The sequence below is a fragment of the Oncorhynchus gorbuscha genome, unplaced genomic scaffold (genome assembly GCF_021184085.1).
Source record: "Oncorhynchus gorbuscha isolate QuinsamMale2020 ecotype Even-year unplaced genomic scaffold, OgorEven_v1.0 Un_scaffold_1694, whole genome shotgun sequence".
Taxonomy (NCBI): domain Eukaryota; kingdom Metazoa; phylum Chordata; class Actinopteri; order Salmoniformes; family Salmonidae; genus Oncorhynchus; species Oncorhynchus gorbuscha.
The window spans coordinates 1-118801 of record NW_025746397.1 but is presented as its reverse complement, the minus strand read 5'-3'; the positions used below and the strand labels follow the sequence as shown (position 1 = coordinate 118801).

The window sequence follows — 118801 nt, the reverse complement described above, 5'->3', positions numbered from 1 at the left end:
ATAGACTGTCACTGTTCACTCTGCTACCCTCTATATCAGCCACCCAGGCCATAGACTGTCACTGTTCACTCTACTACCCTCTACATCAGCCACCCAGGCCATAGACTAGTCACTTGACAAACGGTACCCGGAACATCCTCCTGCAACAGGCTCTCATCCCCAAGTAAGACTGCTATATCTACATATATTCATGTACAAATAAATACCTTATTATTATCTATCCTGATGAAATACCTTAGTCTAGTCTTTATCCTGCCTTCATGTAGATATCTACCTCAAATACCTCATTATTATCTATCCTGATGACTAGTCACTTTACCCTGCCTTCATGTAGATATCTACCTCAAATACCTCATTATTATCTATCCTGATGCCTAGTCACTTTACCCTGCCTTCATGTACATATCTACCTCAAATACCTTATTATTATCTATAATAATAATAATAATAATAATATGCCATTTAGCAGACGCTTTTATCCAAAGCGACTTACAGTCATGTGTGCATACATTCTACATATGGGTGGTCCCGGGATCGAACCCACTGATGCCTAGTCACTTTACCCTGCCTTCATGTACATATCTACCTCAACATTGATACAGTGCTTGGTCTCTGAACACACTGTATTGATACGGTGCTGGTTATTCTCTGGTCTCTGACACACTGTGATACGGTGCTGGTTATTCTCTGGTCTCTGAACACACTGTATTGATATGGTGCTGGTTATTCTCTGGTCTCTGAACACACTGTATTGATACGGTGCTGGTTATTCTCTGGTCTCTGAACACACTGTATTGATATGGTGCTGGTTATTCTCTGGTGAACACACTGTATTGTTATTCTCTGGTCTCTGAACACACTGTATTGATATGGTGCTGGTTATTCTCTGGTCTCTGAACACACTGTATTGATACGGTGCTGGTTATTCTCTGGTCTCTGAACACACTGTATCTCGAGATGTGTTTCCCAGTACTGTGTCCATGTAGCCCACCTGCCAGGGCCTTGATGATGTCATCCCTCTTGTTGTGGGAACTGTTCCGGGCCTTGAAGGCGATCTGGTAGCTGCCCTGGTTGGGGGCTTTAAACCACGGCTCTAAGAACACACTCAGGTACTTATCCATGTCTTCCTGGAACGCCTTGCACGTTCCACTCACCTAGAACACACAGAGAAGCATCAGAACCACAAGGAACCCCCCCCACCACCACCACCACCACCAAAAAACCCCACACATTCCCAAAAAGAGACATTCTTCCAGCCAGTCTTTCCCTCTCTCTTCTGGTTGGACGGTCAGGAAACCTCCATGCCATCTGATACTCAGCCCCATGACATTACTTGTGCTCACCGGCAGCATTCTGAGGATGACTCGTGACTTGTTCTTTTTGGTGATGTGGAGGTCTGACAGGATGTGATGCACCAGCTTCTCAGGGTCTGGAGAGAGAGAGAGGGAGAGAGAGAGAGAGAGATAGAGGGGGGAGAGAGAGAGAGAGAAAGAGAGGGAGAGAGAGAAGAGAGAGACAGAGAGGAGAGAGAGACAGAGAGGGGAGAGAGACAGAGAGGGAGAGAGACAGAGAGGGAGAGAGACAGAGAGGGAGAGAGAGAGAGAGAGGGGAGAGAGACAGAGAGGGGAGAGAGAGAGGGGAGAGAGAGAGAGAGGGGAGAGAGACAGAGACGGGAAAGAGAGAGAGACAGAAAGAGAGACGGGAGAGAGACGGAGCGAGAGAGAGAAAGACAGAGACATGGAGAGAGAGAGGAGAATAAAAATACTAGTTAGTTATAAACAATACAGACTATTTTGAGAACTTCTGAATAGGTGTAACTGTCAATGTAGGCAGTTCTTTATTGAACTAAGGATAAAACCTAGCCTGGTCCCAGATCTGTTTCTGCTATCATGTCAGCTCCTTGTCATGCCAAGTAGTGGCATGACGGCACGAAACAGACTGGTACCCAGGCTAGGATAAAACTAAGGATTATTGAAATGAGCTAAAGAACTATGATAAAAGTGTCTGCTATAAATGAGTCGTCTCACTCTCCACTCAGGGCCCTGGTCCAGGGTAGTGGGCTCCCGAGTGACACAGCGGTCTAAGGCACAGCATCTCAGTGCTAGAGGGGTCACTACAGACACCCTGGTTCGAATCCAGGCTGTATCACAACCGGCCACGATTGGCCCAGTATCGTCCTGGTTTGGCCGGTTGTAGGCCGTCATTGTAAATAAGAATTTGTTCTTAACTGACTTGCCATGTTAAATAAAGGTTCAATTAAAAAAATATATATACTGGGAGTCTTTTGACATGCTTCATCTCTGTGTAAGGAGCTGGGATGCTGTCTGTCAAACTCTTCCTCACCGAGGTTCTTGGTCTTGATGAAGATGACATTGTTGGCCCCGCTGTCCATGGCCTGGAAGCGCCGCTGCAGTTTCCCGACGACGCTTGAGCTGCTTCACCTCCTTCTTCAGAGCCGCCTCCACATCTTCATCCTCCTCTTCCTCACTAGTGCTCTCCTCTGGTTCCTTAAACTGGGTTTAGAGAAGTTAGTTTAAACAACAAAAAAAAGACTTAAGATTTATAACTATTAACAAAGATTACTAACCAATAAAATATGTACAGTACAAAAAATAACTAATAACAATTCACACTGAAAGTTGGCTTGGCTCAGTTACTTTAGAAATGACTCCTATTTACGTTCAGTTGATGCCTGATTTGAATGACATGATTGGACAGTTATCCGTTCCACCAGTGACGAGTTCAAGGAAGGAATTAAGGGAAACACCTCGTCACGTGGCCTCGCTAAATGTACTGCTTACATTCTCAGGTCCATAGAGTTGGTCGGCGTATTCGTTCAGCAGGTTGAAAGCTTCCGCGGTGCATTTCCTCTCGTTCATATTGCAGGTGATGAGGACACCTTGCATGCCCACCTCGAGCTCCCGGGAACCCTTGTACTTCTTACTCCGGTGTCCGCCGCCATAGCGTTTCTTACTGCGCTTTCTCAAGTCTTGTGCTTCGGACATATTTGATCATATACAGGACTCCTGGATAATAGTTTGTTAACTGTTAGAAAAAAAACACATTTACCTGGATAACATTAACTATCTGGTTTATTGTTTGGCACTAGCAAGTATAGCAGAATTTGCTAGCTAGCTAACATGCAAGCACAACAAACGACACGAGCCGGGATTGCTTACGTTAGCTACTGTACTAAATCTCAATCCTTGATCCTACACGTTGGATTAAATGCTAACAATGTATCGTTTAATTTGCTAAATTACAGAGCTACAAGTCAACGTTTATAGTACTCTTCTCGAGTTAAGCCTGAAGGTACTCGTGGGCTCCTTTCTTCATTCAAACACGCGAGTGTTGTGAGCAGCAAAAGGGGAATCGGCGTATCGCCTTCAAAATAAAAGTCCCCATTGAAACATGCAAACTAATAAAACTATTAGAAATCATGACACATTTGGACTATAAATGTTTAAAAACGTTTTAAATGTTGTTAGAAAAATTCAACATTAGACTATTTGACAACAAAATGGTTAAATCCGTTGATCGCACTGTGGATGTATAAACTGTGGATGTATAAACTTAGGGATGATGGTCCAAGCGCACCATTTACATTTAAGTCATTTAGCAGACGCTCTTAAGACCAAGACAGTCGTGGAGAGGGCACGACACAACCTATTCCGCCTGGGGAGACTGAAAAGATTTGGCACGGGTCCTCAGATCCTCAAAAGGTTTTACAGCTGCACCACCGAGAGCATCCTGACTGGCTGCATCACTGCATGGTATGGCTCCGACCTCCCAAAAGGCACTTACAGAGGGTAGTCCATACAGCCCAGGACGTCAACGGGACCACGATTCCTGCCATGCAGGACCTCTATACCAGGCGGTGTCAGTGTTTCAGAGGCGGTATAAGAGGAAGGCCCTAAAAACTGTTAAAGACTGCTAAGTCTAGGTCCAAGAGGCTTCTAAACAGCTTCTACCCCCAAGACACAACACTCCTGAACATCTAATCACATGGATATTTGCATTGCCCCCCACCCCTTATTACACCCCTGCTACTCTCTGTTGTTATCATCTAGTAGTCACTTTAATAATTCTTATTTTTATTGGTACATGTACATATTACCTCGACAAACCACTGTGCCCCCCTGTTGGTTGGCACATTGACTCTGTAGGGATCGGTACCCCACTGTATATAATCTTGCTATTGTTATTTTACTGCTGCTCTTTAATTACTTGTAACTTTTATTTCACTCTTTTTTTATTGGTACTGCATTGTTGGTTAGGGGCTCGTTAGTAAGCATTTCACTGTAAGGTCTACTACACCTGTTGGTTAGGGATCGTTAGTAAGCATTTCACTGTAAGGTCTACTACACCTGTTGGTTAGGGGCTCGTTAGTAAGCATTTCACTGTAAGGTCTACTACACCTGTTGGTTAGGGGCTCGTTAGTAAGCATTTCACTGTAAGGTCTACTACACCTGTTGGTTAGGGGCTCGTTAGTAAGCATTTCACTGTAAGGTCTACTACACCTGTTGGTTAGGGGCTCGTTAGTAAGCATTTCACTGTAAGGTCTGCTACACCTGTTGGTTAGGGGCTCGTTAGTAAGCATTTCACTGTAAGGTCTACTACACCTGTTGGTTAGGGGCTCGTTAGTAAGCATTTCACTGTAAGGTCTACTACACCTGTTGGTTAGGGGCTCGTTAGTAAGCATTTCACTGTCAGGTCTACTACACCTGTTGGTTAGGGGCTCGTTTCAGTCAGGTCTAGCATTTCACTGTAAGGTCTACTACACCTGTTGGTTAGGGGCTCGTTAGTAAGCATTTCACTGTCAGGTCTACTACACCTGTTGGTTAGGGGCTCGTTAGTAAGCATTTCACTGTAAGGTCTACTACACCTGTTGGTTAGGGGCTCGTTAGTAAGCATTTCACTGTAAGGTCTACTACACCTGTTGGTTAGGGGCTCGTTAGTAAGCATTTCACTGTATTTCACTGTAAGGTCTACTACACCTGTTGGTTAGGGGCTCGTTAGTAGTAAGGTCTACTTTCACTGTAAGGTCTACTAAACCTGTTGGTTAGGGGCTCGTTAGTAAGCATTTCACTGTAAGGTCTACTACACCTGTTGGTTAGGGCTCGTTAGTAAGCATTTCACTGTAAGGTCTACTACACCTGTTGGTTAGGGGCTCGTTAGTAAGCATTTCACTGTAAGGTCTACTACACCTGTTGGTTAGGGCTCGTTAGTAAGCATTTCACTGTAAGGTCTACTACACCTGTTGGTTAGGTTTAGTAAGGGCTCGTTGGTTAGGGCCTCGTTAGTAAGCATTTCACTGTAGGTCTACTACACCTGTTGGTTAGGGGCTCGTTAGTAAGCATTTCACTGTAAGGTCTACTACACCTGTTGGTTAGGGGCTCGTTAGTAAGCATTTCACTGTAAGGTCTACTACACCTGTTGGTTAGGGGCTCGTTAGTAAGCATTTCACTGTAAGGTCTACTACACCTGTTGGTTAGGGCTCACTGTTCTACTACACCTGTTGGTTAAGCATTTCACTGTCAGGTGGAATGTATCTACGTTGGTTAAGGCGCATGTGACTGATACATTTTGATTTGAACTTCAGAATTGCAAATCAAATCAAATTGTATTGGTCACATACACACGGTTAGCAGATATTAATGCAAGTATAGCGAAATGCTTGTTCTTCTAGTTCTGACAGTGCAGTAATATCTTAACAAGTAATCTAACAATTCCCCAACAACTGCCTAATACACACAAATCAAAAAGGGTGAATAAGAATATGTACATGTAAGTGTAACAGTATAACTTTAGTCCGTCCCCTCGCTCCGAACCCGGGGCGTGAACCAGGGACCTTCTGCACACATCAACATCTGACACCCACGGAGCATCGTTACCCATCACGCCACAAAAGCCGTGGCCCTTGCAGAGCAACGGGAACCACTACTTCAAGGTCTCAGAGCAAGTGACGTCACCGATTGAAACGCTATTAGCGCGACCACCGCTAACGAGCTAGCCATTTCACATCGGTTAAATAAGTATATGGATGAGCGATGGCCGAGCTGCGTAGGCAAGGTGCAGTAGATGGTATAAAATACAGTACACGTGATGTGAGTACATTTACATTTAAGTCATTTAGCACAGACGCTCTTATCCAGAGCGACTTACAAATTGGTGCATTCACCTTATGACATCCAGTGGAACAGCCACTTTACAATAGTGCATCTAAATCTTTTAAGGGGGGGGGGTGGGAAAGATTACTTTATCCTATCCTAGGTATTCCTTAAAGAGGTGGGGTTTCAGGTGTCTGTGTAATGTGAGATACGTAAACATTATTAAAGTGCCATTATTTATAGTGGCATTGTATAAAGTGACTCGTGATCCATTTATTAAAGTGGCCAGTGATTGGGTTTCAAAGTAGGCAGCAGCCTCTCTGAGTTAGTGATGGCTGTTTTGCAGTCTGATGGCCTTGAGATAGAAGCTGTTTTTCAGTCTCTCGGGCCCCAGCTTTGATGCAGCTGTACTGACCCTGCCTTCTGGATGATAGCGGGGTGAACAGGCAGTGGCTCGGGTGTTTGATGTCCTTGATGATCTTTTTGGCCTTCCTACATACAGTATTTACACATGTTATGGTCTGGTGAAGGCTGGCTGAATTCTGGAAAAGAGGATGTTCTTTTCCTGTTATCTCAGCATGCCCTACAGAGGATCCCTTCTTCCTGTTATTATATCTCAGCATGCCCTACAGAAGATCCCGTCTTCCTGTTCTTTTATCTCAGCATGCCCTACAGAGTATCCCAACTTCCTGTTATTTTATCTCAGCATGCCCTACAGAGTATCCCAACTTCCTGTTATTTTATCTCAGCATGCCCTACAGAGGATCCCGTCTTCCTGTTATTTTATCTCAGCACGCCCTACAGAGGATCCCGTCTTCCTGTTATTTTATCTCAGCATGCCCTACAGAGGATCCCATCTGCCTGTTATTTTATCTCAGCATGCCCTACAGAGGATCCCTTCTTCCTGTTCTTTTATCTCAGCATGCCCTACAGAGGATCCCGTCTTCCTTATTTTATCTCCCTGTTTTTGTTTGCTCGGGAAATGTTGATACTGGAGACTGTTATCAGAAGAAACTGTGTAACCAGGCATTTTTATAGCGACTAAGAAAATGCATTGTCATTGATGGGAAGGTTGGTTATCCTCCGACAATGTCACAATGGATGGCAGGAATGTCAAGTTATGTACCACTAGATTTGATTTATTACAAACTTAAGGGTGTTCTGGGCAACTTTTAGAAGGTCTGGATGCATTATATGGAATACAGTATGACGAAAGGAGTATGTGTTGAAAACATGCCCAGGTCAGGGGAGATACCTAGTCTATTTAGGCAATCCCTAGCTACTGGTCTGCTCAGTCCTGGTTCTGGGGGTCTGTGTGTTGTCACTCTGGCCTTGGCTTAACACACCCGAAACCAATAATGAATGTTTCATTAAGATCCTTAAGCTCAGCGGGGTGTGTAGGTTGGTGCGCTGCAGGGTGGTGGACTCCTAGGGGCAGGGTGGTAAACCCCTAGGGGCAGGGTGGTGGACTCCTGGGGGCAGGGTGATGGACCCCTAGGGGCAGGGTGATGGACCCCTATGGGCAGGGGTGGTAAACCCCTAGGGGCAGGGTGGTGGACCCTAGGGGCAGGGTGGTGGACTCCTAGGGGCAGGGTGGACTGGGGCAGGGTGGTGGACCTAGGGGCAGGGTGGTAAACCCCTAGGGGCAGGGTGGTGGACTCCTGGGGGCAGGGTGATGGACCCCTAGGGGCAGGGTGATGGACTCCTAGGGGCAGGGTGGTGGACCCCTATGGGCAGGGTGGTAAACCCCTAGGGGCAGGGTGGTGGACTCCTAGGGGCAGGGTGGTGGACTCCGAGGGGCAGGGTGGTGCACTCCTAGGGGGCAGGGTGGTGGACTCTAAGGGCAGGGTGGTGGACTCCTAGGGGCAGGGTGGTGGACCCCTAGGGGCAGGGTGATGGACTCCTAGGGGCAGGGTGGTGGACCCCTATGGGCAGGGTGGTAAACCCTTAGGGGCAGGGTGGTAAACCCCTAGGGGCAGGGTGGTGGACTCCTAGGGGCAGCGTGGTGGACTCCTAGGGGCAGGGTGGTGGACTCCTATGGGCAGGGTGGTAGGGGCAACCCCTATGGGGGCAGGGTGGTGGACCCCTATGGGCAGGGTGGTGGACTCCTAGGGGCAGGGTGGTGGACTCCTAGGGGCAGGGTGGTGGACTCCTATGGGCAGGGTGGTGGAAACCCCTGGGGCAGGGTGGTGGTGGACCCCTATGGGCAGGGTGGTGGACTCCGAGGGGCAGGGTGGTGCACTCCTAGGGGCAGGGTGGTGGACTCCTAGGGGCAGGGTGGTGGACTCCGAGGGGCAGGGTGGTGGACCCCTAGGGGCAGGGTGGTGCACTCCTAAGGGCAGGGTGGTGGACTCCTATGGGCAGGGTGGTAAACCCCTAGGGGCAGGGTGGTGGACTCCTAAGGGCAGGGTGGTGGACTCCTAGGGGCAGGGTGGTGGACCCCTAGGGGCAGGGTGGGGTGACCCTGCTATCTTGTGTGCAAGTAAAAAGAGCTCTACAGTACCATTAGGCCTATGGGATTAATTATATGGAGGATGTGCTGCTCCCGAGTGGCGCAGAGGTCTAAGGCACTGTAACACAATATAGATTTTTGAATGGCATTTTTGCTTCCTGTTTGTTGTTCTAAATAGAGACGACTATAAAGGCCATGGGTCATATTGGATTGTGTAGAAAGGCAGGAAATGAGCTTTAGATTCCCCCCCAAAAATCTGGAGCAGGAACCCCAGAACCCCCCGCCAGGTTATGCCCCCCCTCCCCTTCTAAAACTAAAGTTGCACCCCTGTATTAATTGTTACCCAGAAATGATTTGATATTGAGATGCATTGGACCTTTAAACAAAACCTCTTTCTCTGAGAAATTGTATTGGTATAAAATAATTGAATTTTCAATACCCTTTATCAATGGTGCCAATAATTATGGATGTGACTGTAAATGAATCGTTTGACACTTTTCTACTATTGCATGGGGGGGACTTTTATTTTGAAATTCCCCCAAATTCCGTGACCCGGATTTGACCTGTTCGTGCTACTGGCAGGAACACGTAGCTAGCTAACAAAGCTTGAAATGCAACATCTCAAGGAAAAAGGTAACTAGTAGCTAGACAGTAGTTAGCTATCGTTGCAGTGTGGTAACATCTGCAGAGAAATGTTCCTAAAATTGTTCTCTCTTTGGCCTCTGTCTCAAAGCTAACTAACTAGCTAGCTAGCTAAAGTGATTTATTTAAGTTGCGATCAAGTGATAGCTAGGCTAGCGAGCCTTATGACGAATTCGGCCGGAAATTTTTTATCTTGTAATTTTCCGTGGAAGCTTCACGTTATGTCAAGAGCAGCTTTTGTATTTATTAGGGATCCCCATTAGTTCCTGCCAAGGCAGCAGCTCCTCTTCTTGGGGTCCAGACACACCAAAGCACCCAGATTACATATAAATCAGTGAACTATATTTGTGCTGAATGAACTAAAGATAAAACAGTACGTCATTTAACATCCCGACATCACAACATATCCACAACACAACATGTAAAATACCCCCATACAATTTTGAACATTTTATTTAACTAGGCAAGTCGGTACCAGAACAAATTCTTATTTACAATGACAGCCTAACCCGGAAGAAGCTGGGCCAATAGTGCGCCACCCTATGGAACTCCCCCAATTACGTCTGGTTGTGATACAGCCTGGAATCGAACCAGGGTCTGTAAGTGACACCTCAAGTTCTGAGATGCAGTGCCTTAGACAGCTGCACCACTCGGGAGCCATCTCCAGATCCTTCTCTTAATTGCCTATAACCACAAAAAATAATAATAGCCTATAATCGTGGGTCAATCTAGTTGAGAGCGTCCGTTTCTATGGCGATTTAAAGGTGAAGTCTCAGAAATACGCAATGGAAACAGGAACAGATTGTCTTTGAGGAGGGTGGATATTGAAATTCAGGCAGGTTACCTTAGCTTTTTGGGGGGGCACAAGGACTATGGTGGTCTGCTTGAAACATGTAGGTATTACAGACTCGGTCAGGGAGAGGTTGAAAATGTCAATTAAGACACTTGCCAGTTGGTCCGCGCATGCTCTGAGTAAACGTCCTGGTAATGTCTGGCCCTGCGTCCTCGTGAATGTTGACCTGTTTAAAGGTCTTACACACAGTCGTCCGGAACAGCTGGTGCTCTCATGCATGCTTCAGTGTTGCTTGCCTCGAAGCGAACGTAAAAGGCATTTTGCCCGTCTGGTAGGCACTGGGCAGCTCACGTCTGGGTTTCCATTTGTCGTCCGTAATAGTTTGCCGCCACATCCGATGAGCGCCAGAGCCCGTGTCGGCTTCATAACAAACACTTGTGAGGCAGAGAAACAACAAGGTCTGTGAGCCCTTTCCAAAGGCCATGCAATATGATTGACTGAAATGCATCATTTGAGACTTGCCAACATTCATGCAGACTCCTACATAAGTCTGCACTCCAACATATAGACCTCAGGGATAATTAGCAACATGGTATCATTTGGAAATGCCTAACTTTATTTCTGTAAGCTCAGGTTGACTTCCCCAGGGATTGGCCCACAAACAAATGTCTCCTTTTCTGAATCTGTGCCCGTAGGTCCATTTCTTCCCCCAGCGTCTCTGCGTCTTTTGGTTCCTCCGCTGCGGCTGGTGTCTGCAGCTCTATGGCAGGTTGTTCAGCGGAGAGACGTCATGGACTACGGCTTGGTGGAGGAGTTTGTCGTCACTGTGTTGGACGTAGTCCCAGATCTGATGAGTTACAGAGAGAAAGTCCAACTCATCATGGGTCTGAGAGCACAGGTGAGAGATGGAGCTGATGGGTGGAGAGGGTGAAGGAGAGATGGGGCTGATGGGTGGAGGAGAGATGGGGCTGATGGGTGAAGGAGAGATGGGGCTGATGGGTGGAGAGGATGAAGGAGAGATGGGGCTGATGGGTGAAGGAGAGATGGGGCTGATGGGTGGAGAGGGTGAAGGAGAGATGGAGCTGATGGGTGGAGAGGGTGAAGGAGAGATGGGGCTGATGGGTGGAGAGGGTGAAGGAGAGATGGGGCTGATGGGTGGAGAGGGTGGAGGAGAGATGGGGCTGATGGGTGGAGAGGGTGAAGGAGAGACAAGACTCAGGAGAACCCCTTGTTTCAACACCGGGGGGGTGAGGTCACTTCATTAGATGCATGTAGTTGTTTGGTTATAATCAAGGGGTTCTCCTGAGTCTCATCTCCCCTTCACCCTATGAAGTAATTAGCTTGAGAACTAGGCTATACCACATTGCATTGCTATAGAAATGGATATAGTCCCGTGAAAAAGTATTCTCCCAACGTCTCCATTTCCATAGACACGCTACCTATAACACCGTCTCCGTTTCCATAGACACGCTGCCTACAACACCGTCTCCGTTTCCATAGACACGCTGCCTACAACACCGTCTCCGTTTCCATAGACATGCTGCCTACAACAGCGTCTCCGTTTCCATAGACACGCTGCCTACAACACCGTCTCCGTTTCCATAGACACGCTGCCTACAACACCGTCTCCGTTTCCATAGACACGCTGCCTACAACACCGTCTCCGTTTCCATAGACACGCTGCCTACAACACCTTCTCTGTTTCCATAGACACGCTGCCTACAACACCGTCTCCGTTTCCATAGACACGCTGCCTACAACACCGTCTCCGTTTCCATAGACACGCTGCCTACAACACCGTCTCCGTTTCCATAGACACGCTGCCTACAACACCGTCTCCGTTTCCATAGACACGCTGCCTACAACACCGTCTCCGTTTCCATAGACACGTTGCCTACAACACCGTCTCCGTTTCCATAGACACGCTGCCTACAACACCGTCTCCGTTTCCATAGACACGCTGCCTACAACACGTCTCCGTTTCCATAGACACGCTGCCTACAACATGTCTCCGTTTCCATAGACACGCTGCCTACAACACCGTCTCCGTTTCCATAGACACGCTGCCTACAACACCGTCTCCGTTTCCATAGACACGCTGCCTACAACAGCGTGCTAAAACGTCTCCGTGGGAAAAAGGCTCATCTCAGCTGCAGTCAATACACTGGTTTTGTTTGCTGGAATTCTTTAAAAAAATGTTATCTGAACTTTTATTCCCATCAGCTGGTTCTGAAGTTGTTGTTCTCAGAACACCTCGACTCTGACACCATCCAGTCACACCTGAATCGGATGAAAAGCTGTAGCATCACTCATAGGGACAACCAGGTGAGTGTCACTCAGAACACCTCGACTCTGACACCATCCAGTCACACCTGAATAGGATGAAAACCTGTAGCATCACTCATAGGGACAACCAGGTGAGTGTCACTCAATGACATTGTAACTCTGCTGGTATTACTTGTAGTGGTTGATACCAAACCATAGCGACAGAAACACGGCTCACCTTTGTATCGGTGTCATAATGGCTTCTGGGACAGCATGGCCAGCGCCATTGAGGGATGTCTCCATTTTAAATAAGTCCATTTTCTTCTTAGTGTAAACCTAATATTGGTGATGTACCGCCCCCTGTAGTGCTGGGGTCTTGAACTGAATCTAGTGTGTCATTCATTTAGTTTGGCCACTAGATGGCGGTCCTATAACAAAGCCATTTAAAAACAATAGCACTCTTTATGAAAAAGAAGACATTCGCTCTGATCATTGGCTGATCGCTCCCAACCCATAGGAGTCCCCACCCAGTTGACTACTTTAAAATGGTGGAAGCCTTCAATGTCATTATCCATGCTAAGATGGGTTATATCCATCCAGAGAGGGACGTCAACGGCATTCACCTAGCCAGGCAAGGTGTTCTAGATGCTGGCTCTTTTGATTTATTCACTCTGCTATCCATACTTCCTGTTTGTCACTGTGCTATCCATACTTCCTGTTAGTCACTGTGGTATCCATACTTCCTGTTAGTCACTGTGCTATCCATACTTCCCGTTAGTCACTGTGCTATCCATACTTCCTGTTATTCACTGTGCTATCCATAATTCCTGTTATTCACTCTGCTATCCATACTTCCTGTTAGTCACTGTGCTATCCATACTTCCTGTTAGTCACTGTACTATCCATACTTCCTGTTAGTCACTGTGCTATCCATACTTCCTGTTATTTACTCTGCTATCCATACTTCCTGTTATTCACTCTGCTATCCATACTTCCTGTTAGTCACTGTGCTATCCATACTTCCTGTTAGTCACTGTGCTATCCATACTTCCTGTTAGTCACTGTGCTATCCATACTTCCTGTTAGTCAATGTGCTATCCATACTTCCTGTTATTCACTCTGCTATCCATACTTCCTGTTAGTCACTGTGCTATCCATACTTCCTGTTAGTCACTGTGCTATCCATACTTCCTGTTATTCACTGTGCTATCCATACTTCCTGTTATTCACTGTGCTATCCATACTTCCTGTTATTCACTGTGCTATCCATACTTCCTGTTATTCACTGTGCTGTCCATACTTCCTGTTAGTCACTGTGCTATCCATACTTCCTGTTATTCACTGTGCTATCCATACTTCCTGTTATTCAATGTGCTATCCATACTTCCTGTTATTCACTGTGCTGTCCATACTTCCTTTTAGTCACTGTGCTATTCATACTTCCTGTTATTCACTGTGCTGTCCATACTTCCTGTTATTCACTGTGCTATCCATACTTCCTGTTATTCACTGTGCTATCCATACTTCCTGTTATTCACTGTGCTGTCCATACTTCCTGTTAGTCACTGTGCTATCCATACTTCCTGTTAGTCACTGTGCTCTCCATACTTCCTGTTAGTCACTGTGCTGTCCATACTTCCTGTTATTCACTGTGCTGTCCATACTTCCTGTAGATTTGTGATCCTGAGGTGGAGGCATCAGAATCCAACTTCCTGAAGCTGATTAAAACGCTGCTGGAAGACCCAGTTGAGAGGGAACGCTTCTTTCAGGTCAGTGACTAAGTAGCTGATTCTGTTGATGATGATGATGGTGGTGATGATGATGGTGGTGAGGAGGATAATAACTCCAAGGTGTTGAATGCTTTGTCAAGGTAATGTTAAATGCTTAGATTTTTTTTTAAAAGCACTGTCCTATTCTCTACTTCTTTGGTTGTTTCTCAGAACGTTTTTCCAGAGGAATTTGGCTCAAAGTATCACTCTGCACTGCAGACTCTGGTGTGGGAGTTCCTCTCCAGACTGGAGAAGCTGCTTCCAATACCGACCCTTCAACAGGTACCACTATCTTCATCAGCGCCCGACTGAGGCTTCATCAGGGTGATACCAAACATTTACACAAATGCAAAAATATCCATTCATTGGATGAATAAAAGGTTTTTTATTTTACCTTTATTTAACCAGGCAAGTCAGTTAATAACAAATTCTTATTTTCAATGTTTTGGGTTAACTGCCTGTTCAGGGGCAGAACGACAGATTTTGTACCTTGTCACCTCGGGGTTTGAACATGCAACCTTCCGGTTACTAACCAACGCTCAACCACTAGGCTTAACTCTAACCACTAGGCTACCCTGCCGCCCCTAACTCTAACCACTTGCTTAACCACTTTTCAACCACTAGGCTACCCTGGCCTAGGCTACCCTGCCGCCCCTACAGTAGGCGTTAACCACTAGGCTACCCTGCCGCCCATTCTAACCACTAGGCTACCTGCCGCCCCAAAACTCTAACCACTAGGCTATGTGCCCCTACCAACCACTGTGCCGCCCTACACTCTAACCACTAGGCGACCCTGCCGCCCCTTCTAACCACTAGGCTACCCTGCAACACTCTAACCACTAGGCTACCTCCGGCCCTACACTCTAACCACTAGGCTACCTGCCGCCCATACACTCTCACCACTAGGCTACCTGCCTCCCCTACACTCTCACCACTAGGCTACCTGCCACCCCTCCACTCTAACCACTAGGCTACCTGCCGCCCCTACACTCTAACCACTAGGCTACCTGCCACCCCTACACTCTAACCACTAGGCTACCCTGCCGCCCCTACACTCTCACCACTAGGCTACCCTGCCGCCCCGGTGTAAGGTATATTTTATACCATTGTGCGTTTTAATACCATTCATGCATATTGTCAGCGTCCTGGAAAAACACTGTTTCTTTTCAGATGTATTAATGTGGTGTACTTCAGCAGCCACACTTTAAATATTGTACAGCTTCATTTTGCCTTGTAGTTATTCTTTGGAACGCTACTCGCCTAACACCGTTGAAGCCATTCAAAACTTTAAAACGTGCAGACTGGTCTGGAATAGTATGCTTAAATACACCTTTTTGAAACCATTTATACTTTAAAAACTATTCAATGTTTTTTTCCTTCTAAAAAAAAAAAAACTTAATCCACTTTAATGGAATTTCTTCCAACATTCTAACGCTTCTATTGTTGAATAGTGACTTTCTGTTCACTGTAAACATTGTCCAAACCACTTTCCCAACAACTTAGACGAAAACTTAAGAGCATACAACATCGTAAGGCTGTTTTATACTTGGCCTAACGACGTGTTTGTAGACTCGACATTTCATTTTATACTCCGGTGGATTTGACTGTCTGTCGACCGTAGCTGCGACTGTCGGTTTCCATGTTCATGTTGCAGACGTAAAAACTGAACTTTGACCCCCCCGTTTTCAGAGTCCGTTGTCATGGTTACCGGAAACGAGAGAGGGAGGGCACGCGCTTCTAAAAGATCTTTAAATAGAATGCCCGGCTTTTATTTCGTCACATTATTTAGATCTTGTTGTAATTTATCTTCCTGTAATGATGGATACAAATGAGCTGAAGTGAAGACGTTGTCAGCTATATGCTCTGGTCATTATTTTAACTGGCTAGGCAGCTAGCTAACAAGCTAGAAACAAACCAAACATTGTTTAGGAAGTTGAGGTTATGATATTATAGAACTGGATCTAGAAGTTGAGGTTATGATATTATAGAACTGGATCTAGAAGTTGAGGTTATGATATTATAGAACTGGATCTAGAAGTTGAGGTTATGATATTATAGAACTGGATCTAGAAGTTGAGGTTATGATATTATAGAACTGGATCTAGAAGTTGAGGTTATGATATTATAGAACTGGATCTAGAAGTTGAGGTTATGATATTATAGAACTGGATCTAGAAGTTGAGGTTATGATATTATAGAACTGGATCTAGAAGTTGAGGTTATGATATTATAGAACTGGATCTAGAAGTTGAGGTTATGATATTATAGAACTGGATCTAGAAGTTGAGGTTATGATATTATAGAACTGGATCTAGAAGTTGAGGTTATGATATTATAGAACTGGATCTAGAAGTTGAGGTTATGATATTATAGAACTGGATCTAGAAGTTGAGGTTATGATATTATAGAACTGGATCTAGAAGTTGAGGTTATGATATTATAGAACTGGATCTAGAAGTTGAGGTTATGATATTATAGAACTGGATCTAGAAGTTGAGGTTATGATATTATAGAACTGGATCTAGAAGTTGAGGTTATGATATTATAGAACTGGATCTAGAAGTTGAGGTTATGATATTATAGAACTGGATCTAGAAGTTGAGGTTATGATATTATAGAACTGGATCTGTTGTCATTGTCAAGCCCTTCTCTTTCCCTCAGACTGCATCTTGGTTTCTACAACAAGTTAGACAAAAACGTAGTGTATGAAATCCTCGTCTACTCTGCTTTTCAAATCCAAAATCACAACACTTCTTCCACTACCACGAAAATACATTCAAATAGCTCAAGCAAGTCACACAATGTTTCTTTATGGACAATTACAATCTAGTTGCTTGTATTAAAAGTTCACAAGGTAATTCGAATTCCTTTTATTAATTATACTACAGTCAGTAAACTTTTACAGGACGTGGATGGCAATAACAGCTTTTTTATGTAAAAAAGACAAATAATAGTAAAAAAATGAACATTTTCTAGGGCAACGAGGTTATGATATTATAGAACTGGATCTGTTGCCATTCTCTTTCCCTCAGATTGCATCTTGGTTTCTACCTGACCCCTCTGTTCTGGAGGAGTGTGGGCAGTCTGTGCATCACCCTCAACCTTTGAGGACCCTTCTCCAGTACCACACCAACCTTTCTCCAATCCCACATGTTGAGGCCAATGGTAGGAGAAGAAGACTTTTTGAAAAATGAGGGAATGATATTTTTATGTTCTTTATGTTTTTTTGACATTCGTGTTTTGATATTCCCTTCTCTTCTTCTCTTGTCCTCGGCTCTGTCATCTGGAGAGGACCACATCCTGTCTCCATCTCCCCGAGAGTCATCCACTGACCAAGCTGACCCAGAGATCCAATCAGAAGCCATACAGACATGTATGACCATTCAAAGCCCTGCATCATGTTGCTGTGAGTCAGAAATGACACCTTCGCTGGATTACAGGGAGAGTCAACGAGGGATGAATTTAGACCCCACTGCAAATGGCGACATTTTCCCCTCGAATGAAGAGGTGGACAAGGAAACTCTTGACGAAGAGAGTGAAATGGATCAGGTTTTTATTCTCCTTCGTGCTGACAGTGGGCCGAAAATCCAACCGGGAGCTCACCGCTTCGAAAAGGAAGCGCGGGACGTTTCTGATTGGTCTACGTCCTGTCGGCTCCGTCAGCCCACGGTGCTGCTGCACAGACTTGACATTACTGATACGCTGTCACCTGTGTCTGAGGTCTTTCCAACACCGAGCAGAGAGAGGCTTCAGATTGACAATGTGGAAACCCAAGGACGGAGAGGAGAACGGGTGGTATCACAGAGGAATGTCGAAGTCGAGCCCTCAGATAGCCGACCTCAGTATTCTCTGGTCCCTGGCCCATGCCGTACTAAGGGGCAGCCTAAAAGAAGCAAGCGTGTCAAAAAATGCTCCTTGTGTGGGAAAACTTTCAGGGAAGCAAAGGATTTGACAGCACACATAACATCTCACACTGAGCAGAGGCCTTACCAGTGTAGTAGACAAGACGTTGAACACCGTGACGACATGCAGAAGCATCGTCAGAATGTGTGTGAGGCGGCAGCTCAACCAGAAGAGGACAACACGTCTGATCAACCAGAAGAGGACAACACGTCTGATCAACCAGAAGAGGACAACACGTCTGATCAACCAGAAGAGGACAACACGTCTGATCAACCAGAAGAGGACAACACGTCTGATCAACCAAAAGAGGACAACACGTCTGATCAACCAGAAGAGGACAACACGTCTGATCAACCAGAAGAGGACAACACGTCTGCGACATCAACGGAGGATTGCACAGAGATATCTCAGCCCCAACCAGGAGCTCACCACCTCGAAAAGGAAGTGCGGGACGTTTCTAATTTGTGCAGGACATCGACATCGCCGGAGGATTGCACAGAGATATCTCAGAGCCGCGACACTTTACCCCAGAGAAGGCACATGACAATCCAACACGGTAAACCAAGACAGTCTTCCAAAGTCACCAAACGCTCCGTGTGCGACGAGACCTTCAGTAAGGCATCGCACGTGGGAAAGCACGTGAGATACACACATGGGAAGCTCCTGTGCCTCAACTGCGGGGATGTTTTTGAGAACTCCACTTTGAAGAAACACAAAAAAGTGTGTTTGAAGACGAAGAAACGTCTCTCTTGCTCTCTGTGCGGAGACACCTTTGCTCTCTCTGAGCCAAACGAGCGTGAGGACGTGAACCCACAGCAACTTCCGAGGGAGGCTCTTCCAGAGGCCGGCGCTGTTTTGGCAGCAGTAGAAAATGCGACAGAGATGCCTCAGCCCTCAAACACAACACCCCAAAACCCAACCACCTCCAATGCTCTGCCCTTTCAGCTAGCTAATCATTACACAAAATGCCTTTTATGTAAAGAAGCTTTTGATAACGGAGAAGACCTGAGAAGACATCTGAGATTTCAACATGGTGTACTTCCTTACCTGTGCTTTAAATGTGGGGAGAGTTTCCAAAGCACCTCTGATCAGAAGAAACACTCGGACCAGTGTTCCGGGCAAAACATTCCAGAGTCCAGGAAGTGTCCCGGTTGCAGGACGAGGACATCTCAATATAGACAACAGCAGCAGGAAATGACAAGTCAGGAAGGGAACCTTCAAAGACACCAGACAGCCTGGCCACTACATACAGGGGAAAACGAGATGGAGACCCCACAGTCCAGCAGCACAGACGTCGGCTTCTCAAATGAGTCTCGGCAACACCGGCTAAACCAATCCGTCGATCCGTCAAACTTATTTGTAAGGTGCTTTTTCGATCAGCGAACTGCTCTTACAGTAAGCAGGTCTATACACCCCGAAGAGAAAACCACTGTGATGAGATGGACTTTCAGACACAGCAAGACTTTAATGAAGTCAATCCAAGCCAACCTCTAAGGGAGGTTGACCCAGCAGGTGGAGGCACATCTCTGCCTTCAAGGAGGAACGGGATAGAGACTCCCCAGACCCACAGTACTGAATCCCAGAACCCAACAAGCTGCGCCGCTTCCCCCACTCTGCCCCCTGGTGTGAATTTAGATTCTAGAACATGTCACGTGTGTTCCAAGAGTTTTCGTAGGAAACAATCCCTGATTTTGCATCTGAGACGTCACGGCGAGGGAGCCATTAAGTGTCCCATATGTTCAAGGTGCTTTGGTCGCAACAGGGATTTAAAGTTTCACCTGGCCAACAAATCAGGTTGTGGGCCAACGCGGCGTAATCTTACCACCGTAATCGTTCCCACAAAAGACACGCCGGTCTTCACCTGCCCTGAATGTCTGCAACAGTTCACAAGTGAAAAGAAACTGAAATCACACATGGTATGTCACACAGGAGATGGGTTCTCCTGTAGCTTTTGTGGCAAGATGTTTGCTGGACACAACCAATTGAAGTTTCATATTCGTTGTCATAGTTACAGGCCTTATCTATGTGATACGTGTGGCAAGGACTTCCCATCTCAGAGTGCGTTGGAATCACACGAGCGTGTGCACACAGACGAGCGGGCATACTCTTGCACAGACTGTGGGAAAACCTTTAAGCGGAAGGGTACGCTGACACAACATCGACTGATTCATACGGGGGAGCGGCCATTCGCGTGTGCTCTCTGTCGAGTACGCTTTACCACCAATAAGCATCTGAAACTGCACATGATGTGTCACACGGGGGAGAGGCCTTTTAAATGTCCGGTTTGCGGGAGGGGCTTTAGACAGAAAGGCGATTTGAGACAACATCAAGCTTTGTGTTCCTAGTTGCCTTTGGGGCTCAAGAGGTTAAGATAAAATAGTTCTTATGTTCTTATTGTGTCTGTCAGTATTCCGACGTTCTAATTCCGTCTCAGAATGTTCATAACATCTTGTAAATTTGTGAATTCCAGCAATCCGACTGTGTGAAGAATCCACTTGAACGCCTCTCCAACTGGGAACTACTTGTGAAGGAAACGTATCTGTCATCTCTGAGCTTCCGGCTTCTGCCACATGCGGAACTCTGACGTCACAAAGGAAATCACCTTTGATAACAGCATTTTTTTTGGCAGTTAAATGCAACAACAAAACATTATTTATGAAACCATTTAAACAAAAAAAATCTATTAATATGTTTTTTTTGAAAATAAGTTAGTGAGCAGGTTGCTGTACATTCAGTTTGTGGTTGACACAGCTTTGCCATCCAGCCAATCGGCGTTTTCTAAATTGGTTTAAAGCATGTGAATGTACTCAACTCGTTGCGCCCAGTTTCCCATTTGTCATGAAGGCAGCATAAAGCACGTCCATAGGAAGTGGCGCAGGTGCATGCCATTACGGTTTGGAATGGAGACATCAACTTACGATTTTAACGAGGTTATCAATTAGTCTATTAGACCAATGTCAATGGGGATGTTACCAAATGCAATAGACCTTATACCACCCGTCGCATAAATAAGGTCAATTAAGTACGACATGAATGGTTTAAAAAAAATTGTCTTGCACAATTGTCCATGGCTGTCTAATTGCAACGATCCAGAACTTTCTGAGAGTTGATTAAATATTGTCGGGTTCTCTGATTGGAGGAATCACTGAAGACTGAAACGCCTATAAAATGCTGTTTTAACAGATCTCTCAGTGGGCAGATGTTCCATTGGGTACGTTGTTGGGGAGGGATGATGCACTGTCCAGTTTCAAGCACACGTGTAGAAGTCTGAATACTGCGGCTCGTGCCAGTAAACTCGTAATTCAGCCAACTCTGAAAAGAGCACTAGTCATTTTGATTTGTGATATACACTAATCAGATGTATTTTGTCGGGTAAATTAGATTCCTGTTGGGTGGTTCTTATCAACAGACTAAAACCTTTCTACATTTTCCACAACAAAAAACTGCTTCTTTGAGTTAATTTTGAATTAAGTTAATTTTGAATTCTCCATATTGAATGAGTTCATTTTGAATTTTATTGAATTCTCCCCTATTGAATGAAGAAGAGTTCATTTTGAATTCTCCATATTGAAGGAGGTCATTTTGAATTCTCCCTATTGAAGGAGTTCATTTTGAATTCTCCCTATTGAAGGAGTTCATTTTGAATTCTCCCTATTGAATGAGGTCATTTTGAATTCTCCCTATTGAAGGAGTTCATTTTGAATTCTCCCTATTGAATGAGGTCATTTTGAATTCTCCCTATTGAAGGAGTTCATTTTGAATTCTCCTATTGAAGGAGGTCATTTTGAATTCTCCCTTTTTGAATGAAATAATCTGTTGAAAAAGTTTTTTACATTTTTAATTACAAACTTCTTAGCTTTGTAAAACAGCCAATTGTATATGTCCTTTACAAAACTGCAACTATATGTCTACAAGAATTGTAATAAACATAACAGCAACCCAACATGCATTATCCTCAATTTTGTCATCCTTCCATTTTGTACGTTACAATTTGTTCTACGATGTAATGAACAGTTAGAAACAAGTCAAAATGAATCATTTTGGCCCCTCCTCTGTCTTAGTGAAAAGTTAAAGACAACAGGTTCTGAATTTACATCCATTGTACAGAAATTATTATTCTGTGGAAATAATTCTTAAAGGTTTTGGTTGTTACAGGTAACTGCCAAAATAATGGAAAACAAAGCAGGTGAATCTACACAGGTGTGGTTCCTGAGTTAATTAAGCAATTAACATCCCATCATGCTTAGGGTCATGTACTGGTATAAAAATGCTGGTCAGGCAATTTTTTTGGCTACCATGGCTATGCTCTCATAGGATGATAATGCCCCTCATCCACAGGGCATGAGTGGTCACAGAATGTTTTTAATTTTATTTATTTACCTTTATTTAACTAGGCAAGTCAGTTAAGAACAATTTCTTATTTTCAATTACAGCCTAGGAACAGTGGGTTCAGGGGCAGAACGACAGATTTGTACCTTGTCAGCTCTGGGATTTGAACTTGCAACCTTCCGGTTACTAGTCCAACGCTCTAACCACTAGGCTACCCTGCCGCCCCACAGCATAGTTTGATGAGCATGAAAACGATGTAAACCACATGCCATGGCCGTCTCAGTCACCAGATCTCAACCCAGGGAGATTCTGGAGCAGGGCCGGAGCCAGCGTTTTCCCACCACCATCAACAAAATAACGAATTATTGAATTTCTCATGGAATAAGGGTGTCACATCCCTCCAATAGAGTTCCAGACTCTTGTATAATCTATGCCAAGGTGCATTGAAGTTGTTCTGGCTCGTGGTGACCCAACACCCCAATAAGACACTTATGTTGGTGTTTCCTTTATTTTGGCAGTTACGTATGTCAGTCGTGAGACACGGGCTGAATTAACACGATAAAGCCAACATGATTGAAAGCCACAATCATTTCTATCTTAATAATCCAATCATTTTCTGGGTAACAAATAAGTACCTTACTGTGATTGTTTTCAATTCAAATTGTCAAAAAATAAACAAAAATTGTTTCTCAGCGAAGAGAGAGTCTGGGAGTGGCCTCAGTGGGGAGGTGAAAACAGAAAACCAGCTGTTATTGGCAGAGAAGTTTGGAACTGTCTTATTGGTCCATTAACTAATTTACCTTCCGGTGATGTCACCAGGCAGGGTATTTTGTATTTTATTAGGATCCCTATGAAACATGACATAATACAGAACATTAATAGACAAGAACAACTCTTCGGGTCCTGGACCCCTCTGGTCGGATCGTCCATTATTTTATTAGTTGAATCCACCAGTATTTGGACAAAACACTTGAAGCTATTTTGTTGTTGTCACAACCGCTTGTAGATCTATTTTTGTTAATGTAAAAGATCTTTCACGTGCGATAGAGAGACTCCACTGTCCTCAACGGTACTCTCACCGGCTTTGTTCTCTGTCATGGTAGCTAGGGAAAAACTCCATCCCACCAAAACAGAGATTTCAGGCGGTCTTTTCAAACAGCTCTTACACTAAAAGGGCATTATCATCATTTTCACAATATTATTCCAACCTCATATTGTGGAAATATATATAAAACACAGGAAAATCATGTTTTTGAACGCACTGGGCCTTTAACTAATGTGACCATTAAACTGCATTTACTATATTGCAGATTGCACCTTTAATAAGATACTTTGGTGAAGATAGAGAGGACTGGGTAGAAGCTCTCAAAACAATGTTCTGTTTCACTGTCCTCTTGGATAGAGAGGACTGAGTAGAAGCTCTCAAAACAACGTTCTGTTTCGCTGTCCTCTTGGATAGAGATGACTGAGGAGAAGCTCTCAAAACAATGTTCTGTTTCGCTGTTCTCTTGTTTAGTTCCAGAACCATCTTTTAATCCAGTTCTTTATTGTTCCTCCTATTCGTTTGTTTTCTGGTCACATGGTTCTCTTCTTCTCTGCCGTCATTGGGTTCATCAACAGTAGCTTGGTTCCTAGTTCTGCTTTAACTACAAGAGGATTTTTAAAAAACTGAAAAGACTTACGTTAGCCTTGGACGTGGTGCGGCCAAAGCCACATTCATTCTTCGTGAGTATGGCTAACTGTTACTATCTAAAACCAAAAGAAGGCACTCTATTCAAACTATACGGGAGCTTCTCAACTATTCCATATTGTACACTAGTAATGCAAAGACTGACCAATGTGCAAGACATTTGAAAACAGTTTAATTTTCAATTTGGCTAACACAACAATAATGGTGTCTACTGGTTGTTCTTGTGTGGGGTATGTCTTGTTTTGCACGCTTTGTACAAAATAATAAAATGCAGTACTACAGGATATGTCTTAATGTAGCTCTTTATTAGCTAGCTATAACTGGTATCACGTATCTCCAACCAGGATCAACTAACCATGACATAACCATCCGGGTGGTCTTAACCAATCATAGCACAGTATGATACGGCGGTAAAATGCATCCAATTACAATTCAGTATGTTTACACATGAATATTACATCTCCCTTCTTTTAAAACAAATAACATATTACTGACGACCTCAGGTTGCAGCTGCTGGTTGGTGCTGGGAAGGACTGAACGAAGTCCGTGTCTCATCAAAACAACGGTATTCAAGGAGACTGATGTAGGAGTCTCTCGTCTGCTTTTGCTTTGTCCATGAGAGATTTAGCAATCTGCACAGATTTGTCAGCAAGGCCATTACTTTGAGGGTAATGTGGGTTTGTGGTGACGTGTGTGAACTCCCGTGCTTTTGTGAAGGATTCAAACTCATTGGATTTGTAACAGGGCCCATTGTCAGATATTAACATCTCTACAATGCCATGCCTGGCAAAGGCTGCTTTCAGCTTGTGTATCACAGCTGCAGATGTGGTGCTGTGAAGCTTGTAGAGTTCGAGTATCTGCTGTAAGGGCCTGTAGATTACTGTATAGGGTCTATATATATTACTGTATAGGGTCTATATAGATTACTGTATAGGGTCTATATATATTACTGTATAGGGCCTGTAGAATCTGTATATGGTGTTATTTCTTGTGGGACTGTGGTCTCAATACCCAGCAGCACTTTCTACCCCACCCACTTGGTACCAATGCAATACACTGTAGGCATGTATCATTTACATAATAGTCATTTAGCAGACACTGTCATCCAGAGAGACTTGGGGTAGTGAGTCATTTAGGAGAGACTTGGGGTAGTGAGTCATTTAGGAGAGACTTGGGGTAGTGAGTCATTTAGGAGAGACTTGGGGTAGTGAGTCATTTAGGAGAGACTTGGGGTAGTGAGTCATTTAGGAGAGACTTGGGGTAGTGAGTCATTTAGGAGAGACTTGGGGTAGTGAGTCATTTAGGAGAGACTTGGGGTAGTGAGTCATTTAGGAGAGACTTGGGGTAGTGAGTCATTTAGGAGAGACTTGGGGTAGTGAGTCATTTAGGAGAGACTTGGGGTAGTGAGTCATTTAGGAGAGACTTGGGGTAGTGAGTCATTTAGGAGAGACTTGGGGTAGTGAGTCATTTAGGAGAGACTTGGGGTAGTGAGTCATTTAGGAGAGACTTGGGGTAGTGAGTCATTTAGGAGAGACTTGGGGTAGTGAGTCATTCAGCAGACGCTCTTATCCAGAGAGACTTGGGGTAGTGAGTCATTCAGCAGATGCTCTTATCCAGAGAGACTTAGGGTAGTGAGTCATTTTTTCTCTCTAAGCCAATTATTTCATTGGGACCAATGGAGTGGGTGGAGTAGAAAGTGTTTCTGGGCCTATAGACCTCAGGCCACCATGACATAACACCATATATATAGATTCTACTGGGCCTATAGACCTCAGGCCACCATATATATAGATTCTACTGGGCTTATAGACCTCAGGCCACCATGACATAACACCATATATATAGATTCTACTGGGGCTATAGACCTCAGTCCACCATGACATAACACCATATATATAGATTCTACTGGGCCTATAGACCTCAGGCCACCATATATATAGATTCTACTGGGGCTATAGACCTCAGTCCACCATATATATAGATTCTACTGGGGCTATAGACCTCAGGCCACCATATATATAGATTCTACTGGGCCTATAGACCTCAGGCCACCATATATATAGATTCTACTGGGGCTATAGACCTCAGTCCACCATGACATAACACCATATATATAGATTCTACTGGGCCTATAGACCTCAGGCCACCATGACATAACACCATATATATAGATTCTACTGGGGCTATAGACCTCAGTCCACCATATATATAGATTCTACTGGGGCTATAGACCTCAGGCCACCATATATATAGATTCTACTGGGCCTATAGACCTCAGGCCACCATGACATAACACCATATATATATATATAGATTCTACTGGGCCTATAGACCTCAGTCCACCATGACATAACACCATATATATAGATTCTACTGGGCCTATAGACCTCAGTCCACCATGACATAACACCATATATATAGATTCTACTGGGGCTATAGACCTCAGTCCACCATATATATAGATTCTACTGGGGCTATAGACCTCAGGCCACCATGACATAACACCATATATATAGATTCTACTGGGCCTATAGACCTCAGTCCACCATGACATAACACCATATATATAGATTCTACTGGGCCTATAGACCTCAGTCCACCATGACATAACACCATATATATAGATTCTACTGGGGCTATAGACCTCAGTCCACCATATATATAGATTCTACTGGGCCTATAGACCTCAGGCCACCATATATATAGATTCTACTGGGCCTATAGACCTCAGTCCACCATGACATAACACCATATATATAGATTCTACTGGGCCTATAGACCTCAGTCCACCATGACATAACACCATATATATAGATTCTACTGGGCCTATAGACCTCAGGCCACCATATATATAGATTCTACTGGGGCTATAGACCTCAGTCCACCATATATATAGATTCTACTGGGCCTATAGACCTCAGGCCACCATGACATAACACCATATATATAGATTCTACTGGGCCTATAGACCTCAGGCCACCATGACATAACACCATATATATAGATTCTACTGGGGCTATAGACCTCAGTCCACCATATATATATAGATTCTACTGGGCCTATAGACCTCAGGCCACCATGACATAACACCATATATATAGATTCTACTGGGGCTATAGACCTCAGGCCACCATATATATAGATTCTACTGGGCCTATAGACCTCAGTCCACCATGACATAACACCATATATATAGATTCTACTGGGGCTATAGACCTCAGTCCACCATGACATAACACCATATATATAGATTCTACTGGGGCTATAGACCTCAGTCCACCATGACATAACACCATATATATAGATTCTACTGGGGCTATAGACCTCAGTCCACCATATATATAGATTCTACTGGGGCTATAGACCTCAGTCCACCATATATATAGATTCTACTGGGCCTATAGACCTCAGGCCACCATGACATAACACCATATATATAGATTCTACTGGGGCTATAGACCTCAGTCCACCATATATATAGATTCTACTGGGCCTATAGACCTCAGGCCACCATATATATAGATTCTACTGGGCCTATAGACCTCTGTCCACCATGACATAACACCATATATATAGATTCTACTGGGGCTATAGACCTCAGTCCACCATATATATAGATTCTACTGGGGCTATAGACCTCAGTCCACCATATATATAGATTCTACTGGGCCTATAGACCTCAGGCCACCATATATATAGATTCTACTGGGCCTATAGACCTCAGTCCACCATGACATAACACCATATATATATATATAGATTCTACTGGGCCTATAGACCTCAGTCCACCATGACATAACACCATATATATAGATTCTACTGGGGCTATAGACCTCAGTCCACCATATATATAGATTCTACTGGGGCTATAGACCTCAGGCCACCATATATATAGATTCTACTGGGCCTATAGACCTCAGGCCACCATATATATAGATTCTACTGGGCCTATAGACCTCAGGCCACCATATACACAGTGGGGTGTGAAATTGTTGACACCCTTAATAAAGATGAGCAATAATGACTGTATAAAATAATTCAAACACAGCTATATTGTGTGCAAAAATAAAAGGGGAAATTCTATTTTTTATACAAATCGCTCAGAGAAAGATATTTTTTTTAAACAATACAACAAATTGACACCCCTAAAGATACTTATACAGTAGTCAGAAGTTCAGTATTTGGTTCCACATTCCTATCACGCAATAATTTAAACTCTACAACTGTATTCCATGTGCATTTGCAGTTCATTTTGGTTGTGTTTCAGATTATGTTCTAATTAATTAATGGTAAATAACGTAGCGTGTCATTTGAGTCACAAAAAAATAAACACTTTCACAATAATGTGGATGCTACCATGGTTACAGATAATCCTGAATGAATTGTGAATAATGACGAGTGAGAAAGTTAAGAGGGTCAAAGATCATACCCTCAAGACACGCTAACCTCTCACCATTACAATAACAGGGGAGGTTAGCATCATACCCTCAAGACACGCTAACCTCTCACCATTACAATAACAGGGGAGGTTAGCATCATACCCTCTAGACATGCTAATCTCTCACCATTACAATAACAGGGGAGGTTAGCATCATACCCTCAAGACATGCTAATCTCTCACCATTACAGTAACAGGGGAGGTTAGCATTTAATATCATAACCCCAAGACATGCTAACTTCTCACCATTACAATAACAGGAGAGGTTAGCATTATATATATCATAACCCCAAGACATGCTTACCTCTCACCATTACAATAACAGGAGAGATTAGCATTATATATATCATAACCCAAAGACATGCTAACCCCTCACCATTACAATAACAGGAGAGATTAGCATTATATATATCATAACCCCAAGACATGCTAACCCCTCACCATTACAATAACAGGAGAGGTTAGCATGTCTTGGGGGGGTTAGATCTTTGACCCACTAACTTTCTCACTCATAATTCACAGTTCATTTTGAAGACGAACTGCCGATTTCACTATTGTTGCGCATGTAAAATATTGGCGGCTCTAGTACAGGGCGACAAGAGGAACAATTTGCAATTCCGTCCTTATGTCAGAACACAAAACATTTTTATAAAATGTCCATTTTTGGTTCCGACCTCAACTGTTAAATTTACAACAATAGAACCCATGTAAATACAGTTCATGACATCTTTTATTATGACAGTGCCGACCTAAAAAAGGTATTTTACATTTCATTATGACATCATGTCATCTCACATTATGGAAGATAAAATTCTATTTAGAAACTGTACAGGATATTGGTCAATGAATGCACCAGATTTAGTATGCGGACATAAATCATATACAAAAAAAATACAACAACGCATCATACATAAAGTACAGTTTAAAATATGACACCTTTGTGAGGAGAATCTCAATTGCATTTCCTTGATTCCTTATGTCCTCTCCAAACCCATTGGATGAGAAGGAAATGCTGTTGAGAGTCTCCCTATGACCTCAAGCTAACTGATATCTCGTCCTAGACGACGACAGGGGACGAACAACACTGGAGTTGAGACCAAAACGCAGAGCGATGGAGTTGGCAGCGGAGGCTGGTGATTTAGCCTGGAGGAGAGCAGACTCCCACTTAAATAACTCACATCCCTTCCTGGTCCCCCCGGGGCCGTGTTTACGCACCGTGCAGCAGTAGAACGCTCGGCCTTGGTTCGGACCGCCGTTACACACCGTTAGACGCTTGGCTCGCCGCCCGCAGTCGCACAGCGGGGCCGTGATCTTGGTGCTGCGGGTCGGCGGGAGCGAGGAGCGGTTAACGGACGAGGAGAGGACGGAGAACGATCCACCGACAGAAGGACGAGCGACAGAGGAGAGGCAAGAGGAGTACTTGTGGATCGTGAAAGATGTGTTTGGCGTCTCCGAGTGCAGCCTTGAACGTGAAGTCGACGGGTCGGGGTGATGGACGACAGGGCCGGGCCTGGCAAAGGAGAGACTGGATGCAGAGCCGTTTGGTGTCTTTGAAGCAGAGAGGTTAGAGTCACTGCTGGCGGTAACTGGTTTGGGTCTAGTGACGGAAGGATTGGGAAGGTTTGTAGTAGAGGACATGGGTGCGAAGGAGTTACCAGGGTTTTTTGTTGTGAGAGGTCGTGACCGTGTAGCATGGAGGTTGGAGTTCTGGAGGCCTGGTCTGGGTTTGACAAAGGAATGATTGAATGCTGTTGAGGTATTGAATGCTGTTGAGGTATTGGATGCTGTTGAGGTATTGGATGTGGAAGTGGTATTTGAGGCTCTCGGCTTGTCCTTGTAGATCACAAAGGAGTTGTTCCATGTTGCCGTTTGCGGTCTTGACCGTGTAGCTGAGCGGTTGGAATCATGGGTAACAGGTCTGGGTTTGTCGAAGGAGAAACTACATGAACTATTTGACCCAGAGGTGTTGTATATCCTCGTTGTCGCAGCTTTTGCAGAACTGGAGGATGTTCTCGAGTCGTTCTTGTTGTTCTTCTCGATCACAAAGGAGTTTGACGTTTCCGTGTTCAGTCTTGACCGTGTATCTGAGAGGTTTGAGCCAGGGGTAACAGGTCTGGGTGTGACAAAGAGGAAGTGGACAGACTGTTGGGTGCAGAAGTGTTGTAGGTCCTTGTTGTCCCAGCCTTGAAAGACACCAAGTTACTGGAGGATGTTCTAGTATCGGTCTTGTGTACCAGGCTGGTCAGATGTTGGCAGGGCGTGTTGGTGGTATTGGACCTCGGCCTACTGTTGGTTGGACCTCTACCAGGATTTGAATGTACTGGGCTTGGACACAGCAAGGTTCTCCCATAAACCGAGTTATCATCCACCTCAAACCTCTGGTTCTCTGTGTACACATCAGCAACAGAAGCCTCGTCACCAACCGTGACATCCCAGTCCTCCTCCAATACGACGTCGTCATACGAACCGCACGAGATAGGCACGTCCTCCTCCATACTTCCTGTTTCCGGGTCATGTGTCGGGTCTGGCTGGGCTAGATGGGTAATGCAATTCACAGTGGTGGAGACCAGAACGAGGCTGTTGTTGTAGTGATAAGGAGAGGGGATATTGAAAGTCATAGGAGAGGAGACGGACCGTATGGCTCCTATTCTACCTGTTCTGCCACCACCACCACCACCACACATTGGAGTGGTCACACCATTGAGAAGGGTCTTTGGTTCTATTCTACCTGTTCTGCTACAACCACCACCACCACCACCACACATTGGAGTGGTCACACCATTGAGAAGGGTCTTTGGTGAGACAATACTCTGATACTGAACAGGTTCAGCAGTTAAGTTGGAGTTCACCTCTGTGTTGGGAACCATGCTGTCTGAAGGCTTGGGTCGTGTCTCAACAACGTCCGTGTTGCTAACTGGCTTGCTGTTGGGTCGATTTTCAAGATGGCCGCCGCCGCCGCTCTCTGTCGTCTTGGAGGGGTTTTTGAAAGTGGTTTTGTTATCCCTCTTGTTGCCAGGACAACCATCCCCTGGCACGTTCCCATTTCCAAACAGGGGTTTGGTCTTCAAAGGTGCCTAAGAGGTAAACAAAGTAAAATAAATCAATACATTATAATTTCTTATTTTTCTTTCCTTTTCCTCCCCATTTTTGTGATTACGATCTTGTCTCGTCGCTGAAGCTCCCCAACGGGCTCGGGAGGCGAAGGTCGAGTCATGCGTCCTCCAAAGCATGACCCACCGACCCCCGCTTCTTAGCACACGCCCACTTAACCCAGAAGCCAACCACATCAACTGACGACCGAGGTCAGAATATAGGCGCCCGGCCCGCCACAAGGAGTCACTAGAGTGCGATGAGCAAAGTAAAGCCCCCCCCACAGCCAAACCAATTGTGCGCTGCCCTATGGAACTCCCGATCATGGCCGGTTGTGAAACAGCCTGGGATCGAACCCATGTCTGTAGTGACACCTTTAACACTGCGATTTTTATTTCACCTTTATTTAACCAGGTGGCCAGTTGAGAACACCTTTATTTAACCAGGTAGGCCAGTTGAGAACACCTTTATTTAACCAGGTAGGCCAGTTGAGAACACCTTTATTTAACCAGGTAGGCTAGTTGAGAACACCTTTATTTAACCAGGTAGGCCAGTTGAGAACACCTTTATTTAACCAGGTAGGCTAGTTGAGAACACCTTTATTTAACCAGGTAGGCCAGTTGAGAACACCTTTATTTAACCAGGTAGGCCAGTCAAGAACAAGTTCTCATTTACAATTGTGACCTGGCCAAGAAAGCAAAGCAGTTCAACACATACAACGACACAGAGTTACACATGGAGTAAAGTATGAAGCGAGGGCCAGCCAACGAGAGCGTACAGGTCGCAATGGTGGGTAGTATATGGGGCTTTGGTGACAAAACAGATTGCACTGTGATAGACTGCATCCAATTTGTTGAGTAGGGTATTGGAGGTTATTTTGTAAATGACATGGCCGAAGTCGAGGATTGGTAGGATGGTCAGCGATGGAGTGCCTGAGACCGCCGCGCCACAAGGCCCAAATCCCCAAAACATTTTTAAGCAACTTTATGGATAGACAGTCCAGTAAACAGAGGAGACCGAGTAATATTCAATAGAAACTAAATGAAAGAAAACTGACCCGAAACTAGGACTCCAATAAGAAACTGATCATTGCAAAACCTTTTACATGGCAAAATGTTTCACTACGGTTTGCACTAATGAATACAACCCAGGTGTGTATGGAACGGAGGGTGGGGGGGGGTCACCTGCGTAAGTCTTTATGGGAGGAGTGGGTGTTCTGGGGCGTTGACAGAAATCCAAGGGTTCGATGTAGTTCGCCACTGGGTGAGTCTTTAGGGGCGTAGTACAGTAGTCCAGGGGTCGTCAGCACGGTGGGGTTGTTAGTACTGGGGGTGTAGGAGTGGGGGTTTGTCAGGGAGCCACTCACCCTCTCCAGACTGCGTGTAATCTTCATCACAGAGCCATCCCTCATCATCCTCCAGGCCAGGTGAGCAGTGTTACGGGCATCATCCAGACCTGCAAATAACATTCAACAAAAAATATTTGTGTGTCTAGATTTTCAAAAATGCTTAAGTGAAATATTCACGTTGTTTTATATACATTACATTACATTATATGAATATTATTCATTGTAACTTATGGGCTTCATCCAGACCTTCAAACAATATGTATATTATTCACAGTAACTGACAATGATGACTGGAGTTGTGTGTGTTTCGATCCTAATGTTATTAAATGACTAGTGCTTAGAATGCTAATACTTAGCTAGCCAGCCACTAGTGCTGAGAATGCTAATACTTAGCTAGCCAGCCACTAGTGCTGAGAATGCTAATACTTAGCTAGCCAGCCACTAGTGCTGAGAATGCTAATACTTAGCTAGCCAGCCACTAGTGCTGGGAATGATAATAGCTAGCTATGAGCAACTAGTGCTGAGAATGCGGCTAGCTAGCTAGCCATCCACTAGTGCTGAGAATGCTAATACTTAGCTAGCCTGCCACTAGTGCTAACTAAGAGCTATGAGCAACTTGTGCTGAGAATGTGGCTAGCTAGCTAGCAGCCAATAGTGCCGAGAATGCTTATAGCTAGCTAGCCAGCCACTAGTGCTGAGAATGCTTATAGCTGGCTAGCTATGAGCAACTAGTGCTGAGAATGCTTATAGCTAGCTAGCTATGTGCAACTACTGCTGAGAATGCGGATAGCTAGCTAGCTATGACCAACTAGCGCTGAGAATGCTTATAGCTAGCTAGCTAGCTAGCCAGCCACTAGTGCTGAGAATGCTCATAGCTAGCCAGCCACTAGTGCTGAGAATGCTCATAGCTAGCCAGCCATCCACTAGTGCTGAGAATGCTTATAGCTGGCCAGCCAGCCAGCCACTAGTGCTGAGAATGCTCATAGCTGGCCAGCCAGCCACTAGTGCTGAGAATGCTAATAGCTAGCTAGCCAGCCACTCGTGCTGAGAATGCTAATAGCTAGCCAGCCACTAGTGCTGAGAATGCTCATAGCTAGTTAGCCAGCCACTAGTGCTGAGAATGCTCATAGCTAGCTAGCCACTAGTGCTGAGAATGCTCATAGTTGGCCAGCCAGCCACTAGTGCTGAGAATGCTCATAGTTGGCCAGCCAGCCACTAGTGCTGAGAATGCTCATAGCTGGCCAGCCAGCCAGCCACTAGTGCTGAGAATGCTTATAGCTGGCCAGCCAGCCAGCCAGCCACTAGTGCTGAGAATGCTTATAGCTGGCCAGCCAGCCAGCCACTAGTGCTGAGAATGCTCATAGCTAGCCAGCCACTAGTGCTGAGAATGCTCATAGCTAGCCAGCCACTAGTGCTGAGAATGCTCATAGCTAGCCAGCCACTAGTGCTGAGAATGCTCATAGCTAGCCAGCCAGCCACTAGTGCTGAGAATGCTCATAGCTGGCCAGCCAGCCACTAGTGCTGAGAATGCTCATAGCTGGCCAGCCAGCCACTAGTGCTGAGAATGCTCATAGCTAGCTAGCCAGCCACTCGTGCTGAGAATGCTAATAGCTAGCCAGCCACTAGTGCTGAGAATGCTCATAGCTAGTTAGCCAGCCACTAGTGCTGAGAATGCTCATAGCTAGCTAGCCACTAGTGCTGAGAATGCTCATAGCTGGCCAGCCAGCCACTAGTGCTGAGAATGCTCATAGTTGGCCAGCCAGCCACTAGTGCTGAGAATGCTCATAGCTGGCCAGCCAGCCAGCCACTAGTGCTGAGAATGCTTATAGCTGGCCAGCCAAGCCAGCCACTAGTGCTGAGAATGCTTATAGCTGGCCAGCCAGCCACTAGTGCTGAGAATGCTCATAGCTAGCCAGCCAGCCAGCCACTAGTGCTGAGAATGCTAATAGCTAGCCAACCACTAGTGCTGAGAATGCTCATAGCTAGCCAGCCACTAGTGCTGAGAATGCTCATAGCCAGCCAGCCACTAGTGCTGAGAATGCTCATAGCTAGCCAGCCACTAGTGCTGAGAATGCTCATAGCTAGCCAGCCAGCCACTAGTGCTGAGAATGCTCATAGCTAGCCAGCCAGCCACTAGTGCTGAGAATGCTCATAGCTGGCCAGCCAGCCACTAGTGCTGAGAATGCTCATAGCCAGCCACTAGTGCTGAGAATGCTCATAGCTGGCCAGCCAGCCACTAGTGCTGAGAATGCTCATAGCTAGCCAGCCACTAGTGCTGAGAATGCTCATAGCTAGCCAGCCAGCCACTAGTGCTGAGAATGCTCATAGCTAGCCAGCCACTAGTGCTGAGAATGCTCATAGCTAGCCAGCCAGCCACTAGTGCTGAGAATGCTAATAGCTAGCCAGCCACTAGTGCTGAGAATGCTCATAGCTAGCCAGCCAGCCACTAGTGCTGAGAATGCTCATAGCTAGCCAGCCAGCCACTAGTGCTGAGAATGCTAATAGCTAGCCAGCCAGCCACTAGTGCTGAGAATGCTCATAGCTGGCCAGCCAGCCACTAGTGCTGAGAATGCTCATAGCTGGCCAGCCAGCCACTAGTGCTGAGAATGCTCATAGCTAGCCAGCCAGCCACTAGTGCTGAGAATGCTCATAGCTGGCCAGCCAGCCACTAGTGCTGAGAATGCTCATAGCTGGCCAGCCAGCCACTAGTGCTGAGAATGCTCATAGCTGGCCAGCCAGCCACTAGTGCTGAGAATGCTCATAGCTAGCCAGCCAGCCACTAGTGCTGAGAATGCTCATAGCTAGCCAGCCAGCCACTAGTGCTGAGAATGCTCATAGCTAGCCAGCCACACTAGTGCTGAGAATGCTCATAGCTAGCCAGCCAGCCACTAGTGCTGAGAATGCTCATAGCTAGCTAGCCAGCCACTAGTGCTGAGAATGCTCATAGCTAGCCAGCCACTAGTGCTGAGAATGCTCATAGCCAGCCAGCCACTAGTGCTGAGAATGCTCATAGCTGGCTAGCCAGCCACTAGTGCTGAGAATGCTCATAGCTAGCCAGCCAGCCACTAGTGCTGAGAATGCTCATAGCTAGCCAGCCAGCCACTAGTGCTGAGAATGCTCATAGCTAGCCAGCCACTAGTGCTGAGAATGCTCATAGCCAGCCACTAGTGCTGAGAATGCTCATAGCCAGCCACTAGTGCTGAGAATGCTCATAGCTAGCTAGCCAGCCACTAGTGCTGAGAATGCTCATAGCTAGCCAGCCACTAGTGCTGAGAATGCTCATAGCCAGCCACCAGCCACTAGTGCTGAGAATGCTCATAGCTGGCTAGCCAGCCACTAGTGCTGAGAATGCTCATAGCTAGCTAGCCACTAGTGCTGAGAATGCTCATAGCCAGCCAGCCACTAGTGCTGAGAATGCTCATAGCCAGCCAGCCACTAGTGCTGAGAATGCTCATAGCCAGCCAGCCACTAGTGCTGAGAATGCTCATAGCTGGCTAGCCACTAGTGCTGAGAATGCTCATAGCCAGCCAGCCACTAGTGCTGAGAATGCTCATAGCCAGCCAGCCAGCCAGCCACTAGTGCTGAGAATGCTCATAGCTGGCCACTAGTGCTGAGAATGCTCATAGCTAGCAGCCAGCCACTAGTGCTGAGAATGCTCATAGCTAGCCAGCCACTAGTGCTGAGAATGCTCATAGCTAGCCAGCCACTAGTGCTAGTGCTGAGAATGCTCATAGCTGAGCCAGCCACCACTAGTGCTGAGAATGCTCATAGCTAGCCAGCCAGCCACTAGTGCTGAGAATGCTCATAGCTAGCCAGCCACTAGTGCTGAGAATGCTCATAGCTAGCCAGCCACTAGTGCTGAGAATGCTCATAGCTAGCCAGCCAACCACTAGTGCTGAGAATGCTCATAGCTAGCCAGCCACTAGTGCTGAGAATGCTCATAGCTAGCCAGCCAGCCACTAGTGCTGAGAATGCTCATAGCTAGCCAGCCACTAGTGCTGAGAATGCTCATAGCTAGCCAGCCACTAGTGCTGAGAATGCTCATAGCTGGCTAGCCAGCCACTAGTGCTGAGAATGCTCATAGCTAGCCAGCCAGCCACTAGTGCTGAGAATGCTCATAGCTAGCCAGCCAGCCACTAGTGCTGAGAATGCTCATAGCTGGCCAGCCAGCCACTAGTGCTGAGAATGCTCATAGCTGGCCAGCCACTAGTGCTGAGAATGCTAATAGCTAGCCAGCCAGCCACTAGTGCTGAGAATGCTCATAGCTGGCCAGCCAGCCACTAGTGCTGAGAATGCTCATAGCTGGCCAGCCAGCCACTAGTGCTGAGAATGCTCATAGCTAGCCAGCCAACCACTAGTGCTGAGAATGCTCATAGCCAGCCACTAGTGCTGAGAATGCTCATAGCTAGCCAGCCAGCCACTAGTGCTGAGAATGCTCATAGCTAGCCAGCCAGCCACTAGTGCTGAGAATGCTCATAGCTGGCCAGCCAGCCACTAGTGCTGAGAATGCTCATAGCCAGCCAGCCACTAGTGCTGAGAATGCTCATAGCTAGCCAACCAGCCAGCCACTAGTGCTGAGAATGCTCATAGCTAGCCAGCCACTAGTGCTGAGAATGCTCATAGCTAGCCAGCCACTAGTGCTGAGAATGCTCATAGTGCTGAGAATGCTCATAGCTAGCCAGCCAGCCACTAGTGCTGAGAATGCTCATAGCTAGCCAGCCACTAGTGCTGAGAATGCTCATAGCTAGCCAGCCACTAGTGCTGAGAATGCTCATAGCTGGCCAGCCAGCCACTAGTGCTGAGAATGCTCATAGCTAGCCAGCCACTAGTGCTGAGAATGCTCAGCCACCACTAGTGCTGAGAATGCTCATAGCTAGCTGAGAATGCTCAGCCAGCCACTAGTGCTGAGAATGCTCATAGCTGCCAGCCAGCCACTAGTGCTGAGAATGCTCATAGCTAGCCAGCCAGCCACTAGTGCTGAGAATGCTCATAGCTGGCCAGCCAGCCACTAGTGCTGAGAATGCTCATAGCTGGCCAGCCAGCCACTAGTGCTGAGAATGCTCATAGCTAGCCAGCCAGCCACTAGTGCTGAGAATGCTCATAGCTAGGCCAGCCAGCCACTAGTGCTGAGAATGCTCATAGCTGGCCAGCCAGCCACCACTAGTGCTGAGAATGCTCATAGCTAGCCAGCCAACCACTAGTGCTGAGAATGCTCTAGCTAGCCAGCCACTAGTGCTGAGAATGCTCATAGCTAGCCAGCCAGCCACTAGTGCTGAGAATGCTATAGCTAGCCAGCCAGCCACTAGTGCTGAGAATGCTCATAGCTGGCCAGCCAGCCACTAGTGCTGAGAATGCTCATAGCCAGCCAGCCACTAGTGCTGAGAATGCTCATAGCCAGCCACTAGTGCTGAGAATGCTCATAGCTGGCCAGCCACTAGTGCTGAGAATGCTCATAGCTGGCTAGCCACTAGTGCTGAGAATGCTCATAGCTAGCCAGCCAGCCACTAGTGCTGAGAATGCTCATAGCTGGCCAGCCAGCCACTAGTGCTGAGAATGCTCATAGCTGGCCACTAGTGCTGAGAATGCTCATAGCTAGCCAGCCAGCCACTAGTGCTGAGAATGCTCATAGCTGGCCAGCCAGCCACTAGTGCTGAGAATGCTCATAGCTGGCCACTAGTGCTGAGAATGCTCATAGCTAGCCAGCCAGCCACTAGTGCTGAGAATGCTAATAGCCAGCCACTAGTGCTGAGAATGCTCATAGCCAGCCACTAGTGCTGAGAATGCTCATAGCTGGCCAGCCACTAGTGCTGAGAATGCTCATAGCTAGCCATCCACTAGTGCTGAGAATGCTCATAGCTAGCCAGCCAGCCACTAGTGCTGAGAATGCTCATAGCTAGCCAGCCAGCCACTAGTGCTGAGAATGCTCATAGCTGGCCACTAGTGCTGAGAATGCTCATAGCTGAGCCAGCCAGCCACTAGTGCTGAGAATGCTCATAGCTGGCTAGCCAGCCACTAGTGCTGAGAATGCTCATAGCCAGCCACTAGTGCTGAGAATGCTCATAGCTGGCTAGCCAGCCACTAGTGCTGAGAATGCTCATAGCCAGCCACTAGTGCTGAGAATGCTCATAGCTAGCCAGCCAGCCACTAGTGCTGAGAATGCTCATAGCTAGCCAGCCACTAGTGCTGAGAATGCTCATAGCTAGCCAGCCAGCCACTAGTGCTGAGAATGCTCATAGCTAGCCAGCCACTAGTGCTGAGAATGCTCATAGCTAGCCAGCCAGCCACTAGTGCTGAGAATGCTCATAGCTGCCAGCCAGCCACTAGTGCTGAGAATGCTCATAGCTAGCCAGCCAGCCACTAGTGCTGAGAATGCTCATAGCTGGCCAGCCACTAGTGCTGAGAATGCTCATAGCTGGCCAGCCACTAGTGCTGAGAATGCTCATAGCTAGCCAGCCAGCCACTAGTGCTGAGAATGCTCATAGCTGGCCAGCCAGCCACTAGTGCTGAGAATGCTCATAGCTAGCCAGCCACTAGTGCTGAGAATGCTCATAGCTAGCCAGCCAGCCACTAGTGCTGAGAATGCTCATAGCTAGCCAGCCAGCCACTAGTGCTGAGAATGCTCATAGCTGGCCAGCCACTAGTGCTGAGAATGCTCATAGCTAGCCAGCCACTAGTGCTGAGAATGCTCATAGCCCAGCCACTAGTGCTGAGAATGCTCATAGCTGGCCAGCCACCACTAGTGCTGAGAATGCTCATAGCTAGCCAGCCAGCCACTAGTGCTGAGAATGCTCATAGCTGGCCAGCCAGCCACTAGTGCTGAGAATGCTCATAGCCAGCCACTAGTGCTGAGAATGCTCATAGCTAGCCAGCCAGCCACTAGTGCTGAGAATGCTCATAGCTGGCTAGCCACTAGTGCTGAGAATGCTCATAGCTAGCCAGCCACTAGTGCTGAGAATGCTCATAGCCAGCCACTAGTGCTGAGAATGCTCATAGCTGGCCAGCCACTAGTGCTGAGAATGCTCATAGCTAGCCAGCCAGCCACTAGTGCTGAGAATGCTCATAGCTGGCCAGCCACTAGTGCTGAGACTGCTCATAGCCAGCCACTAGTGCTGAGAATGCTCATAGCTGGCTAGCCAGCCACTAGTGCTGAGAATGCTCATAGCTAGCCAGCCAGCCACTAGTGCTGAGAATGCTCATAGCTGGCCAGCCAGCCAGCCACTAGTGCTGAGAATGCTCATAGCTGGCCAGCCAGCCACTAGTGCTGAGAATGCTCATAGCTGGCCAGCCAGCCACTAGTGCTGAGAATGCTAATAGCCAGCCAGCCACTAGTGCTGAGAATGCTCATAGCTAGCCAGCCAGCCACTAGTGCTGAGAATGCTCATAGCTAGCCAGCCAGCCACTAGTGCTGAGAATGCTCATAGCTAGCCAGCCAGCCACTAGTGCTGAGAATGCTCATAGCTAGCCAGCCACTAGTGCTGAGAATGCTCATAGCTTGCCAGCCAGCCACTAGTGCTGAGAATGCTCATAGCTGGCCAGCCAGCCACTAGTGCTGAGAATGCTCATAGCTGGCCAGCCAGCCAGCCACTAGTGCTGAGAATGCTCATAGCTAGCCAGCCACTAGTGCTGAGAATGCTCATAGCTGGCCAGCCAGCCACTAGTGCTGAGAATGCTCATAGCTGGCCAGCCAGCCACTAGTGCTGAGAATGCTCATAGCTAGCCAGCCACTAGTGCTGAGAATGCTCATAGCTGGCCAGCCAGCCACTAGTGCTGAGAATGCTCATAGCTGGCCAGCCAGCCAGCCACTAGTGCTGAGAATGCTCATAGCTAGCCAGCCACTAGTGCTGAGAATGCTCATAGCTAGCCAGCCAGCCACTAGTGCTGAGAATGCTCATAGCTAGCCAGCCAGCCACTAGTGCTGAGAATGCTCATAGCTAGCCAGCCAGCCACTAGTGCTGAGAATGCTCATAGCTAGCCAGCCAGCCACTAGTGCTGAGAATGCTCATAGCCAGCCACTAGTGCTGAGAATGCTAATAGCTAGCCAGCCACTAGTGCTGAGAATGCTAATAGCTAGCCAGCCACTAGTGCTGAGAATGCTCATAGCTGGCCAGCCACTAGTGCTGAGAATGCTCATAGCTGGCCAGCCAGCCACTAGTGCTGAGAATGCTCATAGCTAGCATAGCTAGCCAGCCACTAGTGCTGAGAATGCTCATAGCTAGCCAGCCACTAGTGCTGAGAATGCTCATAGCTAGCCAGCCACTAGTGCTGAGAATGCTCATAGCTAGCCAGCCACTAGTGCTGAGAATGCTCATAGCTAGCCAGCCACTAGTGCTGAGAATGCTCATAGCTAGCCAGCCACTAGTGCTGAGAATGCTCATAGCTAGCCAGCCAGCCACTAGTGCTGAGAATGCTCATAGCTGGCCAGCCACTAGTGCTGAGAATGCTCATAGCTGGCCAGCCAGCCACTAGTGCTGAGAATGCTCATAGCTAGCTAGCCACTAGTGCTGAGAATGCTCATAGCTGGCCAGCCACTAGTGCTGAGAATGCTCATAGCTGGCCAGCCACTAGTGCTGAGAATGCTCATAGCTAGCCAGCCACTAGTGCTGAGAATGCTAATAGCTAGCCAGCCACTAGTGCTGAGAATGCTCATAGCTGGCCAGCCAGCCAGCCACTAGTGCTGAGAATGCTCATAGCTAGCCAGCCACTAGTGCTGAGAATGCTCATAGCTGGCCAGCCAGCCACTAGTGCTGAGAATGCTCATAGCTAGCCAGCCAGCCACTAGTGCTGAGAATGCTCATAGCTGGCCAGCCAGCCAGCCACTAGTGCTGAGAATGCTCATAGCTAGCCAGCCACTAGTGCTGAGAATGCTCATAGCTGGCCAGCCAGCCACTAGTGCTGAGAATGCTCATAGCTAGCCAGCCACTAGTGCTGAGAATGCTCATAGCTGGCCAGCCAGCCACTAGTGCTGAGAATGCTCATAGCTGGCCAGCCAGCCACTAGTGCTGAGAATGCTCATAGCTGGCCAGCCAGCCAGCCACTAGTGCTGAGAATGCTCATAGCTAGCCAGCCAGCCACTAGTGCTGAGAATGCTCATAGCTAGCCAGCCAGCCACTAGTGCTGAGAATGCTCATAGCTAGCCAGCCAGCCACTAGTGCTGAGAATGCTCATAGCTAGCCAGCCAGCCACTAGTGCTGAGAATGCTCATAGCTAGCCAGCCAGCCAGCCAGCCACTAGTGCTGAGAATGCTCATAGCTAGCCAGCCACTAGTGCTGAGAATGCTCATAGCTAGCCAGCCACTAGTGCTGAGAATGCTCATAGCTAGCCAGCCACTAGTGCTGAGAATGCTCATAGCCAGCCAGCCACTAGTGCTGAGAATGCTCATAGCTAGCCAGCCAGCCACTAGTGCTGAGAATGCTCATAGCTGGCCAGCCACTAGTGCTGAGAATGCTCATAGCTAGTGCTGAGAATGCTCCAGCCACTAGTGCTGAGAATGCTCATAGCTAGCTAGCCAGCCACTAGTGCTGAGAATGCTCATAGCTAGCCAGCCACTAGTGCTGAGAATGCTCATAGCTAGCCAGCCACTAGTGCTGAGAATGCTCATAGCTAGCCAGCCACTAGTGCTGAGAATGCTCATAGCTAGCTAGCCACTAGTGCTGAGAATGCTCATAGCTAGCCAGCCACTAGTGCTGAGAATGCTCATAGCTAGCCAGCCACTAGTGCTGAGAATGCTCATAGCTAGCCAGCCACTAGTGCTGAGAATGCTCATAGCTAGCCAGCCACTAGTGCTGAGAATGCTCATAGCTGGCCAGCCACTAGTGCTGAGAATGCTCATAGCTGGCCAGCCAGCCACTAGTGCTGAGAATGCTCATAGCTAGCCAGCCACTAGTGCTGAGAATGCTCATAGCTGGCCAGCCACTAGTGCTGAGAATGCTCATAGCTGGCCAGCCACTAGTGCTGAGAATGCTCATAGCTGGCCAGCCAGCCACTAGTGCTGAGAATGCTCATAGCTGGCCAGCCACTAGTGCTGAGAATGCTCAGCCCAGCCACTAGTGCTGAGAATGCTCATAGCTAGCTAGCCAGCCACTAGTGCTGAGAATGCTAATAGCTAGTGCTGAGCCAGCCACTAGTGCTGAGAATGCTCATAGCTAGCCAGCCACTAGTGCTGAGAATGCTCATAGCTAGCCAGCCACTAGTGCTGAGAATGCTAATAGCTAGCTAGCCAGCCACTAGTGCTGAGAATGCTCATAGCTAGCCAGCCACTAGTGCTGAGAATGCTCATAGCTGGCCAGCCACTAGTGCTGAGAATGCTCATAGCTGGCCAGCCAGCCACTAGTGCTGAGAATGCTCATAGCTAGCTAGCCACTAGTGCTGAGAATGCTCATAGCTGGCCAGCCACTAGTGCTGAGAATGCTCATAGCTGGCCAGCCACTAGTGCTGAGAATGCTCATAGCTGGCCAGCCAGCCACTAGTGCTGAGAATGCTCATAGCTGGCCAGCCAGCCACTAGTGCTGAGAATGCTCATAGCTAGCTAGCCAGCCACTAGTGCTGAGAATGCTCATAGCTAGCTAGCCAGCCACTAGTGCTGAGAATGCTCATAGCTAGCCAGCCACTAGTGCTGAGAATGCTCATAGCTAGCCAGCCACTAGTGCTGAGAATGCTCATAGCTAGCTAGCCAGCCACTAGTGCTGAGAATGCTCATAGCTAGCCAGCCACTAGTGCTGAGAATGCTCATAGCTGGCCAGCCACTAGTGCTGAGAATGCTCATAGCTGGCCAGCCACTAGTGCTGAGAATGCTCATAGCTAGCCAGCCACTAGTGCTGAGAATGCTAATAGCTGGCCAGCCACTAGTGCTGAGAATGCTCATAGCTGGCCAGCCACTAGTGCTGAGAATGCTAATAGCTGGCCAGCCACTAGTGCTGAGAATGCTCATAGCTAGCCAGCCACTAGTGCTGAGAATGCTCATAGCTGGCCAGCCACTAGTGCTGAGAATGCTCATAGCTAGCCAGCCACTAGTGCTGAGAATGCTAATAGCTAGCCAGCCAGCCACTAGTGCTGAGAATGCTCATAGCTAGCCAGCCACTAGTGCTGAGAATGCTCATAGCTGGCCAGCCACTAGTGCTGAGAATGCTCATAGCTGGCCAGCCAGCCACTAGTGCTGAGAATGCTCATAGCTAGCTAGCCACTAGTGCTGAGAATGCTCATAGCTGGCCAGCCACTAGTGCTGAGAATGCTCATAGCTGGCCAGCCACTAGTGCTGAGAATGCTCATAGCTGGCCAGCCAGCCACTAGTGCTGAGAATGCTCATAGCTAGTGCTGAGAATGCTCAGCCAGCCACCACTAGTGCTGAGAATGCTCATAGCTAGCTAGCCAGCCACTAGTGCTGAGAATGCTAATAGCTAGCCCAGCCACTAGTGCTGAGAATGCTCATAGCTAGCCAGCCACTAGCCAGCCACTAGTGCTGAGAATGCTCATAGCTAGCCAGCCACTAGTGCTGAGAATGCTAATAGCCACTAGTGCTAGCCAGCCACTAGTGCTGAGAATGCTCATAGCTAGTGCCACTAGTGCTGAGAATGCTCATAGCTAGCCAGCCACTAGTGCTGAGAATGCTAATAGCTAGCCAGCCACTAGTGCTGAGAATGCTCATAGCTAGCTAGCCACTAGTGCTGAGAATGCTCATAGCTGGCCAGCCAGCCACTAGTGCTGAGAATGCTCATAGCTAGCCAGCCACTAGTGCTGAGAATGCTAATAGCTAGCTAGCCAGCCACTAGTGCTGAGAATGCTAATAGCTAGCCAGCCACTAGTGCTGAGAATGCTAATAGCTAGCCAGCCACTAGTGCTGAGAATGCTAATAGCCAGCCAGCCACTAGTGCTGAGAATGCTAATAGCTAGCCAGCCAGCCACTAGTGCTGAGAATGCTAATAGCCAGCCACTAGTGCTGAGAATGCTAATAGCTAGCCAGCCACTAGTGCTGAGAATGAGAATGCTGAGAATGCTAATAGCTAGCCAGCCACTAGTGCTGAGAATGCTAATAGCTAGCCAGCCACTAGTGCTGAGAATGCTAATAGCTAGCCAGCCACTAGTGCTGAGAATGCTAATAGCTAGATAGCCAGCCACTAGTGCTGAGAATGCTAATAGCTAGCTAGTGGCCCGTTACTGATCATCACCTATTAACCATTTATTCACTTCACTCTAATAAAATATATTTCAGTTGTTGCGTATTTAACATTTGGTTGATCTCTATAGAGCTGCTGCCTATGCTGTCTGACAAAAAAATCACTATTTTTGTAGTTCCTCAAAGTAAATAAGGCTTTCTGACTGGTGATTACCAACTAATCACTTAGCTCGTGAAGCAACAGCTTCAGCCTCTTTCGTAGCAGGCATAAAACAGACCGGACAAGTAGAGCAATGGATTATGGTTATTGTAGTTAATTACCACATTGTATGCGCTAAACTATGTGGAATATTGGCCTGTTGGAAACTACAACATCACGCAGTTCAGGCCGGATCTGACGCATCTCCATAGAAACTACACATTGAGCTCACAGAAAAAAAAAACTAAATGGAATTTAAATAATTGAACCAACGTCAGTCAATAAGTTGTTTTTAAAATAAAAACACAAATCTGTTAATTTTCAGCACTATAAATGATAACAGAGAGATGTTTTTGGTCTGTGTGTACCTGAGTGCTCCCGTCCAGAGAACTGTATCCCTAGATCCTGTAAAGCTCCATTCAGTCCCTTGGGTTTTCTGTTGTAGAACAGCTGAGAAGAGAGACACACAGACGAGTTAGACTGGGTTCAGAGTAACAAACACACACACAAACACACACACACACACACACACACACACACACACACACACACACACACACACACACACACACACACACACACACACACACACACACACACACACACACGTTAGACTGGGTTAAGAGTAACTCACACACACAGACACACACGAGTTAGACTGGGTTAAGAGTAACACACACCCCCACACACGAGTTAGACTAGGTCAAGAGTAACACACACACACACACACGTTAGACTGGGTTAAGAGTAACACACACACACACACACACGAGTTAGACTAGGTCAAGAGTAACACACACACACACACACACACACACACACACACACACACACACACACACACACACACACACACACACACACACACACACACACACACACACACACACACACACACACACACACACACACACACACACACACACACACACACACACACGAGTTAGACTAGGTCAAGAGTAACACACACACACACCACCTACTCTGTACGTAGCTCTCAGGTCGATCCAGCTGTTCAGAACAGCAGGTTTGTGGAGCTGCTTCCGTTTACACTCATACAGCAGACACACCCCCAGGTCCCAGTCTGAAACAATACAACACAGATAATCAAGTTGAACAGGGTTATCCCCACTAAATGTTTGAGACTGTACTAAAGTGTGCAAATGTCCTGATTTTCTCTAAACCTTAAAGAATCCACTGGAAAGGCAGTATATAGTCAGATATGGGTCCTGGACCTACAGAGAAAGGCAGTATATAGTCTAAAGGCAGTATATAGTCAGATATGAGTCCTGGACCTACAGAGAAAGGCAGTATATAGTCTAAAGGCAGTATATAGTCAGATATGAGTCCTGGACCTACAGAGAAAGGCAGTATATAGTCAGATATGAGTCCTGGACCTACAGAGAAAGGCAGTATATAGTCTAAAGGCAGTATATAGTCATATGAGTCCTGGACCTACAGAGAAAGGCAGTATATAGTCAGATATGAGTCCTGGACCTACAGAGAAAGGCAGTATATAGTCAGATATGAGTCCTGGACCCACAGAGAAAGGCAGTATATAGTCAGATATGGGTCCTGGGCCTACAGAGAAAGGCAGTATATAGTCAGATATGGGTCCTGGGCCTACAGAGAAAGGCAGTATATAGTCTAAAGGCAGTATATAGTCAGATATGAGTCCTGGGCCTACAGAGAAAGGCAGTATATAGTCTAAAGGCAGTATATAGTCATATGAGTCCTAGACCTACAGAGAAAGGCAGTATATAGTCTAAAGGCAGTATATAGTCAGATATGAGTCCTGGACCTACAGAGAAAGGCAGTATATAGTCAGATATGAGTCCTGGGCCTACAGAGAAAGGCAGTATATAGTCTAAAGGCAGTATATAGTCATATGAGTCCTGGACCTACAGAGAAAGGCAGTATATAGTCTAAAGGCAGTATATAGTCAGATATGAGTCCTGGACCTACAGAGAAAGGCAGTATATAGTCAGATATGAGTCCTGGGCCTACAGAGAAAGGCAGTATATAGTCAGATATGAGTCCTGGGCCTACAGAGAAAGGCAGTATATAGTCTAAAGGCAGTATATAGTCAGATATGAGTCCTGGGCCTACAGAGAAAGGCACTATATAGTCAGATATGAGTCCTGGACCTACAGAGAAAGGCAGTATATAGTCAGATATGAGTCCTGGGCCTACAGAGAAAGGCAGTATATAGTCAGATATGAGTCCTGGGCCTACAGAGAAAGGCAGTATATAGTCAGATATGAGTCCTGGGCCTACAGAGAAAGGCAGTATATAGTCTAAAGGCAGTATATAGTCAGATATGAGTCCTGGACCTACAAAGAAAGGCAGTATATAGTCAGATATGAGTCCTGGACCTACAGAGAAAGGCAGTATATAGTCAGATATGAGTCCTGGACCTACAGAGAAAGGCACTATATAGTCAGATATGAGTCCTGGACCTACAGAGAAAGGCAGTATATAGTCAGATATGAGTCCTGGGCCTACAGAGAAAGGCAGTATATAGTCAGATATGAGTCCTGGGCCTACAGAGAAAGGCAGTATATAGTCAGATATGAGTCCTGGGCCTACAGAGAAAGGCAGTATATAGTCTAAAGGCAGTATATAGTCAGATATGAGTCCTGGACCTACAAAGAAAGGCAGTATATAGTCAGATATGAGTCCTGGACCTACAGAGAAAGGCAGTATATAGTCAGATATGAGTCCTGGACCTACAGAGAAAGGCAGTATATAGTCAGATATGAGTCCTCGGCCTACAGAGAAAGGCAGTATATAGTCAGATATGAGTCCTGGACCTACAGAGAAAGGCAGTATATAGTCAGATATGAGTCCTGGACCCACAGAGAAAGGCAGTATATAGTCTAAAGGCAGTATATAGTCAGATATGAGTCCTGGACCTACAGAGAAAGGCAGTATATAGTCTAAAGGCAGTATATAGTCAGATATGAGTCCTGAACCTACAGAGAAAGGCAGTATATAGTCATACGAGTCCTGGACCTACAGAGAAAGGCAGTATATAGTCATACGAGTCCTGGACCTACAGAGAAAGGCAGTATATAGTCAGATATGAGTCCTGGACCAACAGAGAAAGGCAGTATATAATCATATGAGTCCTGGACCCACAGAGAAAGGCAGTATATAATCATATGAGTCCTGGACCTACAGAGAAAGGCAGTATATAGTCTAAAGGCAGTATATAGTCATATGAGTCCTGGACCCACAGAGAAAGGGAGGCAAATAAGAATTTCTGATTTTCATATCAAAACATTTCTTCCCATTTGAAGGTGACCCGGGTAACCTTTCCTATCCTAAGCTACAATACCTGACCAGGTGACGAAGGCACAGGGGCGGTGGTCTGCGACTGGAGCCCTCTGGTCCCTGGGGAAGACCACACCCCTCTGGTGCTCCAGAGTCTGCAGCCATCGGGAGAACCGGGACAGACAGATGTGGAGGGGAACCCCAGCCTCCACCTGTTGCTGTAAACAAAATGAATAACAAACAGTGAGGAGGGGAACCCTAGCCTCCACCTGTTGCTGTAAACAAGATGAATAACAAACCGAGTGAGGAGGGGAACCCCAGCCTCCACCTGTTGTTGTAAACAAAATGAATAACAAACAGTGAGGAGGGGAACCCCGGCCTCCACCTGTTGCTGTAAACAAAATGAATAACAAACAGTGAGGAGGGGAACCCCAGCCTCCACCTGTTGCTGTAAACAAGATGAATAACAAACCGAGTGAGGAGGGGAACCCCGGCCTGCACCTGTTGCTGTAGAAGAGAAACAAAAGGTTTTCTAACACACACGGATGTTGGCTAATGCTTAAAATATTCTGACTGTTACCATCCTGTTGAACAGGGAAGAAGGGTGTGTCTGCATGGAGAGGGTGCATCTGTGTGTGTGAATACCTGTGTGATTCCAGTGAGCTCGGTGCAGAAGTCAGACAGTACGGGGTGCTCCTGTGGCTGAACGTACGTATGGAACTCTGACTCCACCTCACCTGTAGAGGTGTTCAGGAGAACGGCAGGAAACTCAACTAGATGGGGGGAGGCAAGGGGGAGAGGGGAGGTAAGGGGGAGAGGGGAGGGGGGGGGGAGGGCAAGGGGGAGAGAGGGGAGGGGAAGAGAGGGGGAGAGAGGGGGAGAGGGGGGGCAAGGGGGAGAGAGGGGGGGCAAGGGGGAGAGGGGAGGGGGAGAGAGGGGGCAAGGGGGAGAGAGGGGAGGCAAGGGGGAGGAGGGGGAGGCAAGGGGGAGGAGGGGAGGGCGAGGGGCAAGGAGGCGAAGGGGGAGGCAAGGAGGCGAGGGGGGGAGGGAGGACAATAAAAAGTGCAATGGTTACAGTATGTAGGTATGATTTTACCACACATACTGTCAGAGTAGTGTAAAGTAGTGTATACTTACTAATCTCCTGCCCATAGCTGTTCCTCTCTCTCCAGCATGTGGATTCGAAGTCAATGACAATCAGATATGGGAATATTTGATCTGGAAAGTAGAAAGTCAAAAGTGATGGAAGTTAAACGAGATGTCACATCGATTCAAGCAGAAAACCAAACATGTAGGGCGTTTGAAAAGACTCTTACTAGATGTTAGTGGTTTCTTCTGTCCAGTTGATGACTGACTGCGTTTCCTCACGAACCCCAATTGTCTGTTGTTTTATGGAAGACATCATCCTATCAGTTGTCATCCCCCGCTACTGTGAATATTACTCGTTGTACATTTATGTTCATTGGAGCGCTAAAAACCATTTATGAGAATCATGGCAAGTCGGCATTTGAATTACATTGCTTCTCGGCTAGTATGGCTGTCTAGATATAGTTTAGCTAGAAAGCCAGCCAACGTTACTTACTTCGCCAGTTTCTTTGTAGACATGTCGTTTTCTTCAGGCCACGGACTCAACTTCGTTACGAATAGTGTACATTAAAATATCAAAATATGTGACAACCGAAGTACGACTTTCAAAAAATAAAAGTACCAGGTTAAAAAAATATCGCATACAACTTCATTCATAACAAAGCGGTGTTGGATTCGCGGTGATCCTTTTTTTGAATTCTCGTCTCATCGGTGATGCTGCGCTCGACTGGTTTGGGCTGGAAGGGAAGTTGTATGTGTAATGTTTACTGTTATTTTTTGTTGTTTTTCACTTTATATATTCACTTTGTATGTTGTCTGCCTCATTTGCTTTGGCAATGTTAACACATGTTTCCCATGCCAATAAAGCCCTTGAATTGAATTGAAAACAAATCGGTGATGCTGCGCTCGACTGGTTTGGGCTGAAAGGGAAAACAAATCGATGCTGCGCTCGACTGGTTTGGGCTGAAGCGATGATCGATCAGCAGCATGGAAACCTGGAAACGTGTGAGGCGACGCAGGAAATATCCACAAAACAGATTGACCCCACAAAACAGATAACCCCCACTACGAGGTATTGATCTTTATTTGCACTTAGTCACACTGTAACTTGTTGGTAGATTTCGGACATGCTTTACTGTATTTACTTATTGTTTGCGTATGTATATGATTTGTTGTGGTTTTGTCAATAAAACAAGTCACGATCACTTCTCGTCGACCGAGTCGAGATGCAGTAGTGTAGATAGTTTGATCCCCAGTAAAAAGTCAACGACATAAGGAAGACTTATTAAATAAATTATGAAAGAAAATGTCATGGTATTTTGTCTCGGTTGGGACTGTTGCTAGGGTATGATCGCTAGATGTATCTTCTGAAAACTCCGTTGGCTGATACAGGGTTTGATCCATAAGAGCAGGATTAATAAAGTAGCCAGCTAAACTATCCTGTCCTATTCTGAAATAACTTGATATTTTCCAAAAGTAGACAAAGCTAGCCTGATATAATTGACTCTATAATAATTGACTTTCTTCACTCGGATCCATGTCCAGTTTGAGTCACAACAACGAGCCAACCAACACAGCTGCTGACCTTCAGGAGAACTTGTTCTCAGAGCTACAACCTTCCTTCATCCAACCTGGGACTCCCCGTAAGCACATGGAGCCACAAGTCTGTCTCAAGAGAAAGAGGGAATCTTCCCCAACACCAGAGAGCAGTGAAAGAGTGAAAGAGACAGATGGTAACCGAGTTCCAGAGTCTGAGCACCGTTCCGGTTCCCGACCCCCGCGGCTCTCTCTGCCGTTTGACCGTCTCCAGGAACCGGTCACGTTGAAAGATCTGACGGAACTGCTTCAGTTTGCTGCTCTGGGGAACACCGGTGGGCTGAAACAACCCAGGTATGTTAGCTAGCTAGCTACAACAACAACAATAACAACAAACACCTCAAAACGTATTTTTAGATCAGAGTCTAGACTCTCGAGGCAATAACACTACTCCATAGAGATGGACGTCACGACAGGAACTGAAGCAAACATTGTGCAACAACAACAACATGATAGATATGTGGATGGATAAGTGACAACATCAGTGTTATTGTCTTGTACCTGTTTCAGTTGGTGTCGCCTCCACCGCCAGAAGAATGTGTCAGGGGTGAACGTGATCCCTTCTAGAAGGACTGAGCCAGGCCCACTTCTACAGACACTACCTGCACTTTAAACACCTCCGCACCAAGTACACCTCTGTAAGTCAAGGACCAAATGGCACCCTATTCCCTACATAGTGCACTTCTGACCTGACCCTATGGCACCCTATTCCCTACATAGTGCACTACTTCTGACCTGACCCTATGGCACCCTATTCCCTACATAGTGCACTACTTTGACCTGACCCTATGGCACCCTATTCCCTACATAGTGCACTACTTTTGACCTGACCCTATGGCACCCTATTCCCTACATAGTGCACTAATTCTGACCTGACCCTATGGCACCCTATTCCCTACATAGTGCACTACTTTTGACCTGACCCTATGGCATCCTATTCCCTACATAGTGCACTACCTTTGACCACAACCGTATGGGTCACAAAGTAGTGCACTCTATAGGGAACAGGGTGACATCTGGGACACGGACTATGTCAGTCATATTGCATAAGATTCCACCGTGACACCCCCCCCCCCCTCTGACCTCAGAGACACAGTTATACTCCATCGCCTGGCAACATGATTTCTGAGATATTTAGCAGTGAAGTTGTCAACAACAGTCCTGCCGATGCGCTAGGAGACCAGAAGAGTGCTCAGCCAGAGGGAGGTATGTATGGGTAGCCCTGCCAGAGACTTAAAAATCAGCCACTCTCGGCGCAAGGAGGAATTTCCTCTGGGTCTAATTGTTAGGATGTTGATTTCCGGAGTGTGTTTTGTACCTGTGTGTGCGTGTGTGTGTGTGTGTGTGTGTGTGTGTGTGTGTGTGTGTGTGTGTGTGTGTGTGTGTGTGTGTGTGTGTGTGTGTGTGTGTGTAGGTCTGCAGTGGCACCCAGTGATCAGGAAGTTTGGTCTGGAGACCAGAGGGCTGACTGGATACCTCCTCACCCAGGAGGAGATGATCAAGAAACACTTCCCTGTCCGCGGTGAGACACACACACACACTGGACACTCTCACACACACACACTGGACACACACACACACTGTACACACACACTGTACACTCACACACACACTGTACACTGGACACACACACACTGTACACACACACTGGACACTCACACTCACACTGGACACTCACACTGGACACTCACACTGGACTCTCTCTCATGTCTCTCTGGTGTGTTTTCCAGGTATGCCTGGCAGTGAGGGGTTTGTGTGTACAGACAGTGACGACTGTGTGACTGACAGTAGTCCTCTCTATGGGCTGGACTGTGAGATGGTAAGGACACGACTGACAGTAGTCAGTCATAGGGCTCTGGTTCAAAGTAGTGCACTATATAGGGAATAGGGTGCCATTCATTGTGACATCCCATATTCAAATCAAATTTATTTATATAGCCCTTCGTACATCAGCTGATATCTCAAAGTGCTGTACAGAAACCCAGCCTAAAACCCCAAACAGCAAGCAATGCAGGTGTAGAAGCACGGTGGCTAGGAAAAACTCCCTAGAAAGGCCAAAACCTAGGAAGAAACCTAGAGAGGAACCAGGCTATGTGGGGTGGCCAGTCCTCTTCTGGCTGTGCCGGGTGGAGATTATAACAGAACATGGCCAAGATGTTCAAATGTTCATAAATGACCTGCATGGTTGAATAATAACAAGGCAGAACAGTTGAAACTGGAGCAGCAGCACAGTCAGGTGGACCGGGGACAGCAAGGAGTCATCATGTCAGGTAGTCCTGGGGCATGGTCCTAGGGCTCAGGTCAGTTGAAACTGGAGCAGCAGCATGGCCAGGTGGACCGGGGACAGCAAGGAGTCATCATGTCAGGTAGTCCTGGGGCACAGTCCTAGGGCTCAGGTCCTCCGAGAGAGAGAAAGAAAGAGAGAATTAGAGAGAGCATATATATTCATGTCATATCATTCATAGATTTGATTAACAGTAGATGAAACCTCCATTTTGTTCTCTAGTTATTGCTCGGTGTCTAACGTGTGTGTGTATGTGTGTGTGTGTGTAGTGTCTGACAGAATGTGGCAACGAGCTGACACGCATCTCTCTAGTAGACAGCAGAGGGAGCTGTGTTCTGGACGAGCTGGTCAAACCTCCCAACCGCATCCTACACTACCTTACACAGTAAGCGGAGTGTGTGTGTGTGTGTATGTTTGCTTCTCAATATCTGTACGTAACCTCTCCTCTCCCCTGATAGGTTCTCTGGTATCACCCGTGCAATGCTGCAGCCAATCACCACCACCCTGAGAGAAGTCCAATCAAAGCTCAAGAAAGTGTTGCCCCGGGACGCGGTCCTGGTTGGCCACTCCCTTGAGAACGACCTGGTGGCCCTGAACGTGAGTCGCCGTGGTTTTACCAATGTAGCCATGACGATAGTGGTTGCAATGGCAACTAGCAGCAATGCCCGAGGCCTGTTCAGGAGAATATAACGTTACAGAATGTTCAGATAGAAATTTATGTTGTAGAACAGATATGACTGTCAGGTAGAATAGGAATCATGTCAAATCTATTAATTTCGATCTGGAATATATAGGTCATATTCACTGGGAACTAAACGGGCCAAAACGAGGAGGGACCGAACTGAATTTGTCAAATAAGAAACCCTTGTTTTTAGTTTTCCATTGAAAAGCGTTTTGCTACTGTATTAGATCCGGTCTCGTCTCAGCTGACCCCTGACCTCAAAACCCCTGATCTGTGACCTGTTGTCTCGCGTCAGCTGACCCCTGACCTCAAAACCCCTCATCTGTGACCTGTTGTCTCGTCTCAGCTGACCCCTGACCTCAAAACCCCTCATCTGTGACCTGTTGTCTCGTCTCAGCTGACCCCTGACCTCAAAACCCCTCATCTGTGACCTGTTGTGTTGTCTCCTCCCAGCTGATCCACCCCCATGTGATTGACACCTCCCTGCTGTACAGGAGAGAGTTTGGACGGAGGTTTAAACTCAAGGTGCTGGCTGAGACCGTGCTCAAGTGAGTTCACAACACACACACTGACAACACAACACACACACACACACACTGATGACACACACTGACAACACACACACACACACTGACAACACACACACACACTGACAACACACACACACACTGACACACTGACCACACACACACACACTGACCACACACACACACTGACCACACACACACACTGACCACACACACACTGACCACACACACACACACTCACCACACACACACTGACCACACACACATACACTGACCACACAGATCTAGGATCAGCTTCCCCTTCCCTTTCCCCTAATCCTAACCTTAACTATTAGTGGGGGGGAGGTTCCCCAATAGGTACAGATCTAGGATCAGCTTCCCCCTCCCCTAATCCTAACCTTAACTATTAGTGGGGGGGGGTTTCCCCAATAGGTACAGATCTAGGATCAGCTTCCCCCTCCCCTAATCCTAACCTTAACTATTAGTGGGGGGTTCCCCTATAGGTACAGATCTAGGATCAGCTTCCCCCTCCCCTAATCCTAACCTTAACTATTAGTGGGGGGTTCCCCAATAGGTGCAGATCTAGGATCAGCTTCCCCCTCCCCTAATCCTAACCTTAACTATTAGTTGAGGACAATGCTGAACTGACCCAAGATCAGTGTCTAGGGGCAACTTCACCCAACTCTCATGTTTGTGACCCACAGGAAGCAGATCCAGACGGAGGAGAGGAAAGGTCATGACCCCACAGAGGACGCCCAGGCTGCCCTGGAACTGGCCCAGTACTTCATACACACTGGACCACGACAGGTACGACACACACACTGGACCACGACAGGTACGACACACACACTGGACCACGACACACACACACTGGACCACGATACACACACTGGACCACGACAGGTACGACACACACACTGGACCACGACAGGTACGTGTACACACTGGACCACGACACACACACACTGGACCACGACACACACACACTGGACCACGATACACACACTGGACCACGACAGGTACAACACACACTGGACCACGACAGGTACAACACACACTGGACCACGACAGGTACGACACACACTGGACCACGACACACACACACTGGATCACGACACACACACACTGGACCACGACACACACACACTGGACCACGACAGGTACACACACTGGACCACGACAGGTACACACACTGGACCACGACAGGTACACACACTGGACCACGACACACACTGGACCACTACACACACACACAGACTCCCAGGCTGAGTAACGAGTGTGTGTTCTGTATCAGGTAGTGGAGCTGTATTGTAAAGAGCTGTGGGGTTGGAGTCCTACCATGTACCAGCCTCCTGTCAACAGAGCAACATCTACACACAACAACAACAACAGGTACGACCATCAAACCCTTCCCCTCTTTTCCATATGTGGTTCCTCTTGTATTAGCCTGGAGGCGAAATAAACACACCTGTTTAGGAGAGGTGCTGGCTAGGGGAAGAGAACACCTGTTTAGGAGAGGTGCTGGCTAGGGGAGTAGAACACCTGTTTAGGAGAGGTGCTGGCTAGGGGAGTAGAACACCTGTTTAGGAGAGGTGCTGGCTAGGGGAGTAGAACACCTGTTTAGGAGAGGTGCTGGCTAGGGGAGTAGAACACCTGTTTAGGAGAGGTGCTGGCTAGAGGAGGAGAACACCTGTTTAGGAGAGGTGCTGGCTAGGGGAGTAGAACACCTGTTTAGGAGAGGTGCTGGCTAGGGGAGTAGAACACCTGTTTAGGAGAGGTGCTGGCTAGGGGAGTAGAACACCTGTTTAGGAGAGGTGCTGGCTAGGGGAGTAGAACACCTGTTTAGGAGAGGTGCTGGCTAGGAGAGGAGAACACCTGTTTAGGAGAGGTGCTGGCTAGGGGAGTAGAACACCTGTTTAGGGGAGTAGAACACCTGTTTAGGAGAGGTGCTGGCTAGCAGAGTGGAACACCTGTTTAGGAGAGGTGCTGGCTAGCAGAGTGGAACACCTGTTTAGGAGAGGTGCTGGCTAGCAGAGTAGAACACCTGTTTAGGAGAGGTGCTGGCTAGCAGAGTGGAACACCTGTTTAGGAGAGGTGCTGGCTAGCAGAGTAGAACACCTGTTTAGGAGAGGTGCTGGCTAGACAGAGTAGAACACCTGTTTAGGAGAGGTGCCTAGGAGAGTAGAACACCTGTTTAGGAGAGGTGCTGGCTAGGGGAGTAGAACACCTGTTTAGGAGAGGTGCTGGCTAGGGGAGTAGAACACCTGTTTAGGAGAGGTGCTGGCTAGGGGAGTAGAACACCTGTTTAGGAGAGGTGCTGGCTAGGGGAGTAGAACACCTGTTTAGGAGAGGTGCTGGCTAGGGAGTAGAACACCTGTTTAGGAGAGGTGCTGGCTAGGGGAGTAGAACACCTGTTTAGGAGAGGTGCTGGCTAGGGGAGTAGAACACCTGTTTAGGAGAGGTGCTGGCTAGGGGAGTAGAACACCTGTTTAGGAGAGGTGCTGGCTGGGGAGTAGAACACCTGTTTAGGAGAGGTGCTGGCTAGGGGAGTAGAACACCTGTTTAGGAGAGGTGCTGGCTAGGGGAGTAGAACACCTGTTTAGGAGGGTGCTGGCTAGGGGAGTAGAACACCTGTTTAGGAGAGGTGCTGGCTAGGGAGTAGAACACCTGTTTAGGAGAGGTGCTGGCTAGGGGAGTAGAACACCTGTTTAGGAGAGGTGCTGGCTAGGGGAGTAGAACACCTGTTTAGGAGAGGTGCTGGCTAGGGGAGTAGAACACCTGTTTAGGAGAGGTGCTGGCTAGGGGAGAGACACCTGTTTAGGAGAGGTGCTGGCTAGGGGAGTAGAACACCTGTTTAGGAGAGGTGCTGGCTAGGGGAGTAGAACACCTGTTTAGGAGAGGTGCTGGCTAGGGGAGTAGAACACCTGTTTAGGAGAGGTGCTGGCTAGGGGAGTAGAACACCTGTTTAGGAGAGGTGCTGGCTAGGGGAGTAGAACACCTGTTTAGGAGAGGTGCTGGCTAGGGGAGTAGAACACCTGTTTAGGAGAGGTGCTGGCTAGGGGAGTAGAACACCTGTTTAGGAGAGGTGCTGGCTAGGGGAGTAGAACACCTGTTTAGGAGAGGTGCTGGCTAGGGGAGTAGAACACCTGTTTAGGAGAGGTGCTGGCTAGGGGAGGAGGGACCAGGTAGAACACCTGTTTAGGAGAGGTGCTGGCTAGGGGAGTAGAACACCTGTTTAGGAGAGATGCTGGCTAGGGGAGTAGAACACCTGTTTAGGAGAGGTGCTGGCTAGGGGAGTAGAACACCTGTTTAGGAGAGATGCTGGCTAGGGGAGTAGAACACCTGTTTAGGAGAGGTGCTGGCTAGGGGAGTAGAACACCTGTTTAGGAGAGATGCTGGCTACTGGAGTAGAACACCTGTTTAGGAGAGATGCTGGCTAGGGGAGTAGAACACCTGTTTAGGAGAGGTGCTGGCAGGGGAGTAGAACACCTGTTTAGGAGAGGTGCTGGCTAGGGGAGTAGAACACCTGTTTAGGAGAGGTGCTGGCTACACCTGTTTAGGAGAGGTGCTGGCTAGGGAGTACACCTGGACCTAGGGGAGTAGAACACCTGTTTAGGAGAGGTGCTGGCTAGGGGAGTAGAACACCTGTTTAGGAGAGATGCTGGCTAGGGGAGTAGAACACCTGTTTAGGAGAGGTGCTGGCTACCAGTAGAACACCTGTTTAGGAGAGATGCTGGCTAGGGGAGTAGAACACCTGTTTAGGAGAGGTGCTGGCTAGGGGAGTAGAACACCTGTTTAGGAGAGATGCTGGCTAGGGGAGTAGAACACCTGTTTAGGAGAGATGCTGGCTAGGGGAGTAGAACACCTGTTTAGAGAGGTGCTGGCTAGGGGAGTAGAACACCTGTTTAGGAGAGGTGCTGGCTAGGGGAGTAGAACACCTGTTTAGGAGAGGTGCTGGCTAGGGGAGTAGAACTGGACCTGTTTAGGAGAGGTGCTGGCTAGGGGAGTAGAACACCTGTTTAGGAGAGGTGCTGGCTAGGGGAGTAGAACACCTGTTTAGGAGAGGTGCTGGCTAGGGGAGTAGAACACCTGTTTAGGAGAGGTGCTGGCTAGGGGAGTAGAACACCTGTTTAGGAGAGGTGCTGGCTAGGGGAGTAACCTGTTTAGGAGAGATGCTGGCTAGGGAGTAGAACACCTGTTTAGGAGAGGTGCTGGCTAGGGGAGTAGAACACCTGTTTAGGAGAGATGCTGGCTAGGGGGAGTAGAACACCTGTTTAGGAGAGGTGCTGGCTAACAGGCAGTAGAACAAACCTGTTTAGGAGAGATGCTGGCCTGGGGCGAGTAGAACACCTGTTTAGGAGAGATGCTGGCTAGGGGAGTAGAACACCTGTTTAGGAGAGGTGCTGGCTAGGGGAGTAGAACACCTGTTTAGGAGAGGTGCTGGCTAGGGGAGTAGAACACCTGTTTAGGAGAGGTGCTGGCTAGAGGAGTAGAACACCTGTTTAGGAGAGGTGCTGGCTAGGGGAGTAGAACACCTGTTTAGGAGAGGTGCTGGCTAGCAGAGTAGAACACCTGTTTAGGAGAGATGCTGGCTAGGGGAGTAGAACACCTGTTTAGGAGAGGTGCTGGCTAGGGGAGTAGAACACCTGTTTAGGAGAGATGCTGGCTAGGGGAGTAGAACACCTGTTTAGGAGAGGTGCTGGCTAGCAGAGTAGAACACCTGTTTAGGAGAGGTGCTGGCTAGCAGAGTAGAACACCTGGAAAAGGGTGATGAAGAGCTCGTCTGTGTAAATGGTTATTAAAGGATCTGAGCATCTGAGCTCCTAGTGTGTCTCTCATTTCTCTCTCGTAGTAACAACACTGCTGTTGCTCTCTCAGGTTCGCCGAGGCTCTGAAGAGTTCTGGCCAATCAGCTGTGTTTATAGGGAAGCGTGCTGACAACACCCTGGATCTGTCCAATCAGCAGTGGCACAGCTCAGACAGAGAGGTGAGACGCGTGATGGGTAAGGGGCTCCCATGGAGCTCAGTTGGTAGAGCATGGCACTTGCAACACACCAGGGTTGTGGGTTCGATTCCCACTGGGGAAAAGTAGCCTAACCCGCCTAACCTCCAACCCTCCACCCTACCTCCTAAACCCTCCACCCTACCTCCTAAACCCTCCACCCTACCTCCTAAACCCTCCACCCTAACTCCTAAACCCTCCACCCTACCTCCTAAACCCTCCACCCTAACTCCTAAACCCTCCACCCTACCTCCTAAACCCTCCACCCTACCTCCTAAACCCTCCACCCTACCTCCTAAACCCTCCACCCTACCTCCTAAACCCTCCACCCTACCTCCTAAACCCTCCACCCTAACTATCCCTCATTCTCTCCTCCAGGTCTTGTCTTCCTTTAAAAGAGGACTAGACTCTCACTCCTTCAGCGTTGTCCAGTTGTCTTCCTTCTCTGACCATCTGAAGGCTATGATCTCTACTGACCAGCACTACCACACGGTATGAATCCGTCTACCTCTATCATATCTATCACTACCACACAGTATGAATCAGTCTACCTCTATCATATCTATCACTACCACACAGTATGAATCAGTCTACCTCTATCACTACCACACAGTATGAATCTGTCTACCTCTATCATATCTATCACTACCACACAGTATGAATCTGTCTACCTCTATCATATCTATCACTACCACACGGTATGAATCTGTCTACCTCTATCATATCTATCACTACCACACGGTATGAATCTGTCTACCTCTCAGTCTATCATATCTATCACTACCACACGGTATATGAATCAGTCTACCTCTATCATATCTATCACTACCACACAGTATGAATCTGTCTACCTCTCTGTCTGTCATATAATGACTTGTTATGACTATATTCCAATAGGGGGCGCTAACTGTATACTGAACTAGTCCTGTTGGATGTTATGACTATATTCCAATAGGGGGCGCTAACTGTATACTGAACTGTTGGATGTTATGACTATATTCCAATAGGGGGCGCTAACTGTATACTGAACTGTTGGATGTTATGACTTTATATTCCAATAGGGGGCGCTAACTGTATACTGAACTGTTGGATGTTATGACTATATTCCAATAGGGGGCGCTAACTGTATACTGAACTGTTGGATGTTATGACTTTATATTCCAATAGGGGCGCTACACTGTATACTGAACTGTTGGATGTTATGACTATATATTCCAATAGGGGGCGCTAACTGTATACTGAACTGTTGGATGTCATGACTATATTCCAATAGGGGGCGCTAACTGTATACTGAACTGTTGGATGTTATGACTATATTCCAATAGGGGGCGCTAACTGTATACTGAACTGTTGGATGTTATGACTATATTCCAATAGGGGGCGCTAACTGTATACTGAACTGTTGGATGTTATGACTATATTCCAATAGGGGGCGCTAACTGTATACTGAACTAGTCCTGTTGGATGTTATGACTATATTCCAATAGGGGGCGCTAACTGTATACTGAACTAGTCCTGTTGGATGTTATGACTATATTCCAATAGGGGGCGCTAACTGTATACTGAACTGTTGGATGTTATGACTTTATATTCCAATAGGGGGCGCTAACTGTATACTGAACTGTTGGATGTTATGACTATATTCCAATAGGGGGCGCTAACTGTATACTGAACTGTTGGATGTTATGACTATATTCCAATAGGGGGCGCTAACTGTATACTGAACTGTTGGATGTTATGACTATATTCCAATAGGGGGCGCTAACTGTATACTGAACTGTTGGATGTTATGACTATATTCCAATAGGGGGCGCTAACTGTATACTGAACTAGTCCTGTTGGATGTTATGACTATATTCCAATAGGGGGCGCTAACTGTATACTGAACTGTTGGATGTCATGACTATATTCCAATAGGGGGCGCTAACTGTATACTGAACTGTTGGATGTTATGACTATATTCCAATAGGGGGCGCTAACTGTATACTGAACTGTTGGATGTTATGACTATATTCCAATAGGGGGCGCTAACTGTATACTGAACTGTTGGATGTTATGACTATATTCCAATAGGGGGCGCTAACTGTATACTGAACTGTTGGATGTTATGACTTTATATTCCAATAGGGGGCGCTAACTGTATACTGAACTGTTGGATGTAATGACTATATTCCAATAGGGGGCGCTAACTGTATACTGAACTGTTGGATGTAATGACTATATTCCAATAGGGGACGCTAACTGTATACTGAACTGTTGGATGTAATGACTTTATATTCCAATAGGGGGCGCTAACTGTATACTGAACTGTTGGATGTTATGACTTTATATTCCAATAGGGGGCGCTAACTGTATACTGAACTGTTGGATGTTATGACTTTATATTCCAATAGGGGGCGCTAACTGTATACTGAACTGTTGGATGTAATGACTTTATATTCCAATAGGGGCGCTAACTGTATACTGAACTGTTGGATGTAATGACTTTATATTCCAATAGGGGCGCTAACTGTATACTGAACTGTTGGATGTTATGACTATATTCCAATAGGGGAATCGCTAACTGTATACTGAACTGTTGGATGTTATGACTTTATATTCCAATAGGGGCGCTAACTGTATACTGAACTGTTGGATGTTATGACTATATTCCAATAGGGGCGCTAACTGTATACTGAACTGTTGGATGTTATGACTTTATATTCCAATAGGGGGCGCTAACTGTATACTGAACTGTTGGATGTTATGACTATATTCCAATAGGGGGCGCTAACTGTATACTGAACTGTTGGATGTTATGACTTTATATTCCAATAGGGGGCGCTAACTGTATACTGAACTGTTGGATGTTATGACTATATATTCCAATAGGGGGCGCTAACTGTATACTGAACTGTTGGATGTCATGACTATATTCCAATAGGGGGCGCTAACTGTATACTGAACTGTTGGATGTTATGACTATATTCCAATAGGGGGCGCTAACTGTATACTGAACTGTTGGATGTTATGACTATATTCCAATAGGGGGCGCTAACTGTATACTGAACTGTTGGATGTTATGACTATATTCCAATAGGGGGCGCTAACTGTATACTGAACTGTTGGATGTTATGACTATATTCCAATAGGGGGCGCTAACTGTATACTGAACTAGTCCTGTTGGATGTTATGACTATATTCCAATAGGGGGCGCTAACTGTATACTGAACTGTTGGATGTTATGACTATATTCCAATAGGGGGCGCTAACTGTATACTGAACTGTTGGATGTTATGACTATATTCCAATAGGGGGCGCTAACTGTATACTGAACTGTTGGATGTTATGACTATATTCCAATAGGGGCGCTAACTGTATACTGAACTGTTGGATGTTATGACTATATTCCAATAGGGGCGCTAACTGTATACTGAACTGTTGGATGTTATGACTATATTCCAATAGGGGCGCTAACTGTATACTGAACTGTTGGATGTTATGACTATATTCCAATAGGGGGCGCTAACTGTATACTGAACTGTTGGATGTTATGACTATATTCCAATAGGGGGCGCTAACTGTATACTGAACTGTTGGATGTTATGACTTTATATTCCAATAGGGGGCGCTAACTGTATACTGAACTGTTGGATGTTATGACTATATTCCAATAGGGGGCGCTAACTGTATACTGAACTGTTGGATGTTATGACTATATTCCAATAGGGGGCGCTAACTGTATACTGAACTGTTGGATGTTATGACTATATTCCAATAGGGGACGCTAACTGTATACTGAACTGTTGGATGTAATGACTTTATATTCCAATAGGGGGCGCTAACTGTATACTGAACTGTTGGATGTTATGACTTTATATTCCAATAGGGGGCGCTAACTGTATACTGAACTGTTGGATGTTATGACTTTATATTCCAATAGGGGGCGCTAACTGTATACTGAACTGTTGGATGTAATGACTTTATATTCCAATAGGGGGCGCTAACTGTATACTGAACTGTTGGATGTAATGACTATATTCCAATAGGGGGCGCTAACTGTATACTGAACTGTTGGATGTTATGACTATATTCCAATAGGGGGCGCTAACTGTATACTGAACTGTTGGATGTAATGACTATATTCCAATAGGGGGCGCTAACTGTATACTGAACTGTTGGATGTTATGACTATATTCCAATAGGGGCGCTAACTGTATACTGAACTGTTGGATGTTATGACTATATTCCAATAGGGGCGCTAACTGTATACTGAACTGTTGGATGTTATGACTATATTCCAATAGGGGCGCTAACTGTATACTGAACTGTTGGATGTTATGACTATATTCCAATAGGGGGCGCTAACTGTATACTGAACTGTTGGATGTAATGACTTTATATTCCAATAGGGGGCGCTAACTGTATACTGAACTGTTGGATGTTATGACTTTATATTCCAATAGGGGGCGCTAACTGTATACTGAACTGTTGGATGTTATGACTATATTCCAATAGGGGCGCTAACTGTATACTGAACTGTTGGATGTTATGACTATATTCCAATAGGGGCGCTAACTGTATACTGAACTGTTGGATGTTATGACTATATTCCAATAGGGGGCGCTAACTGTATACTGAACTGTTGGATGTTATGACTATATTCCAATAGGGGGCGCTAACTGTATACTGAACTGTTGGATGTTATGACTATATTCCAATAGGGGGCGCTAACTGTATACTGAACTGTTGGATGTAATGACTATATTCCAATAGGGGGCGCTAACTGTATACTGAACTGTTGGATGTTATGACTATATTCCAATAGGGGGCGCTAACTGTATACTGAACTGTTGGATGTTATGACTATATTCCAATAGGGGGCGCTAACTGTATACATGTTGATGTCTGTCTTAATGAACTTTGTATGTGCGTGTCTTGTCGTGTGTTCCAGATGTCTCAGCGTATGAGAGAGATGTGTGTGGTGTTTGCAGGGCCGTTGCCTAGCGACTACACAGAGAGGGCTGTGAGGAGGCTGTTCAGCAGCTGTGGAACCGTACGAGCTGTCAAGCTGTTGAACGCTACTCAGAGGGTACGTGACCAGAAATCAGAAGCCATAAAGCGCCACAGTAGAGCTGATCTAGGATCAGGTCCCCCTTGTCCATTCGTTACCACAGTAGAGCTGATCTAGGATCAGGTCCCCCTTGTCCATTCATTACCACAGTAGAGCAGATCTAGGATCAGGTCCCACTTGTCCATTCATTACCACAGTAGAGCAGATCTAGGATCAGGTCCCACTTGTCCATTCGTTACCACAGTAGAGCTGATCTAGGATCAGGTCCCCCTTGTCCATTCATTACCACAGTAGAGCTGATCTAGGATCAGGTCCCCCTTGTCCATTCATTACCACAGTAGAGCTGATCTAGGATCAGGTCCCCCTTGTCCATTCGTTACCACAGTAGAGCTGATCTAGGATCAGGTCTCCCTTGTCCATTCGTTACCACAGTAGTGCTGATCTAGGATCAGGTCCCCCTTGTCCTTTCGTTACCACAGTAGAGCTGATCTAGGATCAGGTCCCCCTTGTCCATTCATTACCACAGTAGAGCTGATCTAGGATCAGGTCCCCCTTGTCCATTCGTTACCACAGTAGTGCTGATCTAGGATCAGGTCCCCCTTGTCCTTTCGTTACCACAGTAGAGCTGATCTAGGATCAGGTCCCCCTTGTCCATTCATTACCACAGTAGAGCTGATCTAGGATCAGGTCCATTCGTTACCACAGTAGAGCTGATCTAGGATCAGGTCCCCCTTGTCCTTTCGTTACCACAGTAGAGCTGATCTAGGATCAGGTCCCCCTTGTCCTTTCGTTACCACAGTAGAGCTGATCTAGGATCAGGTCCCCCTTGTCCTTTCGTTACCACAGTAGAGCTGATTTAGGATCAGGTCCCCCTTGTCCATTCATTACCACAGTAGAGCTGATCTAGGATCAGGTCCCCCTTGTCCATTCGTTACCACAGTAGTGCTGATCTAGGATCAGGTCCCCCTTGTCCTTTCGTTACCACAGTAGAGCTGATCTAGGATCAGGTCCCCCTTGTCCATTCATTACCACAGTAGAGCTGATCAAGGATCAGGTCCCCCTTGTCCATTCGTTACCACAGTAGTGCTGATCTAGGATCAGGTCCCCCTTGTCCTTTCGTTACCACAGTAGAGCTGATCTAGGATCAGGTCCCCCTTGTCCATTCATTACCACAGTAGAGCTGATCTAGGATCAGGTCCATTCGTTACCACAGTAGAGCTGATCTAGGATCAGGTCCCCCTTGTCCTTTCGTTACCACAGTAGAGCTGATCTAGGATCAGGTCCCCCTTGTCCTTTCGTTACCACAGTAGAGCTAATCTAGGATCAGGTCCCGCTTGTCCATTCATTACCACAGTAGTGCTGATCTAGGATCAGGTCCCCCTTGTAGTGCTGATCTAGGATCAGGTCCCCCTTGTCCATTCATTACCACAGTAGTGCTGATCTAGGATCAGGTCCCCCTTGTCCTTTCGTTACCACAGTAGAGCTGATCTAGGATCAGGTCCCCCTTGTCCTTTCGTTACTACAGTAGAGCTGATCTAGGATCAGGTCCCCCTTGTCCATTCGTTACCACAGTAGAGCTGATCTAGGATCAGGTCTCCCTTGTCCATTCGTTACCACAGTAGTGCTGATCTAGGATCAGGTCCCCCTTGTCCTTTCGTTACCACAGTAGAGCTGTCTAGGATCAGGTCCCCTTGTCCATTCATTACCACAGTAGAGCTGATCTAGGATCAGGTCCCCTTGTCCATTCGTTACCACAGTAGTGCTGATCTAGGATCAGGTCCCCTTGTCCTTTCGTTACCACAGTAGAGCTGATCTAGGATCAGGTCCCCTTGTCCATTCATTACCACAGTAGAGCTGATCTAGGATCAGGTCCATTCCCACAGTAGAGCTGATCTAGGATCAGGTCCCCCTTGTCCTTTCGTTACCACAGTAGAGCTGATCTAGGATCAGGTCCCCCTTGTCCTTTCGTTACCACAGTAGAGCTGATCTAGGATCAGGTCCCCCTTGTCCTTTCGTTACCACAGTAGAGCTGATTTAGGATCAGGTCCCCTTGTCCATTCATTACCACAGTAGAGCTGATCTAGGATCAGGTCCCCTTGTCCATTCGTTACCACAGTAGTGCTGATCTAGGATCAGGTCCCCTTGTCCTTTCGTTACCACAGTAGAGCTGATCTAGGATCAGGTCCCCTTGTCCATTCATTACCACAGTAGAGCTGATCAAGGATCAGGTCCCCCTTGTCCATTCGTTACCACAGTAGTGCTGATCTAGGATCAGGTCCCCCTTGTCCTTTCGTTACCACAGTAGAGCTGATCTAGGATCAGGTCCCCCTTGTCCATTCATTACCACAGTAGAGCTGATCTAGGATCAGGTCCCCCTTGTCCATTCATTACCACAGTAGTGCTGATCTAGGATCAGGTCCCCCTTGTCCTTTCGTTACCACAGTAGAGCTGATCTAGGATCAGGTCCCCCTTGTCCTTTCGTTACCACAGTAGAGCTAATCTAGGATCAGGTCCCGCTTGTCCATTCATTACCACAGTAGTGCTGATCTAGGATCAGGTCCCCCTTGTAGTGCTGATCTAGGATCAGGTCCCCCTTGTCCATTCATTACCACAGTAGTGCTGATCTAGGATCAGGTCCCCCTTGTCCTTTCGTTACCACAGTAGAGCTGATCTAGGATCAGGTCCCCCTTGTCCTTTCGTTACTACAGTAGAGCTGATCTAGGATCAGGTCCCCCTTGTCCATTCGTTACCACAGTAGAGCTGATCTAGGATCAGGTCCCCCTTGTCCATTCATTGCAACCTAAAAGGCTAAGATGATCCTAGATCAGCTCTCCTTCTCAGAGATGCTTTATGAGTTCTGGCGCAGGGGGATGGGTACAGGGTACAGGCTTTTGTTCCATCCAAATCATGTTATTTGTCACATGCTTTGTAAACAACAGGTGTAGATTAATAGAGAAATGCTGACTTATGGGTCCTTTTCCAACAAAGCAGAGTTAAAGATAAACATGGTAAATAGATAGAAAGTTACACAATGCTGATTGGCTGAAAGCCAATATTTTTACCCTTCTAATTAAGTTAGTAACCAGTTTAGCAATAAGCAATAAGGCACCTCGGGGGTTTGTGGTATATGGCCTGTATCTAAGAACAGCCCATAGCTGTGGTATATTGGCCATATACCACATCAGCATGCGTCTGGGCGTATGTAGTGTGTACTGGGGTGTGAGTGTGTGTCTGGGCGTGTGTAGTGTGTGTCTGGGCATATGTAGTGTGTACTGGGGTGTGAGTGTGTGTCTGGGCGTATGTAGTGTGTACTGGGGTGTGTGAGTGTGGCGTTAGGTTCTCATTTTCAGAGTATAAAACTCATTTGACAATATCAAAGCTCAAACCAAGTTTATTTTTCCCCAGAGGGTCCATAGATTCTCTCAATGGTGTAGCTGTAGAACAGGATCTGAGGCCAAATCTCCTCAGCCTCCTGAGGGGGAAGAGGCGCCGTCGTGCTCTCGTCACAACTGTGTGGGTGAACTATGTTCATTCCTTAGTAATGTGGATACTGAGGATCTTGGAAGTTCTCTACCTGCTCCACTACAGCCCCATTGATGTGGTTGGAGGCTCTCGGCCTGCTCCACTACAGCCCCATTGATGTGGTTGGAGGCTCTCGGCCTGCTCCACTACAGCCCCATTGATGTGGTTGGAGGCTCTCGGCCTGCTCCACTACAGCCCCATTGATGTGGTTGGAGGCTCTCGGCCTGCTCCACTACAGCCCCATTGATGTGGTTGGAGGCTCTCTACCTGCTCCACTACAGCCCCATTGATGTGGTTGGAGGCTCTCGGCTTGCTCCACTACAGCCCCATTGATGTGGTTGGAGGCTCTCGGCCTGCTCCACTACAGCCCCATTGATGTGGTTGGAGGCTCTCGGCCTGCTCCACTACAGCCCCATTGATGTGGTTGGAGGCTCTCGGCCTGCTCCACTACAGCCCCATTGATGTGGTTGGAGGCTCTCGGCCTGCTCCACTACAGCCCCATTGATGTGGTTGGAGGCTCTCGGCCTGCTCCACTACAGCCCCATTGATGTGGTTGGAGGCTCTCGGCCTGCTCCACTACAGCCCCATTGATGTGGTTGGAGGCTCTCGGCCTGCTCCACTACAGCCCCATTGATGTGGTTGGAGGCGTGGCTCACCCCTCCGTTTCCTGCTCCACTACAGCCCCATTGATGTGGTTGGAGGCGTGGCTCACCCCTCCGTTTCCTGCTCCGCTACAGCCCCATTGATGTGGTTGGAGGCGTGGCTCACCCCTCCGTTTCCTGCTCCTCTACAGCCCCATTGATGTGGTTGGAGGCGTGGCTCACCCCTCCGTTTCCTGTAGTCCACGATCAACTCCTTTGTCTTTCTGACGTTGAGGGAGAGGTTGTTGTCCTGGCACCACACGGCCAGGCCTCTGATCTCCTCCCTATAGGCTGCTTCATCGTCGTCGGTGATCAGTCCCTACCACCGTCGTGTCATCGGGTAAATTTGATGATGGTGTTGGAGTCGTGCGCGGCCACGCGGTCGTAGGGTGGACAATGAATACATGATGGAACTAAGCACATAGCCGAGCGGCCCGTGTTGTTGGTCAGCGTGGCGGATGTGTTGTTGCCTACCCTTAACGCCTAGAGCCGGCCCGTGTTGTTGGTCAGCGTGGCGGATGTGTTGTTGCCTACCCTTAACGTCTGGAGCCGGCCCGTGTTGTTGGTCAGCTTGGCGGATGTATTGTTGCCTCCCCTTAACGCCTGGAGCCGGCCCGTGTTGTTGGTCAGCGTGGCGGATGTATTGTTGCCTACCCTTAACGCCTGGAGCCGGCCCGTCAGTAAGTCCAGATCCAGTTGCAGAGGAAGGTGTTTAGTCCCAGGGTCCTGACTTCAGTGATGAGCTTGGAGGTGACTGTGGTGTTGAATGCTGAGCTGTAGTCAATGGACAGCATTCTCACATACCGGTAGGTAATCCTTTTGTCCAGATGGGTGAGGGTAGTGTGGAGTACAATAGAGATTGAGTCATCTGTGTATCTGTTGGGTATGTGAATTGGATTGGGTCCAGGGTGTCTGGGATGATGGTGTTGATGTGAGCAATGACCAGCCTTTCAAAGCATTTCATAGCTATATATGTGAGTGCTACGGGGCCATAGTCATTTAGGCAGGTTACCTGGGCGTTTTTGGGCACAGGGACAATGGTGGTCTGCTTGAAACAAGTTGGTATTACAGACCGGGTTAGGTTGAAAATGTCAGTGAAGACACCTGCCAGATGGTCAGCGTATGCGTCTTGGTATTCCGTCTGGCCCTGCGGCCTTGGTCTTACTCACATCGGCTAGAGCGTGATCACACAGTTGTCCAGAACAGCTGGTGCTCTCATGCATGGTTCAGCATTGCTTGCCTCGAAGTGAGCATAGAAGCAATTTAGCTTGTCTGGTAAAGTTGCGTCGCTGGGCAGCTCGTGGCTGGGTTTGGCTTTTGTATACTGTGATAGTTTACAAGCCCTGTCACATCCCTCGAGCATCAGAGCCGGTGTCGTAGGATTCAATCTTAGTCCTGTATTGACGCTTTGCCTGTTTGATGGCTCGTCGGATGTCGTAGCGGAATTTCTTATAAGCCTCCGGATTAATGTCCCTCTCCTTGAAAGTGGCAGCTCTAGCCTTCAACTCAATGCGGATGCTGCCTAGAATCCATGGCTTCTGGTTGGGGTACGTACTTACGGTCACTGGAGACGACGTCGACAATGCACTTATTGATGAAGCTAAACTACTCAATGTTATTGGATGAATCCCAGAACATTTTCCAGTCTGTGCTCGTGAAACAGTAGCTTTAGCATCCACTTCATTGGACCAGCACGAACACCTGATTCGACTAATAAAAGTCTTGATGAGAACCAGAGTTGGTGACTAGTGATCAAGATTACTTTCCTATGAGTATATGTGCTTCATAAATGTGAGTTTGACCTTTGACCCTGTGATGACTCGGCAGGTGCATGCAGAGGTAGAGTTTGAGCTGCTGGAGGGAGCTGTGCTGGCTGTCGAGATGCTCAACGGAACACTGCTACACAGCGGACACATCGTCAAGGTCTGGATCTGTCCCTCGTTTTCTGTTTATCTACGTTTCTCTCTCCTAACCCCCTCATGTACCTGTCTGGTTTTTTTTCTGCCTCTCTTTTTTTTGCTTTGTGTCTCTCTCAATCACTTTGTCTCTCTATCTTTCTGTCTCTCTCTCACTCTCTTTCTGCCTCTCTCAATCGCTTTCTGTCTCTCTCAATCTCTTTCTGTCTCAATCTCTTTCTTGTCTCTCTCAATCTCTTTCTGTCTCTCTCAATCTCTTTCTGTCTCTCTCAATCTCTTTCTGTCTCTCTCAATCTCTTTGTCTCTCTCAATCGCTTTCTGTCTCTCTCAATCGCTTTCTGTCTCTCTCAATCGCTTTGTCTCTCTATCTTTCTGTCTGTGTCTCTCTCTCTCACTCTCTTTCTGCCTCTCAATCGCTTTCTGTCTCTCAATCGCTTTCTGTCTCTCTCAATCACTTTGTCTCTCTATCTTTCTGTCTGTGTCTCTCTCTCTCTCTCTCTCTCTCTCTCTCTCTCTCTCTCTCTTTCTGCCTCTCAATCGCTTTGTCTCTCTCAATCTCTTTCTGCCTCTCTCAATCTCTGTCTCTCTCAATCTCTTTCTGCCTCTCAATCTCTTTCTCTCTCAATCTCTTTCTGTCTCTCTCAATCGCTTTCTGCCTCTCTCAATCGCTTTCTGTCTCTCTCAGTCTCTCTCAATCTCTTTGTGTCTCTCTCAATCTCTGTCTCTCTCTCAATCTCTGTGTCTCTCTCAATCTCTTTGTGTCTCTCTCAATCTCCTTGTGTCTCTCTCAATCGCTTTGTCTCTCTCAATCTCTTTCTGCCTCTCAATCGCTTTGTCTCTCTCAATGTCTTTGTCTCTCTCAATCTCTTTCTGCCTCTCTCAATCTCTGTCTCTCTCAATCTCTTTCTGTCTCTCAATCTCTGTCTCTCTCAATCTCTTTCTGCCTCTCAATCTCTTTCTCTCTCAATCTCTTTCTGTCTCTCTCAATCGCTTTCTGCCTCTCTCAATCGCTTTCTGTCTCTCTCAGTCTCTCTCAATCTCTTTGTGTCTCTCTCAATCTCTGTCTCTCTCTCAATCTCTGTGTCTCTCTCAATCTCTTTGTGTCTCTCTCAATCTCTGTCTCTCTCTCAATCTCTGTGTCTCTCTCAATCTCTTTGTGTCTCTCTCAATCTCCTTGTGTCTCTCTCAATCGCTTTGTCTCTCTCAATCGCTTTCTGTCCTGCCTGTGTCTCTTTCACACTGTCCGTCTCCCCACTCTCTTTCTCTCTCTGTCCTTTTTTCATAGACTTGTTCTAATTTCTCCCTCTGACCTTTGCTTCCAGTAATTCTCCCCTTCTGTCTTGTTGCTCATGCTCTTTCTGAATGTAAATCTAGTGTGTGTTCTCTCTCCTACTGGTCAGGTCCAGAGACCTGTAAAGGAGTCCACGTTGGATCTGGACGTCTTTCTGAGTTCCCTGCAGGATGACCCGCTAAATGCTAACGTCATCTACGCCGCAGGGCTAAAGGCTAACGCTAAAACAGCACAGTTTGCAGCCAAAGTCAATGGGACTGGGCTAAATGCTAATGCGGCAGCTGAAGTCAATGAGACCGGGCTAAATGCTAACATAGCAGCACTCCCAGCTAAGGTCAATAGAGCTAGGCTACATGCTAAAGCGAACCATTCGGGGCTCTTAGAGAAAGTCAATGGAACTTTTCTAAATGCTAAAGCTAAGCTAGCTGAAGCAAATGGATCTGGGCTACATGCTAAAGCTAAATTTGCTAAGCTAGCAGAGCTCTCAGTTGAAGTCAATGGCACTCTGCTCCAAGTGAAAACTATGCTAGCAGAGATAGCAGCCGAAGCCAATGTTGGAGCGAGGCTCCATGCTAAGACTGCCGGACTCTGTGAAGAGGACCTCCGCGAGGCCTTCGGACAGTACGGAACGGTTCAGGGCGTAATTCTACCTGCAAAGCACTCTGGAAGACAGAAACGTAGGAGACATGCTTTCTTAAGTGAGTCAAAGCTTCACATGTACCAACAGCTTTTTATTATTATTATTATTATTATTATTTTAATTATTATTATTTTATTATTATTATATTATTATTTTATATTATTATTATAATATTATTATTATTTATTATTATTATATTATTTATTATTGTATTATTTTATTTAGCAGTCGCTCTTATCTGGAGCAACTTACCCTTGTTGGCTCAGGGATTCGAACCAGCAACCTTTTAAGTCACCGGCCCAATACTCTAACGGCCGCTCATCATCCATGACCTGGGTCTAATTTTAGCCGTTGAATTTTAGTTGTTCGAAATATAAAAAGTATGATTTTTAAAATGCAATTGGTTTGCTAATCATCATATTAAAAATGTGCACATTTTTCCAGAGTATGATAGTCCTGACACTGTGGACGCGGTCCTCAGCTCACCTGTGGAACTCTGGGACAGGAAGGTGAGCACTCGCAGAGCCCTGACTCCGCCCCACCTGTGCTCCTGGGTTACTACGACGACTGGGTCCGACAGAGAGACACCGGACGAGTCGTCGCAGGAAACCAGAAGAGAGGAACAGGAAGTGGCGTGCGTGATGAGGAAGTTGGACCGGCGCGTGGGGAAGCTGTTCAGATCTCTACCTGACAACACCCTCAGCATCGTACTGCTGCCTGGTCACAACAGGTGAGAACAGACACTGGCCCAATCCCTAATCAATCACCTTATGCACTTGTGGAGATCTGAAAGGATTTAATTGGTATGTGGTCACAACAGGTGAGAACAGACACTGGCCCAATCCCTAATCAATCACTTTATGCACTTGTGGAGATCTGAAAGGATTTAATTGGTATGAGCAATATGTTGATATCATCAGGAGGTCAATGTGGAGCTCTATTACCAGGTTTCTTAACCCTGTCAACTCTTCTCAGATCTGTGCTTAGGGGTTGTGATTTGAGATCGGGCTCAAGTCATGTTAGGACACCAGAGGTGTATCCACAGCGTAGCAAAACGTTTAGCGAAAAACAACTAGTGTCTCCTTTTGGACGATGTTTAGTTATGGTAGCCCCTTCCTGTTTTGGACGATGTTTAGTTATGGTAGCCCCTCCCTGTTTTGGACGATGTTTAGTTATGGTAGCCCCTCCCTGTTTTGGACGATGTTTAGTTATGGTAGCCCCTCCCTGTTTTGGACGATGTTTAGTTATGGTAGCCCCTCCCTGTTTTGGACGATGTTTAGTTATGGTAGCCCCTCCCTGTTTTGGACGATGTTTAGTTATGGTAGCCCCTCCCTGTTTTGGACGATGTTTAGTTATGGTAGCCCCTCCCTGTTTTGGACGATGTTTAGTTATGGTAGCCCCTCCCTGTTTTGGACGATGTTTAGTTATGGTAGCCCCTCCCTGTTTTGGACGATGTTTAGTTATGGTAGCCCCTCCCTGTTTTGGACGATGTTTAGTTATGGTAGCCCCTCCCTGTTTTGGACGATGTTTAGTTATGGTAGCCCCTCCCTGTTTTGGACGATGTTTAGTTATGGTAGCCCCTCCCTGTTTTGGACGATGTTTAGTTATGGTAGCCCCTCCCTGTTTTGGACGATGTTTAGTTATGGTAGCCCCTCCCTGTTTTGGACGATGTTTAGTTATGGTAGCCCCTCCCTGTTTTGGACGATGTTTAGTTATGGTAGCCCCTCCCTGTTTTGGACGATGTTTAGTTATGGTAGCCCCTCCCTGTTTTGGACGATGTTTAGTTATGGTAGCCCCTCCCTGGTTTGGACGATGTTTAGTTATGGTAGCCCCTCCCTGGTTTGGACGATGTTTAGTTATGGTAGCCCCTCCCTGTTTTGGACGATGTTTAGTTATGGTAGCCCCTCCCTGTTTTGGACGATGTTTAGTTATGGTAGCCCCTCCCTGTTTTGGACGATGTTTAGTTATGGTAGCCCCTCCCTGTTTTGGACGATGTTTAGTTATGGTAGCCCCTCCCTGTTTTGGACGATGTTTAGTTATGGTAGCCCCTCCCTGTTTTGGACGATGTTTAGTTATGGTAGCCCCTCCCTGTTTTGGACGATGTTTAGTTATGGTAGCCCCTCCCTGTTTTGGACGATGTTTAGTTATGGTAGCCCCTCCCTGGTTTGGACGATGTTTAGTTATGGTAGCCCCTCCCTGTTTTGGACGATGTTTAGTTATGGTAGCCCCTCCCTGTTTTGGACGATGTTTAGTTATGGTAGCCCCTCCCTGTTTTGGACGATGTTTAGTTATGGTAGCCCCTCCCTGTTTTGGACGATGTTTAGTTATGGTAGCCCCTCCCTGTTTTGGACGATGTTTAGTTATGGTAGCCCCTCCCTGGTTTGGACGATGTTTAGTTATGGTAGCCCCTCCCTGTTTTGGACGATGTTTTTATGGTAGCCCCTCCCTGGTTTGGACGATGTTTTTATGGTAGCCCCTCCCTGGTTTGGAACAATGTTTAGTTATGGTAGCCCCTCCCTGGTTTGGACGATGTTTAGTTATGGTAGCCCCTCCCTGGTTTTGGACGATGTTTAGTTATGGTAGCCCCTCCCTGTTTTGGACGATGTTTAGTTATGGTAGCCCCTCCCTGTTTTGGACGATGTTTAGTTATGGTAGCCCCTCCCTGTTTTGGACGATGTTTAGTTATGGTAGCCCCTCCCTGTTTTGGACGATGTTTAGTTATGGTAGCCCCTCCCTGTTTTGGACGATGTTTAGTTATGGTAGCCCCTCCCTGTTTTGGACGATGTTTAGTTATGGTAGCCCCTCCCTGTTTTGGACGATGTTTAGTTATGGTAGCCCCTCCCTGTTTTGGACGATGTTTAGTTATGGTAGCCCCTCCCTGTTTTGGACTGTGTTTAGTTATGGTAGCCCCTCCCTGGTTTGGACGATGTTTAGTTATGGTAGCCCCTCCCTGTTTTGGACGATGTTTAGTTATGGTAGCCCCTCCCTGTTTTGGACGATGTTTAGTTATGGTAGCCCCTCCCTGTTTTGGACGATGTTTAGTTATGGTAGCCCCTCCCTGTTTTGGACGATGTTTAGTTATGGTAGCCCCTCCCTGTTTTGGACGATGTTTAGTTATGGTAGCCCCTCCCTGTTTTGGACGGTGTTTAGTTATGGTAGCCCCTCCCTGTTTTGGACGATGTTTAGTTATGGTAGCCCCTCCCTGTTTTGGACGGTGTTTAGTTATGGTAGCCCCTCCCTGTTTTGGACGGTAGCCCCTCCCTGTTTTGGACGATGTTTAGTTATGGTAGCCCCTCCCTGTTTTGGACGATGTTTAGTTATGGTAGCCCCTCCCTGTTTTGGACGATGTTTAGTTATGGTAGCCCCTCCCTGGTTTGGACGATGTTTAGTTATGGTAGCCCCTCCCTGGTTTGGACGATGTTTAGTTCTTTTTTTAAATTCTTTTTTTACCTTTATTTAACTAGGTAAGTCAGTTAAGAACAAATTCTTATTTTCAATGACGGCCTAGGAACAGTGGGTTAACTGGCCTAGGAACAGTGGGTTAACTGGCCTAGGAACAGTGGGTTAACTGGCCTAGGAACAGTGGGTTAACTGGCCTAGGAACAGTGGGTTAACTGGCCTAGGAACAGTGGGGCTGGCCTAGGAACAGTGGGTTAACTGGCCTAGGAACAGTGGGTTAACTGGCCTAGGAACAGTGGGTTAACTGGCCTAGGAACAGTGGGTTAACTGGCCTAGGAACAGTGGGTTAACTGGCCTAGGAACAGTGGGTTAACTGGCCTAGGAACAGTGGGTTAACTGGCCTAGGAACAGTGGGTTAACTGGCCTAGGAACAGTGGGTTAACTGCCTGTTCAGGGGCAGAACGACAGATTTTGTACCTTGTCAGCTCGGGGATTTGAACTTGCAACCTTTTTGTTACTAGTCCAATGTTCTAACCACTAGGCTACCCTGCCGCCCCATTATGATAGCCCCTCCCTGTTTTGGACGATGTTTAGTTATGGTAGCCCCTCCCTGTTTTGGACGATGTTTAGTTATGGTAGCCCCTCCCTGTTTTGGATGATGTTTAGTTATGGTAGCCCCTCCCTGTTTTGTCCCTTCGTTTCCAATGGGCTGTTGTTTTCTATAGAGAGAGGGAACTCAGGGGGGGTTGTTGTTTTCTATAGAGAGGGGAACTCAGGGGGGTTGTTGTTTTCTATAGAGAGGGGAACTCAGGGGGGGCTGTTGTTTTCTATAGAGAGAGGGAACTCAGGGGGCTGTTGTTTTCTATAGAGAGAGGGAACTCAGGGGGGCTGTTTTTTCTATAGAGAGAGGGAACTCAGGGGGGCTGTTGTTTTCTATAGAGAGGGGAACTCAGGGGGGCTGTTTTTTCTATAGAGAGAGGGAACTCAGGGGGCTGTTGTTTTCTATAGAGAGAGAACTCAGGGGGCTGTTGTTTTCTATAGAGAGAGGGAACTCAGGGGGCTGTTGTTTTCTATAGAGAGAGGGAACTCAGGGGGGCTGTTGTTTTCTATAGAGAGAGGGAACTCAGGGGGGGCTGTTGTTTTCTATAGAGAGAGGGAACTCAGGGGGGCTGTTGTTTTCTATAGAGAGAGGGAACTCAGGGGGGGGGGCTGTTGTTTTCTATAGAGAGAGGGAACTCAGGGGGGCTGTTGTTTTCTATAGAGAGAGGGAACTCAGGGGGGCTGTTGTTTTCTATAGAGAGAGGGAACTCAGGGGGGCTGTTGTTTCCTATTATTTAGAGAGGGGTGGATTCTAATACGCTGTCGGTTTGCTTTTTTCAGTTCCCATGGCGATGGTCTGTGTTTCCTGGAGGTCAAACAGGGGTCAGCAGCACTCAGTGACCACGCCCATGACCTGATGCTACCTGCATAGGGTACCTTCCCAAGATTCCCAGAAATCCAGTTCCTTCCCAAGATTCCCAGAAATCCCGGTTGGAGGATTCTGGATTTCTTGCTTACCCCCTCCTGATTTCGTGAATCTTCCAAAACGGGACATTTTGGGAATGTTAACAGATGTTGGCAACACTTTGCCTGCGATACTGTGTTTTACCATCTTGGTGTGCTGTAGCCCATCAGTGCTGCAACTTGACTAACAAAGACAGCTATAGGCTATGAGAGTATGAAGTTATGTTTTAAATAAACAGGTGAGTCTACTTACGAGTGCTTGATATGTTTCCTCCAGTACAGGCTGGACAGGGTTTTGGACACAGGCAATGAATTGAAGGTAAAACACAGGATGTGTCTGATATGACTCCCTAGAGCACCCTATTCCCTATGTAGTGTGCACTATGGGCAGCCTATTCCCTATGTAGTGTGCACTATGGGCACGCCATGGGTCCTGGCAAAACTCTCTACAGGGATTATCAGGGTGCCATTTTGAACGTAAACTCACTGTGTTTGACCCGTATTGCTGCTTCTGATCTGAATCACATGATGCCTTGTGTCGTCTTTATCATGTCCACCTAATAAACAGGTGATTGTTGTTAACATGGTTCTGTCATTCAATAGAGAGCCAGCTTCTACTGTCTGGTAGTACATTCATAACTCTACTCTGTCGGAGTAGAATGCATAACTCCTTTCACCCCACACCGTCACAGAGTAGAATGCATAACTCCCTCCTTCAGAGTAGAATGCATAACTCCTCCGTCACAGAGTAGAATGCAGAAGAATGCATACAGAGTAGAATGCTCTCCTCTGTCAGAGTAGAATGCATAACTCCCTCTGTCAGAGTAGAATGCATAACTCCCTAGAATGCCTCCCTCCGTCACAGAGTAGAATGCATAACTCCCTCCGTCACAGAGTAGAATGCATAACTCCCTCCGTCACAGAGTAGAATGCATAACTCCCTCTGTCAGAGTAGAATGCATAACTCCCTCTGTCAGAGTAGAATGCATAACTCCCTCTGTCAGAGTAGAATGCATAACTCCCTCTGTCAGAGTAGAATGCATAACTCCCTCTGTCAGAGTAGAATGCATAACTCCCTCTGTCAGAGTAGAATGCATAACTCCCTCTGTCACAGTCAGAGTAGAATGCATAACTCCTCTGTCAGAGTAGAATGCATAACTCCCTCTGTCAGAGTAGAATGCATTCCCTCTGTCAGAGTAGAATGCATCAGAAACTCCCTCTGTCAGAGTAGAATCCCTGTCAGAGTAGAATGCATAACTCCCTCTGTCACAGAGTAGAATGCATAACTCCCTCTGTCAGAGTAGAATGCATAACTCCCTCTGTCACAGAGTAGAATGCATAACTCCCTCTAGTCACAGAGTAGAATGCATAACTCCCTCTGTCAGAGTAGAATGCATAACTCCTCTGTCAGAGTAGAATGCATAACTCCCTCTGTCACAGAGTAGAATGCATAACTCCCTCTGTCAGAGTAGAATGCATAACTCCCTCTGTCAGAGTAGAATGCATAACTCCCTCTGTCACAGAGTAGAATGCATAACTCCCTCTGTCACAGAGTAGAATGCATAACTCCCTCTGTCAGTCACAGAGAGTAGAATGCATAACTCCCTCTGTCAGAGTAGAATGCATAACTCCCTCCGTCACAGAGTAGAATGCACTCCCCTCTGTCAGAGTAGAATGCATAACTCCCTCTGTCAGAGTATGCATAACTCCCTCCAGAGTAGAATGCATAACTCCCTCCGTCACAGAGTAGAATGTCAGCATAACTCCCTCCGTCAGTAGAATGCATAACTCCCTCTGTCACAGAGTAGAATGCATAACTCCCTCTGTCAGAGTAGAATGCATAACTCCCTCTGTCACAGAGTAGAATGCATAACTCCCTCTGTCACAGAGTAGAATGCATAACTCCCTCTGTCATAACTCCCTCTGTCAGTAGAATGCATAACTCCTCTGTCACAGAGTAGAATGCATAACTCCCTCTGTCAAGTGAATGCATAACTCCCTCTGTCAGAGTAGAATGCATAACTCCCTCTGTCAGAGTAGAATGCATAACTCCCTCTGTCAGAGTAGAATGCATAACTCCCTCTGTCAGAGTAGAATGCATAACTCCCTCTGTCACAGAGTAGAATGCATAACTCCCTCTGTCAGAGTAGAATGCATAACTCCCTCTGTCAGAGTAGAATGCATAACTCCCTCTGTCAGAGTAGAATGCATAACTCCCTCTGTCAGAGTAGAATGCATAACTCCCTCTGTCAGAGTAGAATGCATAACTCCCTCCATCACAGAGTAGAATGCATAACTCCCTCTGTCAGAGTAGAATGCATAATGCATAACTCCCTCTGTCAGAGTAGAATGCATAACTAGAATGCATAACTCCTCTGTCAGAGTAGAATGCATAACTCCCTCTGTCAGAGTAGAATGCAAACTCCCTCTGTCAAGAGTAGAATGCTAACCCCTCCGTCACAGAGTAGAATGCATAACTCCCTCCGTCACAGAGTAGAATGCATAACTCCCTCCGTCACAGAGTAGAATGCATAACTCCCTCTGTCAGAGAGTAGAATGCATAACTCCCTCCGTCACAGAGTAGAATGCATAACTCCCTCCGTCAATGCAGAGAGTAGAATGCACTCCCTCACAGAGTGTCACTCGAGTAGAATGCATAACTCCCTCTGTCAGAGTAGAATGCATAACTCCCTCTGTCAGAGTAGAATGCATAACTCCCTCCGTCAGAGAATGCATAACTCCTCATCAGAGTAGAATGCATAACTCCCTCTGTCAGAGTAGAATGCATAACTCCCTCCGTCAGAGTAGAATGCATAACTCCCTCCGTCACAGAGTAGAATGCATAACTCCCTCTGTCACAGAGTAGAATGCATAACTCCCTCTGTCAGAGTAGAATGCATAACTCCCTCCGAGAGTAGAATGCATAACTCCCTCTGTCAGAGTAGAATGCATAACTCCCTCTGTCAGAGTAGAATGCATAACTCCCTCTCAGAGAGTAGAATGCATAACTCCCTCTGTCACAGAGAATGCATAACTCCCTCCGTCAGAGTAGAATGCATAACTCCCTCTGTCAGAGTAGAATGCATAACTCCCTCTGTCAGAGTAGAATGCATAACTCCCTCTGTCAGAGTAGAATGCATAACTCCCTCTGTCAGAGTAGAATGCATAACTCCCTGTCAGAGTAGAATGCATAACTCCTCTGTCAGAGTAGAATGCATAACTCCCTCTGTCACAGAGTAGAATGCATAACTCCCTCCGTCACAGAGTAGAATGCATAACTCCCTCCCTCTGTCAGAGTAGAATGCATAACTCCCTCTGTCAGAGTAGAATGCAGAGTAACTCCCTCTGTCAGAGTAGAATGCATAACTCCCTCTGTCAGAGTAGAATGCAGTCAGAGTAGAATGCATAACTCCCTCCCTCTGTCAGAGTAGAATGCATAACTCCTCTGTCAGAGTAGAATGCATAACTCCCTCTGTCAGAGTAGAATGCATAACTCCCTCCGTCAGAGTAGAATGCATAACTCCCTCTGTCAGAGTAGAATGCATAACTCCCTCTGTCAGAGTAGAATGCATAACTCCCTCTGTCAGAGTAGAATGCATAACTCCCTCTGTCAGAGTAGAATGCATAACTCCCTCTGTCACAGAGTAGAATGCATAACTCCCTCTGTCAGAGTAGAATGCATAACTCCCTCTGTCAGAGTAGAATGCATAACTCTCTGTCACAGTAGAATGCATAACTCATTCTAGTCTTATTTTGAAGGCTTCCTCTGAAGGAAGATGGGGGAAACCGATGTTCAGTTTGAAGCTAATGGTGGGTCGGGTGAAGATGAGAACACAGAGAGTGAGAATGAGTGGGTTACCGTGGGGAACAAGGAAAGGATCAAGTGGCGTTGAAGACGCGATGCTAGTAGAGCCTACACACCAGTGAATGTTTCTCTGCACCAAGGGACCCTGATTTATTTCATGTTAAAAACGTGGACTGTATAATTTATTGCAACGGTCATAAACTGCACAGCACAAACGGAAAATAAATAAGAGACTATTGGCATCATTGTAAGTGCAGCTGAACGCTCTTTGGGACTTAGGAATCCTGTCGAAGAACGTCCCGGACTATGACTGGATGTGGTTTTTAAACAGTATAGTTTTTTCTTTTTCATTGTGCCCCTCTAATGAGGGACTGATTTAGACCTGGGATACAAGGTGTGTGCAATTAATTACCAGGTAGAACAGCAAACCAATAGTCTCCAGACCTCTTAGGCTAAGAGTTGAGAACCCCTGGTATAGCGTATGACGTAGTTTCCTCCAAATTATTTTTATTTTTACGTCGTTCACTACCCTGTACAGTAGGTGGCGGCAATAGACATTCAAGTCTGCCAATAAACCTCAGAACAAGGGTTCCTTCCCATACCGGAAATGACGGCATCAAACTGCTGCCATCAAAACAGACTGGGTTGAAAGCGAGACTTATCTAAACCATCTTTGGTCAAAAGGTAAACAAGAGAACACGTCGGAGGGAAACGTCACACAGACGATATGATTAAAAGCATCCAGGTAGATCATAAATGCACATCTAGCCAAATTATAAACCGCTTTGTAGCTAGGTCCACATGGATCTCTAGCTAGTTAACTGTTGTAACGTATTTATTCAAACGTTAGCTATATCAGAACGGTTTATATAGACCTGTAAAGGCCAAAATCATACGATAAGTGTTTAAGCACGAATATAATGCAGAATGAGAAGACGGGCTGCGAGCGTCACTCTTTTTTTCCCTCGCGTCTACACGGATCAATGCTGGTAAAAATGAATGGTTAAATTGCCAGAAAATTTTTTGTGTGTATATAGTGGTTCCATCGAAATGCATGGTACAGTGTAGCTTTGAAACACGACATCAGGTGTCTGTATTGGTTGGACTCCCTGAGTTGTGCATATAGTAGTTCTGGTGGCCGGCGACGGAAAATAACCCTACCACCATATAGCCGGCTACGCAAAAGCATGTGTGTGTGTGATGTCTAGATACTCTTATTTACCAAACGTAAATTGAAATGTGACCCTCACTATCAAATAAACGTCTGAATCCAAACTTTGTCCGAACCGCACCGTATTTCTGCTCTGTAGACAGTGGTAGGACGTGCGTGGTCTAATGACAAGCCGCTGTCTAACTCAACATGGTGCTGTTCTGACAAAAGTTGGATACAGACGTTAAATGTGACCCTCTCTATCGAATTAACTTTACATTCGGTCAATAGTTCCTCGAGATTATACATGCATTTGTTGTTGTTGCTGAAGCCGGCTGTAGTATTGTGGTACGTTATGTTCTGTTGCCAACCACCAGAATGATGCAGCCAATACAGAAAGCCAGGTAAAGTGATAGTTAATGGAATCAAACGGGTTATCCTCATCGGCTGTGATAACCGTTGATCTCAGGCAGCTGCATATTAGGAGATGGCGCCATTCTCTTAAATGTATGTGTCCAGTTGCAGCGAGAACGATTGGATTCACAAGACGCTCCCGTTATTAAATACACGTCGTGCTCCATGATGTATTCACCGCCGTCTTTTCTATCTCTGATCTGCTCTCATTGGTCGAGCCAGGTGAGTGTCATTCAAAGTGACGCTTGATTGGTGGATTAATTAACGAGCCAGGTGGGTGTCCACCAATCAAGCGTACACTGACCTGACTCCGATCAATGAGGGATGAGGAATAGACAAGATGGCTACGTTTACATTGTTTGATTACTTCTTGGAACAAAATATTTAATTTAATATCTAAGTGTTTTCTAAATTAAAACGTTACCCCAGCAACTGGACACATACGCGTATAAGACATTTGAATCTCCTATTTATGACCAAACAGGAGTTGCTAGCTAATTTGATTTTAGTTCCTTGCTGTTTCAGACACGATCAGGATATAAACATTGGGTTGAAATATTTTAACAAAATCTGAACCAATTATATTAATCTGACAATGAATCCATTTTAATCATTTATGCCATTTTATGCCAATTCCTTTCTCCTCCTTCCTAAAGGCTCCTCCTTCCTAAAGGCTCCTCCTTCCTAAATGCTCCTCCTTCCTAAAGGCTCCTCCTTCCTAAAGGCTCCTCCTCCTTCCTAAAGGCTTCTTCTTCTTTGGACTTTATTTGGCGGTTGGCAACCAACTTTACAGCCTTACCTCAACCTCCCGGAGTGTGGACCTCAGTTCATCAACCAACTTTACAGCCTTACCTCAACCTCCCGGAGTGTGGACCTCAGTTCATCAACCAACTTTACAGCATTACCTACAACCTCCCGGAGTGTGGCTCTCAGTTCATCAACCAACTTTACAGCCTTACCTCAACCTCCCGGAGTGTGGACCTCAGTTCATCAATCAACTTTACAGCCTTACCTCAACCTCCCGGAGTGTGGACCTCAGTTCATCAACCAACTTTACAGCCTTACCTCAACCTCCCGGAGTGTGGACCTCAGTTCATCAACCAACTTTACAGCATTACTACAACCTCCCGGAGTGTGGCTCTCAGTTAATCAACCAACTTTACAGCATTACCTCAACCTCCCGGAGTGTGGACCTCAGTTCATCAACCAACTTTACAGCCTTACCTCAACCTCCCGGAGTGTGGACCTCAGTTCATCAACCAACTTTACAGCCTTACCTCAACCTCCCGGAGTGTGGACCTCAGTTCATCAATCAACTTTACAGCCTTACCTCAACCTCCCGGAGTGTGGACCTCAGTTCATCAACCAACTTTACAGCATTACCTCAACCTCCCGGAGTGTGGACCTCAGTTCATCTTTCAATCAACCACGTGTGTATATGCTCCTAAAAACCAATGAGGACGGGGAGGCAGGTGGTTAAAGCGGTGAGCCAGTAACCTGAAAGGTTGCTGGATCGAATCCCTGAGCTGACAAGGTCAAAATCTGTCATTCTGCCCCTGAACAAGTCAGTTAACCCACTGTTCCTAGGCCGTCGTTGTAAATAAGAATTTGTTCTTAACTGACTCGCCTTGTTAAATAAAGGTGAAAGGAAATTCTCGCGTCTGGTTTGGTCATTATGTCGTAGAGCAGGAAGAAAGTATCGCCAAGGAAAGGTTGATGGAAGAATCTCCTGCTATGAAGCTGCCTGTTGTCAACGGTTATCACAGCTAATGAGGATAAACCGGTTGATGGAAGAATCTCCTGCTATGAAGCTGTCTGTTATCAACGGTTGTCAACGGTTATCACAGCTAATGAGGATAAACCGTTTGAAGGAAGAATCTCCTGCTATGAAGCTGTCTGTTATCAACGGTTATCACAGCTAATGAGGATAAACCGGTTGAAGGAAGAATCTCCTGCTATGAAGCTGTCTGTTATCAACGGTTGTCAACGGTTATCACAGCTAATGAGGATAAACCGGTTGATTCAACTGTTCCTAGGCCGTCATTGTACATAAGAATTTGTTCTTAACTGACTTGCCTATGTAAAATAAAGGTTAAATAAGCTAAGGTTTGTCAGTCAAATAGGCTACATATTTGAAAACAATGAAAGCCTGTGTTGATTTGGATCATAACCTCACTGGAAGTCTAAGGACACTGTTAGCTGTTTCTGTAGACTTCATCATTGCGCTAACGCTAGTTAGCATTGGCTCGCGGAACTATGTCTCTAACTGATTTCATACTGGACGGCGGAGACTTAAACATGTCCATTTACCTCTGGGGAAGTAAAGAAACTCATTGCCAAAATCCTGAACTGTTCCTTTAAATATCAGATAATGAGGACGTGAAATTACAGATGAGTGTTTTGATGTATACGTCTTTTTTTACAGGTTCTCTAAAGTCCTGCCATTGACTGCATGGTCGTTGTTGCCACACGAGCAGAACAATATGAATCCACTCAGTTCAGAGAAGGAAACGTTGATTGATGAAATTGAACAGAGTTTATTCACTTTAACCGAGGACAATTTACGTTACCTGTGTGAACGTCATGGTAAAGATGTATCTGAAATTAAAGGGATGAATCATCGCTTATTAAGGCGTAAAATCATGGAGGAAATGTGGGACAATACGGATTCAATCAAATCAGAGGAGCAGGGAATGTCTTGGTTAGTCCATCTGAAAGAGGACATCAGGAGGATGCTGGAGGATGCTAGTGGGGCACCAATTAGTCCCAGCCAGTCTTATGATGCTGTAGACTATGACAGAGAATGCGACAAGGAGGACAGCGATTGGTTGCCTAGCAATGGACTGAAGGCGGAACACTTGAGTTCCAGCCGATCCGATGACGACGCCGCAGACTGCGACAAAGACTCGGACGTGGAGGACAAGGATTGGTTGGCCAGCGATGGGCTGGAGTCAGAGTCAGATCCAGAGAGGCACACTCCAGAGCAGAGAGTAAGAGACACAAGTATTTATTTTTCCAGTCATAAAATGTGTGTTTCAGTCTTTCCTTGATAAATCTCATCCTTGATTCCTTGTCCTCAAATCAGTTTGTTGGTCACGAAACACACATTTTCAGATATCGCAGGCGCAACGAAATACTTGTGCTCCCTAGCTCCAACAGTAATTATATATGAAAAATAATTATGAAATTAAGAAATATCAGAACGTGCGATGTCAGAGGCAGTCTTTTCCCTTCATCACCCCCAATATGTCAGAATATGTCAGAAACAACACCCCCAGTATGTCGGAAATAACACCCCCAGTATGTCAGAAATAACACCCCCAGTATGTCAGAAATAACACCCCCAGTATGTCAGAAATAACAGCCCCAATATATCAGAAATAACACCCCCAGTATGTCAGAAATAACAGCCCCAATATGTCAGAAACAACACCCCCCACAAATACTGAAAAGTTGGCTAGTAGCTAGAAACGAGGCAACTGTGTCTGTCGGCGCCATCTTGTCCTCTTCCTTCTATAAATGTATTGGAGGAAAAGATTCAAGGTTTCTCCTCTTGGACTTTATCCTCCAATGTTTTTTAATCAAGGATGAACGGAGTCAAGGTAAAGACTTTTGAGACGCAAAAACATTCCTTGCCACGTGGGAGAATGTTTCCCACCCTGATTTGTTCTCTCTCTATTTTTATGATTTCCAGAACAAGATTCCCACGTCACCCTCCGCCCTCCCGAAGTCCTCAGGTCGTGCCTTTCCCAGTAGTATCTTACTGCAGAGTCTGAAGAGGGTGTCCGTGCGGCTGGTCGACTGCAGGAAGACACCGGGGCAGAGTAGCCATATAATACACAAGACAACACAGACGGGAGAGAAACCCCACAGCTGGTCTAATGCTGAACAACACAAAACCCTCTCAGGAGACAGGCCTGGCTCCCATATCTGTGATCACTGTGGGAAGAATTTTGCCACAGCAAGAAGTCTACAACTACACCTACAGAACCTGAAGAGATTCAGAGAGAACTTGACTGGAGAGAAACCACACGTGTGCTCTGAATGCGGAAAGGGATTCAGCGAGGCTGGCAGTCTTAAGAGACACCTGAGAACTCATACGGGGGAGAAACCATTTGTTTGCCATCATTGTGGGAAGGCTTGGAGTGATTCTGGAAACTTAAGGAGACACATGAGAAAAACTCACCCAGGAGAGAAGGTTGTTGTGAAGAGCGTCCTCACAGGAGAGAAACCTTACCATTGCTCCTCTGACGACTGTGGGATGAGCTTCGTTACCTCACGCAAACGCAGAGTACACCAGAGAAAACACACAAGAGAGAAGCTTTGCAGCACGCCTAATGCTAAGCAACGTAAGGAACCCCTCTCAGGAGATGGCTCCCATATCTGTGATCACTGTGGGAAGAGTTTTATCACAGCACGCAGTCTAAAACGACACTTACAGTACCTGAAGAGATACAGAGATAACTTGACTGGAGAGAAACCACACGTGTGCTCTACATGCAGAAAGGGATTCAGTGAGGCCGGCAGTCTTAAGAGACACCTGAGAACTCACACTGGGGAGAAACCGTACGTCTGCCATCATTGTGGGAAGAACTACAATGATTCTGGAAACTTGCAGAGACACATCAGGACCCACACAGGTGAGAAACCTTACCACTGCTCGGAATGCGGTAGGAATTTTCGTGAAAAAATAAGCCTTGTACATCACCGGGAAGTTGTTCACACGGAACACCCTCACTGCTGTGCTCACTGTATGAAGAGCTTCGTAACTGCATCTAAACTGGAATCGCACATGCAAACCCGGCATCCGCCAAATGATCCTCTGAAAAAGCCACACGTGTGCTCTGAATGTGGAAGGGGTTTTGGTGAGGCCGGTAGTCTTAAAAGACACGTGAGAATCCATACCGGGGAGAAACCGTACGTCTGCCCTCGTTGCGGTAAGGATTTTACCCAATCAGGACTCTTACAGAGACACATGAGAACTCACACGGGAGAGACACCTTACCACTGCTTGGTGTGCGGGATGAAGTTTCGCCATACAATCTCACTAAAGCAGCACCACCTGAAGAACCACAAGGGGGAGACACTGGGTCCAGTCCGTATGCACCAAGGCCCTCTTCCATGCCCCCACTGTGGGGAGAAGTTCTCTACCAAGGCTCTTCTAAAGGGTCACATTCAGAAGACTCACAAAAGCAGAGTCCACTGCCCACAGTGCGACAAGACCTTCACCACTAAAGGTAGTTTACTAGTCCACCAGAGGAAGCACACTGGAGAGAGGCCTTACCTTTGCCCTCAGTGTGGGAAGAGTTTCTCCCTGACAGGGAGTTTAAAACTTCATCTCCGGATTCATGCGGGTGAGAAACCTTACTGCTGTACTTACTGTGACAAGAGCTTCACAAGTAAGAGCCACTGCACTCTTCACCTGCGAATCCACACTGGAGAGAAACCGTACCAATGCCCTGACTGCGGGAGGAGGTTTCGTGACGGGAATGTCTTGAAAAACCACCGGCGGACCCACACAGGAGAGAAACCATTCCAGTGCCACGTGTGCGATAAAGCCTTCGCTCAGTGGAGCAGTCTGAAGAAACATCAGGACACACACAGGCAAACTCAGCCTGTCTCTGTCCCAAGACTCCCTAATCCCTACCCACCACCCAATCAGTATGTCCCTTATCCCTACCCATCACAGACTCAATGGTAACCTGGTTTATCACCTGTCCAATCCCTTATAGAGGGATTCCTTATGATACCCAGACAGAAAAATACCATGATTTGGGGGAAATTCACTAAATATAATCCATGGAATAAAACATTAACATCTTCCTAATATGGAGTTGCACCCCATTTTTCCCTCAGAACATCCTCAGTTCGTTGGGGCTCTACAAGGTGTCCAAAGCCTTCCACAGGGATGCTGGCCCATGTGGGCTCTACAAGGTGTCCAAAGCATTCCACAGGGATGCTGGCCCATGTGGACTCTACAAGGTGTCCAAAGCATTCCACAGGGATGCTGGCCCATGTGGGCTCTACAAGGTGTCCAAAGCATTCCACAGGGATGCTGGCCCATGTTGATGTGGACTTCCACAGGGATGCTGGCCCTCCACAAGGTGTCCAAAGCATTCCAAGGTGTCCAAAGCATTCCACAGGGATGCTGGCCCATGTTGACTCCACAAGGTGTCCAAAGTATTCCACAGGGATGCTGGCCCATGTGGACTCTACAAGGTGTCCAAAGTATTCCACAGGGATGCTGGCCCATGTTGACTCCAATGCTTTCCACAGTTGTGTCCAGTTGGCTGGATGTCCCTGCTTATAGAGAATATTATGTACAACTATATAAATATACATACACTACGTTTCAAAAGTTTGGGGTCACTTAGAAATGTCCTTTTGTTTTTGTTTTTTTATAAGAAAAGCACAATGTTTGTCCATTAAAATAACATCAAATTGATCAGAAATACAGTGTAGACATTGTTGATGTTGCAAAGGATTATTGGTAGCTGGAAACGTCAGATTTGTAATGGAATATCTACGTAGGTGTACAGAGGCCCGTTATCAGCAACCATCACTCCTGTGTTCCAATGGCACATTGTGTTACGTAATCCAAGTTTATCATTTTAAAAGGCTAATTGATCATTAGAAACCCCTTTTGCAATTGTGTTAGCACAGCTGAAAATGGTTGTTCTGATTAAGGAAGCAATAAAACTGGCCTTCTTTAGACTCGTTGAGTATCTGGAGCATCAGCATTTGTGGGTTTGATTACAGGCTCAAAATGGCCAGAAACAAAGAACTTTCTTCTTAAACTCATTCTTGTCTATTCTTGTTCTGAGAAATGAAGGCTATTCCATGCGAGAAATTACCAAGAATCTGAAGATCTTGTACAACACTGTGTACTATTCCCTTCACAGAACAGAACTGGCCCTAACCAGAATGAAAGAGGAGTGAGAGGACCCGGTGCACAACTGAGCAAGAGGACAAGTACATTAGAGTGTCTAGTTTGAGAAACAGACGCCTCACAAGTCCTCAACTGGCAGCTTCATTAAATTGTACCCGCAAAACACCAGTCTCAATGTCAACAGTGAAGAGGCGACTCTGGGATGCTGGTTTCTAGGCAGAGTTCCTCTGTCCAGTCTCGACATCAACAGTGAAGAGGCGACTCCGGGATGCTGGTCCTTCTAGGCAGAGTTCCTCTGTCCAGTCTCGACATCAACAGTGAAGAGGCGACTCCGGGATGCTGTTCCTTCTAGGCAGAGTTCCTCTGTCCAGTCTCGACATCAACAGTGAAGAGGCGACTCCGGGATGCTGGTCCTTCTAGGCAGAGTTCCTCTGTCCAGTCTCAACATCAACAGTGAAGAGGCGACTCCGGGATGCTGGTCCTTCTAGGCAGAGTTCCTCTGTCCAGTCTCAACATCAACAGTGAAGAGGCGACTCCGGGATGCTGGTCCTTCTAGGCAGAGTTCCTCTGTCCAGTCTCGACATCAACAGTGAAGAGGCGACTCCGGGATGCTGGTCCTTCTAGGCAGAGTTCCTCTGTCCAGTCTCGACATCAACAGTGAAGAGGCGACTCCAGGATGCTGGTCCTTCTAGGCAGAGTTCCTCTGTCCAGTCTCGACATCAACAGTGAAGAGGCGACTCCGGGATGCTGGTCCTTCTAGGCAGAGTTCCTCTGTCCAGTCTCGACATCAACAGTTAAGAGGCGACTCCGGGATGCTGGTCCTTCTAGGCAGAGTTCCTCTGTCCAGTCTCGACGTCAACAGTGAAGAGGCGACTCCGGGATGCTGGTCCTTCTAGGCAGAGTTCCTCTGTCCAGTCTCGACATCAACAGTGAAGAGGCGACTCCGGGATGCTGGTCCTTCTAGGCAGAGTTCCTCTGTCCAGTCTCGACGTCAACAGTGAAGAGGCGACTCCGGGATGCTGGTCCTTCTAGGCAGAGTTCCTCTGTCCAGTCTCGACATCAACAGTGAAGAGGCGACTCCGGGATGCTGGTCCTTCTAGGCAGAGTTCCTCTGTCCAGTTTCGACATCAACAGTGAAGAGGCGACTCCGGGATGCTGGTCCTTCTAGGCAGAGTTCCTCTGTCCAGTCTCGACATCAACAGTGAAGAGGCGACTCCGGGATGCTGGTCCTTCTAGGCAGAGTTCCTCTGTCCAGTCTCAACATCAACAGTTAAGAGGCGACTCCAGGATGCTGGCCTTCTAGGCAGAGTTCCTCTGTCCAGTCTCAACGTCAACAGGGAAGAGGCGACTCTGGGATGCTGGTCCTTCTAGGCAGAGTTCCTCTGTCCAGTTTCGACATCAACAGTGAAGAGGCGACTCCGGGATGCTGGTCCTTCTAGGCAGAGTTCCTCTGTCCAGTCTCGACATCAACAGTGAAGAGGCGACTCCGGGATGCTGGTCCTTCTAGGCAGAGTTCCTCTGTCCAGTCTCAACATCAACAGTTAAGAGGCGACTCCAGGATGCTGGCCTTCTAGGCAGAGTTCCTCTGTCCAGTCTCAACGTCAACAGGGAAGAGGCGACTCTGGGATGCTGGCCCTTCTAGGCAGAGTTCCTCTGTCCAGTCTCAACGTCAACAGGGAAGAGGTCGACTCCGGGATGCTGGCCCTTCTAGGCAGAGTTCCTCTGTCCAGTGTCTGTGATCTTTTGCCCATCTTAATCTTTTCTTTTTATTGGCCAGTCTGAGATATGGCTTTTTCTTTGCAACTCTGCCTAGAAGGCAGCCAAAAACAAGGACAATTCTAAGTGACCCCAAAGTTTTGAACGGGGATGTGTGTGTGTGTGTGTGTATATATATATATATATATATATATATATATAAGTATATGGATATATATAGTGTGTGTGTGTCTCAAAGTGGATCCCCCAAAAAAATGTTGTTGCTTTGTAGCACTTACAGATGAAACATGGGGTTTTAAATTAGGCCTGGGTAAAATGTAATAACGTTGATCAGTTATTTCTCAATGATGCTTTTTAGAGATGAATATCAAACATAGGTAAACAATCCTCCCTCCAAATGACTGTTCTATGGATGACATTTAGTTCCAACCCCCAAAACCCCACTGGACACCGGTTGAATAAACACTGTTTCTACGTCATTTCAATGAAAATGACATTGAACCAACGTGGAATAGAATTAGAATGGATGTCTGTGCCCAGTCGTTGTTGTTGTTGTCTGGGATTCATGAGGAATAACTCTACAGATCTGGTTACCAACTGATGCAAATAGATTGGGAGGAAGCATTTCCTGAAGTACTGGAACACTGCCTTTGACTCTGTCCAAAATGGCGCCCTTTGTACGATAGAGGGCACTAATTATGACCAGAGCCTAATGCCCTACAAGTTGTGCAAGACTTTTAACCAGGGCCCATAGGGCTCTAACCAGGGCTCTGGTCAACATTAGTGCACTCTATAAGGATAAAGGTGCCAATTGGCACTCAGGACATCTCAAACCCCTTCCTACTACGTCCCCCTGGCCCCTCCCCCTTCTATGTGGGCCAGATCTCAGGAGGGATTTGGAATCTGATGAGGTTATAAAAGAGGAAACAGAAGGGAGACTGAATAGAACTCGAACAACTGACTTCCTCAAAGTATTGGGTCTGGTGTGTCCTGATTTCTGTGGTTTTGAAATACTTTACCGCAAACTTACCTCCTTCACCAGAGATTGAATCGAGACATCCCACTCCCAAATGTTTCCGTTTCAATAGAAGTCAATGAACTAAGTAGTCCAGACGCGCATTTGATGTCTATTGGAGAGCCACCCACTTAAATCGACAATGGTTAAACGTCTTGAGTCGTTCATCTTACATTTATCCACCATCTTTGCCTTGACCAGTTCATTCTAAATGACAAATGTGGGTCAAATTGTATGTTGTGGTGTTTGTTTGTTTGTAATTTTAAGACATTCTGCTTTATTCAGATACGTGTTTGTGTCCAACTACAGAGCTGTGGGACTGCAGAGGGGCCACGATTCATTTTAAGACCACTAAAGAAATGCTAGTTCAATTTATTTTTAGGGGGTTAATAACATTTATAAACACCACCAGCGATTTATAATTTAACACATTTTTGTGAGAAATAAAAATGTTTTAAAAAATTATAATTATGAGAGAAAAAAACACTGTAACTCCAAACCCAGACTGAAGCTGTTTTCTGTTTAACTGTACAGTTTTTTAAATGATTATCTAGACAACTCCATAGCAACCATTAGTCCTGTCAATTGTAAATCTAAGATGTAGACTACATTGCAACACCCTATCTGCAGCTTAGTATATATTTAAGCAGTAAGGCATGAGGGGGAGGGGGTGTGGTATATTCCTAATATACCACGAACTAAAGCTCGATGCAAAGCGGAGTGCCTGGATACAGCCCTTAGCCGTGGTATATTGGCCATATACCACAAACCCCCCGAGGTGTCTTATTGCTGTTATAAACTGGTTTCCAATGTAATAAGAGCAGTAAAAAGACATATTATGTCATACCCATGGTTTACGGTTTGATATACCACGGCTGTCAGCCAATCAGCAATCAGGGCTCGAACCACCCAGTTTATAAATATTGATATCACACTGGATGTAATTATGACACGGAATATTCATGAGTCTGTAGTTTAAGGCATGAGTAAGAGAGACCTGGGTTAGCGCATGTCGGTGTCTTTTCAGTTTCTCCAAGCTCGCCACCGGGTCTGCGTCACGCCAAACGCCACCGGGTCTGCGTCACACCAAACGCCACTGGGTCTGCGTCACGGCAAACGCCACTGGGTCTGCGTCACGGCAAACGCCACTGGGCTGCGTCACGGCAAACGCCACCGGGTCTGCGTCACGCCAAACGCCACCGGGCCTGCGTCACGCCAAATGATGGGCGTCACAGACACAGGGAATCTTCCATTTCAGTTGCTCCGCCTCAACACTGCTCGGGAGAGCGAGTTAAGTCACAGGTCTTGTCCCGAGCGCATGACGCGGAGCACCTTTTCCTTCTGGGCGGAAGAAACACAGAAAATCATCAGAAATCCACTTCTCATTACCTTCATTGATTTAACAGTACCCAAATGATTTGTATGCGTTATGTGCGTTTTGCACCTCTGACTTTCCGACCTGAAGATCACTGACATGATGCTTTGAGCTCGTATTTTCCCAGTTGTTTTGAACGTGACTGAGCTCTAAGAGGAGGCCCAAGTTTCCGATTTGGAATTCCAAGTTGGATGACCATTCAAAGTGATTTTTCCCAGTTGTCTTGAACGCACTGAAGTCGGAGGTCGGAGATTCCTGAGTTCCCAGTTGTCTTGAACGCAGCATGAGCCCATGTCGTCAACCAAGTTTACCTGTATGTGTGGTATCAATGAAATAGATTAGACTGCCTGTTATCTTTCCAAGGAAATTAACTTAAATATGATTAGACTATAGTTTACAACAATGCCTGGAAACGAATATTGATCACCAATATTTGCTCAGAGATGCCAAAATATTACATCCAATATAAATACCAATGGCCTCTAATACACTGGTGTAATACACTGGCCTAATACACTGGCCTAATACACTGGTGTAATACAATGGTGTAATACACTGGCCTAATACACTGGTGTAATACAATGGTGTAATACACTGGCCTAATACACTGGTGTAATACACTGGCCTAATACACTGGTGTAATACAATGGGCCACATGAGAATCTCTGCTATTTTATCTATTTAGGTTACTTCTGCACATTTGGATATTGCCTACGGGCAGGGTTTTTTATTTGTTATATGTGGTCCTTCTGTAGCTCAGTTGGTAGAGCATGGCGCTTGTAACGCCAGGGTAGTGGGTTCGATTCCCGGGACCACCCATACGTAGAATGTATGCACACATGACTGTAAGTCGCTTTGGATAAAAGCTTCTGCTAAATGGCATATATTATTATTATTATTATTATTATATTTATTTCACCTTTATTTAACCAGGTGGCCAGTTGAGAACAAGTTCTCATTTACAACTGCGACCTGGCCAAGATAAAGCAAAGCAGTGCGACACAAACAACACAGAGTTACACATGGAGTAAACAAACGCACAGTCAATAACACAATAGAAAAGTCTACATACAGTGTTTGTAAATGAAGTAAGATAAGGATTGGGGTTGGCCGGATTACTTGAAAAATGTAACCTGTTACTGATTACAGTTACATGAAAAATGAAGTAATTGTTAACGTAATCCTCTGGATTACTCTAAATGAGTAACGTAATCCTCTGGATTACTCTAAATGAGTAACGTAATCCTCTGGATTACTCTAAATGAGTAACGTAATCCTCTGGATTACTCTAAATGAGTAACGTGATCCTCTGGATTACTCTAAATGAGTAACGTAATCCTCTGCTGGATTACTCTAAATGAGTAACGTAATCCTCTGGATTACTCTAAATGAGTAACGTAATCCTCTGGATTACTCTAAATGAGTAACGTAATCCTCTGGATTACTCTAAATGAGTAACGTAATCCTCTGGATTACTCTAAATGAGTAACGTAATCCTCTGGATTACTCTAAATGAGTAACGTAATCCTCTGGATTACTCTAAATGAGTAACTTAATCTGATTACAATTGGATTACTTTCCCTTCTTAAACACCCAGATATATTTTCAAACGTTTTAAAAACATTCACTTAATATAGTGTAACAGTATAACTTTAGACCGTCCCCTCGCCCATTACCCAGGCGCGAACCAGGGACCCTGTGCACACATCAACAACAGTCACCCAGGAAGCATCGTTACCCATCGCTCCACAAAAGCCGCGGGAACAACTAATTCAAGGTCTCAGAGCAAGTGACGTCACCGATTGAAACGCTATTTAGCGCGCACCGCCGCCAACTAAGCTAGCCGTTTCACATCCGTTACACTAGCATTTTCTTGTAGTTGTTGTAGTATTTCCACACTGGGGACTAGTGTGAGAGCATAGTCTAAAGATCCTGAAATTCACACGTTCTATTCTAAAAGCATAGTTACAGGTAGGACTCCATACTAACATTTTCAGTTGGTGGCATCAGCCCGTGATTTGGTTGTATTGGGTACTGTTAAATCAATGAAGGTAGCTAGAAGTGGACTTCTGATGATTAGAAGCCTCCTCATCTGATGGAGTCATTTGGAAGTGTTCTAGAATAGGCCTACTAGAATGTTGTGATGCAACAAATAAACTGTGTTCTAACATCATGTCCAAGCACCAATGCATGATTCCAGAAACGTTTATGTGCAAACTAAACCTGTGATTGTTTTGACAATTGAGCAATTGCTATTATTATTATTTATTTTTTTGTTCTTCAATAGAGATTAATTTTCCTACATATTTTTGGGCCACTTGTATCACATAGACTAATTCATTTGAGGCTAATCCACCACCTGAGGAAGTGGTTAGCTGAATTGCTAAATCTAAATACAGCCTAATATCACTGATAGTTAGCCATATAATTGATATCTAACAGATGGCTACATTTAGTGTATAGGCTTATACACCCACCTTGAATGACCGACGTGAGTGACCTTTGTTCATTATGAAATACAATTCAGAAAATAAAGCTCTTCTCTTCAGCAGAGACAACACGGGTTGATCCTTTTACTCCAATAGAAACAACACGGGTTGATCCTTTTCTCTTTAGCAGAAACAACACGGGTTGATCCTTTTACTCCAATAGAAACAACACGGGTTGATCCTTTTCTCTTCAGCAGAAACAACACGGGTTGATCCTTTTACTCCAATAGAAACAACACGGGTTGATCCTTTTCTCTTCAGCAGAAACAACACGGGTTGATCCTTTTACTCCAATAGAAACAACACGGGTTGATCCTTTTCTCTTCAGCAGAAACAACACGGGTTGATCCTTTTACTCCAATAGAAACAACACGGGTTGATCCTTTTCTCTTCAGCAGAAACAATACTGGTTGATCATTTTCTCTCCAATAGAAACAACACTGGTTGATCCTTTTCTCTCCAATAGAAACAACACGGGTTGATCCTTTTCTCTTCAGCAGAAACAATACTGGTTGATCATTTTCTCTCCAATAGAAACAACACTGGTTGATCCTTTTACTCCAATAGAAACAACACTGGTTGATCATTTTCTCTCCAATAGAAACAACACGGGTTGATCATTTTCTCTCCAATAGAAACAACACTGGTTGATCATTTTCTCTCCATTAGAAACAACACTGGTTGATCCTTTTCTCTCCATTAGAAACAACACTAGTTGATCATTTTCTCTCCAATAGAAACAACACGGGTTGATCCTTTTCTCTTCAGCAGAAACAATACTGGTTGATCCTTTTACTCCAATAGAAACAACACTGGTTGATCCTTTTCTCTCCAATAGAAACAACACTGGTTGATCATTTTCTCTCCAATAGAAACAACACGGGTTGATCCTTTTCTCTCCATTAGAAACAACACTAGTTGATCATTTTCTCTCCAATAGAAACAACACGGGTTGATCCTTTTCTCTCCAGCAGTTGCTTTCAATACAGAGTTTTTCCTGTGATTAGGCTACATGTTGAACAATATTGTGCAACCAGAAAGCATTTTCACAAAAGAGAGACAGAGACAGAGTGAAACTGCACTGCTTCAATGACCTCTACTGAACCATCTTTGTGTGATATAACCGGGGATGAATTCAACTTGAATGAAAAAGCCTACGAGAATATAAAGTTATTTTAAATTACAAACCGGGTATTTTGGGTCCTGGATGCTGATTGGCTGAAAGCGGGTGAACAGGCAGTGGCTCGGGTTGTTGATGTCCTTGTTGATATTTTGGGCTTTCCTGTGACAACGGGTGCTGTAGGTGTCCTGGAGGGCAGGTAGTTTGCCCCCAGTGATGCGTTGTGCAGACCTCACTACCCTCTGGAGAGCCCTGCGGTTATGAATGAGTGTAGGGTTAGTCGGAAGGGTTTTAAAAATATATTTTATTTGATTATTTTCTAATTTCCCCCTTTTCCCGTTTTGTATCACAAAGTATCATGGTTTTATATTAAAGTCCAGTTGGGGTCGGTAATGCAACATATTGGATGCCAACCGGCGTTAGATCCCAAAGAAGAAGAAGAAGAATGCGACGTCATCGAACTGCTGCCAGTAGAATTGTGGTCAAAATGTAAACATCAGAAGGAAAATCACAGACTATATAAACAGAGTTATTAAAAGCAGCCAGGTATATTATAAATACATATATAGACCATTTATATTCGCTTTGTAGATAGGCATAGTCAGTGATATAGCTGCTAGATGGCTAGGTCCACATGGGTAGCTAGCTAAGTTAGCACATGCTGATCTAGCTACGCTAACGTGTAGCTGCTTTGTACACCGCTATCTAGCTAGATCTTTGTTTATTGTATACTGTAAGATGGGGTTTATTTTCCCAACTTTGCTACACGTTCAAGCTGTGAATGTGTATTTCCAGGATCTGTAAATCGATTGAACTGATTTGGGTCCCCTACACAACGTGAACAGAATAGCTAGCTAAGCTAAGTAGCCAGCTAACTTGCTAAACGGCTAACAAAGCGACGGTCACGTCCCAGGCTTCTTTGTAGACGGCTGGTGACGTGTTTTAAATATCAGATACTGAGGACGTGAAGTTACAGATGAGTGTTTTGATGTATACGTCTTTTTTTACAGGTTCTCTAAAGTCCTGCCATTGACTGCATGGTCGTTGTTGCCACACGAGCAGGACAATATGAATCCACTCAGTTCAGAGAAGGAAACGTTGATTGATGAAATTGAACAGAGTTTATTCACTTTAACCGAGGACAATTTACGTTACCTGTGTGAACGTCATGGCAAAGATGGATCTGAAATTAAAGGGATGAATCATCGCTTATTAAGGCGTAAAGTCATGGAGGAAATGTGGGACAATACGGATTCAATCAAATCAGAGGAGCAGGGAATGTCTTGGTTAGTCCATCTGAAAGAGGACATCAGGAGGATGCTGGAGGATGCTAGTGGGGCACAAATTAGTCCCAGCAAGTCCGATGATGATGATGCTATCGACTATGACGAAGAATGCGACAAGGAGGACAGCGATTGGTTGCCTAGCAATGGACTGAAGGCGGAACACTTGAGTTCCAGCCAATCCGATGACGACGCTGCAGACTGCGACAAAGACTCGGATGTGGAGGACAAGGATTGGTTGGCCAGCGATGGGCTGGAGTCAGAGTCAGATCCAGAGAGGCACACTCCAGAGCAGAGAGTAAGAGAGGTGAGTATTTATTTTTCCAGTCATAAAATTATTCCTTGACCTCTTTCTATAAATGCATTGGAGGAGAAGATTCAAGGTTCATCCTCTTGGAATTTCTCCTGAAATGTTTTTTTGAAAAGGAGTCAAAGGAATCAAGGAAAGACTTTTGAGAGTTTTACCCTGATTAAGTCTGTCTCTTTTTTAAAGGATTTCCAGGACAAGCCTCCACCACCCCCCTCCCCTCGCCCAGAGTCTCCAGATCGTGCCTTTCCCAGTAGTATCTTACTGCAGAGTCAGAAGAGGGTGTCTGTACGGCTGGTCGACTGCAGGAAGACACCGGGGCAGAGTAGCCATATAATACACAAGACAACACAGACGGGAGAGAAACCCCACAGCTGGTCTAATGCTGAACAACACAAAACCCTCTCAGGAGACAGGCCTGGCTCCCATATCTGTGATCACTGTGGGAAGAATTTTACCACAGCAAGAAGTCTACAACTACACCTACAGAACCTGAAGAGATTCAGCGATACCGTCACTGCAGAGAAACCACACGTGTGCTCTGATTGCGGAAAGGGATTCTCTCAGGCCTACAGTCTTAAGATACATTGGAGAACTCACACTGGGGAGAAACCGTACGTTTGTTATCAGTGCGGGAAGGGTTTCACTGAATCTGGAACCTTAAAGAGACACATCAGAACTCACACGGGAGAGAAACCTTTCCACTGCCCTCGTTGTGGGAAGGACTTTATTGAATCTGGAGGCTTGAAGAAACACATCAAAAGAGCTCACCCAGGAGAGGAGGTCGTTGTCCCTCAGACGAGCGTCCATACAGGAGAGAAACCTTACCATTGCTCCTCTGACGACTGTGGGATGAGCTTTGCTACCTCACGCAAACAGAGACTACAACAGAGAAAACACACAAGAGAGAAGCTTCGCAGCACACCTAACGCTAAGCAACGTAAGGAACCCCTCTCAGGAGATGGCTCCCATATCTGTGATCACTGTGGGAAGAATTTTACCACAGCAAGAAGTCTAAAACTACACCTACAGTACCTGAAGAGATACAGAGATAACTTGACTGGAGAGAAACCACACGTGTGCTCTACATGCGGAAAGGGATTCAGTGAGGCCGGCAGTCTTAAGAGACACCTGAGAACTCATACTGGGGAGAAACCGTACGTCTGCCATCATTGTGGGAAGGACTACAATGATTCTGGAAACTTACAGAAACACATCAGAACCCACACAGGTGAGAAACCTTACCACTGCTCGGATTGTGGGAAGAATTTCCGTGTAAAAATAAGCCTGAAACATCACCAGGAAATTGTTCACACAGATCACCCTCACCGCTGTGGTCAATGTAAGAAGAGTTTCATAACTGCAGAAAGACTGGAATCACACATTAAGACACGACACCCGCCTAGCGATCCTCTGAAGAACCCGCACGTGTGCTCTGAATGTGGAAGGGGATTCAGATATGCCGACAATCTTAAAATACACCTGAGAATCCATACCGGGGAGAAACCGTACGTCTGCCCTCGTTGCGGTAAGGATTTTACCCAATCAGGACTCTTACAGAGACACATGAGAACTCACACGGGAGAGAAACCCTATCACTGCTCAGTGTGCGGCATGAAGTTTCGTCATACAATCTCGCTAAAGCAGCACCACCTGAAGAACCACAAGGGGGAGACACTGGGTCCAATCCGTATGCACCAAGGCCCTCTTCCATGCCCCCACTGTGGGGAGAAGTTCTCTACCAAGGCTCTTCTGAAGGATCACATGCAGAAGACCCACAACAGCCGTGTCCACTGCCCACAGTGCGACAAGACCTTCTCCACTAAACGTAATTTACTAGTCCACCAGAGGAAGCACACTGGAGAGAGGCCTTACCTTTGCCCTCAGTGTGGGAAGAGTTTCTCCCTGACAGGGAGTTTAAAACTTCATCTCCGGATTCATGCGGGTGAGAAACCTTACTGCTGTACTTACTGTGACAAGAGCTTCACAAGTAAGAGCCACTGCACTCTTCACCTGCGAATCCACACTGGAGAGAAACCGTACCAATGCCCTGACTGCGGGAGGAGGTTTCGTGATGGGAATGTCCTGAAAAACCACCGGCGGACCCACACAGGAGAGAAACCGTTCCAGTGCCGCTTGTGCGATAAAGCTTTCGCTCAGTTGAGCAGTCTGAAGAAACATCAGGACACACACAGGCAAACTCCGCCTGTCTCTGTCCCAAGACTCCCTAATCCCTACCCACCACCCAATCAGCATGTCCCTTATCCCTACCCACATCACACTCCATTGTAACCTGGTTTACACCTGTCCAATCCATTACAGGTGTGTTTACTACTTCAAAGAAACAAGATGTGAAGCATGTGTTTTTTTAAAAGGGTGGTATGTTTGATGTTGTAGTTGTTTTTAATGGAGACAGGTTAGAAGTAGAGGGGGAGACAGTGAAGAGTAGATGCAGGGATTGAACCCTGGACTTCAGTGGGGAGGTTGAGACATACACAGAGCATCCAGCTGTGCTACCACAAGACTACAGGCTATATGTACTAGAGCTGAGACATACATAGAGCATCCAGCTGTGCTACCACAAGACTACAGGCTATATGTACTAGAGCTGGGACATTAAACCCAGAATGATCTACAGCGAACATACCAATCACTTATTGCAGGGCGTTTTGCTCTGTCATTCATGACGGTAAATATACTAGAACGTTTCTAGAACGTTCTATTATATTTATCGTTCTAGAACTAGAACCATCCAACTAGTAGTAGTATTTTTAAAAGGATAATTGATAATAATTGAATTACCGTGGTGCTCGTTGATGTTATAAACGTATTGTTCTATAAGTCGTTATCCACATCAGTTCAGGCAATTTATGACGATATGGAGATTAGTGACCATATCCCCCGCAGCTCTACTGTGCATCTCTGTAAAGGTATTGGAAAAGAACCCTGGACTTAGAACCCCACCCCTACCTATCATGTCCCTTTTAGCCCTCTCCTTTCCACATTGACAGATCTCAACCATGTTCCGTTTGGCCCCCACCTTTCCACGTTGACAGATCTCAACCCCCCCCCCCCCCCCACCTACCACGTCCCCTTTGGCCCCTACCGTTCCACGTTGACAGATCTCGGGAGGGGTTTGCGGACCAGATGTCTTGAGGGAATCAAAAGACAAAACAGATGGGAAATAGAACTCTACAAAGGAACAAAAGAAGTGCTGTTTCTCTCCAGCCTTTTCCATGAGAGGCACCGTCTCCGACATGGATCTAAACGCAGGGGATTGTTACAAGGCTGAAGAGAGCTTCCACCATTGGTCAAATCCATTCCAGAATAAGGAGAATCTCGTCGGCTTCTAAAAAACCCATTGGATGAGAAGATCAGAGGTTCCCCATCCGCTCTCACTTTCTTATCCAATGGGTTTTGAGAAGGAGGCGAGGAGAGAGGACGCGAGGAATCAAAGGCAATTGAGATTCTCCCAAAGTGTGCAAATTTGTCACACTTGTGGAGAATCGGGACACCCGCCCATGAAGTAGAACTCAATATAACTGACCTCCTGTCACTGGACCACTGGACAAAGTATTGGATCAGTTCCAGGTTCTGATTCCAGGTTCTGGTTCCAGGTTCTGAAAGGCTCGTCTTCAAACATTCTAAATGACTCCATAGAATTCCATAGCAGTGTTTCCTGTATATATATATTACTGGGAAAGGTATTGCACTTTGTCTGTTTCAAACATAAATGATTATACTCTGATCACATTCTTGCCGAGGAGTTTTTTGTTTGATCGGGTTGACAGTTAAATCAAACTGTATTGGTCACATACACAGTTCACAGCAGGTATAAAAGATGCAGGGATATGTGAATGTGCTAGTTCCCTCCACAATACAGTACATAACAACAATAAGAGTCCAGTCAATAACAAGTAGTAGTAGAGGTAGTATGGGTAGTAGTAGTAGAGGAAGCATGGGTAGTAGTAGTAGTAGTAGAGGTAGTATGGGTAGTAGTAGAAGAGGTAATATGGGTAGTAGAGGTAATATGAGTAGTAGTAGTAGTAGAGGTAATATGGGTAGTAGTAGTAGTAGAGGTAATATGGGTAGTAGTAGAAGAGGTAATATGGGTAGTAGAGGTAATATGGGTAGTAGTAGTAGTAGTAGAGGTAGTATGGGTAGTAGTAGAAGAGGTAATATGGGTAGTAGTATTAGTAGAGGTAGTATGGGTAGTAGTAGAAGAGGTAATATGGGTAGTAGAGGTAATATGGGTAGTAGTAGTAGTAGAGGTAGTATGGGTAGTAGTAGAAGAGGTAATATGGGTAGTAGTAGAGGTAATATGGGTAGTAGTAGTAGTAGAGGTAGTATGGGTAGTAGGTAGTATAGGGTAGTAGGGTAGTAGTAGAAGAGGTAGTATATGGGTAGTAGTAGGTAGTATGGGTAGTAGTAGTAGTAGAGGTAGTATGGGTAGTAGTAGAAGAGGTAATATGGGTAGTAGTAGTAGTAGAGTAGTAGAAGAGGTAGTATGGGTAGTAGTAGAGAGGTAATATGGGTAGTAGTTAGTAGAGGTAGTATGGGTAGTAGTAGAGAGGTAGTATGGGTAGTAGTAGTAGAGGTAATATGGGTAGTAGTAGTAGAGGTAGTATGGGTAGTAGTAGTAGTAGAGGTAATATGGGTAGTAGTAGTAGTAGAGGTAGTATGGGTAGTAGTAGAAGAGGTAATATGGGTAGTAGAGGTAATATGGGTAGTAGTAGTAGTAGGTAGTATGGGTAGTAGTAGAAGAGGTAATATGGGTAGTAGAGGTAATATGGGTAGTAGTAGTAGAGGAATGAGGTAATATGGGTAGTAGTAGTAGTAGAGGTAGTATGGGTAGTAGTAGAAGTATGGGTAGGTAGTATGGGTAGTAAGTAGTAGTAGAGGTAGTATGGGTAGTAGTAGTAGAGGTAATATGGGTAGTAGTATTAGTATGGGTAGTAGTAGTAGAGGTAGGGTAGTAGTAGTAGTAGTAGATGGGTAGTAGTAGTGAAGGTAGTATGGGTAGTAGTAGATGGTAGTATGGGTAGTAGTAGTAGAGGTAGTATGGGTAGTAGTAGAAGAGGTAATATGGGTAGTAGTAGTAGAGGTAGTATGGGTAGTAGTAGAAGAGGTAATATGGGTAGTAGTAGTAGAGGTAGTATGGGTAGTAGTAGATGTAGTAGTAGTAGAGGTAGTAGAGGTAGTATGGGTAGTAGTAGTAGTAGAGGTAGTATGGGTAGTAGTAGAGTAGTATGGGTAGTAGTAGTAGTAGGTAGTATGGGTAGTAGTAGTAGTAGATGGGTAGTATGGGTAGTAGTAGTAGAGGTAGTATGGGTAGTAGTAGTAGTAGAGGTAGTATGGGTAGTAGTAGAGGTAGTATGGGTAGTAGTAGTAGTAGGGTAGTATGGGTAGTAGTAGAGGTAGTATGGGTAGTAGTAGTAGATGGGTAGTAGTGGTTAGTAGTAGTAGAGGTAATATGGGTAGTAGTAGTAGAGGTAGTATGGGTAGTAGTAGAAGAGGTAATATGTAGTAGAGGTAGTATGGGTAGTAGTAGTAGAGGTAATATGGGTAGTAGTAGAGGTAATATGGGTAGTAGTAGTAGTAGAGGTAGTATGGGTAGTAGTAGTAGTAGAGGTAGTATGGGTAGTAGTATGGGTAGTAGTAGTAGTAGTATGGGTAGTAGTAAGAGGTAGTATGGGTAGTAGTAGTAGTAGTAGAGTAGTATGGGTAGTAGTAGAAGAGGTAGTATGGGTAGTAGAGTAGAGTAGTATGGGTAGTAGTAGTAGAGTAGGTAGTATGGGTAGTAGTAGTAGAGGTAGTATGGGTAGTAGTAGTAGTAAGGTAGTATGGGTAGTAGTAGTAGAGGTAGTATGGGTAGTAAGTAGTAGAGTAGTAGTATGGGTAGTAGTAGTAGAGGTAGTATGGGTAGTAGTAGTAGTATGGGTAGTAGTAGGATGTAGTATGGGTAGTAGTAGTAGAGGTAATATGGGTAGTAGTAGAGGTAGTATGGGTAGTAGTAGAAGAGGTAGTATGGGTAGTAGTAGAAGAGGTAATATGGGTAGTAGTAGTAGTAGAGGTAGTATGGGTAGTAGTAGAAGAGGTAATATGGGTAGTAGTAGAGGTAGTATGGGTAGTAGTAGTAGAGAGGTAGTATGGGTAGTAGTAGTAGTAGAGGTAGTATGGGTAGTAGTAGTAGAGGTAATATGGGTAGTAGTAGTAGTAGAGGTAGTATGGGTAGTAGTAGAAGAGGTAGTATGGGTAGTAGTAGAGTAGTATGGGTAGTAGTAGTAAAGGGTAGTAGTAGTAGAGGTAGTATGGGTAGTAGTAGAGGTATGGGTAGTAGTAGTATGGGTAGTAGTAGTAGAGTAGTAGGGTAGTAGTAGTAGTAGAGGTAGTATGGGTAGTAGTAGTAGAAGAGGTAGTATGGGTAGTAGTAGTAGTAGTAGTAGGTAGTAGTATGGGTAGTAGTAGTAGTAGAGGTAGTATGGGTAGTAGTAGTAGTAGAGGTAATATGGGTAGTAGAGGTAATATGGGTAGTAGTAGTAGTAGAGGTAGTATGGGTAGTAGTAGTAAGAGGTAATATGGGTAGTAGTAGTAGTAGAGTAGTATGGGTAGTAGTAGTAGTAGAGGTAGTATGGGTAGTAGTAGAAGAGTAGTATGGGTAGTAGTAGGTAGTATGGGTAGTAGTAGTAGTAGTAGTAGAGGTAGTATGGGTAGTAGTAGAGGTAGAGGTAGTATGGGTAGTAGTAGTAGATAATAGGGTAGTAGAGGTAATATGGGTAGTAGTAGTAGTAGTAGTATGGGTAGTAGTAGAAGAGGTAGTATGGGTAGTAGTAGAAGATGGTTTTCCTTAGTAGTAGTTGGTAGATATGGGTAGTAGCTATGGGTTAGTAGTAGTAGTTGTATTTAGTAGGTATGGGTAGTAGTAGTAGAGGTAGTATGGGTAGTAGTAGTCCAGTTGGGTAAAGTAGAGGTAGTATGGGTAGTAGTAGTAGATATATGGGTTGTCCATTATGGGTAGTAGTAGTAGGGTAGTATGGGTAGTAGTAGTTGTATATTTAAAGGGTGGCTTAGCATTTAGTAGTAGTAGTTAGTATGGGTTTAAAGGGTAATATGGGTAGTAGCATTTAGTATGGGTTGTCCATTTTAAAGGGTATGGGTAGTAGTAGTAGAGCTAGTATGGGTTGCATTTAGTATGTTGTCCATTTTAGTAAGGGTGGCTTGGGTTTAGTATGTTAGTATGGGTCCATTTTAAAGGGTATGGGTAGTTGCAGTTTAGTATGTTGTCCATTTTAAAGGGTGGGTTAGATTTAGTATGTTAGTCCATTTTAAAGTATGGGTAGTAGTAGTGAATTTAGTATGTTGTCCATTTTAAAGGGTGTAGTAGATGCATTTAGTATATGTTGTCCATTTTAGTAAGGGTGGTATGGGTAGAAGATGTAGTATTTAGTATAGTTGGGTCCATTTTAAAGTAGTAGGCTATAGGTAGTGAAGAGGTATTTAGTATGTTGGGTCCATTTTAAAGGGTGTAGTAGAGGTGTATTTAGTATGTTTTCCATTTTAAAGGGTGCTATGCATTTAGTATGGGTTGTCCATTTTAAAAGGGTGTAGTAGTGCATTTAGTATGTTGTATTTTAAAGGGTGGCTTGCATTTAGTATGTTTTCCATTTTAAAGGGTGGGTAGTGCATTTAGTATGTTAGTCCATTATTAAAGGGTATGGGTAGTAGTAGTTAGTATGTTAGTAGTAGATGTAGTATGGGTAGTAGTTAATATGGGTAGTAGTAGTGCATTTAGTATGGGTAGTAGTAGTAGATGTAGTAGTAGTAGATAATATGGGTTTAGTAGAAATATGGGTAGTAGTAGTAGTAGAACAGTATGGGTAGTTTAGGGTAGTAGTAGTCCATTTTAGTAGTAGATGGGTAGAGGTAGTAGGGTAGTAGTAGTAGAGAGTGGGTAGTAGTAGTAGATAGTATGGGTAGTAGTAGTAGTAGAGTGTATTCAGTAGTAGTAGATTATGGGTAAGTAGAGGTAGTATGGGTTTAGTAGTAAGGTCCATTTTAAAGGGTGGATTGGGGGATTTATAGTATGATTTTAAAGAGTGGCTTGCATTTAGTATGTTGTCCATTTTAAAGGGTGGCTTGATTTAGTATGTTGTCCATTTTAAAGGGTGGTTGCATTTAGTATGTTTTCCATTTTAAAGGGTAGTAGTAGTAGAGGTAGTATTTAGTAGATGGGTAGTAGTAGTTTAGTATGTAGTAGTAGTAGTCCATTTTAAAGGGTGGTTGGCATTTAGTATGTTGTCCATTTTAAAGGGTGGCTATGCATTTAGTATGGGTTGATTTTAAAGGGTGGCTTGCATTTAGTATGTTGTCCATAAAGGGTAGATTAATGAGTTTAAAGGTGCTAGTGCATTTAGTATGGGTCCATTTTAAAGTAGTAGTGTATGGGTATTTTAAAGGTTATGGGTATTTTCCATTTTAGGGTGCAGATACAGTATGAAGTCCATTTTAAGTAGGGTGGCTTGCATTTGGTAGTATGTTTCCATTTTGAAGTAGTCAGGTGGTAGTGCAGGTTAGTATGGTGTCCATTTTAAAGGGTAGCTTGCATTTAGTATGTTGTCCATTTTAAAGGGTGGTTTGCATTTAGTATGTTGTCCATTTTAAAGGGTGGTTTGCAGAGTAGTATGTTGTCCATTTTAAGTGCTATGCATTTAGTATGTTCATTTTAAAGGGTGGATCTAGATGCATTTAGTATGTTGTCCATTTTAAAGGGTGGCTTGCATTTAGTATGTTGTCCATTTTAAAGGGTGGCTTGCATTTAGTATGTTGTCCATTTTAAAGGGTGGCTTGCATTTAGATGTTGTCCATTTTAAAGGGTGGCTTGCATTTAGTATTTGTCCATTTTAAAGGGTGGCTTGATTTAGTATGTTTTCCATTTTAAAGGGTGGTTTGCATTTAGTATGTTTTCCATTTTAAAGGTGGTTTGCATTTAGATTTTTCCATTTTAAAGGGTGGCTTGCATTTATCGGACAGATATAGAACCTCAACCAGAGTTAATAAAATGGGTGACAGTAAACAATGTTGTTGAAGTAATTCTTTATGACCAAACAGAAGCTTTGTGCAGAGGGGCCCTTAGTTTTGTTCTTATTAAATGATGGAGAGTCAGACAGACAAACAGTGGTCGTGATTCATTTGGTAGGGACAGATATAGATGAAGAGTCAGGTGGTCGTGATTCATTTGGTAGGGACAGATATAGATGAAGAGTCAGGTGGTCGTGATTCATTTGGTAGGGACAGATATAGATGAAGAGTCAGGTGGTCGTGATTCATTTGGCAGGGACAGATATAGATGAAGAGTCAGGTGGTCGTGATTCATTTGGCAGGGACAGATATTCATTTGATGAAGAGTCAGGTGGTCGTGATTCATTTGGCAGGGACAGATATAGATGAAGAGTCAGGTATCGTGATTCATTTGGCAGGGACAGATATAGATGAAGAGTCAGGTGGTCGTGATTCATTTGGCAGAGATTCATTTGATTCATTTGGCAGGGACAGATACAGATGAAGAGTCAGGTGGTCGTGATTCATTTGGTAGGGACAGATACAGATGAAGAGTCAGGTGGTCGTGATTCATTTGGCAGGGACAGATATTGATGAAGAGTCAGGTGGTCGTGATTCATTTGGCAGGGACAGATATAGATGAAGAGTCAGGTGGTCGTGATTCATTTGGCAGGGACAGATACAGATGAAGATTCATTTGATTTAACTCATTTACAGCATCAGCAGTTCTTTGTTTGGGCTTTAAAAATAAGAAAAACATGTTGTTGTGTTTCAGACATTTGAAAATAAGTATTTGGTCACCTACAAACAAGCAATATTTCTGGCTCTCACAGACCTGTAACTTCTTCTTTAAGAGGCTCCTCTGTCCTCCACTCGTTACCTGTATTAATGGAACCTGATTGAACTTGTTATCAGTATAAGAGACACCTGTCCACAACCTCAGTCACACTCCAAACCAAGACCAAAGAGCTGTCAAAGGACACCAGAAACAAAATTGTAGACCTGTACCAGGCTGGGAAGACTGAATCTGCAATAGGTAAGCAGCTTGGTTTGAAGAAATCAACTGTGAGAGCAACTATTAGGAAATGGAAGATATACAAGACCACTGATAATCTCCCTCGACCTGGGGCTCCACGCAAGATCTCACCCCGTGGGGTCTAAATTATCACAAGGACGGTGAGCAAAAATCTCAGAACCACACGGGGGGACCTAGTGAATGACCTGCAGAGAGCTGGGACCAAAGTAACAAAGCCTACCATCAGCAAGGGCATTGAAGATGAAACGTGGCTGGGTCTTTCAGCATGACAATGATCCCAAACACACCGCCCGGGCAACGAAGGAGTGGCTTCGTAAGAAGCATTTCAAGGTCCTGGAGTGGCCTAGCCAGTCTCCAGATCTCAACCCCATAGAAAATCTTTGGAGGGAGTTGAAAGTCCGTGTTGCCCAGCAACAGCCCCAAAACATCACTGCTCTAAAGGAGATCTGCATGGAGGAATGGGCCAAAATACAAGCAACAGTGTGTGAAAACCTTGTGAAGACTTACAGAAAACGTTTGACCTCATGTCATTGCCAACAAAGGGTATATAACAAAGTATTGAGATAAACTTTTGTTATTGACCAAATACTTATTTTCCACCATAATTTGCAAATAAATTCATAAAAAATCCTACAATGTGATTTTCTGGATTTTTCTCTCTCATTTTGTCTGTCATAGTTGAAGTGTACCTATGATGAAAATTAAGGGCCTCTCATCTTTTTAAGTGGGAGAACTTGCACAATTGGTGGCTGACTAAATACTTTTTTTGCCCCACTGTAGGTGGTGCTCCTCCTCATCACTCTGTTATTATAACATGTAGGTGGAGCTCCTCCTCACCACTCTGTTATTATAACATGTAGGTGGAGCTCCTCCTCATCACTCTGTTATTATAACATGTAGGTGGAGCTCCTCCTCATCACTCTGTTATTATAACATGTAGGTGGAGCTCCTCCTCATCACTCTGTTATTATAACATGTAGGTGGAGCTCCTCCTCATCACTCTGTTATTATAACATGTAGGTGGAGCTCCTCCTCATCACTCTGTTATTATAACATGTAGGTGGAGCTCCTCCTCATCACTCTGTTATTATAACATGTAGGTGGAGCTCCTCCTCATCACTCTGTTATTATAACATGTGGTGGAGCTCCTCCTCATCACTCTGTTATTATAACATGTAGGTGGAGCTCCTCCTCATCACTCTGTTATTATAACATGTAAGCTCCTCCTCATCACTCTGTTATTATAACATGTAGGTGGAGCTCCTCCTCATCACTCTGTTATTATAACATGTAGGTGGAGCTCCTCCTCATCACTCTGTTATTATAACATGTAACTCCTCCTCATCACTCTGTTATTATAACATGTAGTGGAGCTCCTCCTCATCACTCTGTTATTATAACATGTAGGTGGAGCTCCTCCTCATCACTCTGTTATTATAACATGTAGGTGGAGCTCCTCCTCATCACTCTGTTATTATAACATGTAGGTGGATCCTCCTCATCACTCTGTTATTATAACATGTAGGTGGAGCTCCTCCTCACATCTGTTATTATAACATGTAGTGGAGCTCCTCCTCATCACTCTGTTATTATAACATGTAGGTGGAGCTCCTCCTCATCACTCTGTTATTATAACATGTAGGTGGAGCTCCTCCTCATCACTCTGTTATTATAACATGTAGGTGGAGCTCCTCCTCATCACTCTGTTATTATAACATGTAGGTGGAGCTCCTCCTCATCACTCTGTTATTATAACATGTAGGTGGAGCTCCTCCTCATCACTCTGTTATTATAACATGTAGGTGGAGCTCCTCCTCACCACTCTGTTATTATAACATGTAGGTGGTGCTCCTCCTCATCACTCTGTTATTATAACATGTAGGTGGAGCTCCTCCTCATCACTCTGTTATTATAACATGTAGGTGGTGCTCCTCCTCATCACTCTGTTATTATAACATGTAGGTGGAGCTCCTCCTCATCACTCTGTTATTATAACATGTAGACCCTACTTTACTTTACAGACTTTATTGTCCCCATGGGGAAATGTTGTTGCAGCGTCATGTACACGTTTAAAGTGGCGTTTAAATACCAAAACAAATTGACAACTTTCATAACAGTTACATACCAATAAAACTTGGCAGCTAAAAACTCAATATCAGCACATACAAGTTTGAACCCCCCAAAAAACATACAAATCTGCACGGATGGAGGCTGACGGATGGAGGCTGACGGATGGGGGCTGACGGATGGAGGCTGACGGATGGAGGCTGATGGATGGAGGCTGACGGATGGAGGCTGATGGATGGAGGCTGATGGATGGAGGCTGACGGATGGGAGCTGATGGATGGAGGCTGATGGATGGAGGCTGACGGATGGGAGCTGATGGATGGAGGCTGATGGATGGAGGCTGATGGATGGGAGCTGACGGATGGAGGCTGACGGATGGAGGCTGATGGATGGAGGCTGATGGATGGAGGCTGATGGATGGAGGCTGATGGATGGAGGCTGACGGATGGAGGCTGACGGATGGAGGCTGATGGATGGAGGCTGATGGATGGAGGCTGATGGATGGGAGCTGACGGATGGAGGCTGACGGATGGAGGCTGACGGATGGGAGCTGACGGATGGGAGCTGACGGATGGGAGCTGATGGATGGAGGATGACGGATGGGAGCTGACGGATGGAGGATTATGGATGGAGGCTGATGGATGGAGGCTGATGGATGGAGGATGATGGATGGAGGCTGACGGATGGAGGATGACGGATGGGAGCTGACGGATGGAGGATGATGGATGGGAGCTGACGGATGGAGGATGATGGATGGAGGCTGACGGATGGGAGCTGACGGATGGGAGCTGATGGATGGGGATGATGGATGATGGATGGAGGATGACGGATGGGGGCTGACGGATGGGGGCTGACGGATGGGAGCTGACGGATGGGAGCTGACGGATGGAGGATGATGGATGGAGGCTGACGGATGGGGGCTGACGGATGGAGGCTGACGGATGGAGGCTGACGGATGGGAGCTGACGGATGGGAGCTGATGGATGGAGGCTGACGGATGGAGGCTGATGGATGGGAGCTTACGGATGGAGGCTGATGGATGGGAGCTGATGGATGGAGGCTGACGGATGGGAGCTGACGGATGGAGGCTGACGGATGGGAGCTGACGGATGGGAGCTGACGGATGGGAGCTGACGGATGGAGGCTGATGGATGGGAGCTGATGGATGGAGACTGACGGATGGGGGCTGACGGATGGGAGCTGACGGATGGAGGCTGATGGATGGGAGCTGATGGATGGAGACTGACGGATGGAGGCTGATGGATGGGAGCTGACGGATGGAGGCTGACGGATGGAGGCTGACGGATGGGAGCTGATGGATGGGAGCTGATGGATGGAGGCTGACGGATGGAGGCTGACGGATGGGAGCTGACGGATGGAGGCTGACGGATGGGAGCTGATGGATGGAGGCTGATGGATGGGAGCTGATGGATGGGAGCTGACGGATGGAGGCTGACGGATGGGAGCTGACTGATGGAGGCTGACGGATGGAGGCTGATGGATGAAGGTGGTCTGAGAGTTGAGGCAGAACAGATGGTATTGAGAGCCGAGGAAGCATTCGTGGTCTTGGAGGGAGCCAGTCAGATCCGCAGCCTCAGCAACGCACCTCACTGTGTCCCCTGGCGTCGAGTTTGCTCCGGGTTTTGTTGACGCTGGTTAGCCACTCCTCTCCACAACACCACTCTAAGCCCCCTCCTGTAACATTGATATATGTGGTGTTTCCTAACGATTACAGATCTTTTCTTTAAATCCCACCTCTCTCTATGGACCACCTCTCTCTGTGGACCACCTCTCTCTGTAGACCACCTCTCTCTATAGACCACCTCTCTCTATAGACCACCTCTCTCTATAGACCACCTCTCTCTGTGGACCACCTCTCTCTGTGGACCACCTCTCTCTGTGGACCACCTCTCTCTGTGGACCACCTCTCTCTATAGACCATCTCTCTCTGTGGACCACCTCTCTCTGTGGACCACCTCTCTCTATAGACCACCTCTCTCTATAGACCACCTCTCTCTGTGGACCACCTCTCTCTCTGTAGACCACCTCTCTCTGTAGACCACCTCTCTCTGTAGACCACCTCTCTCTGTAGACCACCTCTCTCTGTGGACCATCTCTCTCTGTGGACCACCTCTCTCTGTGGACCACCTCTCTCTGTGGACCACCTCTCTCTGTAGACCACCTCTGTGGACCACCTCTCTCTGTGGACCACCTCTCTCTACCACCTCTCTCTATAGACCACCTCTCTCTGTGGACCACCTCCTCTGTAGACCACCTCTCTCTATAGACCACCTCTCTCTATAGACCACCTCTCTCTAGACCACCTCTCTCTGTGGACCACCCCTCTCTGTAGACCACCTCTCTCTGTGGACCACCTCTCTCTATGGACCACCTCTCTCTGTGGACCACCTCTCTCTGTGGACCACCTCTCTCTGTAGACCACCTCTCTCTGTGGACCACCTCTCTCTGTAGACCACCTCTCTCTGTAGACCACCTCTCTCTGTGGACCACCTCTCTCTATAGACCACCTCTCTCTATAGACTACCTCTCTCTATAGACCACCTCTCTCTGTAGACCACCTCTCTCTGTGGACCACCTCTCTCTATAGACCACCTCTCTCTGTGGACCATCTCTCTCTGTGGACCACCTCTCTCTATAGACCACCTCTCTCTATAGACCACCTCTCTCTGTGGACCACCTCTCTCTATAGACCACCTCTCTCTATAGACCACCACTCTCTTGATTTCCACGGGCCATATATTTTTCAACTCTGCTGTGATGTCTTAGACAAAATGAAGTCACTGCGTAAGTTAATTTAACCAGCACTGTTTCCCCCATGGCAGTTTCTTGGGTCTGTCTAACTGCTGTTTAGGTCCAGGTGCTGAGATATCTTCATTTGTCCTGTCCCATTGTCAGTTTGGCAGCTGCTTGGGTCTGTCTAACTGCTGTTTAGGTCCAGGTGCTGAGATATCTTCATTTGTCCTGTCCCATTGTCAGTTTGGCAGCTGATTGGGTCTGTCTAACTGCTGTTTAGGTCCAGGTGCTGAGATATCTTCATTTGTCCTGTCCCATTGTCAGTTTGGCAGCTGCTTGGGTCTGTCTAACTGCCGTTTAGGTCCAGGTGCTGAGATATCTTCATTTGTCCTGTCCCATTGTCAGTTTGGCAGCTGCTTGGGTCTGTCTAACTGCTGTTTAGGTCCAGGTGCTGAGATATCTTCATTTGTCCTGTCCCATTGTCAGTTTGGCAGCTGCTTGGGTCTGTCTAACTGCCGTTTAGGTCCAGGTGCTGACAAATCTTCAGTCTTTCAGACGTCCACAGATGCTTAATATTGTATTGTTTTATGTCCGTTTATGAGAAATGCATAATCAAGATGGAACATAACTATTTTGTTGGTGATCAGGAGAGACGCGACACAAGTTAATTTGTCCCGTTGTCAGTTTGGCAGTTGCTTCGGTCTGCCTAACTGACGTTTAGGTCCTATGGGTTTGCCAGCGTGTCTCTTGTTGTGCGAATAAAGGTTCGCTCTACAGCTGAAACGCTTCCCACATTCAGTGCACAGGTACGGTTTCTCTCCCGTGTGAACTCTCTGGTGGATTTTGAAAGTTCCTTCTCGACTGTATGCCTTCCCACAGATGGAGCAAAGGTACGGTTTCTCTCCAGTGTGTGTCAGTACATGACTTTTTAAGTATGCTTTTTTCACGAAACTATTTCCACACACAAGGCAGCTGTAGGGTCTCTCTCCAGTGTGGGTTCGCTGGTGAATTTTAATGTAGCTTTCATTGACGAAACATTTCCCACAGTCAGGGCAGGAGTACGGCTTCTCTCAGCATGCTGTAACTGGTGCTCTTGGATTTGCCCTTTCTCAGTGAATCCCGCCCCGCAAAGGGAACATTGGTAAGACGGCTTCTTACTGGTGTGAGTTTTCATGTGTCTTTTTAGTGCTGGTAGAGTTCGGCACATCTCCCCACATTCTATGCAATTCTGAAATGTCTTAGCTGTGTGGTTCTTCTGGTGTTGTTTAGGTTCTCCTGATGTCGAGGGACTGGCCTCTCCAGCGGACCACAATTTGGGGTTCAGCCCTGCGTGGAAGACATGGTGTGAAGTCGGTCAAATCAGCATGTACTTCGTGAAGAAGTAAGAAAGTCCAATGGAAATGCGGTCAAACACTTACTAGGACATAAATGTTTATCTTTTCAGAACTACTCAACATATATATTTTTTTTAATCGGATAAAACTGTTTTAAAGTGTAAATTTCAAGTGTAATGTCTGAAGTATATTTTTTTGCATAATTAACTCAAGCTGACAAACGTTTTCATAGTTACTGCTATGCATAGTTATTACAGGGACAGATGACAAACGTTTCCATAGTTACTGCTATGCATAGTTATTATTACTGGGACAGATGACAAAGGTTTCCATAGTTACTGCTATGCATAGTTATTATTACTGGGACAGATGACAAACGTTTCCATAGTTACTGCTATGCATAGTTATTATTACTGGGACAGATGACAAAGGTTTCCATAGTTACTGCTATGCATAGTTATTACAGGGACAGATGACAAACGTTTCCATAGTTACTGCTATGCATAGTTATTACAGGGACAGATGACAAACGTTTCCATAGTTACTGCTATGCATAGTTATTACAGGGACAGTCATTTAAGGTTTCTCCTCACCTCTGTGTGTTTTCATGTGTGTTTTCAGATTTCCTTTCTGCGTGAATCCTCTGCCGCACACAGAGCAGCCGTGAGGTTTCTCTCCTGTGTGTGTCCTCATGTGCCTCTTCAGCTTCATTGCTTCCCATAGTTGTTTTCCACACACTACACAGTCGTGAGACTTCTTAGCTTTGGGATTCGTCCGGTGTTGTCCAGGTATTCCTGATGCAGGAAAGAAAGACAGACAGTGGCCATGTCTGAATACCCGTACTAGTCTACTACCTACTTAAAACGGCACACTCATTTCCACGTTTGTTCTAGTAGATTTCACGCGTGTTTTCCTAACTCACGTGTCTGACCACAGCTGATAATCAATAGTGAAGACATACTATAACACTTTAAAAATATATATATATTTCCGCATACTATTTAGTACGCCAGCATGGGTCGGTTTACTAGTAAAAGACCAAGGTGTTTTTTAAATGTGAGTTATCACTGGTCACATTCCAGGCTGACTGCATTGCAGACGCATGCCAGACCTCACGACGCATGGATAGGTGTTGAACATAAATATTATCATCAAACCACGTCATATGATACGGCAATCTGATGCCCGACTGTGCAGTCGATGACATGGCACGCAACCATTGGCTGATGCAATGTACAGTACCAGTCAAAATGTACAGTACCAGTCAAAATGTACAGTACCAGTCAAAATGTACAGTACCAGTCAAAATGTACAGTACCAGTCTGCAATGTACAGTACCAGTCAAAATGTACAGTACCAGTCAAAATTTTGGACACATGTACTCGTTCAAGGGTTTTTCTTTATTTGTTACTATTGTCTACATTGTAGAATAATAGTAAAGACATCAAAACTATGAAATAACACATATGGAATCATGTAGTAACCAAAAAAGTGTAAAAAAAAAAAAAAAATACAAAAAAATCGTAATATATTTTATATTTGAGATTCTTCAAAGTAGCCACACTTTGCCTTGACTGTTTCTACAAGTGCACTGGCTCTCAAGTGAACTGGCTCTCATGAGGACCGCCACGGGAAAGGAAGACCCAGAGTTACCTCTGCTGCAGAGGATAAGTCCATTAGAGTTACCAACCTCAGATTGCAGCCCAAATAAATGCTTCACAGAGTTCAAGTAACAGATGCATCTCAACATCAACTGTTCAGAGGAGACCGCGTGAATCCGGCCTTCATGGTCCAATTGCTGCAAAGAAACCACTACTAAAGGACCAATAAGAAGAGACTTGCTTGGATGATCTCAACCCAATTGAGATGGTTTGGGAGGAGTTGGACCGCAGAGTGAAGGAAAAGCAGCCAACAAGTATTCAGCATATGTGGGAACTCCTTCAAGACTGTCGGGATAAGCATTCCAGGTGAAGCTGGTTGAGAGAAACTGTCATCAAATCAAAGGGTGGCTGGCTACTTTGAAGAATCTCAAATATAAAACATATTTTGATTTCTTTAACACTTTGTGGTTACTACATGATCCCATATGTGTTACTTCATAGTTTTGATGTCTTTACTATTATTCTACAATGTAGAAAATAGTAAAAATAAAGAAAAACCCTTGAATGAGTAGGTATGTCCAAACTTTTGACTGGTACTGTAGTTGAGTTTTACATGCAACATTACTAAAGTTGAGCTGTGGTAAACTTAGTGTGATAAACCATATTTTCAGTCACTCAGATCACTTAGGCTACACTCTAGCTGTCATGGTTTCCTACCTGGCTGCTCACACACAAGAATCTCATTATTTTAAAAGGATCTCTGTGGCTTTTCACCTGTGTCAACTTTCTGATGGTGTGTTTTGAGTAACTCCTTCTGGTAGAACAGCTCTCCACAGACAGACTTGTAGAAGCCTCTCTCTATGTGTGTCCTCTGGTGTAACACGAGGTCGTAGGCAGCAGGGAACTCCTGTCCACAGCCAAAGCAGCGGTGAGACGTCGTGGCTGTGTCGTGGTTCTCCTGGTGTTGCTCAGGTTCTCCTGATGTAGAGGTGGTCTCCTCACTGCCGTGGCTAGAGGCAGGACTCATTCCTGTGGGGGAAAATAATATGGATTTACTAATAGAGCATATACATAGGTAACTGCCAAAATAAAGGAAACATTGAGTAAATTAGTATTCTGGCTGCTCTGTTAGACCTATAGGTAACTACCAAAATAAAGGAAACACTTGAGTAAATTATTATTGTGGCTACTCCGTTATGTCGTGGGGAGCATTTTCCTGGCATGGGTTAGGTCCAATCCACCCCGTAGAGGACAAGATACCAATAAATACACCACCATTCTGACTGATCACCGTCAACCTTTGGCAAATCATTTCAGTTACCTTGTAGGTCCATTACTATGGAAACGGAAAGGGAAGGGAAAGGGGGATACCTAGTCAGTTGTACAACTGAATGCCTTCAACTGAAATGGCTCTTCCGCATTTAACCCAACCCCTATGTTGGTATAGTATAGTGTCCCAAATGGCACCCTTTTCCCTATGGGGGCTCTGGTCAAAAGTAGTGCACTATGTAGGGGATAGGGTGCCATTTAGGACTAACCTTTGTGTTCTTTAATAGCATCATATCCCAGCCCCTTACCGAGTTGAGGAGGATCCCAAGAAGCTGCTTCTTCACGTTTAATAAATCCACCAACTTCCTCTCCTTCCTCCTCCTCCTCAGTGTGACCACGCTCTCTCTTTACAGCGGATGTTTGCAGGTGTGCAGTCATGGTATGTGTCCCACATGGTACCCTGCTCCTTATATAGTGAGTCCTCTGGTGTAGCATGAGGTCATAGGCACCAGGGAACTCCTGTCCACAGGCACAGCAGCAGTGGTGAGACGACGTGGCTGTCTGA

At 46.0% G+C, this 118801-nt stretch overlaps 6 protein-coding genes and 1 pseudogene across 9 annotated transcripts; 4 read left to right on the top strand and 3 right to left on the bottom strand.

Annotated features, from left to right (window-relative positions):
* Positions 1-836: 836 nt before the first annotated feature.
* On the bottom strand, positions 837-3360 carry LOC124023835 (annotated as a pseudogene).
* A 5753-nt stretch (positions 3361-9113) lies between these two features.
* LOC124023833 lies at positions 9114-21432 on the top strand. Its single transcript, XM_046338042.1, has 8 exons — positions 9114-9195; positions 10693-10895; positions 12221-12322; positions 13936-14031; positions 14203-14313; positions 17064-17196; positions 17321-17437; positions 20405-21432. The coding sequence occupies exons 1-8, from the start codon at positions 9174-9176 to the stop codon at positions 20431-20433; spliced, it is 813 nt and encodes a 270-aa protein (XP_046193998.1). The 5' UTR covers positions 9114-9173; the 3' UTR covers positions 20434-21432.
* Positions 21433-29158: 7726 nt separating this feature from the next.
* eri2 (ERI1 exoribonuclease family member 2) lies at positions 29159-50278 on the bottom strand. The gene is made up of 11 exons (XM_046338044.1): positions 49996-50278; positions 49730-49794; positions 49551-49631; positions 49059-49186; positions 48478-48631; positions 46121-46221; positions 45506-45587; positions 32848-32936; positions 31171-31465; positions 30726-30924; positions 29159-30504 (listed from the first exon to the last, which is right to left on the bottom strand). Exons 1-11 carry the CDS (start codon positions 50016-50018, stop codon positions 29427-29429), a joined length of 2295 nt encoding a protein of 764 aa, XP_046194000.1. The 5' UTR covers positions 50019-50278; the 3' UTR covers positions 29159-29426.
* Positions 50279-50539: 261 nt separating this feature from the next.
* On the top strand, positions 50540-78137 carry LOC124023829 (RNA exonuclease 5-like). 2 transcript variants are annotated; one of them, XM_046338036.1, is made up of 18 exons: positions 50540-50571; positions 51045-51389; positions 51606-51733; positions 52184-52301; positions 52510-52617; positions 52826-52914; positions 53649-53764; positions 53838-53976; positions 54515-54609; positions 55293-55395; positions 55883-55980; positions 59467-59575; positions 59969-60082; positions 64524-64661; positions 70634-70729; positions 72123-72711; positions 73098-73383; positions 77433-78137. In XM_046338036.1, exons 4-18 carry the CDS (start codon positions 52214-52216, stop codon positions 77521-77523), a joined length of 2259 nt encoding a protein of 752 aa, XP_046193992.1. In that variant the 5' UTR covers positions 50540-50571; positions 51045-51389; positions 51606-51733; positions 52184-52213; the 3' UTR covers positions 77524-78137. The 2 variants fall into 2 exon arrangements, with proteins under 2 accessions (XP_046193992.1, XP_046193993.1); XM_046338037.1 differs by lacking the exon at positions 59969-60082.
* A 3778-nt stretch (positions 78138-81915) lies between these two features.
* Positions 81916-88918, top strand: LOC124023832 (zinc finger protein 665-like). 2 transcript variants are annotated; one of them, XM_046338041.1, is made up of 3 exons: positions 81916-82044; positions 85350-85914; positions 86619-88918. In XM_046338041.1, exons 2-3 carry the CDS (start codon positions 85408-85410, stop codon positions 88623-88625), a joined length of 2514 nt encoding a protein of 837 aa, XP_046193997.1. In that variant the 5' UTR covers positions 81916-82044; positions 85350-85407; the 3' UTR covers positions 88626-88918. The 2 variants fall into 2 exon arrangements, with proteins under 2 accessions (XP_046193997.1, XP_046193996.1); XM_046338040.1 differs by having other exon boundaries at positions 81978-82105.
* A 9010-nt stretch (positions 88919-97928) lies between these two features.
* On the top strand, positions 97929-102132 carry LOC124023830 (zinc finger protein 709-like). 2 transcript variants are annotated; one of them, XM_046338038.1, is made up of 3 exons: positions 97929-98017; positions 98539-99118; positions 99305-102132. In XM_046338038.1, the coding sequence occupies exons 1-3, from the start codon at positions 97935-97937 to the stop codon at positions 101408-101410; spliced, it is 2769 nt and encodes a 922-aa protein (XP_046193994.1). In that variant the 5' UTR covers positions 97929-97934; the 3' UTR covers positions 101411-102132. The 2 variants fall into 2 exon arrangements, with proteins under 2 accessions (XP_046193994.1, XP_046193995.1); XM_046338039.1 differs by having other exon boundaries at positions 97938-98074.
* A 9767-nt stretch (positions 102133-111899) lies between these two features.
* LOC124023828 (zinc finger protein 33A-like) lies at positions 111900-118771 on the bottom strand. Its single transcript, XM_046338035.1, has 5 exons — positions 118545-118771; positions 117742-117996; positions 115960-116160; positions 115078-115358; positions 111900-112790 (listed from the first exon to the last, which is right to left on the bottom strand). Exons 1-5 carry the CDS (start codon positions 118729-118731, stop codon positions 111900-111902), a joined length of 1815 nt encoding a protein of 604 aa, XP_046193991.1. The 5' UTR covers positions 118732-118771.
* Positions 118772-118801: the final 30 nt, after the last annotated feature.

Coding starts and splice junctions, on each gene's coding strand:
- LOC124023833 (XM_046338042.1), top strand. CDS start 9,174: ATGCAACATCTCAAGGAAAAAG. Junction 10,896..12,220: donor TCATGGGTCTGAGAGCACAG/GTGAGAGATGGA, acceptor TATTCCCATCAG/CTGGTTCTGAAGTTGTTGTT. Junction 17,197..17,320: donor CCCACATGTTGAGGCCAATG/GTAGGAGAAGAA, acceptor TGTCATCTGGAG/AGGACCACATCCTGTCTCCA.
- eri2 (XM_046338044.1), bottom strand. CDS start 50,018: ATGTCTACAAAGAAACTGGCGAA. Junction 48,632..49,058: donor AGCTCACTGGAATCACACAG/GTATTCACACAC, acceptor TTTTGTTTACAG/CAACAGGTGGAGGCTGGGGT. Junction 30,505..30,725: donor GTTTATGGGAGAACCTTGCT/GTGTCCAAGCCC, acceptor TGTCACACCCAG/ACCTGTTACCCCTGGCTCAA.
- LOC124023829 (XM_046338036.1), top strand. CDS start 52,214: ATGATTTCTGAGATATTTAGCAGTGAAGTTGTCAACAACAGTCCTGCC. Junction 52,618..52,825: donor GAAACACTTCCCTGTCCGCG/GTGAGACACACA, acceptor TGTGTTTTCCAG/GTATGCCTGGCAGTGAGGGG. Junction 73,384..77,432: donor CTGCTGCCTGGTCACAACAG/GTGAGAACAGAC, acceptor TGCTTTTTTCAG/TTCCCATGGCGATGGTCTGT.
- LOC124023832 (XM_046338041.1), top strand. CDS start 85,408: ATGAATCCACTCAGTTCAGAGAAGGAAACGTTGATTGATGAAATTGAA. Junction 85,915..86,618: donor GGCACACTCCAGAGCAGAGA/GTAAGAGACACA, acceptor TATGATTTCCAG/AACAAGATTCCCACGTCACC.
- LOC124023830 (XM_046338038.1), top strand. CDS start 97,935: ATGCCAACCGGCGTTAGATCCCAAAGAAGAAGAAGAAGAATGCGACGT. Junction 98,018..98,538: donor AGTAGAATTGTGGTCAAAAT/GTAAACATCAGA, acceptor CTTTTTTTACAG/GTTCTCTAAAGTCCTGCCAT. Junction 99,119..99,304: donor CAGAGCAGAGAGTAAGAGAG/GTGAGTATTTAT, acceptor TCTTTTTTAAAG/GATTTCCAGGACAAGCCTCC.
- LOC124023828 (XM_046338035.1), bottom strand. CDS start 118,731: ATGCTACACCAGAGGACTCACTATATAAGGAGCAGGGTACCATGTGGG. Junction 117,997..118,544: donor TTGGGATCCTCCTCAACTCG/GTAAGGGGCTGG, acceptor TTTCCCCCACAG/GAATGAGTCCTGCCTCTAGC. Junction 116,161..117,741: donor CCATCAGAAAGTTGACACAG/GTGAAAAGCCAC, acceptor TTCCTGCATCAG/GAATACCTGGACAACACCGG.